The sequence below is a fragment of the Thamnophis elegans genome, chromosome 8 (assembly GCF_009769535.1).
Source record: "Thamnophis elegans isolate rThaEle1 chromosome 8, rThaEle1.pri, whole genome shotgun sequence".
In the NCBI taxonomy this organism is placed as follows: domain Eukaryota; kingdom Metazoa; phylum Chordata; class Lepidosauria; order Squamata; family Colubridae; genus Thamnophis; species Thamnophis elegans.
The window spans coordinates 79,424,499-79,547,093 of NC_045548.1; the positions used below are offsets into that span (position 1 = coordinate 79,424,499).

Below are 122,595 nucleotides of genomic sequence, written 5' to 3' on the forward strand. Positions count from 1 at the left end.
CTTTAGCTGTATTGTTTTTTATCTGTCTCCCTCATCTCTCTCTCTTTTCTGTCTATCCGCTATCATCTTTCTCTCTCTTCTATCTATCTATCTCTATCCCTATCTATCTATCATCTATCTATCTATCTATCTACCTACCTACCTACCTACCTACCTACCTACCTACTTACTTATCCATCCAAACATCCGTCCATTCATCAATTTATCCAATCACTCATCCATTCACCCTTTCATCTATCCATCCATCCATCCGTCCGTCCATCCAAATATCTATACATCAATTTCTCCAAATATCCATTCATGCATCCATCCATTCACCCATCCATCAACAATCCACCCACCCATCCCTCCACCTGTCCCTCTTCCTTCCTTCAAGCCATGCATTCATTTATCTATCCTTCCTTCCTTCCATCCATCACCCAACGGCTCATCCGCCCACCCATCCTCCCGTGCACCTGTCCCTCCTTCCTCTGTGTACCCCCTGGCCAGCTCTCCGCGGGACCGGCGCGGCGCGGCTGTCCAGTCGGGGGCGGCGAGGAGCGCCCGCGGGGGGGGGGGGGAGATGCTCGGCGGGGAGGGGGGCGGCGCTGACGTCATCGGGCGGGCGGGGGGCGGCGGCGGCTGGCACGGGAGGCAGAGCCGGGCATTCGGCGGCTTCCCAGCCCAGCCAGCCGGAGCCGGAGCGAGGCCGCCGATGCCATGGAGAGCCGTGCGGGGCAGGTGAGCGGAGGCGGTGGCGCTGCCTTTGCCGGAGCCTCGGGCGGGGCGATGCCCGCAGGGGCTGGCAGCGGGGGTGGGGGGAGCGGGCAGGGCCGGGGGCGTCTCGGGGAAGGGCCCGGGGGGGGTGGCAGGTAGGGGATGCCGGCCACCCGAAGGCAGCGGGCGCGGGGTGGGTCAAGTGCCCAAGGAGCCCCCTAGACGCCTAGGGGGGGGTCGCCTCTGCCCCCAGCTCCCCACCCAGCGCTGGAGCCAAAGACCGGCCTCCCTGGCCCCTGGAAGCCCAGCCCTGGCCCATCATCCCCAGCCGAGAACATAACAACAGGAGTAACAGAATAGCAGAGTTAAAAGGGACCTTAGAGATCATCTAGTCTAGGGCTTCCCAACAAGGGGGGGGGGTGCGAGGCCATATTCCCCGGGGCTGCGAGAACTTGGGTCTGGGAGTTTCAAAATCACAGCCTAATTATGCTATCCTTGATGCTGTAATTATAACGATAGCATTATGTGCCTAATGCAGTGTTTCGCGACTTGAAGTCCTATGGACTTCAACTCCCAGAATCCCCCAGCCAGCTCTGCTGGCTGGGGGGTTCTAGGAGTTGAAGTCCACAGGACTTCAAGTGGCCAAGGTTGAGAAACACTGGCCTAATGAGAGGCATAGAATGATTTACTTTGGTGGAGGGGTGGGAGAAGATATCAGAAGCCTTCCGGGGTATAGAAAAGGTTGGGAACCCCTGATCTAGTGCCTAACCCCTTGCTCAGCCAGGAACCATTGGGGGGGATCCACGCACCAAGCACTCCTGTCTTCATCTTGTGGCAGGGAGTTCCACTGCTTCACGGTGCCCTAAGCGATCCTAAGAGAGCTGCTGGGGCCTCTTTTGGGGCCAGCTCCCCTCCTAAGAATGAGGGAGCTGGGTTCAAGGCACCCAGAAAGGGAAGGTCCCGGCCAGATGCCCATCCCGAAGACACCGCCAAGGCTGCCCCCCCCCCCAATAGTCGATGCGCTCAAAGGTGGCATTTCTGCCATCCAAGCTCTGGGCATGGATGAGATTCAGGACAGGTAAGCCCTATTCATTGAGTGACTGTTAGTCCTTGCAATGGCACTGAAAGAAATGACTTATGATCGTGTTTCACACTTACGACCGTGGCAGCCTCCCCAAATTCAGACGCTTGGCAACTGACTCGCATTTATGACGCTCGTAGTGTCCCTGGATCATGGGATCCCCTTTTCCAACCTCCTCAGCCACTTTCCAATACGCGAAGACTATAAGGGAAGCTTCACGACTGCACGATTCACTTAATAATTCTAGTGACTCGCTTAATGACTGCCTAGCAGCAAGGTCTTAAAATGAGGCACGACTCTCTTAAGATTGCTTTGCTTAGCCATGGAAACCTTTGGCTCAACGGCTGTCATAAATCAAGGACTACCTTATAGAGGCTTTTAGAATTAGAATTAGAATTGGAATAGAGCTCGAAAGGGACCTTGGAGGTCTTCTAGTCCAGCCCCCTGCTCAGGGAGGAGAACGTATGCCATCTCAGACAAGTGACTGCCCAGTCTCTTCTCAAAAATCTCCAGTGATGGAGGTTTCATTTAAATCAAGTTGCAAGTTTTTATAATTAATTAACTCAATGAAAAACCCGGAGAAATAAGTAGGGAAGTTTTAAGAGGAACCGGCTTCTGCAAAGCCAAAGTTTGGGTTGTATGAACTGGGCATTGCGGTTGATAAACCGAGGTTTGGGGTTTAGCCGATCTTACACACTCCAGCAACTGTGAATTGTGTAGAATAAACTGTGTTTGTTGTGTTCTGGTGCGGTTTTTTTTTCCTTCCACAATATGGGCCTCCAACTGTGAGATGCTCTGGGTGACCCAGCCGTGAATAATCGTGTGTGGCTTTTATTGATGTTCATGGAAATCAAAACGGTGGAGAATTAATTGTAGAGATTTCTGCCGATTGTTTTCAAAAGGTTTGCTTAGGGTGGTTCGGCCATAGGACTCCGGTGGAGGGTCTGCTACAGCTTTAAAATAAATACAGAAATTTAGGCAAAAAAAAGGAAAATTAATTGAAGGGGGAGGGGCGTTCATACATCGGAATAAAATTAAATTCCATCAGATTAAATGGAATTAAATCAAATTAAATTCAGCCACGTGATTTAGCAAACTGTGGTGAGTCGGGTCCTAAATCTGTATGGAGAAGTTCCAGAAGAATTTAGTTTTGCAGGTAGTCCTCGACCTACGACCACAATTGAGCCCCAAAATTTCCGTCGCTAAGTGAGAGAGTGGTGAGTTTTGCCCATTTTACAATCCTCCTTGCTACGATTGTTAAGTGATTCACTGCAGTTAAGTTGGTTGTTAAGTGAATCCGGCTTCCCCTTGTCGGAAGGTCTCAAAAGGCGATCACGTGACCCCGGGATGCTGTGACCGTCATAAATATGAGTCAGTTGTCAAAGCGTCTGAATTTTGACCACGTGGCCACAGTCGTAAGTGCGAAAACTGGTCATGTCACTTTTTTCAGTGCTGTTGTAACTTTGAGTGGTCACTAAGCGAATCGTTGTAGGTCGAGGACTACCTGCAATGGTTCCCAAGGGGGTGTGTGCATTTGCATGCACAACTCGAGGTGCTGCAGGTGCCTAGATGGTTGCGTTTAGTGGAGGTAGAGCCTCCATCTGCGCTGACAAAGTTTGTCTGTTCCAGGTGAATTTCACAGACCCCTCCCCACCTCTTCCTCCCCTCCCTCACCCCAATGGACCACAGCTCTGCTGGCTGGGGAATTCTGGGAGTAGAAGTCCAGACATCTTAAAGTGGCTTAGTTGTAGAGCGGAGGTGTCAAACTGGCACCCACCCCCCACTCTCCTAGAGAATGGGATATTTTGGGAACTATTTAAAAAAAGGCAGGATAGAATATTTTCCCTAAAGGAGAAATGGAGGGGGGGGGGAATCTTAAGGGAGGTGGGAACCAGCTCCAGTCTCCCTGCCCCAAGCACAAACTGAGGAGACCAGCTTTTAGAAAGGCAGATTGGGTAATCCGTTCAGAAAGACTGGGTCAGGCCGAAACTCCCGATAAGCAACACAGTTAGACAAGCCAAAGGCTGACAAGATTAGCTGAGACAAACACCTGGGATTTGCATTTTTCCCCTTTTGCCTGTGGAGCCAGCCATGACCCCTACATGACCCCCAAGGAATCCAGAAGGTATTAAAAAGAAAACCCACCAACTCTTAACTCCATTTTGTCAGCGGTCCCAGAACTGCACACTCTGTGTGTGTGTGCGTGTATGCGTGCGTGTGTGTGTTCTGTTTGCCAATAAGAATCTTTCTTTCCCATCGGCCTCCATTATATTCCATTCTTGGGCCTGGATTTTTCTTCCAACAAAGGTTGAAGAACCCTGCCGTAAAACAGAAGTCTCCAAAACTTGGACACTTGAAGACTTGTGAACTTCAACTCCCAGAATTCCTCATCCCCCCCCCCATGAGGCCCCCCTCCTGTATGCTGTCTGAGGGATTCTGGGAGTTGACGTCCACAAATCTTAAAGTGGCCAAGTGCGGAGACCCCCCTGCCCGTAAATATTCAGCGTCTTGCCTTGAGATGTCAATAGACGCACACAAGATTATCCTTCTAGCTCTCCCTTTCAAGGTTCCGCAGCCCATCATTTTTGGGCTTTAAAATCCTCTCCCGCCATTCACCTGGGCTGTATCTTGGTGTTGGAAGAAACGTTCCATCTGGTTCAGTTCCAAGCTGGGAAATTTATTTATTGATGAAGCAAAAGCACCAAGCACATGCGATTCTGGGCAGCTGACCCCATGGAGTTGAGAATGAGGGTTATTTATACCTTCTCTTGGGCCTTGTCCTTCAGCTTCCTGTTCCTGCGCAAGAACATGTATTCTTTCTGTTGTCGTCAGACTCCCATGGGGCCACGTAGGAGTCATGTTTGTCTGAGCTAAGTTTGGTTGAAGTTTGGACTGATGCAAGGGTCTTGTTGGACAATTCCTATTGTGGCTGAGGGCTAACCCTACTTTTCTTCATACCTTGCTCCTGCGAGTAATGGATGGCCAAATCTGCATTTCTAAAAGCTGGCCTCAGCTTAGTATCTGTTGGAGAACTGGGGCTCCCCGATTCTGCCTTTAGAAACATGTTTCTCCTTTAGGGAAATATAATCTTCCGCCTTTTTAATATTTTCTAAAATATTGCATTGTAAGAGAGAGGTGGGGGGCTAACTTTCTACAACTTGAACAATGGCTAAATATATGGTTGTAAGTTGGGGACCCCCTGGCTAATATTCCTGGGGGAGTGGACTCCATAATGATATATAAGAAGGAAGAGAAATTTGCTCTTTCTGGACTCAGAGAGGGGAAGAAAGAAGAACGGAGGAGGAGGAGGAGAAGGAGGAGGAGGAGGTGGTGGTGGTGGTGATATAGTGGCAGAAGAAGAGATGAAACTCTGATCCTAACCCTAACCCACCAATGAGATTGGCCAAAATGTATCCAAACATGAATCTGACCTGCAAAACTGCAAAAAAAAACCACGATGGACTTTCTATCATATGTGGTGAACCTGTCCGGAAATTTAAAAGTATTGGATTAAAATTTGGAAATGGATACAACAAATTACAGGGGAACAAATAGAATACAAACCAGAACTCTTTCTGCTGGGAATAACCAAGGGGAAAGATAGAAAGAAAATTAAATACATACTAACACACTGTTGACTACAGCCAGAATAATGATGGCCCAATGTTGGAAACAGAGTAATATTCTCCCAGATGAATTAGTGATTCAGGAAAGTCTAGATTGCGCAGAAGTGGACAAGCTAACATTAAGATTAAAGGACAAAGAAGAATCTGGATACTATGAAATTTGGGATAATTGGTATAAAGGGTTGCATAACAGGAATAAAGTTAATTCAGCCAAGAAACAATAGAGAAATGTATAGAACTGTAGATGAATATAGATAGATAGATAGATAGATAGATAGATAGATAGATAGATAGATAGATAGATAGATAGATAGATAGATAGATAGATAGATAGATAGATATAAATAGATGATAGATAGATAGATAGATAGATAGATAGATAGATAGATAGATAGAGATAGAGATATAGAGATATAGAGATATAGAGATATAAGATTGATATATACAGGTATGATGACACAAAAATGTTTAATGTGATGATTGTAAGATGTTATAGAGGGGAAAAATAATAAAAATGTGATCAACCAGAGATGAAGCTCAGGAAGAAAGAGGAGGAGGGGGGGGAATTGTAGAAGCAGAAGAAGAAAAAGGGGGAAGAGGAGGGATGGTTTACTTGGTGATAGAAGAAGAACAGATGAAGCTCAAGAAGGAGGAGGAGGAAAGGGGGGAGGAGAAGGAGAAGAAAAAGGGGAGAAAGAGAAAAAAGGATGAAGAGGAGGGAGATGCAGAAGGAAAAAGGGGAAAGGGGAAGGAAAGGAGGAAAGGAAAAGGAAGTACTGAAAGGAGAAGAGGAAGAACGTGCATGTTCAAGAAAGAGACAGAGGAGGAGGAGGAGAGAGAAACAGAAGGAGAACAGGAGGAGGAGAGGAAGATGGAGAAGGAAAGAAGAAAGCGTGAATCGTACAATGGCAGAGTGGGAAGGGATCTTGGAGGTCTTCTAGTCCAACCTATACCATTTCAGGGAGGCTCCAGGTAGATCAGGCCACGGGGGGGGGGGGGGTCACAAAAATGCCCGTCACAGTTTCCTTCACAAAACACACCTTGATTTTCTTGCTCCAGCTTTGGTGAAAAGGTTTTTGTGTGTGTTTTAAATGCATTTGCATGCAGAGAAGGGCATCGCGTGTCAGAGGCTGCTGCCTTCAGAGGCAACTTATGTTGCCTGTTCTGGGTTCACAAACCACAGCCAGTCCTCAGGTTATGACTGCAATTTAGCCCCAAATGGATGGCTCGTTTGTACAGTGAGTTTGCCTGGTTCTATGACCATTGTTAAGTGTATCATGGCAGTCGTTGAGTTGGTCACACAGCTGCGACGTGAATCTGGATTCCCCGTTGAGTCTGCTTGCCAGAAGGCCGTAAAATGGGGTGAAGCTCATTTAACAACGGCTTCGCTTAGCAACGGAAATTCCGGCCTCAATTGTAGATGCAACACGAGGACTACCCGTGTAGGGTTTTTTCCCCCGCCTAAGGTGAGGGTTGGACTGGAGGACCTCCAAGGTCCCTTCCAACTCTCTTATCCCGCACAGACAGTCCTCGACCTACAACAGTTCAGTTAGTGGCCGTTCAAAGTCACAGGAAGGGACGAAGGAAGGGAAAGAAGTGGAGGGTGGGAGAGAGAGAGAGAGAAGGAGAGACAGTAGGAGAGGAAGAAGAAATGTGGAGGAGAGGTAGGGGAAGAAGAAAGAAGTAAGGAGAGGTGGGTGGAAGGGAGAGAAAGAGAAGGAGAGGAGGGAGGAAGAGAGAGAAAGAGAAGGAGAGAGGGTAGGAAGGAGAAGAAAGAGGGGAGAAGTAGGGGAGAAGTAAGGGAAGGAAGAAGGGGAAGAAGCTGCGCTGGCTGGGGGATTCTGGGAGTTGAAGTCCACAGGACTTAAAGTCGCCAAGGTTGAGAAACTCTCCTTTAGAGCCTCTGAACCCCATGGGAAGAGGGTCCTTCAAAAAGCTGGATATTGTTCCGGCTTTCAAGTGGGGGAACTGAGGCAGAGGGAGGTTCATTTACGGCAGTAAATCAACATATTGTTTTCTTATGGAGTGCTCCCTGAGCTTGGTTTTTTGCTCGCAGGCGTTTCATGACCCAAATAGGTAATATCATCAGTGTTGGAAGGGAGTGGGGTGTGCAGAAAGGAGGAGGAAGACTAGGTGCTTCTTCAGCTCTGACCGGATGGTGGGGAATGGAAGGATTTGTACTTCTTGCAGACAGCTGGTCATTTGCATCCTTTGAGACGGTCCTTGAGGCTGCTTGGAGATTTGTCTGTGTCCTCAGGGTCACCTGAGGGAATCTGGAAATCCGTTCCTATTCCCACACCATTCCAACGGCTCCTTTGCATTTCCATAGCACGGAGAGAGCTTCCGGTCCAGACCATCCAAGTGGCCTCAATGACTGCCTAAATTCTAAGAGGATGCAAATGACCAGCCGTCTGCAAGGAGTATGGGATGGACACTCTTGTGTTGCGGTGGCAATATGAACGGATCTCCAGAGAAAAAATGCAGACTACAGGAATCATTTGCACCACTCAGGTGACCCTGAGGACACAGATAAACCTCCAAGTGGCCTCAACGACCCTCTCAAAGGATTCAAATGACCAGCTGTCTGCAAGGAGTACAAATCCTTCCCTTCCCCCTCCATCCAGTCAGAGCTGAAGAAGCTCCTTGGATGAGAAGCGAAACGTCTTTTTAAAAAAAACCAGAAAGTCCAGCGGCCTCTTGAAAAAAAAGCCCTTTTGGGACAACCGTGACCTGGATGACAGAGAATCTCCATCGATGATTGGACAGCCAATTGTCGGGAATGGGGTCTCCTGCTTGAGCAGGGGGTTGGACTAGAAGACCTCCAAAGTCCCTTCCAGCTCTATTGTTCTGAAAGCGACGTCCTTTTGTCCTTCTGCTTTATCTTGCTCCGGTGCTATATTTGGCTCTCTAGTGCGCCCAGCGTGCCAACCCAGCGCGTGACGGAGCTTGGACCGGGCGCCATGCCAACCCCAACCGTTTCAGCCTCTTGGCTCAGCTTGAGATGCAACCGCAGGCCGATGAGGTAGCATTTCAGAGGACTTTGGGTTGGGGGGGCTTAAAGCAAAGAGTTCCCTTTAACAAAGAGCAAGATTCAGGGGGCGGGACAGAAGACCCATTGCCCCTTCCCAAGCTTGCGGACCCCTTGGTGAGGCTCAGGGGCTTAAACCCAGGAAATTTAGAAGCTCTGTGTGAGCCTGCGGTCTCCATGATAGAGGTTCTTCTTCCTTTTTTTTTTAACTTTGGTCAGATTAAAAGAGTTGGAAGGACCTTGTCTTACGTCTGGACGGGTGTTCCATTGTACATGTGAGTACAAAATAGGTCTTCTAGTCCAAGCAGGAGACCCTGAACCATTTCTGACCGATGGCGTGGCCCAGTTTCTCCTTGAAAGCCTCCAGGGATGAAGCTCCCACAACTTCCGAAGGCAATTTCTGTTCCTTTGGTTGATGGTTCTCACGGTCAGGAAATTCCTCCTTATTTCCGAGGTGGCGCAGTGGTTAAATGCAGCACTGCAGGCTACTTCAGCTGACTGCAGTTCTGCAGTTCGGCGGTTCAAATCTCACCAGCTCAGGGTTGACTCAGCCTTCCATCCTTCCGAGGTGGGTGAAATGAGGACCCGGATTGTTGTTGGGGGAGATATGCTGACTCTGTAAACCGCTTAGAGAGGGCTGAAAGCCCTATGAAGCGGTATATAAGTCTAACTGCTATTGCTACTATTGCTATAGTAGAAGAATAGAAAGCGTGGGCGGCCAAAGACCCAAAAGAAAAGAGGGCTGCAGTCCTCACAATTCCGAGGCAAGACGTTTCCTCAAAGAACATGTTTATTGCAGTGGTGAAATTCATTTTTTTTTACTACCAGTTCTGTGGGCCCTTTTGCGACCTTCGGGCAAGCAAAGTCAATGGGGGAAACCAGATTCACTTAACAACCGTGCCCTATGGGAGTGGGCGGCATACAAATTCTAATAAACTTGAAACTTAACAACCGCAGTGATTCGCTTAACAAATATGGCAAGGGAAGTCGTAAAACAGGGCAAAGCTCAGCTAACAAATGTCTCAATTAGCAATGTAAATTTTGGGCTCAATTGTGGTCGTACATCGAGGACTACCTGTACACGACAGGGTGGAGTTGTAGAAAGGGCACAATTGGGCACTCTTGAGATCATCTGAACGATCCTCATCATCGCCCGATTGGCCAAGGGTGCCATCCGGCCCTCTTGGGGTGACCTGCCTCGGTTTCCCCTGTGTTGGGAGCCCTGCTGCAATGTTCTCTCTCTCTCTCTCTCTCTCTCTCCCTTCCCTGCAGCTGGTCTAGGATGGCCCCAGTGAAGGCCCCGCTTCTCTGCCTGCTGCTGCTCGGGCTCCTGGTCTTCCAGGCGCACGTCTGTCCCACGCCTTGCCGCTGCTACAGCCTGACGGTGGAGTGTGGCTCTTTGGGGCTGAAGGACATTCCAGGGAGCATCTCCCCCACCACCCAGGTGAGGCCACCAGAGCCCCACGTCCTCTTCCTCCGGGGCATCCGCACAGGCCAGGCCAGGCTCCTTCCTTAGTAGAAGATAGGATTATGGAATATTATGAAATATGGAATATCAGACTATAGCATACAGAATATAGAACACAGAACACTGAATACAGAATATAGAACACAGAATATAGAATGCAGAATGCAGAATAATATAGAACGCAGAATATAGAACGCAGAATATAGAACACAGAATATAGAACACAGAACACTGAATACAGAATATAGAACACAGAATATAGAATGCAGAATGCAGAATAATATAGAACGCAGAATATAGAACACAGAATATAGAATATAGAACATGGAACACAGAATATAGAACACAGAATTCAGGATAATATAGAATACAGAATATGTTGTTGTTAGTGCTCTGAAGGTCAGTTGTTAGCTTTCATTGTCGTAGAGGCCACTTGGGGGTTTATCTTTGGATGGTTCCACACACCCAAGAGTGCAAATGGGTGTAGAACCTTCTCGGGACTTCAGTGACTCTCAAGAGAGCTCACCAGCGACCCGAGGTGAGAAGAACCTTAATACGGGGAGAAGGAGCCCACAGTTCTCCTCCTCTTCCTCCTCTCTGCAAACCTAACTCCCTTCTAGCACAGATGATGTTCCCTAGATGGGTAATGAAATGCCTGCAAGAAAACCACCAAGCTCAAAGAGCACCAAGGGTCCCACAGTCGTCGTCGTCCTCCTCCTCCTCCTCCTCCTCCTCCTCCTCCTCCTCCTCCTCCTCCTCCTCCTCCTCCTCCTCCTCCTCCTCCTCCTCCAATTCTCCCAAAAACCCAATCCTTCTAACATTATATTCCCTACTTGGGTAATGAAATGTGTGCAAGAAAACAAGCAATGTCAGAGAGCACCAGGGACCCCTACAGTCTTCCTCCTCCTCCAAAACCCCCAATCTTTCCAGCACTGATGATGTTCCCTAGTTGGGTCATGAAACGTCTGCGAGGAGAAACCGCCAAGCTCAGAGAGCACAAGAGACCTCGGGGTGTGTGGTTTATGTAAACAAAGGGCCTGCGTCCCACCTTTGGCTGACTCTGGCCTTTGTCCCTCCCTCCCTCCCTCCCCGGCTGGGCAGACCGTTTTCCTGCAGGACAACAGCATCACCCAGATCCGCCAGCAAGACTTGGCCTCCCTTCTGGACCTCCGGTACCTCTACATGCAGAACAACACCATCTCCGCCCTGGAGCCCGGCGCCTTCCACCACCAGAACCGGCTGCTGGAGCTGGCCCTGAATGGAAACCGGATCCACCTGATCAACAGCAGCATCTTCAAAGGCCTGGAACACCTGCGGGTCCTTTATCTCTCCGGCAACCAGATCACCCGGCTCCCGGATTTCACCTTTTGTGAACTGGAGGTGAGGCTCTTTGGCGGTCCGGGGGGGCTGGGGGGAAGAGGCCGGAGATCCTTCAGCTTCCACGGACAACAATACCTGGCCATTTGTAAGCCTTGTGTCAGGTTTCCAAGTCACCCATAGCAAACAGAACTCCTGTCAGCATCCAAAAATTAAATCAGAGTCCAAGGCAAAGGATTGCTCAGAGTTCCAATTTATCAAGAGAGCCATGTTGGCACATCTGGGGAAACCCCGAATCTGAAAGCTTCCTGGTTTTCCCCACCCAGCTGAAAGTCCAAGATCTTGTCCCCAACACCCACCAGTCCATCCCATGGTACAATCTCCCACTGCCACACTAGCAGCTTCCACCCGTCCAGATGCAGAGGTGCAGAGACAAAGGATGACCTTGTCTTTCTAGAAAGAATGTTGTTATGGCTACATTGCATCTAACTCCACACAATCCCCCCTTCCCATTTTCCCACCATAGAAAATGCATAGTACTGCAGGCCACTTCAGCTGACTGTTATCTGCAGTTCAGCGGTTCAAATCTCACCGGCTCAAGGTTGACTCAGCCTTCCATCCTTCCGAGGTGGGTGAAATGAGGACCCGGATTGTTGTTGGGGACAATATGCTGACTCTGTAAACCGCTTAGAGAGGGCTGAAAGCCCTATGAAGCGGTATATAACTCCAACTGCTATTGCTACTATTGCTATAGTAGAAGAATAGAAAGCGTGGCAGGCCAAAGATCCAAAAGAAAAGAGGGCTACAGTCCTCACAATTCCCAGGCAAGACGTTTCCTCAAAGAACATGTTTATTGCAGTGGTGAAATTCAATTTTTTTTACTACCAGTTCTGTGGGCGTAGCTTGATGGGCATGGCAGGGAAAGGATACTGCGAGATCCCATTCCCTCCCAACTCCTAGGGGAAGGATATTGCAAAACCTCCATTCCCTCCCCACTCTGGGGCCAGCCAGGGATGGTATTTGCAAGTTCTCCGAACTACTCAAAATTTCCGCTACTGGTTCTCCAGAACCTGCTGAGTTTCAGCCATGGTTTATTGAATCTATCATATTGGCACAGGCTGGTGAAAAACGACTCTGGAGGTTTCTACGGTTTTCACCTAATTAAAAGTAAAAGTTTCCCCCCTTTCCCAAACAATCAGTCAAGGTGCTGTCCAGTTGCTTGGAAACTTCGCTCCTCTTTCTCTGGCCAGGTGTTAGAATGTCCATGGCGCCCAGGAGAAAGTACTTAGTTTTGGCTACAAAACCCCAGCTATCTCTAAAGGTTTATTGCATTTATATGCCGCCCTATTCCCGGAGGGACTAACAAACCCAGGGGTGGGGTAGTACAGACAAGGTAACACAACAAACAAAATACAGAGAAAAGTTTAAAAACCATCAACAGTCACAAATTCGAGCAGGGAAGGGAACTCGTCAACCCCAGGCCTGCCGGAACAGCCAGGTTTTAACGGCTTTACCGAAAGCCTGAAGGGAGGTGATATTCTATTTAGAACATAACATTGTAGGGATGGGGAAGACCTTTGAGGTCTTCTAGTCCAACCCCCTGCTCAAGCTGATTAATTGTTCTAACTGTTGGGAAATTTCTAAGTTGCTTCTCTCCTTGATTAGTTTCCACCCATTGTTTCTTGTCCTGCCTTGAGGTGCTTTGGAGCATAGCTTGACTCCCTCTTCTTTGTGGCAATGCCTGAGATATTGGAAGACTGCTATCATGTCTCCCCTAGTCCTTCTTTCTATTCAACTAGACATCCCCAGTTCCTGCAACCGTTCTTCATGTGTTTTAGTCTCCAGTCCCCTAATCCTCTTTCTTGCTCTTCTCTGCACTCTTTCCAGAGTCTCCACATCTTTTCTACATCGTGGCCACCAAAGCTGGATGCTGTTGTGATTGTCACAATATAAAAAAGATTGAAGTCCACAAGTCCTTTCAGTGGCCAGCTTTGGAGAGCCCTGTTTTAAGATCCAAGGAGTAAGGACCGGGAGAGCTGAAGGCCCTTCCGCTGATCCTTCTTTTCCCTTTGCAGAGGCTCCAGGAACTTCACCTGCAGGAGAACAGCATTGAGTGTCTGGAGGACCAAGCGCTCACCGGACTGACCTCGCTAGCTCTGCTGGACCTCAGCAAGAACAACCTGCGCACCATCAGCCGGGTGGCCCTGAGACCCCTCATCAGCCTGCAAGTGCTGAGGCTGACAGGTACGTCCAAAGTGACCCTTGCGAGGCCTCCGTTTCTTCTGGGGGAAAAGAGAGGTCCTTTAGTCGGGTGGGGAAATATCTCAGCAGGAAGGACCGAGAGAAATCTGGAACATCTGACACCTCCAATCAATCAATCAGAATGGAGCTGAAGGGGACCCTGGAGGTCTTCTAGTCCAACCCTGTGCTCAATCAGGAGACCCTATGCCATTTCAATCAGAATAGAGCTGGAAGGGACCTCGGAGGTCTTCTAGTCCAACCCACTGCTCAATCAGGAGACCCTATGCCATTTCAATCAGAATAGAGCTGGAAGGGACCTCGGAGGTCTTCTAGTCCAACCCCTGCTCAATCAGAAGACCCTATGCCATTTCAATCAGAATGGAGCTGGAAGGGACCTCGGAGGTCTTCTAGTCCAACCCCCTGCTCAGGCAGGAGACCCTATGCCATTTCAATCAGAATAGAGCTGGAAGGGACCTCGGAGGTCTTCTAGTCCAACCCCTGCTCAATCAGAAGACCCTATGCCATTTCAATCAGAATAGAGCTGGAAGGGACCCTGGAGGTCTTCTAGTCCAGCCCCCTCCTCAATCAGAAGACCCTATGCCATTTCAATCAGAATAGAGCTGGAAGGGACCTCGGAGGTCTTCTAGTCCAACCCCTGCTCAATCAGAAGACCCTATGCCATTTCAATCAGAATAGAGCTGGAAGGGACCTCGGAGGTCTTCTAGTCCAACCCCCTGCTCAGGCAGGAGACCCTATGCCATTTCAATCAGAATAGAGCTGGAAGGGACCTCAGAGGTCTTCTAGTCCAACCCTGTGCTCAAGCAGGAGACCCTATGCCATTTCAATCAGAATAGAGCTGGAAGGGACCTTTGAGGTCTTCTAGTCCATCCCCCTGCTCAATCAGGAGACCCTGTGCCATTTCAATCAGAATGGAGCTGGAAGGGACCTTGGAGGTCTTCTAGTCCAACCCCCTGCTCAATCAGGAGACCCTGTGCCATTTCAATCAGAATGGAGCTGGAAGGGACCTTGGAGGTCTTCTAGTCCATCCCCCTGCTCAATCAGGAGACCCTGTGCCATTTCAATCAGAATAGAGCTGGAAGGGACCTTGGAGGTCTTCTAGTCCAACCCCCTGCTCAATCAGGAGACCCTGTGCCATTTCAATCAGAATAGAGCTGGAAGGGACCTTGGAGGTCTTCTAGTCCAACCCCCTGCTCAATCAGGAGACCCTGTGCCATTTCAATCAGAATGGAGCTGGAAGGGACCTTGGAGGTCTTCTAGTCCATCCCCCTGCTCAATCAGGAGACCCTATGCCATTTCAATCAGAATAGAGCTGGAAGGGACCTTGGAGGTCTTCTAGTCCAGCCCCCTGCTCAATCAGGAGACCCTATGCCATTTCAATCAGAATAGAGCTGGAAGGGACCTTTGAGGTCTTCTAGTCCAGCCCCCTCCTCAGTCAGGAGACCCAATGCCATTTCAATCAGAATAGAGCTGGAAGGGACCTTGGAGGTCTTCTAGTCCAGCCCCCTGCTCAATCAGGAGACCCTATGCCATTTCAATCGGAATAGAGATGGAAGGGACCCTGGAGGTCTTCTAGTCCAACCCCCTGCTCAATTAGGAGACCCTGTGCCATTTCAATCAGAATGGAGCTGGAAGGGACCTTGGAGGTCTTCTAGTCCAACCCCTGCTCAATCAGGAGACCCTATGCCATTTCAATCGGAATAGAGATGGAAGGGACCCTGGAGGTCTTCTAGTCCAACCCCCTGCTCAATTAGGAGACCCTATGCCATTTCAATCAGAATGGAGCTGGAAGGGACCTTGGAGGTCTTCTAGTCCAACCCCTGCTCAATCAGGAGACCCTATGCCATTTCAATCGGAATAGAGATGGAAGGGACCCTGGAGGTCTTCTAGTCCAACCCCCTGCTCAATTAGGAGACCCTGTGCCATTTCAATCAGAATAGAGCTGGAAGGGACCTTGGAGGTCTTCTAGTCCAACCCTGTGCTCAAGCAGGAGACCCTGTGCCATTTCAATCAGAATAGAGCTGGGAGGGACCTTGGAGGTCTTCTAGTCCACCCCCCTGCTCAGTCAGGAGACCCTATGCCATTTCAATCAGAATAGAGCTGGAAGGGACCTTGGGGATCGACCCTATACCATTCCAGACAAGGGCCTGTCCAATCTTTCCTTAAAAACCTCCAGTGACCTATTGTTGATGGATATACTCGGTTCCCCCCCCCCCCCCAGACAATCCATGGCGATGCGACTGCGCTCTGCACTGGCTCAGCAGCTGGATCCGAGAGGAAGGCCAGAGGCTCCTGAGCCCCCAGGACAAGAAGATCGAGTGTTCGGAGCCGCCCCGCCTGGCCTACCAAAGCCTCGCCGACGTCTCTGGCAACAGCTTGATCTGCATCCCGCCGGTCGTGCAAGTGCAGCCCCTCGAAGTCACGGCACGGCTGGGCGACGACCTGCGCGTCTCCTGCCAGGCCTCGGGCTACCCACAGCCGCTGGTGACCTGGCGCAAACTGGCCCACTGGCGGGCCGGGGGCTCCAGGGGAAGCCGGACCCACCTGCCCAGCGGAAGCTTTGAGCTGAGGGAGCGCAGCATCGGGGAACGCTTTGAGCAGTCGGACACCGGCAGCGGAATGCTGTTCCTCAACAACGTGACGGTGTCCCATGGCGGGAAATACGAGTGCGAGGCCTCCAATCCCGGCGGGATGGCCCGGGTGGTCTTCCACCTCATGGTGAACCTCTCGCACCAGCAACAACAGTCACAGGGCTACCCGGCTTCGGTGGACATCAGCCAGGAACCTCTTTACGACATGGAGAGCATGGACTTCCACGCCCTGGGCATGGCCACGCAGACGGCCATCGCCGTGGCCATCTCCCTGCTGGCCCTGGTGGCCCTCCTGTTGGTCATCATGATCTACCGCAAGCACCGGAAGCGGAAAAAGGCCAAGAAGGAGGAGAACATCCTGTACGTCAACGACTACTCGGACGGGCCCACCACCTTCGCCCAGCTGGAGGAGTACCGAGACGAGAGGGGCCACGAAATGTTCGTCATCGACCGCAACAAGCCCCTCTTCGCCACCTACAAGGACCCCGAAGGCCTGGCAGGCGGGGTCTTCCCGGAGCAGCTGCAAGACCAGGCGACTCAGACTCTGGAAGGAGAAGAGGAGGCCCCCCAAGAAGGCAGCGAGCTCTTTGCAAACCAGGGGCTGATGCTCCAGCCTCAGGTAGCGTACGAAATTCACTGCTGAGTGGAGCTACGGAAGTTGGGGTGAGCGGACTGCCTTCCCCCACAATGGAGCGGTTTTGTTGACTTCCTCCTACCGCTGTCTGCTTAAGTTCAGGGCCTTGAGTGGAGGAACCTGTGACCTGTGGTGCACCATCCCACAGGTTGCAGACAGGACTCGTGTGTCAACTCCTAACGTCACCCTTAGGAGAGAAGGGCGGGGAGCACATTCTACGCATACTTTCGGCTAAAGTCGGACCTCAGATTACTCCAGCAGGCTTGGGAGGGGTGCACCTCATTGGGGAATGTGATTTATGACACATACTGAGGGGAGGGAAGGAACAGGGGTGAAGTTCAGCCATAACTCAAACAAAGCTCATATCTGACTGCGGAAAGGCCTTGCCTATTGGTGCTCCTAATAAATGACTGGTTTTGTATTTGAAACTTGGCTCGATACTCATGAATCAATTCGGGCATTTTTAGGAATAGCAATAGCAATAGCAGTTAGACTTATATACCGCTTCATAGGGCTTTCAGCCCTCTCTAAGCGGTTTACAGAGTCAGCATATCGCCCCCAACAACAATCCGGGTCCTCATTTTACCCACCTCGGAAGGATGGAAGGCTGAGTCAACCTTGAGCCTGGTGGGATTTGAACAGCCGAACTGCAGTCAGCTGAAGTAGCCTGCAGTGCTGCATTTAACCATTGCACCACCTCGGCTCTGACAGACAGTCAGATCTAAGCTTCGTTCGAGTTATAGCTGAACTTAATGTTCAGCGAGAGTTATGACCTCATGGTTACCCCGGGACGTGTTCGGCCCTCACCGCGTTGATATCATCCCCATACGGTTCTCCATTCTTCTCGGAAAAGGCTGTGGAGTAATTCGCGAGGATTCCTTGAAATCCGGAAGCATGGCACACCCGAAAGAGCTTTCCTAGATGGGTCAACTTAGGCCGGCAGCATATTTGTTCTCACTGTGATCAAGTCAGATTCCTCCAGGACACTCCCGAGCGAGGAAGGGACCCATGCCACTTCCTCTTCCTCCTCCTCCTCCTCCTCCTCAACCCACAGGACGCGGAGGCATTTCGCCCACCAAGCTGGACATCTTCAAATGATTAAGACCTGTCAAAAGAGCAATAGGACGGCTGATGGACAGCAACGGGTTTTTGACCCCTGAACTTTTCCCAGCCGTCAGCGGTGACCCTCCCCAGGCATTTTGCAATTGGACATAAGGACCTACGTGCTGTGGGTGGGGGGGTTCGTTTGGAGCTTGGAAAAAAGTCGCCGGAGGCTGGATGAAACATCCACTGTGCAAATTTGACCAAAACTGTGCAAATTTGACCCAGATTCCAGGGATGGTGGGACAATCTTTACGGTCTCTCGTGCAGGCTGAGTGCGACATTCAGTGAGTTTTTGGGGGGCTTGCTTGTATGTATTTTTTAAAATGGATAAAAATAATGTCCTGAGCTGCACAGCTGCATTTCTAGACCCCATGAAAAAATCCCTCCACCAACCCCCTCCTTACAGGTGAGTCCTTGACTTGAGCCCAAATTTTCCGTGGCTAAGCAAGACGGTTATTAAGTGAGTCTTGCCCCCATGTTGCAACCTTCCTTGCCACGGTTGTTAAATGACTCAACTGCGGTTGTTAAATGAGTAGCACGGTTATTAAACGCTTCTGGCTTTCCCCGTTGAGTGAGCTTGGTGCAGTGTTTCTCAACCTTGGTGACCTTTAAGTCCCGTGGACTTCAACTCCCAGAATCCATAGCTGGCTGGGGGATTCTGGGAGTTGAAGTCCACGGGACTTAAAGCCGCCAAGGTTGAGAAACACTGGCTTGGTGTCAGAAGGTCACAAAACGTGATCGCTTGTGGGACACCGCAACCGTTGTAAACGCGAGTCAGTTGCCAAGCGTCCGAATTCTGATCCTGTGGCCATGGGGGACCCTGCAACCGTCGTAAGTGTAAAAAGCAGTCATAAGTCACCTTATTCTAGTGTTGTAACTTTCAACAGTCACTAAAAACGCATGGCTGTAAGTTCGAGGACTACCTCCACACTCCCCTGCCAGCGTTAATGTGACATCTCCTGCTCCCCCATCAGTCCCCAAACCACAGAATCAGCTGTGTCGCAAAAGCACAGGCAACAACATAGCTGTGTAGTTGCTCCAGGAAGAAAATGGCTGTGCGGGAAACTTTCTTTTTTCCCCAAGCAAACAAGCCAATAAAATATAGCCAACATCTCGTTGTTGTTGTTGAGGCTCTCTTGTCTTCTTTCAGTGATTTGGAGGCAGGGGGTAATGGGGGAGGGAGTCTTGGTTATGCTGCAGGGTTCCTGCTGGCTGAAAGGTTTTCTCGCAGTCGGGCTGCACAGGCAGCAATGCCTCCTGTGGCTGGGAAGCTGCCCCCTTAAGTCGTGGCATCTAGGGAGTATTATGAAGATCCCGTGAAGGGTTAATACCACTTGATAAATGCCTTGGGAAGGCCACACTTGGAATACGGCATCCAGTTTTGGTCGCCACGATGCAGAAAAGATGTGGAGACTCTAGAAAGAGTGCAGAGAAGAGCAACAAAGAGGACTAGGGGACTGGAGGCTAAAACATATGAGGAACGGTTGCAGGAACTGGGTATGTCTAGTTTAATGAAAAGAAGGACTAGGGGAGACAGGATAGCAGTCTTCCAATATCTCAGGGGTTGCACCAAAGAAGAGGGAGTCAAACTACTCTCCAAAGCACCAGAAGGCAGCATAGGTGGTACCTTGCTCAGTAGTAGTAACTGTGAGAGGGATCTTGGAGTCCTAGTGGAGAACCGTTTAAATAGGAGCCAGCTGTGGGCAGCAGCTGCCAAAAAAGCCAACACAGTTCTAGGCTGCATCAACAGAGGGAGAGAATCAAAATAACATGAGGTGTTAATACCACTTTATAATGCCTTGGGAAGGCCACACTTGGAATACGGCATCCAGTTTTGGTCACCACGATATAAAAAAGATGTGGAGACTCTGGAAAGAGTGCAGAGAAGAGCAACAAAGATGATTAGGAGACTGGAGGCTAAAACATATGAAGAACAGTTGCAGGAACTGGGTACGTCTAGTTTAATGGAAAGAAGGACTAGGGGAGACATGATAGCAATCTTCCAATATCTCAGGGGCTGCCACAAAGAAGAGGGAGTCAAGCTATTCTCCAAGGGACCTGAGGGCAGAACAAGAAGCAATGGGTGGAAACTAATCAAGGAGAGAAGCAACTTAGAACTGAGGAGAAATTTCCTGACAGTGAGAACAATTAATCAGTGGAATTCCTTGCCTCCAAAAGTTGTGAATGCCCCAACACTGGAAGCCTTTAAGAAGATGTTGGATAGCCATTTGTCTGGAACGGTATAGGGTTTCCTGCCTAGGCAGGGGGTTGGACTAGAAGACCTCCAAGGTCCCTTCCAACTCTGCTATTGTATTGTATTGTATTCTATTCTCTCTAACCAACATAGTTTATTTATTTTCTTAATTTTTTTATGCCACCCATCTCACGGTCAAATAGGCGACTTACAAATACCCTAAAGACGGGTACAAACATTAGAGCAAGAAATATTAAATAAACAGAAATGAAACAAATTGCCGCTGGAAAGATTTGCCTGTTCAACAGATTCCTTTTTTGGTAACCATGTAGTCGGTGTTCCTCGGTTGTTCTCTTTCATTATTTATTTTATTGTTCTATTATCTTCCATTCTGCTAAGCAAGACAGTTGTTAAGTTGTGAGCCTTGCCCCATTTTACGACCTTTCCTGCCACGTTTTTTTTAAGTGAATTGCTGCAGTGGTTAAGTTGGCAACAGGGCCGTTAAGCGAACCTACTTTCCCCGTGGATTTTGCTTGTCAGGAGGTCGTAAAAAGGGACGACTCAGGGACACTGCAACCGTCACAAGTACATGCCAGTTGCCCAGCATGCCAATTTTCATCACACGACCCCGTGGACGCTGCAATCCTCGTAAGTGTCAACCGCGACGTCGACAGCGCGCACACAAAGGCGCGCCGACAAAAGAGGGCCGACAGAAGCGCGATTACGGTTAAGGTAAGGGTTAGGTTTAGATTTAGGGTTAGGTTTAGAGCGCGCTTCTATCTACGCGTTGTTGTCGGCGCGCTTCAGCGCTAATTCGTCGGCACGATTTCGAACTTGCGGTTTTCTCCTCCGCGGTTTCATCGGCGCGCTTCTGTCGAGCGCGCATTTGTCGGTGAACCAGTGTCAACAACATTCCTGAGTCGTCCCTTTAGTGCTGTTTGAACTTCAAATACTCAGTAAACAAATAGTTTAAGTTGGACAGAGGTGGGTTCCGACCGGTTCGGACCGGTTCAGCCGAACTCAGCCCGACACCTGACCGCACCGGTTCTATCCTGGGTGGCGCCATCTTTATTTTCTGTTCTGGACATGCGCAGAACAATCTCCATCGAAAAAATGTAATTCCCCCCCCTTTTTAATGGGGTGCGCATGCCAGTCCCAGAGAAGGGCTGTTTTGGGCAAAAATGGAGGCGTTTTTGCCTTCCCCAGCCCCCAGGAACACTCTGCAGGCTTCAGCAGGGCTGGGGGAAGGCAAAAATGCCCCCGTTTTTGCAAAAAACGGCAAGTTTTCCACCCATTTTTCGCAAAACTGGATTTTTCCCTTTCCCCAGCCTTGCTGAAGCCTGCAGAGTGTTCCTGGGGGGGCGGGGAGGCTAAAAACCTTCTTTTTCTTACTAGTAGTTTGCAGGTGCTCCCTTAGCTCCGGCGAGGCTGAAGCCCCCACCACCACTCGCCCCCCGTCAAAACCTTTCACCACCCTTTCGGTGAGGGGGTCGTGTGACTGAGTGTGCATGAGTGACGTCAAGTTGGCCATGCCCACTCAGTCACACGCCCCCCCCCTCTAGCCACGCCTACCGAGCCGGTAGTAAAAAAAATTGAAACCCACCCCTGAGGTCGGGGACTCCCTGAAAACAAAACTGAGAAGTATTCATAATTAGGCTCCATTTATTAGAATTGCAAGCTTGCTTGTTAGAGGAGGCCGGGAGACAAAGGTGGAAAGAGGGGTTCTCCTTTGAGCCTCCCTCTTCCTCTCCCACCCCCCCACCCCCGTTCCAAGAGGACCAGTCCTCCCCCCCCCCAAAAAAAAAACGTTTTAATCCGTATCTCCTTCGCTGATTATTCCCACCTCCATCAGGTAAGCTCTGGTTCGGTAACCCCGATAAGCGGACTGGATCTTGATTGCCGCTTCTTCTTGGAGACGCAACGTTTGTCGGACCCTCCAGCCCCGCCAGAAGGCCTGGATCAGGGTGGCTGCGCGGACCACTTGCCACATCTGCTTCCTGGTTTTGAACACGCGCCTCTGCCCTTCGCCCATCCGGCGAGCCCCGTAGTTTTCGTACAACCAGTTGGAGGTGCCCTGGGGAGGCATGCCTTGCTGTTGCAGCTGCTGGGCTTGGACGCTGGTGGAGGAGAGACTCCGGGTGTTGGTGCGCTCCCGTGTCAGCCGTACGGAGGTTTGTGTGCTGGAGGCCAGGCGCTGACTGACGACTACGCCGGGTTCTCGGCTCTGCCTCCGCATCTGCTCTTCCCCGGGCACGTGGTAGCTTTTGGAAGGCGCCTGATAGGAGAAGCGGGGCCCGTAACGGCGTGACTGGCTGTACGTCGGTCCCTCCTGCCTGGAGGTGTAGGACATCCTTTGGGCACTTCTGGACGGAGAGACACTTGCGTGCCTTTCACATTCACTGTCCTCTGTTTCCGATTCCGATGGCGGCCCTTTGCCCACGCCGACAAGCACACGGATGCTAGTGCACCTCCCGCAGCGCGGACACGTCTTGGGCTGGGAGGGCTCAGTGTTCTCTCGCTGGACCATGGAGGACGGGGATCGTGGTACCTTGCTTTCCCACTCCTCGGGGTCTCCCACAAGGCATTTGCGCCAATGTTTCCTGGGGTACGGGCCCACCCAGGAGGAGCTCCCGGGCATGTAGCTGGGATGGCCGTAGTAAGTCCCCTTTGGAAACCTTGGGGGACTGTAGTAGGTCCTCTGCGGGTGTCCAGGATGGTAAGCGTGCCTTCCTGCTTGGGTCAAGTCCCGTCGGGTACGGTATCCCCGCCAGTGAGCTTGGATGGTGGTGGCTGCCTGCTGGCATTCGTGGAGGGCCTGGCGAGTCATGTAGCCCCGATAGTGTGCCTGAATGATCACGGCCGCTCTCTCCCTGTCCATCCTGGAGTACCCCCTGGATTCTCTCCGCCCCTCAAAGGAGACGGAGGACGATCTTCGGCGCCGGTAGACTTGTGGCGAAGGCACCTCCTGCCGCTGCAGAGCACGGTACTCGCGAGCGATGTATCGCCTCCAAGCAGCCTGGATGGTGGCGGCCGCGGCCTGCTCTGTCATGATCTGCTTACGGGTGAGATGGCCTCGCCACGTGGCCTGGATGGTGGTGGCCGCCTTGTCCATGAGCATGTCGAGCTCGTCCACTAGGAAGGAGGATCGGTGTCGGGAACGGCTGTTACTCCGGGCTCTGATCTTGGCCAGCTGCCGGTCGTGGTGGTGCTTCTCTTCATCTGTCATCTCCTCTTCTCCGCTTGGGTAGGAGCACCAAGGGTGATCCTCGTAGGTCTCCATCTGGGGGGGGGGGGTGAGGGGAAACGGCAGGTGTTAGCAAGGAGGTACTGATGTCTGTTGGCCAGATGTGGCTTTTACAGAAGCGCTAGACCAATCCCAATTATGACACCAAGACAAGGAAGATCATTTGATTTACAGTTTAATTTGGAACTTTTCAGTGACAGAGCAGTCTCAGTTTCATCGATTTAAGTTTAAGTTTAAGTTTTATTTTATTTATATGCCGCCCTATTCCCAAAAAGGGACTCAGGGCGGTGAACAACTTAAACGGGCAAGGGAAACATACAAGTACAAAATAGACATTTAAAATGACCAACAACCACACCTGTCGAGAGGGGAAGGGAACTCATCAACCCCAGGCCTGCCGGCACAGCCAGGTTTTAACGGCTTTTCGTAAAGCAGGGAGAGACGTGAGGGTCCGAATCTCCGCGGGGAGTTCGTTCCAAAGGGCCGGAGCTTCAACAGAGAAGCCCCCCCCCCGGGTCATAGCCAGATGGCATTGGCTAGTGGATCGAACCCGGAGGAGGCCGACCCTGTGCGATCTAATGGGTATGGATGGATTTCACTGGCGAGAAAATGAAAGGGAGAAATGACACCATCCCTTTTATAGGCTGCATAATCAAAAGAAAGGACATTCTGAATTGTTCTCCTTATTAAAGGGAAAGATAACAAAAGCAAATACAAAGACACAGAGAATTTGTTAAAGGGGCCCCAGAGGGGGGGTCTCGGTTAACTCAGAGATCCCATGGACCCCCACGGTTCTCATCTTTCTCCTTCTCATCCCTGCCCTCTTCCTCCTTCAGTTCACAAACCCCTCTCTCTTCTAGAACTGATGATGAGTTACCCTACTTGGGTGATGAAACATCTGCAAGAAAACCATCAAGCTCAGAGAGCACCAGGGACCACACACTCCTCCTCTCCCCCCCCACTGCTTCTCCTCCTCTCCCAAACCCTCCTCCCTTCCAGAATTGATGATGTTATCTCCAAGATCCTCTCACGGTTCCTGTTCTGGAGCCAGGTTTCACCTAACCTGTACTTCTGTCTCTGGGTTTTTCTGCCCAGGTATAAAACTTTGCTTTTCGCCACATTAAATTTCCTTTTGTTGTGTGGGGCCCATTATTCAAGTCCGCCAAGAACTTTTTGGATCCTGCGCTTGCCTTCTAGGGTGTTGGCTATTCCTGCCAGTTTAGTACCATCTGCAAATTTGATGAGTTCTCCTCCTATTCCCACATCTGAGTCATTTTTGGAAATATCGAAGAGTCCTGGGCCTAGAATGGAACCTTGTGGTACCCCCACTGTTTTCTTCCCTCCACGTGGATGTGGGACCATTAAGGAGTACTCGTTGATTACGATTTGTCTGCCACTTACGAATCCATGGGGTAGTGATGCTGTCTATCCCACATTATTATTATTATTATTTACTATATCTGAGCAGGAAGTAGATTGTGGTCTACTTTGTCAAATGCCTTGCCAAAGTCTAAATACACTATTTATTTATTATTTATTTATTAGACTTATATACCGCTTCATAGGGCTTTCAGCCCTCTCTAAGCGGTTTACAGAGTCAGCATATTGCCCCCACAGTCTGGGTCCTCATTTCACCCACCTCGGAAGGATGGAAGGCTGAGTCAACCTTTGAGCCGGTGAGATTTGAACCGCTGAACTGCAGATAACAGTCAGCTGAAGTGGCCTGCAGTACTGCACCCTAATCACTGCGCCACCTTGGCTCCTAGGTCCACATCATTTCGCTGATCTACTAATTTAAGTCCCTTTGCCAAAAAAACAAAAACCAAATGTCTGCAAGAAAACCATCAGGTTCACCCCAAAGGATTCCACCGTTCTCCTCCTTCCTCCACTCCACAAAGCCTTCTAGAACTGAAGATGTTACCTAGCTGGGTAATGAAACGTCTGCAAGAAAACAACCCAGCTCAGAGGGCACCGGGGACCCCACAGTTCAACCCTGAGCTAAGATACTCTAGTCCAGGGGTCTCCAACCTTGGCAACTTTTAAGACTTGCGGACTTCAACTCCCAGAGTTCTGGGAGTTGAAGTCCGCAAGTCTTAAAGTTGCCAAGGTTGGAGACCGCTAATCTATTGAAAACACTAATTCCTGTGAATTTGCTGTGCATCAACTCTGCCTTATTGCTTTTCTTGCAAATGGTTCTTGTTTTGATCCCTTTTCGATAAGAACTTGCAGCCAGTTCGTCTCTTGACCCACCAGGGGAAAAGTTTTAAACCTTCTCTTCAATTCTTGTATCCCCACAGCTTTTATTTCCCAAAATGCATCTTTGTAGAGAACTGAAAGAGATTAAACCTGAGCTATAATTCTACGGACCTACTTTAGTCAGGAAATAGGGCTGCTGTCAGGCTTGAAGCCCTCTTTTAGGTGAAAACCGTAGAAACCTCCAGAGTCGGTTTTCACCAGCCTGTGCCAATATGATAGATTCAATAAACCATGGCTGAAACTCAGCAGGTTCTGGGGAACCGGTAGCGGAAATTTTGAGTAGTTCGGAGAACCTGCAAATACCATCCCTGGCTGGCCCCAGAGTGGGGAGGGAATGGAGATTTTGCAATATCCTTCCCCTAGGAGTTGGGAGGGAATGGGATCTTGCAGTATCCTTCCCCTGCCATGCCCCCTAAGCCACGCCCACAGAACTGGTAGTAAAATAAAATGAATTTCACCACTGCAATAAACATGTTCTTTGAGGAAACGTCTCACCTCAGAAGTGTGAGGCCTGCAGCCCTCTTTTCTTGTGGGTCTTTGTCCTGCCACACTTTCTATTGTTCTACTATAGCAATAGTAGCAATAGCAGTTAGACTTATATACCGCTTCATAGGGCTTTCAGCCCTCTCTAAGCAGTTTACAGAGTCAGCACATCGCCCCCACAGTCTGGGTCCTCATTTCACCCACCTCGGAAGGATGGAAGGCTGAGTCAACCTTGAGCCGGTGAGATTAGAACCGCTGAACTGCAGATAACAGTCAGCTGAAGTGGCCTGCAGTACTATGCATTTTCTATGGTGGGAAAATGGGAGGGGGAATTGTACGGAGTTAGATGATATGTAGCCATAACAACATTCTTTCTAGAAATACAAGGTCATCCTTTGTCTCTGCACCTCTGCATCCTGACCGGAACTGGATGGGTGGAAGCTGCCAGCATGGCAGGGGGAGATTGGACCATGGGATGGACTTGTGGGTGTGGGGGCAAGTTCGTGGACTTCCAATTGGGTGGGGGAAACCGGGAAGCTTTCGGATTTAGGTTTTTCCCAGAAGTGCCAACATGGCTCTCTTCATCAATAGGAACTTTGAGCAATACTTTCCCTTGGACTCTTGATTTACTTTTGGATGCTATTTGGAATGCTGACAGTTGCTTATCCAGTGGTGAAATTCATTTTTTTTTTACTACCGGTTCTGTGGGCGTGGCTTGGTCGGCGTGGCAGAAGAAGGATACTGCAAAAATCTCCATTCCCTCCCCACTCTGCGGCCAGCCACAATTGGTCTTTGCTGGTCCTTCGTATTTCTCAAAATTTCCGCTACTGGTTCTCCAGAACCTGCTGGATTTCACCGCTGCCCTTGTCCTCTTCTGAGGACTGGACCCAAACCTTCACACCGGGACTAAGTTTTGGAAAGGAGCCATGTTTCAAGAAGCTTTGTTTCAATGGGGGGTTTAACCCTGGTTAGTCTAGGATCAGCAGTGCCCCTTTTGTCTTCGGTCAAACCTACTGGAGATGTCAAAAGCCGATTGAAACGATGCGCAGGCCTGGAGGATGAGCTGCTACTACCTTGATGTTTTTTCCTCTGGCTGATCTCTGAAAGGTTGAGCTGCGTTGCTACGTGTTGATCTCTGACCTGGCGGAAAGAAAAGAAGAGGGTGAGTGGGCAGAGAACGGTGCCCCCTGTGCCCTCTGGAAGGCTCCTGCATCCTTGGCAAAGCCAACCGAACACCCTATCTGTCCCCGGTGGGTAAACTTGCACAGACCCTGTTCTGTTTGTGCCTGTTAGGCCTTCCAGCCAATTCTTTCTTAGGCCGAGAATTCTGGCCAGCCATGACCTCAAGGCGTGATGTCACCGCAATTGTGGCATCATGGCCTATGCGCAGCCAAGCATGAGCTGCTGGGGGAAACATTGGGACAGCTGATATTTGGAACGGAGAACCCATCTTTGTTTCACAGGTATGATGTAAAGCCAATGAATAGAAGGGATGCTGGATCTACTTTTGGGTATCTCCTCAACCGCACAGCTCAGAGAAGGACACTCCTCACAGTACCTAGAATCACAGGGCTGGAAGGGGACTAAGAGGTCTTCTAGTCCAGCCCCCTGCTCAAGCAGGAGACCCTCAACTGCCCGCCCAGTCTCTTCTTGAAAACCTCCAGGGATGGAGCACCCACAACTTCTGGAGGCAACTTCTGTTCCACTGATTAATTGTACTCACTGTTAGGAAGTTTCTCCTTAGTTCCAAGTTGCTTCTCTCCTTGGTTAGTTTCCACCCATTGCTTCTTATTCTACCCTCAAGTGCTTTGGACAATAGATTGACCCCTCTTTTCTCAAGTATTGGAAGAGTGATATTCTGTCCCACTCTCATCCCTCGGGCATCTTTCTCTTCATTATCCTGAACGTACTACTTCCCGTAACCTTTCCTTGTACAATTTATCCTGAAGCTCCCTTATCTTCTCTGAACTCCTTCTAAGGTCTCAACATCTTTTTTGTATCATGGTGACCCAAACTGGACGCAGGATTCACAAGCACAGTATATAGTGCAGTGTTTCTCAACCTTGTCAACTTGAAGATGTCCGGACTTCAACTCCCAGAATTCCCCAGCCAGCATTCGCTGGCTGGGGAATTCTGGGAGTTGAAGTCCAGACATCTTCAAGTTGACAAGGTTGAGAAACACTGTCCTAACCACTGCTGGGGAATTCTGGGAGTTGAAGTCCGGACATCTTCAAGTTGCCAAGGTTGAGAAACACTGGTATAAGTGTCTCTATATCAGTATATCACTTTACATGGTAATCTCCATTTATGGGATGTTGGAGGGATCTACTCTATATGTAACGTGATAAGCCAAAATGATTTATAAAGGAGAAATCATTTGGGGATGGATGGCTTTGGGCCAATCAGCAGGAGACCTGTGAGTTCTAATCCCACTTTAGACACGAAAACCAACTTGATGACTTGGTGCCAATCACCAGGAGACTGTTGAGTTCTAGTCCCTCATTAGGCATGAAAGCCATCTGGGTAAGTTTGGACCAATCACCAGGAGACTGTTGAGTTCTAGTCCCTCATTAGGCATGAAAGCCATCTGGGTAAGTTTGGACCAATCACCAGGAGACTGTTGAGTTCTAGTCCCTCATTAGGCATGAAAGCCATCTGGGTAAGTTTGGACCAATCACCAGGAGACTGTTGAGTTCTAGTCCCTCATTAGGCATGAAAGCCATCTGGGTAAGTTTGGACCAATCACCAGGAGACTGTTGAGTTCTAGTCCCTCATTAGGCATGAAAGCCATCTGGGTAAGTTTGGACCAATCACCAGGAGACTGTTGAGTTCTAGTCCCTCATTAGGCATGAAAGCCATCTGGGTAAGTTTGGACCAATCACCAGGAGACTGTTGAGTTCTAGTCCCTCATTAGGCATGAAAGCCATCTGGGTAAGTTTGGACCAATCACCAGGAGACTGTTGAGTTCTAGTCCCACCTTAGGCATGAAAGCCATCTGGGTAAGTTTGGACCAATCACCAGGAGACTGTTGAGTTCTAGTCCCACCTTAGGCATGAAAGCCATCTGGGTAAGTTTGGACCAATCACCAGGAGACTGTTGAGTTCTAGTCCCACCTTAGGCATGAAAGCCAACGGGGTATTCTGGGAGTTGAAGTCCACCAGTCTTTAAGCTGGCAAGTCTGGAGACTTCCATTCTATACAGGAACTTCTGCTGCAGGACAGGGGGGGCAAAATATCCTCCTACAGGTAGTCCTTGACTTACGACCATAATTGAGCGCAACATTTCTGTGGTTAAGTGTGGTTTTGCCCCCACTTTGCCACCTTTCTTGCCACAGTTGTTAAGGGGATTGCCGCCGTTGTTCAGTTGGTTAACATGGTTAAGTGATTGTGGCTTCCTCAGGGAGTTTACTCAACAGACGTTCAACTCAGCTGACGCCGGGGACGTTGCAAACGTCATAAATACGAGTCAATGGAGACGGTCTGAATTTTGATCACGTGACCATGGGGATGCCACAAAGGTCGCAAGTATGAAAAAGAGTCATAAGTCACTTTTTTTTCATTGCTGTTAGGAATATAATCTAACGGTTGGGTTGGCAATATATAAATCATGTAACAATGTTGTACCTGTTTCTTTAAATCATACTGTGTAAAATGTGATTGGTTGCTGTTTTCCTCAATCGGCCACAAGAGGGAGCCAGAACGACTGTTAGCTCTCTCTCTGTTCATTAGATGCTAGGCTGATCTGATCTGAGTGTTTTGGAAGCTGGCTGTTAGAAAGTGCCGTGAGCTATTGTTAAGTTTTGCAACTGCTAGCAAACTTTGTTTACCGGACTGATTATATGATACTGGATTATGTTATTTGGATTATCCCTTAACTGAAAGACACTGAGGACTGTCTTATCTGTGTATGACTTGGACTGTTTGATGGACTCTGATACCTCTATTTCCACGAAAGTAAAAGCCTATTTAAACTGCGGTGTCTCTGTATGCTGGTTTGTGTGTTCTTCAACACAACTCTCACAATGCTTCGCTGAATGTACTTGCTCTCCCAACAGGGAGCTTACCTAACACTGGTTATGGGCCCAGGGTGTACCAGGAGTAGCTAAAGGAGAGTTGGTGTTGATACGCAATACCGCATACAGACAGCTGTTTATTGTAGTGATTGTTACTATCCTGGAGAAGATGGCGAGCGACCCATCAACAAGCCTGTCGATGATAAACTGGTTGGATGGAACAAACGTAGCTAACAAGTGCCGTTGTAACTTTGAACATTCCCCGAGAGAACGGTTGTTAAGTAGGGAGCTGCCTGCATACTGTTTGTCCCCGAGAACTGCAGAGTGTTCAGAAGAGCACATGAGGCATGTCAAACCACCCACGGGGGCTTCCCACTCAGTGGTCTTCTCCCCATTCCATGAAGGGTTAGATCAGTGGCCCCCATCCTTTGGGGCACCAGGGACCGGTTCTGTGGAGGGGTTTCCCCATTGACTGGTGGGGGAAGGGGGGGTTCGTGTGCGGCCTACATTCCACATTCCTGGCCCGGCTGCTGGCATGCTGTGGCCACAGATCAAGGGTTGGGGACCCTTGGGTTACATCAGTGATGGCTAACCCTTTTGGTGCCGAGTGACCAAAGAGTGCGTGCGCATGTGCGCACACCCCCAAAATATGTGAGCATACCCCCCCTTGCACATATGCCCCACCCACCCCTTGCCCATTTTTGGCTTCCAGGTTGGTGCAGGAAGCTTTCCAGGCCCCAAATCCAATGCAAATGCCCCCTGCACATGCATTCCCCCACACACGCATGTGTGCATATCCCGCATGCAACCCGCTCCCAGTGCATGCGTGGCAGAAGCCCCAGAACCAGCTGGCCGGCGGGAGGCAGGCGTGGATCCGCAGTGGAGCTGGTCTGGGCCGACGGCTTGTGTGCCCGGAAGGAGGGTTCTGCGTGCCACAGGTTCCCCATCACGGGGTTAGATGGGCAGCTGACAGGAACCAATGCTGAGAAGCTCCTTGGAAGCACATCGGAAGAAGGAAGGAAGGAAGGAAGGAAGGAAGGAAGGAAGGGAGGGCGGGCAGTAGCAATAGGACTTAGACTTATATATCACTTCACAGTGCTTTTACAGCCCTCTCTGAGTGGTTTACAGAATCAGCCTCTTGTCCCCAACCATCTGGGTCCTCATCTGACCCACCTCGGAAGGATGAGTCAAGCTTGAGCTGGTCAGAATCGAACACCCTGGCGTGCATAGTGAGTTAACTTGCAGTACTGCACCATGCTAAATTTTAAATTTTGTCTACTCATCTATAATTCAACGTCGACCTGGACTGAATTCGAGATGCTCCTCGGAAACAGCTTGCGTCGCAGGCAGAATCCAGCCCTTCCCAGAAGTAAACGACAGGGACTAGTACTTTGCTCCGAGAGGCATCGTCTTTTATTTCAAGATAAAGGCTGTTGTGCCATCTTCCCCCTCCCGCCGCCCATCGTAAAACAAGGTTTCCCTCTGAACTCGAGATCCACAACCTGCCTGCTCCCACCTTATTCAACGTGAGAGGGCTAACGACAACAGGTGGAAAGCGCCCACCTGCACCCCCCCATCTCAGACCCCCCCCCACAACAACACAATGCTACATTCTGATGTATAGAAGTAAAAAATAATAATAATAATAACCCAACAGCCAGGAAAATGACCCCCTCCCTCCCATTGCTACATGCACCGGAAATGGTCTGCAATTGGGGGGGAAAAAACCCCATGGTTGGGACAGACTTTCTGGGCTGGCATCCCCACTTCAGCAGGGATGGAAAGAGGGCGCAGTGCCCTTCTCTGCCCCAGATGTGCCCCCTTTTCCATCCCTGCCAGGCGGCTCCTGTTTACCGGCTCCATGAGGGCCCAGCACAATTGGCAGAGCGTGTTTCCAAGTTTCAGGAAAAAACCCCTGCAGGCTCTTAATCGGCTGCTTGCAGGGTTACCCCGCGCAGGGCTTCTGGCTTACGCCCGCCGGGACTGCTAAGCGGGCTCAGATCACGGACTAGAAAGGAAGAGGAGGGGCTTTATTCCAGATTTAGGAGAGTAGAAGAGTACTGGTGCCCAACGGGGCTATAAACTGAAATAGTCGAGGCTGTTGTGGCGGCAGAGGTTCGTGGTCCAGACGGCGTCTCCCCGGTTGGCGCTCAGCAGCATCTGCTGGAGTTCGTTGCTGACCCGGGAGAACTTCTCCTCATCCACGGAGCCGTTGAGCAGGTTGGAAGAGGTGGGGGGCCAGGGCAGGTCGTCCCCGTAGCAGTCCACGGGGTAGGGGTAGATGACCAGCCGCAAGTCCAAGAGGCCCACCGTCTTGTGGAGCAGGTTCTTCACCCCCTTGGCCGAGATGGGGTTGCCGAAGACGCCCAGGTAGCGGAGCCGGGTGCAGCGGCAGAGGGCGGGCAGGAGCAGGTTCAGGTGGGGGTCCATTAGCCGGCATTCCATGATGTCCAGGTGGAGCAAAGTGGAGGCGGCCTCGGTCAGCAGGCCCTGCAGAGGCTGGAGGAGGCTGTCAGGCAGGTTGTTACCGCTCAGGTCGAGCTTCTTCAGGGACGAGGTGTGGAGGCTTTGGGAGAGGTAGGCAAAGTCGTTGGGCAGCAGGTAGCAAAAGGCCAGCTCCAGGCTCTCCAAAGGGCTTCGCAGGTTTCTGCAGAGACGGCAAAAGAGAAGGCCGCTTAAGGACTGGCAGGGGGCCCTCCCTCTCCCCGCTCCTTGTGCCACAAGGACACAAGAGTTGTGTGGCGGTTTCTGGAGGAGGAGCACCCTTGGCCTGTCCTTCAGGCGCCAGGGATGCACTGCAAAAAGTCACAGGTGTTAATTATTTGTTATTTAAGGTAAAGATTCCCCTTGCACGTATGCGTAGTCATTCCTGACTCTAGGGGGCGGTGCTCATTTCTGTTTCAAAGCGGAAGAGCCAGTGCTGGTCATGTGGCCGGCATGACTCAATGCCAAAGGCGCACGGAACGCTGTTATCTTCCCACCAAAGGTGGTTCCTATTTTTCTACTTGCACTTTTTACGTGCTTTCGAACTGCTAGGTTGGCAGAAGCTGGGACAAGTAACGGGAGCTCACTCTGTTACGCGGCGTTGGGGATTTGAACCGCCGAACTGCTGACCTCCTGATTGACAAGCTCAGCGTCTTAGCCACTGCGTCCCAATATTTATTATTTACCCATTATTAAATTTATTGACGGCCCATCTTACCAGAGTTTACCACAATATCAAAAAGATAGAATTTTACAAAACTTACATGCAATGCAAAAGATAATTTACTCAATCCTAACTAATAAAAATAAATAGAAATGGATCCAAAATAAAATTTGGTTGAACCAGGGACATGTGCTTAAGAGGTTATAAGTAATGGATGAAACCATGAATCGCTTTCCCTCCCCTTTTGGCGGTCCTGAAAATTCCAATTCAAAATTCTGGGGCTTTGTCGAACCTTCCCAAGGGCTGCCAAGGGCCGAGATTGCCCAGGGCCAATTTAAGGGGTCTTTTAAGAAGTGAAAGGTGGTACAGGAGAGAATGAAACAAACAAAAAGGCAAAATTACATTTTAAACCCATAAACACCTGGCATCACACAAGCTTTAACCCTTTTCCTTTTCCCTTTCAGCCATGCTTTTTTCCTCCTCCCTCATTTCCCCATGATTCTCATTTTTCTTTTTGTACTTGTTTTGACAAATTAATTTAAAAAAATTATCAGGGAAAAAAAAAAAGAGATAGGCAGCAATTTGGACTTCTGAACAGGAGCGTGGCCTCTTTGCTAGAACAAGGAAATCTGCACTCTCGTTCTTTGTCCCATGCGCAACCCCGCATTTCCCGGATCCATGCAGGATAAGAGAATAACAGCATCGGAAGGGACCGTGGAGGTCTTCTAGTCCAACCCTCTGCTCAGGCAGGGAAGCCTGCAGCATTTCAGACAAACAGCAGTCTAGCCTCTTCTTAAAAGCCTCCAGTGATGATGGAACACCCACAACTTCTTCTGGAGGCACTGGTTAATTCTCCAGTCAGGAAATTCCTCCCTAGATCTAGGTCAGGGGTCCCCAGCCCCTGGGCTGCAGTCCATTATCAGGCCCTGGCCTATTGGGAACTGGGCTGCGTGAGAGCTGGGACTTGTGCAGCTCCCCTCGTGTGAGTGGTGTTGCATGTGTGCTGGGAGGCAGTTGTGCAGTCTGGTTTCTCTTCCCCCCTCCCCCAACCCGCCAAACCAGGCTGCCAAGCCGTAGAGGTTGGGGACAGCTGACCTAAGCTGCTCTCTTACCCCAGGAGTTGTGGCAGCTTGCCCGAAAGCCTGGAGGAGCCCAGGTTCAGCTCCTTGAGGCAGGTGAGGCGGCTGAGCTGAGTGGCGAAGTACTGCAGGCTCCCTTCCATGCCCACCGTCAGCCGCCGGACGTCAATGTTGCTGTAGGGCAGCTTCAGGCTGGCCAGGTTGGTGAACTTGGTCAGGTGCGGCAGGACCACCCTGAGGCCGGAGAGCCCGAGGTTGTTGAACCGCAGGTCCACCTGCCGGACCCCGGCGGGGTCCAGGAACTCCAGCAGCCCCACGGTGCTGGCGATGGAGAGCTCCTCCGCCCGGAAGTCCCGGCAGCGCAGGCGCAGGGCGTTGCCGCTGTTGATCTGCAGGGCGTCTTTCAGCACCACGTAGGAGGTGCTGTTGACAAAAAGGTCCACCCAGACGTCCACGGACACGGGCTGCGGTGCCGGCAGGGCCACGGACCTGCTGTAGGGGCCCTTCCTCCGCTTGGAGGAGCGCTTCAGGCACTTGCTCTGCTGCTTGGAGACGTCCAGGCACGCCTTGGCCAGAGTGACCGTCCTGGACCACAGGCTCATGCTCTCCGGGCCCTGCCCTTCGTCCTGGAGGCCCGTCATGTCGAGGATCTGCAAGCGCTGGCCCTTGCTGGCCGGAGGGGCAAAAAAAGGAAAGCCGTTAGCTTGAGCAGAAATGGAAAGGGTGTCCTATTGGAAGGCTTGACGGGGGAACATGGGTGCCTCTGCAGGCCTTCGAGGTCACGGAAGGTTCCTCCACAAACACCCCAAGTCCCTGAGATGACACCCAGTGTCCTTAGAGGACCTCCAAGGGTGGGTGGGGGTGGCTGTTCCTGTCACTTTTGCATCTTATCTGGATCAGGAATCTCCAACCTTGGCAAATGTAAGACTCGAGGACTCCAACTCCCAGAATTCCTCAGCCAGCATAGCTGGCTGAGGAATTCTAGGAGTTGGAATCCACGAGTCTTAAAAGTTGTCAAAGTTGGAGATTCCTGATCTAGAGTGTGCCAGCTTGCCTGGGTGGGGAATTCTTCTGACTCCCGGTGCTTCTGGGCGGAGAAGTGGGCAAGGTAGCAAACCTATAAATAGAAGTGTCAAAGTGTGTTCAGGGTCCTCCTTTGCTAAGGGAGGCCCGTCTTTAGTCAGCTGAATAAAGCATATCGAGGTATAAACCTGGACTCCCGTCTTTCTTTATACCAAGCCACCCCTGAAACCAGCAAAACAGTGAAAGAGGTAGTAACAGCAGCAACAGGAATAATCTCTATCAGCATTCCTCCACCTGACCACGGAGTTGGCTGGCCTGCCTTCCTAGAGGTCACCTTTTTCACAACCCTCAATAATAGTGTGCTGATGGGATTAGAAACAACATAGGATTTCCCTTTGTGTTCACTGGGATCTTTGCTAAACTTATTAGCAATAGCAATAGCAATAGCATTTAGACTTATATACCGCTTCATAGGGCTTTCAGCCCTCTCTAAGCAGTTTACAGAGTCAGCATATCGCCCCCAACAACAATCCGGGTCCTCATTTCACCCACCTCGGAAGGATGGAAGGCTGAGTCAACCCTGAGCCGGTGAGATTTGAACAGCCGAACTGCAGATAACAGTCAGCTGAAGTGGCCTGCAGTACTGCACCCTAACCACTGCGCCACCTCGGCTCTATTCCAGCATCCCTGGAAGAAAATAGCTTTACCGCTGGACTGCCTTATTATGTACAGCTTGGTATTCTCCGCATCTTTAGGGCAAATGAATCCAGGGTAGCGATTGGGCAAATAGAATGAACAAAAGGCACGTGAATCCGACCTTTATCTTCACATGCAAAGGTTTTAACGCCATCTGTAGGAATCTCCTGTCATAAAAAATGACCTTCCAGAGAGAGATAGAGACTCACGGTCTTAAAAAGGCTGGAGAGAAGTTTAAGTGTGGGATAGAATTACAACTGAAAATGAAAAAGCCAGGTGAGATGCCCCGCAAATCAGAAATTGTAGGGAATCCTGGCTTTAATGCGGATAGTCCTTGACTTACGACCACAATCGAGCCCAACATTTTCTGCTGCTAAGCGAGACAGTGGTTCAGTGGGATTTGGCCCATTTCATGACCTTCCTTGCCACAGTTGTTAAGTGAATCACGGCACTTGTTAAGTTAGTCACCCATCTGGCTTCCCCATTGACTTCGCTTGTCAGACGCTGCAACTGTCATGAGCCAGTTGCCAAAGGTCTGAATTGCGCATGGGGATGTTGCAACAGTCATAAGTGTGGAAAAAAGCTCCTAAGCCAGATTTTCCAGTGCCGCTGTAACTTCAAATTAGCAATAGCAATAGCAGTAGACTTATATACCGCTTCATAGGGCTTTCAGCCCTCTCTAAGCGGTTTACAGAGAGTCAGCATATTGCCCCCAACAATCTGGGTCCTCATTTTACCCACCTCGGAAGGATGGAAGGCTGAGTCAACCCTGAGCCGGTGAGATTTGAACCGCTGAACTGCTGATCTAGCAGTAGCCTGCAGTGCTGCATTTAACCACTGCGCCACCTTGGCTCTACTGTTGTAAGTTGAAGCACTGCCTGTATTTTTCTAGCCTCGGTGGAGACGCTCATTCTGTATCTACCGGCTCTTCACTTAGGAAGACAATGGAGTAGAAGGAAGGGTATACATACCTCTTACTGCAAGTTCGATTCTCCAGCATCTTCATGAGATACGTCACCACCCCCAAAATAATGGCCTGAATACACAACTTGTTCGGCTTCTCCCGGATCAGGGCCCGCTCACAATGCTGACACTTGCACAAGAGTTTCTGGAAACTGAGGACGGGGAATGGCCAGGTCTGCACCAATTGCTGGAGCACCGGAGTTCTCTTATCCATGAAGGCGGCCTTGAAGAGGACGGGATACAGCTCCTTCGGGAGGAAGCCCAGGGCTTCTTGCAAGGTTGAGTAGTGAGAGACAACCTTCTGCGCACAGAGGAAGACCAGGGAATACATGGCAGCAACTGGGCAGGGGGAGCAAGCCAGAAGGTTGCTATGGAAAGGAATAATATTACTAGATGGGAAAGAATAATATGACTAGATACTTTCTCTCTAGCCTGCCTCCAAAAGCTTCCATCTAAGGGTTCAAACCTTCCTAGTGACTTCAGTTTCAAGAAACATTTAATGAGAAATTGACATACGTAATGCACTTCATAAACAGAAACCACAACGTACCTGCAAAGAATTCATAGGGAAGAGGGGGGGGGGGGGGTCAACCTATTCTTGAAAGCACTGGAGGGCAGGACAAGAAATAATGGAGGGAAACTAATCAAGGAGAGAACCAAACTAGAACAAAGGAGAAACTTTCTAACAGTTTCCCTTCAGAAGCTGTGGGTGTCCCATCACTGGAGGCTTTTAAAAAGAGATTGGACAGCCATTTGACTGGAATGGTATGGGGTCTCCTGCTCCTAGTCCAAGACCTCCAAAGTCCTTTCCAGGCCTGTTATTCTAGGTTAACAACTATTACTTGTCTATCCAGCCAAAAAAAAAAACCCCCCACCCTAAAGTACCTTAAAAATTAATAAATGGATTATTGCATCGGTTTTTAGGACTACCATTTACTTCATCAAATGCATGGATCCAATTCAATGCTCTGCACTCTGTGAAAGTCTATACTGGTGCAGATTAGCATCGGGCACAAAAGGCCAAGAAATCTACAGTGAAGGTCCAATTAAACTGATTGCTAAACAGCACGGGGATATTGTCAGCTAATGGCGAGTACCTACTGAAGTGAGATAATGGTCAATGGCAGTCAAAAGAAGTTGGGTTGAGTAGGAATTCTAGGCTGATTCCTCTTTACACTCCGCCTGCAGGTTCTGCCACTCCTTCTCCTACAGTTAGGGACAGATTGTCATGGAGAATAACTATGCGCACACTAAAGGTTGACCACGACTTGATAGCACATTAACAATCCATCCTGAAAGGGCCCCAAGTCTCACTCTAGTTAAAAGTTAAGAAAGGGCTTCAATCCCGCATTTCAATCGCATTTCACTGACCACAACAGAAGAAAAGCACATGAAATCCCTGCCCAGTTAAATTTGCATTACATGCCTTTTGGGTCCTCTCCAAGAGATGAAACTCTACGATCCCTTTTTTACAGACTTACAGGTCCTGGAAGTTTCCTGATGCCTTGGGATAAGAGAAGGATTTTTTTTTTCCTGCCCTGATGACACTCTAACCTCCCTTTGGGGAGAAGTGACCTCAAGGACTCCCACTGTATCCAAAAAGCAGATTCAGCACTTCCAACTCTTAAGGATTTCTGCTGCTTCTTCTTCTTCTGACTTGGTCAGCAGTTATCCAAAATGAGTTGACTTTCTCAAGAGAGGTAGCTTTTCTACACTGTATCCTCTTCAAAACGCTTCTCTTCCGATTCCTCCATGGCTAAATCTGAGGCAGAAAAACAAGAGCACAATTAAGTAATTAATGAAGTTTTTGATGGAGGAGGCATACAGGTAAGACAGCAGGGATATCTACGGGAATCTCCACAGACATACAGGTAACCCTCTACTCATAATTAGAGCTGACCCCAAAATTTCTGTGGCTAAGTAAGACAGTTGTTAAATGGGTTTGTCCCATTTTATGGACTTTCTTGCCATAGCTGTTAAGTGAATCACTGCAGTTGTTCTGCTAGTAACAAAATCCGGCTTCCCCATTGACTTTGCTTGTCAGGTGGTCGCAAAAGGTGATCATGTGACCACGGGACACTGCGACTGTCATAAATATGAGTCAGTTGCCAAGAGTCCATATTTTGATCACGTGATCATGTGGATAATGCAACGGTGTGAAAAATGGTCACAAGTCACTTTTGTTCAGTGCTACTGTAACTTGGAACGGTCACTGAATGAAATGGTCGTAAATCAAGGACTACTTGCATTTTGTAGATACTTGCCTGTCCAGAAGTAAGGCTATGGGGGGGGGGGGGAGCATCAGGAACTATTTTAAATGGTCCAGGAGGGAAGCATTTCTTCCGCTTGCAATACAGTGAGTGGTTTCAAGAGAAGACTCTGTATGCCACTGTTAACAACAACGTTCCAATTATGCTTGATTCCTCTGAATGGCTAAATGATGATTAACCTTCTTAAAAGCTCCTATAAAGCCATTTTCATCTTCATAAAGTGTTGCTGCAGCATTAAGCCGCCTCTGAATTGCTACTATTCAAATGACTAATGTTAACATTTAAGGTCTTTGCAGTTGTGTAAGGGAAGCATCTTCATCGCCAAGAGGTTTTTTATCCTCTTTATTTGAATGGCGTGTAGTTTGTGCATAAAACTCCCAAAGAATTTTAGCCTTAAAGAGGTGCAACTTTATCTGGAACAAATTTGACCAGGGTCCATAAATTGTCCAGCCCATCGCTGGGTACCTCATGAAGCAATAAATAAATATTTTTGGCTCAGGGGTCTAAAAAGACCCTGGTCTTGTCAAAAGGGGAGGGGGGTGACAACCTCAGGTTGACAGTGTCAAAGGGACCTGTAATCTCAGATAGCATTTTGGAGTTGGCTAACCCATAAAGAGTCTTGAAAATAGGCAGAATATAAATCTACCAATCTATCCCTGATAATGATAAAGAACAGCCTGGGTGCGGGATGGGAAATTGGATTGGGTTATTAAGTGATTCCCATTATTTCCACCTGAATTGAGAGGATGGTCCTTCTGGGAGAGGCAGGGAGGGCAAACAGGACGTCACCCCTTATTCTTACCTAAGAGAAGGGAGCTTACTTTGGAATGCACAGGTTTAACGTAGAAAACTTATTAAATTTGACCAAAGGTTCTTCAACAAGCCGAAATGCAACCTTACTCCCACAAAATGAGGACAATTATTTTATAAAGCATTATCACTGCTTACACTGCTAGTCTGAATTATGAAGGACAAGAAAGGCCTCTACTCAATTATTCTGCTGTTCCCTCCTTTTATTTCTCCTGCTTTGGCCTTGATGAAATGAGCACCGACTAGCAGTCAGAAGACGCGATGGAATAATTTCACAACTTATGGACAGACTTAATCATAGTTTCAACTGGGAAACTGTGACCATAAGCCAAGTGCAAAAATGCTATGGAATTTCTAGAAGCCTAATACTCTTGAGAAATAAACCATCAACGGATACATAGATATAAACAATATCTACATGCGACATAAAAGAGGCTATCAACAAGCCAAAAAATGGAACCAAAAGACCAAAACTACTTCCCCACCAGCAATCGGCATCTATACGAGCAAGTTTAGCACCAAGATGCAATAGATATTAGATCAACAATCAAGAAGGAAACAATACTCCAATCAAGGTACTACCAAGTCAATAATAAACACCCAGTCAAGGAAATACCAACACTGACAGGGCAAGCCAGTAGCATATAAAGGGAGAGCAAACCTCACTCCTTACCAGCACTGATAATGTTACCTAGTTGGGTTTTGAAACGTCTGGAGGAACACAACCACGTTCAGAGGGCACTAAGCACCTCTCACAGAAGAGCCGTTATATATTTCCCTACCCTGATTGTTGAGCTGAAATCTCTTTTTAGTTTAAGTTGTAGCTGGAGAGCAGTGTTAAACTATGGGCGAAAGAAAACAAGCAATCCAAGATTCTACATGCATTCTACTCACTACAGTTGGGAGGGCTCCACAGACCTACCCCAACTATAGTGAACCCATTCAATTGCAGACCCCACCAAGCTGAAGGGTCTGTTCGTGAATGATGCTTCTCTCTCCTCCTCCTCCCAACCCACCCAAAATATGCAACTCTCCGAGGACCAGGAAATGTGAGACAAAAAGAATTCTTTTAACAAAACAAAACACCAAGGTTCAGAGATATAGCCATCATAATCTGTGACAACACACAATTGCAGAGCACATCAAATCTTTAAAAAGCATGGACCCCCCCACCCCTTGATGGATGTAACAGTGAACTGGATTTCGATACTGAATGCTTTTGCCAGCAACCCCAAGGCACAATCATCAATGAAAAAAATAATAATTCTTACACAACAATTTCAGTAGAGGAGAGGCAGATGCCATCCAAAGTTTCAAGAGACTCACAATGACATCATAATCAAACAAGCTGAGGCCAAACTGTGCCCAGATCTTATGTCACCAGCACTCCTATAAGAGACACCACAGACTCCCGAAAACTAGAAACTCCTGTGAAAACATCATTGAACTGCCATGGACGGTGAAGTGTCATACAACAACGGTCTCACAAATAAGCTGTCAGGATCATCACCATTCATGTCAACACAAGTATGACATGTGTGAGTCTGTACTCACTGATGTTAGTACGGTGACTGAGTTTCTAGTTGCTGAGGAGAACTACTTTGCTGTTAAGAATTTGATTATAACAGTAAAATCTAATTCAAACTAAACTTAAAGGGAAAAATAGTAAAGAAAAGAAAAATAGAAAAGTAAAAAGTGCAAGTAAAGAAAAAGTGAAAGGAATATAATAAGGAAGAAGATCTTCATCCTAAGTATAAACAAAGTTAGTAACTTTTTATACTCTCTAAAGTTACATTTATCTTTTCATGTGTCTATAAGCAAATCCACATCATCTTTTCAGTCCTGGTGCCAGCAGAAAGTCCAGATAGAAAGTGTAGCCAGAAGTAGTAATATGTCTTTACCTTGATCAAAGAAACTTACGGGTAACTTTATATTCCTTCCTTTTACATCTTAAATTCTTGATATTTGTTCAAATAGTGTCGCTGTATTTTATAACTCTTCATTTCTTCTTTGTCCCATCACACAGAGCATTCCAAGGCTTTAACAAGTCTCTTTTGTAAACCCATTAGGTTCAAATTACCTAAGTTAATCATGCTTGATCTGTCAGTTGTCAATCCACTTTTGATATCACCTCTATCTTGCCAGATAAAATTTGTTCTATATCTGACATTTCTTTAATGACATAGTTTAACCAGAGAAGCAGATGTGGTTACAGAAATTGTTGATGACTATTATTCTCTGATTTAGTTCTTCAAAAGTCTTCTTCGGTATCTTTATTGTTGTTGTAGCATGTTGCAGGCTTGTGCATTTTCCTCTACTTAAAAAAGTCTTTACTTCCCTCTAGGATCCCATTTTTAAAATATTGAAATTATACCCCATGTTGTGCTTTGCGAAAACCAAAACAGAACAAGAAGTGCTTTGTACTTTATATTTAATTCCCAAAACATTTTTTCAAGTTAAGTTTCAATTTTACCTGTACCCCTAGTCCACTTTTTAAGATCAAAAATCTTATTTTGCTGTTTATAACAGTTTTTAAAAAAAACACTTAAGTTTATATTTTTCCAATAAGGATTAAAGATAGAATCTCCTATCATTTTCACACCTGTCATGCCAAAGATCCTTAAAAATTTCAAAGTAATTAATGAGCTGTTTCTATTGATCAGTGATTAGAAAACGAGGTTTGCAAATGTGTCCTTTACAAGGCCCTTGTGTGGTTGTGAGCAAGATGGCTAATTCCATTTCTCCCAGTGCTCAGGCCTGGAAAACACCGTTGTCCTGTGGTCTCCACTCCTCTTCTTACCTGGAAAGGTGCCCAAGAACTAGCGGCACTGAAAAAAAGTGACTTATAACCATTTTTCACACTTACAACCGTTGCAACATCCTCATGGTCATGTGATCAAAATTCAGACACTTGGCAACTGGTTCATACTTATGACCGTTGCTGTGTCCCAAGGTCACGTGATCCGCTTTTGCGACTTTCTGACAAGCAAAGCCAATGGGGAAGCCAGATTCACTTAACAACCGGGTTACTAACTTATCAACTGCGATGATTCACTTAACAACTGTGGCAAGAAAGGGCGTAAAATGGAGGCAAGACTCCCTTAACAAGTGTCTCACTTAACAACAGAAATGCTGGGCTCAATTGTGGTTATAAGTTGATATATATTCTCATCAGAAAGTAGGTATATTCTGACCAACCGGACGGAGATACTGAACTGATGGGATTCAGGCCTCCCGGAAGCATTCAGAAGACTGACCTGCCCAACCAGTGCGATCAAGAAACAAATCAACAGAGTCAGAACTATTCCTAGAGTGACCTATTAAAAGACAGACCACAGAAACAAAATAATCTAACACCGCTACTGACACCTACAATTCACAGCCTGAGACATTCAAATGCATTATTAATAGATTGCAACCACACCAGACACTGTTCTGAGCCAGCCTTAGCAGAAACAAGAAACAGACTCCTTGTCACAAAAAAACTCCCTCTTTACCTCTTGTGGAATTAATTGCATTCACCCATTGAATGCAATTAATAGTCCAGGCAAGAGTCCTTCAAAGAGTTAACTGCAGCAACAGACCTTATCAGTTCCATTTGCAAGGCAGTGAGCTCCCAGCTGAAAAGCTGCAAATTAAGTTCTGGAAAGCACTCTTTGATGCAGCAAACATCATGAGCAAAATCTTCAGAAATACGAACTGTTGTCTCCTACGACAACCACTCCCCTTTTCTTCTATTTATTGCCCAGACAGGGAGGGCCCATTCAGCAGCCACCTGTGCTTTGCTTCCTAAGTCAACTCCTTGTCTTCCATTGCTCAACTCTGAGTTCTAACCTTCTAAGTTCTAACTACTCTGTGCATACAGAGTATGGAACAGGCCCCAGCTGTTCTTCCTCCTCACTCATCTCAGCCTCCAAAGGCAGCTGCCTCTCCGTTGGCTGGGAAATGTCGCAAGGCCCAGGCTCTATCTCTGCGTCCGATGCAGAGCCCAGACTCCAGCACTGGCCCAAGTTCCTCTCCAACCTCCTCCTCATCTTCGCTGCTGCCTGCTCTGCTGACAGCTGGCGGGCCACAACAGACACACAGACAACCAACCAGCCAGCCAAACTTAAACAGGAAATAAGAAAGAAAATAACTATGCTGACAGAAGAAACAAATCCATTTCCTTATATGTGAGTTTGAGCTACCTGCCTCAAATCAGAGCCAAACTTAAATGCCTAATTGCCAACTAATTATCCTAAGAATGGCTCCATCAAAAGCTTGCAAAAGAACAAGGAGCAAAATGCAGACATTAATTCCTGGGTCTGGCCCCCTCCAGTCCCCTCAATATTTACTACAAAGATGTACTATATTCCTCACTCAGCAGAAAGCAGCAAATGCTCACTGAGTATGTTGGATTTGCTTAACAACCGTGTGATCCACTTAACAACCGCAGTGACATAAAAATAAAAACTATGGGTAGTCCTAGACTTAGGACCACAATTGAGCCCAAAATTTCTGTTGCTAAGCGAGACAGTTGTTAAGTGACCATGTCTCTGGATCAAGTGATAACGGGATCCTAGAATGGCTCAAAGTGTGAAAAATGATCATTACTTTTTTATCCCCATGGTTGAGTGATCAAATTTCAGATGGTCGCAATGTGCAATGGTGTGTGTGTGTGTGTGTGTGTGTGTGTGTGAGAGAGAGAGAGAGAGAGAGAGAGAGAGAGAGAGAGAGAGGTGATCCCCTTTTAGCAATAGCAATAGCAGTTAGACTTATATACCGCTTCATAGGGCTTTCAGGCCTCTCTAAGCGGTTTACAGAGTCAGCACATCGCCCCCAACAACAATCCGGGTCCTCATTTCACCCACCTCAGAAGGATGGAAGGCTGAGTCAACCCTGAGCCGGTGAGATTAGAACCGCTGAACTGCAGATAACAGTCAGATGAAGTGGCCTGCAGTACTGCACCCTAACTACTGCGCCACCTTGGCTCTTTTGCGACCTTCTGATAAGCAAAGTCTATGGAAAAGACAGATTCACTTAACAACTGTGTCACATAACAACTGCAGTGAGTCACTCAAACTCTGGCAAAAAAGGTCATAAAATGTGACAAAACTCACTTAACTGTCTCGCTTAGCAGCAGAAATTTGGGGCCCAATTGTAGTTGTAAATCAAGGACTATCTGCATATGCTTCAGTTTTCTGCCAAACTTAGTACGGAGGTGCATTTAAACCTGGCACGTGGCGGTAAAATAATGCACAACCCACCAGCTATGGACCAGATATGATGCTTTTCCCTCTATGAAGGAGGTGGGTAGCAGATTAAAAAGTGTGAGAAATTAAAAGAAATAAATTAAAATAGAAAAAACAATAAATAAACTTGCAACGAACCAATCCTGCAGGCCAGAAGGACTGTCCCTTCGAAACTTGCAAAGAAATACAGGTAGTCCTTAACTTGTAGCCACACAGAACAGAATGTACAGTGGTGAGCCGAGGTGGCGCAGTGGTTAAATGCAGCACTGCAGGCTACTGCTAGATCAGCAGTTCAGCGGTTCAAATCTCACCGGCTCAGGGTTGACTCAGCCTTCCATCCTTCCGAGGTGGGTAAAATGAGGACCCAGATCTCTGTAAACCGCTTAGAGAGGGCTGAAAGCCCTATGAAGCGGTATATAAGTCTACTGCTATTGCTACACAATATTAAGAGTTGGAAGGGACCTTGGAGGTCTTCTAGTCCAACCCCCTGCTCAAGCAGGAGACCCCTGACCATTTCAGACCAATCTGCCCAATCTCTTCTTAAAAACCCATTCATTTGAACTTACGCCACTTTAAAAAAAAGCAAGTTATGACCATTTTTCACACTTACGACCGTTGCAGATCCCCACCGTCCCCTGATCAAATTTCAGACGCTCGGTAACCGACTCACATTTATGACGGTTGCAGCCTCCCAGGGGGTCACGTGATCCCCTTTGGCGAACCTCTGACAAGCAAATTCCATAGGGGGAAGCCGGATTCGATTAACGACCGTGCGATTTGCTTAACGACCGCAGGGATTCACTGAACCACCGTGGCAAGGAAGGTCATAAAATGGGGAGAAAAATCCTCAGCTATGGAAAATGTGGGCTCAGCTGCGGTCGTAAGTCGAGGACCACCTGTATTTAGGGCGGGGGGGGGGGATTATTTTTAAATGGCCTGTTGCCCCTTCCCCCTTCAGATCTTGCCAAACTCGTCGTCCCCCCTCATGAGGATCCCCTCAGAGACCCTGATTTTCCCTCATCGTCCCTCCAAAATTGTCGGGCGCCCCCCACCCTGAAACCTAGGAAAGCCCCCCCTCTTAAGATAAAAGACAAAGGGGAGGCCTCCCACAGACGGAGCCGCGGCCCTTGCCGGCGTAACGGCTGCCAAGCCCCCTCCTTCGCAAGCAGCGCCCGAGAATAGCCCCCTCAGCGGCTACCGGGGCGCGGGGTTTTGGGCCTTGCTCCGCTCCGGGCCTCTCTTCACGACGCTCCTCAAGATTCTGAGGGGGGCTGTTCCCATGGCAACGAGGCCCGCTCCCGCCAGCGACACGCCCCTCCGCCCTTACCCGCGACTTGCTCCGTCGGGCCCGCGCTTTTTTTTTTTTCCTTTTTCCTCCCCGAAGAAAACCATTCCCGAGCCTCTCTCCCCGCCCCGACCGGATAACAAAGTCCCGCGGCGGCCTCCGTACACCCGCCGCGCACGCGCAGGCGCCGCCCCTTCCCCTGCCTCCGCGGCCCCGTTTCCAGGGTGGGAAAAGCCAAGACGGGAGACGGGAGGTGATTGGCTGAGCGGGGCGCGTGCGCTTCCCTTATTGGCCGGCGCTTCGGGGAGCGGGAAATCCTGTCAGGCACGGCAGCGGCCTCGGACGGCGAGCTTTCCTGTAGGTTGATCCGGCGGAGGGAAGGCGGGAGCCCCGCTTCTTCTTCTTCCTCCTCCTGCTTGCGTGTCACCTTCCTCGGGGGGCTCCGGCTCAGCCAAGCCAGTGGCAGTCACAATTGAGCGGGGGGGGGGGGGGGCGCAGCGTCCTAACTCTGGAGTTGGAGGGTCTTTGGAGCCCCTCCTGCACCGTTCTCCCGTGAGGCAGCGCCCGGACGCCCCCCTCAGAGCCCCCTTCCCTGAGCTGCCTCTCCCCTCTCTCCTCCCGGTCCCACCTTTAGGAGCCGAAGCCCACTGCTGAAAAGCGAGAGGGTCTTTATTCGCTTCTTTATATTTATGTACTTATTAGTCCATTGCTGAAAAAAGGTGTTTGTGTGTGTGTGTATTTCCTACTATCTATCCATCCATTATATCTATTTCTATTATCTCCCTCTCTCAATTATCTTTCTATTTTTCTTTCTATTTATCATTATATCTATCTATTTCTATTTATATCTATCTATTATCTATATATCTTTCTATTATCTCCCTCTATGTATTATCTCTTTCTATTTTTCTTCCTATTTATTATCTATATATCTATCTTTATTTCTATTTATCTATATTTATCTATCTTATTATCTATATAGCTTTCTATTATCTCTCCCTCTCTCTTTCTATTTATTATCTTTCTATTTTTCTTCCTATTTATTATCTATATCTATCTCTTTATTTCTATTTATCTATCTATTATCTGTATCTATTATCTCTCCCTCTCTCTTTCTATTTATTATCTATCTATTTATCTATCTGTCTCCATCTATTATTTCTATATCTCTATCTTTCTATTTATTAACTATCTATTATCTATATCTATTTATATCTTTATTTCTATTTATCACTGAAAAGCAAAGTGGTTTCACAGTTATTTACTTATTTATTGGAAAGCAAGGTTTTTTAAATTTATCCACTGTTGAAAAGCAAGGGGCTCTCCCATTTATTTATTGGAAAGCAAGGGTTTTTTTTCTATCATCTATCTATCTATCTATCTATCTATCTATCTATCTATCTATCTATCTATCTATCTATCTATCTATCTATCTATCCCCATCCACTGCTGAAAAGCAAGGGGTCTTATTCATTCATTCGATTTTTAGAAAACAAGGGTGGGTGTTATTGATTTGATTTTTATATCTTACCTTGATTACTTTATAAATGGTTAGTTTGGCGTTCTCAAGATTTGCAGGCCAGGTCTCTGACCCAAATGGAAGAAAGCTTCCTTTCTTATCTTCTTTGTCTTTTCCTCCTACTTCTGTGCTTCCCTTTCTCAAATCAAAGGGCAAAAATTCTGCAGAAGGTCTGTGGGTTCATGTAAACCCCCTATTCATGTGTCTTGTGCCTTTCTGAGAAAGCCATGATGATGGTGATGGTGATGGTGATAATGATGATGATTTATTAAAAAAAACAATGGTAGTACCAACAGTGACAGGATTGGATTGCCTTGAGTGCAATCCCAAAACATTGGGAGCACCACTTGAATACCTTTGGCATTGATAAATTCGCCGTCAGTAAATTGCAGAAGGCAGCTTTACTCACAACAGCTAGCATTCTGCAATGATACAGTACCTCTAAAACCATCAAACATCCAGACCTGCCTATCCCAGGTCCCTGGGAAGGACTCAAGAGGTGAAGAAAAAGGCCAAATCCAGTCTGAACATCTGGCTGACTGCAAGGAACACAATTTATTAAACATTAGCATGTTGAGGAAAAAAAGGAAATGGTGACTCTGTTGTCATAGCTTTGACAGGACAGACTCTCAAATAACAAAGCCATCCCAGCCATGATAGCTGTCCTCTGTAAAAGATCTCCAGTTAAAGTATTAAAAGCTTTTTTAAAAAAATAATTCTATATGCTTAAATTGCAGGACAATGAATACAGTATTTCAAAGTGGAATTTTAAAGTTGTGGAGTTGTCTATCAAAACCTGAATGAGAATATTGTGTGATGATTGATGCTTGTGTCAAGGACTTGGGTAGTTGTCCTGTTCGTATTGTGTTCTCTCACGGTGTTCCTTGCTAAATTTTCTGATGGAGTTTTCGTGGGACTAATTTACCTGGCATTCTGTCTTTTCATACAGTTTTCAGGAAATTGGCCGAATGGAACTATGGACCCTTTGGACAAAATTAAAGTCCAACTGAAAAAATGGGAGACATCTTTTTTTCAGGAGCAGCAGAGGAAGCCCAGCAAGGTATTTGGAATGTAATTTAATATCAGATTATCATAGTTTTCAATGTTATATTGTTAGGCTAATGAAACCATTTTCAACACAACTGTAATCAAGCAGATTTCCAAAATTATTTCTTTGTGTTTGTTTTCCAGGCAGATGTCCTGGATGCTCCTGAAAAAATAAAAAGTAAGCATGATTCTTCTCTACAACACATTATAGTCCTGCGTATGGAGGTACAGTAGTAGATGTGATAAAATTATCAGTTTCGATCAGTGGAAAGTGATAGTTCTTTGCAAACATTTAAAATGCTATGTTTTGATCATTTTCTCATCAGAAAGTAGGTAAGGAAGGCAAGAAATCTGTATCTAAAACTTTTTCATTAGATGCTAATTGCAATTATTTTACAATACATTGATACTCATTTTAATTGCATTGCTATATATTTTGTCAAAATGACTTCTAAGCCTTTAACTTTTTACTATCAGAAAACAAAACATGAATGGCATTGAGGGAGTAATAATATAATAGGACACTGTGATGACTAGCATCAAACAAACTGTTTTTCAGACAGTCCCTCTCAGCCGCAACATTGTCACAGATTTGGAAATGTGTTTTTTTTTCTTTATGGATTGAAGCTAAAGTTTCATTCATTTAGAAGAGGAATGTAGCTAAATCTTTCCTTCTCTACTTCTAGCAACTGTGACTTCAGTGAGTTGTAACTGAACAACACTTCAGTGGTTTAATAAGATTCTTCACTGTTTGGGGGTGTGCAAAACATTTTATTCCGAGGGTAACATTTCACAAACTTCCTGTCCCTTGCCCTCATGTTTTGAATGTGAAACTGTTTTTGAGTGCAAAGTGAACAATTGGATAACCTACCTAAATAGCAATAGCAATAGCAGTAGACTTATATACCGCTTCATAGGGCTTTCAGCCCTCTCTAAGCGGTTTACAGAGTCAGCATATATCGCCCCCAACAACAATCTGGGTCCTCATTTTACCCACCTCGGAAGGATGGAAGGCTGAGTCAACCCTGAGCCGGTGAGATTTGAACCGCTGAACTGCTGATCTAGCAGTAGCCTGCAGTGCTGCATTTAACCACTGCGCCACCTTGGCTCTTAAGATGATTGTCCATTTGAGGGATTACAGCATTAATTTGGCTACATGATTCTCAGCTCAAAACTCTCATTTGTGCACAGAACTGTACAGAGAGTACAAGGCTCTAAAGGAATCCAAGGGACATCATGATCATCCTGAATCTGTCATGACCTGCCAGCAAGAAAACCAGGAACTGGTAGCACCAGAAAAGGTATTGAAAAAGCCACCGTTTTCCTGGATGCCCAAAAGGCCTTTGATAACTTAAAACTGGCAATTTATGATCCAACAAATTAGAAATGTGAATGTTGGAGACAATTTTGGAAATATGATAGAAGCTATATACACTTCCCAAAAGGCAAACGTAATACTAAATGGGGATTCCAGAAGGAGCCACCGTATTTTGCAAATATGTTGTTCTAAGCCAGTGGTGGGTTCCGGATCCCATTGCAACAGGTACGCTGCAACGGAGCCGGGCGTCCACCACATGCACCCATGCAGTGCATGCATGCATACCTAGCATCCGTGACGCTCCACGACGCTCCAGCTGCTCGGCGGAGCGTTGCGCAGGCACTGTACGCTCCATGCGGGTGTGTGAAAGCCCCGATCGGCTCAAATACAGGTAAGGAGGGTGGGCAGGTGGGCCCTCTGGAGCACTGTACCAGAACGGTACCTGGTGCTCCCAGCCGGCACCAGTACGCCCATACCGGGGCATACCGGTCGTATCACACTACTGGTCTGAGCCAAACTTGCTTAAACATCACCAACATCTCAGTTGTTGGGTTTTTACAACATGCTAAACCTAGTTACTAAAATAGTTGAGTTTATGGGTTCACATTAATACAATACACTTATGTGCCTTGTGAATGTGGCCCCCAGATCTTTAATTGTTTTCCTGAAATTTCTTATGCCGAGTTAACATTTCCTTCACTCCTTTTATACACCGCATCCAAAACTCACTGGTTGTGTTTGCACAATATTCAAACCCTAGTTTTCCTAATCATTTAATTTTCCCATTTCACCCAACTGTCATGATTTGCATAGTGTATACAATTAATCACACTTGCTGCATTCACACAGGAGGGCACAAGAGGGTTGAATTTGTGACTTCGCCTGGGTCTTTTTGAAAAAGTCTTTTTGGTACAGTTATTAACAACTGAGTTGTCTTTCTGTCTTCTCACTACTTGGGTTTAAGGCACCTGATTCCGGTTCCTGGGGATCGCACTTGAATCGAGGACTGAAGGTTTCTAAACCGACCAGGCAGAATCCAGAAGCCTTGCAGGCCTCTGCACAGCATTTTGGGATGAAGCTGAAATGCAACTTAGGTGCAAAAATTAAGGTCTGAAAACTTTGTGACTGTTGAGAAATGTATAGTTGCTATATAATGGCACTTTCTGAGTTCAAAGAATGCAATTATATATTGTGCAAAAGATTGTAGTTTTAGAACGTAAAAGTACTGTCGCTTGATTTCTGAAGGATGAAAGTTATTGCAGAATCAAAGGGACCAATTCTCTTTAAAAAATTCTTTCTTATCGATGCTCTGTTGTTAACAAACGTATCTCATTTTGAGTTAATTAGATACCTCCCATAGCATTTATCTTGGCTCATAGCTACCAATAACTCAGAACCATTCAAAATTTGATCTGGAAGGGAAGTCTACATTTATGAGTCACTTTCTTATTATATTAAACTGTGATTGTGACTAAAGAAATAAGAAAATCAAGTCAAATAAATAACATGAATGAAGATTAGAAAAGTAGTCTTCTACAAATGTATCACTCTAGTCCAGGAATACAGAAATCTCACGAAAAACCAGAGAAATAGAATGCTGAGAGAAAATTGAAAGGAACTTTTTCCCACCGTTTCTTTCGTTTTTTTAATAAAAAGATCGGATTGCCTACTTGCCTAGTAACCCAATTAATCCCTTATTTTAAATATAACTTTCTCATATGAGTAAACAAGAATAATTCTAGAGGCTGTCATAATTTATACTTTGATTAACCCAACGTATAGTCTTGATTATTTGAATTCTGACATTGTAAGTAGGGTAGGGGAGAAAGGATGATAACATTAGGCCCAAATTTCTTCCCAAACCTGCTAAATGAGCCCCAATTTTAAACTGACTCAGTTTTTCTCCTGCCTTGTGGCATGAAGAATATATTCATCCTCAAGAGTTTCTTGGATAGATGGATGGTCGTATAAATCGGATAAACAAAACATGCAGGGAGATTGCAGGCAGCTGTAAAACAGCAAAAATAAAATAAATGTTAGATTTCAGAAGCTAAAAATATTGTATTAGTTTTCAGCATTGATATCCATCTGATTCTACTAATTGTGGTGCTTTTTTTTTTTACTTTTGATCCCAGGAAAGTCCTATTACTTTAAGGAGATCCCTCACTCCCAAAAGGAAACCAGTTCAGGTAGCACAGAAGGATGGAGCTCAGATTGAAAAAGTTGTGCCTTTTCCATCGCCAGAAGTTCCTTCATTAAAAACTAATCCCAATGATTTGCCTACTTCTAATGCCGAGGAACTCACAGCTCTCCTTCCTTCTTCGTTTCCAGACCTGGCTGGCACCCAGCTCCGTTTTCCTGGTCGGAAACCGAGGCTGTCGTCATCGGATTGGTTTCAGTGGCAAAAGCAGACAGTCACGAAACGACTCAGCAGTTTGGATGCTGGATGGCTAGACAGGTGCCAAGGGACAAAATGGGAGAGTAGAGAGGAACAAATCAAAGATTGCAGTTTGGACCCGGCTAACGGGGCAGGGCCATGCCGAGGATTGCCCGAAAGCATTTCTTTCCAAACACAGCCTCCGTTTCTCCAACCGGGGAAAAGAAAACGGGAGAAAGATTGCCAATCTCCCCAGGAAAATTGTCAGCAGGGGGTGTTAGAGAGGCAGCCCGTGGGCCAGAGTCCAGAAGACCTGAGTACACCGAGCACACGGGATAATCCAGATTCAGACAAAGAAAGGATCAGTGTAGCATTCAGTGCAACCAGTGCTGAAATTCCCACCACTGAGCAGATGCAGAACCTGGAGGCTGTCAGAAAAGACGACAGCCGGAAAACAGAGGAGCATCTTCTGCAAGGAGCTTCCTCCAGGCTGAGGGGTGCTTTGTGTGATGGGCAGAGCGGGCAGCGTCCCCTCACCAAGAAAGGGAAAATGCCAAGCAAGAAAAGGCGTCTGGACCCTTCAGCCGACGATCACGTTGCTCCAGGCATTTCTAAACGCGCCGTTTGCACCAAGCGCCAAAGGACTAAGGTTGAGGACGGCAGCCACGTCAAAAAACAGCACCCTGCAGCCAACCAACAGCCAGGAAAGGATGAATATGACTTTGACCAAGACATGGCCAAAGGGCAAGAGGAGAAGGAGGAGATGGTTCCACTTCTTTCTGAAAATATACTTGGGGACCTGGTTGAGGAAAAATCTCCTAAGAGGAGTGGGAAGCCCGGCATGCCAAGGTATCTACCCTCACCTTTTCCTGGAGGGAGGAACTGGCTGGGGAATTCTGGGAGTTAAAAGTCCTCAAAGTCTTAAAAGTTGCCAAGGTTGCGATACTCCTGCTTTGCACTGATCTGAGTTTTTCCCTCCCAGGCTGCCGCCAAAGAAATGTGGCAATTTTGTCCGTCTCAATATGAAAACAAAATCCCATGTAAAGAGTTACGCCTTGAAGGGGAAACACCTCCGCAAGCAGGTAAGTTGCCTTATGGTCAACCTCCATAGTGGGTCAACACATTGAGAGTTTTTAACTGGTTCTTAGATTTTATGCTTGATCACCTCCACCCTCCCCCCCGCCCCATGCTAGAGAATTGACTACAGGTAGTTCTCGACTTACGACCACAATTGAGCCCAAAATTTCAGTTGCTAAGCAAGGCTACGCGGGTTGTCATGGGGGCTCCCAGGTACTCCCATGTTACACCCCCTTTAGGCGGCCTGCACTGGTTGCCGGTTGTCTTCTGGGTGAGATTCAAGGTACTAATTATGACCTTTAAAGCGCTCCATGGCTTAGGCCCAGGGTACCTGCGAGACCACCTACTGCCACCGGTAGCCTCCCACCGTCCAGTGCGATCCAACAGAATTGGCCTCCTCAGGGTGCCGTCGGCCAGACAGTGTCGGCTAGCGACCCCCAGGGGGAGAGCCTTCTCTGTGGGAGCCCCTTCCCTCCGGAATGAGCTGCCCCCGGAGCTTCATATAATCCCTGACCTCCGGTCCTTCCGACGCGCCCTAAAAAGTTGGCTTTTCCAGCAAGCCGGCCTGGCCTGAACAAAACAAATCAAAGTATTGGTTATTGTTAATTTTAATTTGAATTCTTTTTAAAAAATGTGTCATTGTTAATTTTAATTGGGTTTGGGGATATCCTATTTAATTTCTTTTTAACTTTTGTAGTATGTGTTTCTTTTAATGTTGTATGTCGCCCTGAGTCCTTGGGAGAAGGGCGGCATATAAATCGAATAAACCTCAAACCTCAAATGAGTTTTGTCCCAACCTTGCTTGCCACAGTTATTAAGTGAGTCGCTGCAACTGTGAAGTTAGCAAGATAGTTGTTAAGTGAATCTGGCTTCCCCATTGACTTTGTTTGTCAGAAGGTGGCAAAAGGTGGGAGGGGATAACATGATCCCAGGACTCTGAAACTTGTCACAACTGCATGCCAGTTGCCAAGCATCCTAATTTTGATCAGGTGACCTTGGAGGGACTGCAGTGGTCACGTGAAAAAACGCTCATCAGTCACTTCTTTTCAGTGCCATTGTAACTTCAGGCAGTCACTAAACGAATAGTTGTAAGATGAGGACTACCTGTATTAGAAGTTAAAACCACAGGTCTTAGTGAAAGATCAAGCAAGATTAGCCCAATGTCTCTTCTGCTTAATTTGCTTATTAAGGTTATATGCTGCTTCTATCACTGATAAGGGCGGCTTACAAGCCTTGAAAAAGATCAATATAAAAACAATTACAATGCTACCTTATATAAAAATTAAAACCAAGGGAATAGATGGCAAGGGGATGAGGTCTTTTTACCCCATCAACTATCTGCTCTTGGGGCCCCAAACCATGTGGCAAAACTAGGCTTTAATACCCTTCTGGATGGCCACCAGAGTGGGAGCCATTCTCATTTCCAGTGGCAGAATGTTCCACAGGGCTGGGTCTCTTCTCTTTGAGTCTACCAGCCAGAATTCCTTGGCCGATGGGTTCTGCAGCAGCCTTTCCTGCTGGAACAAGTGGGGTGGGCTAGTCCCATGGTGGCAAGACGGCTCCTCGGATAATTCTCTGAAGTCACCCGCTACGTAGGGAAGAATGATCCAGGCCTTCTTCGCCTCAACTGTATTTTGGTCCTTCCTAGGTGTGGAAGCAGAAGTGGCAGAAAAAGGGGCAGCAGTTTGGTGGAGGTGGCAGGCTCGTGGACCGAAGTTCTGACACTTGCTTCAAATGTGGGGGACGTGGTCACTGGGCTTCCCAGTGCAAAGGTGCAGGTGGGTCTGGCTGGCTGACGTTATCAAACTGGAAAGTCTGGTGGCAGAATCCTGGTCAGTTAGCAAAGGTTGCCTTTTTAAAATATATATATATATATACTTTTTTTATTTTCCACTTTCATAACATATAATCGCATGTATACTATTACATAGCCAATATCCTATTGTATTAAGTAGTAATTACATCAGTTCCTCTTGTCATCAACGCCCAGAAAGATAAAAACCCATTATTAGCTCTTCTGCTCTCCATACACCTCTTTCTTCTGCCTCTCTCCTACCTCCTTTCTTCCCTCCATCATCCTTTTCTACTCTACTTCCCCTTCCTTTCTCCTTCTCCTCTCTCTTCATTCCACTCCTCCTTATCCTCCTCATCTTCCCCCCTTACCCTCTCTCCTATCCCTCTCTTCCTATCTTTCTTCTCCCTTCTGTTTCCCACTCTTCCTCTTATTGGTGTATTTCAGCTTCTGAGCAAACTCCATTCTATGTTGATGGTATTTATGCTTCCATATCAATATACTTAACATATCTTAGTTTTAAAGAAAAAATAAGAGAAGACAGTATACATGTGCAATCATATTACATTAAAATCTAACACCCCTCGTCAAGCCTAATATTCATCCCTCCCTCCCCCACAACCCCCCCCCCAGCCTTCCCTCCCCCGACTTCCCAGAACCCATACACGGTATAAATCTTTAACAAAAACAGTCTAAAATATATTGGAAAAAAGAATAGAAAATTGATAACATCTTTACATTGAACTTAGCTCCTTAGCTGATTTGAAGTCCCAGAGGGACACACTGTCTTGATCTGAAAAGACCATTCTGAATTTGAGACCGTGGCCTCTCCTGCCAAAGGAATAGTAAAAAAAACCAACCAAAAGAAACTTCCTTACCTTGTTTATCTAGTTGTTGTTTTTTTAAACTACAATAGTGGAATATAAACAACAACAACAACAACAGAAGGAGCACAACGGTGGTCACCTAATGAGAAAAAACAAATCTACCGGTATGTACATTGGTGGTAATTAAAATAAACATGAGAGGAAAAACCTTTTTGTTAGAAAAAGGAAAACCTTATTCTTAGAAAAAAGGATAAGAAAAAAACCTATTGGTATGAATTTACTGCAACCAGTGCTTTCACAAGTTCCATAGATTTTATTGTTTTAGTGTTAAATTTCTACCATTATTTCTGGCAGTATAATTGGTTCTGTCATGCGTTTTTAAATCATCCTGAGAGATTTCTTCCAGTTCAGCATTTCCCAGTAAATTAATTGTTTACCATACAGTTACACATGTCTTATCTTAATGTAACTGAGCATTAAAATAATTAAACTGGTAATTAATAACCTCTGTTTCATTGCGTAACTGACTATTGTTGGCTTGAATTCCAGATGTAAAATTGTATTGCTTTTCTTGCTTTAGTGTGAGCCAATAATTTCCCATTTTTCTTTCCCGATTCCGCTGATTAATGCATTTCAGAGAATAATCAAATTGTTCTGAACATATTAGCTGAACAGAGAGCCATTCCTGTACATGGATTAAATATTTCTCAAGGTCAATTTCCCAATTTTAATTAGGCTTAATCAGTAGCATTGACAGAATTATCAAAACCAAAATAAACATAACAGAAACATGCTGTTGGGCTTGTTATCACCTGGACATTTAGAAAAGAAGAGCCTTCCACTGCATTTATAGTGAAAGGTCTATTTTTACTAAAGCCAAGTGGTTACAAAATAGAAAAAGCCAGATCTGAGGTTTCCTCTGCTAAAGCTGCCTACTTACTTTCCCTTTTCCCAAGTCCTTCCCCTTATCTCCCTGGTGTCCAATAGAATTCAAACATATTGTTTTGGTAACAGTCCTGGTGCTTGGTGAGCTCGGCATCTGCATTCCGTTCCCAGGGTTGTGGCCTTGGGGTTGCTCAGCCGATGTCTCTGGTGGGTGCGTGGAGTGGTTTCTTTTTTTTAATCTTCCCTCCCCCTGCCCCCACAACAGCTGCCCCCTAATCATGGTTCATGGCAGCCTGGCATCAGCGAAGCAGTAATGGGACGAAGCAGAATGGCAGCATTGACACTTCCATGTGGAGCAGTCCTGCAGGCTACTTCTGCTGACTGCTGGCTGCCTGCAATTTGGCAGTTCGAATTTCACCAGGTTCAAGGTTGATTCAGCCTTCCGTCTTTCCGAGGTTGGTAAAACGAGGAGCCAGATTATTGGGGGCAAGAAGCTGACTGTGTATACCACTTAGGGCGGTAAAGCATTGTAAAGTGGTATATAAATATAACTGCTATTGCTATTGCTACAGTCACCGAGCTACAGTAACAGAAAACGTTATTTGCATTCCTTTGGTGTTGTCCATACAGCTCGACTCCCTGCTACCGATGCCCAGCCGGAGGACAAGAGCTGTGCTGCTGAAGAGGAAGTACCCTTGTTAACTCTGGAGGAAGTGGCTGAGATGACCAATACAACTTACACAAAAATTTCAAGTAAGGGACAAGACCTACCATGCTCCGCCATGCTGGAGCATCTGCTTTTGGAATCGTTTCTGGGTTGTGTCACACCAGGAGATATGAGGCATAGCATCTCCATGAGGTTGAGGTGGGTTGCTGTTAAGGCTATTAATCACAACGCTCCCTGGACAAGAATTCCTACGTCAATTCTCCTTTCTCAGCCAAGAGGGAGACCAGCCAAGAAACCCCGGAGCAGTCTGCTCGGGAAGAAAGCTACCTGCAAATAGGAAGGCCTGCACCCGAAACGTTCACCCCACCTGCACCGGTAGAGCCTTTCTACAAATTGGGGCCAGATAAGAAGGTGAGAGGTAAGATTCGGGATGTGAGGAACACAAATTCTGGAGGAAGGCTAAAACCTTTGGAAAACGGTTGCAGGGATTAGGCATGTCTGGTGAAAAGGAGGAGTAGGGGTGATATGACAGCAGTGTTCCAATATTTGAGGGGCTGCCACAAGGAAGAGGGGATCTACCTATTCTCCGAAGGCCCTCAAGGCAGGACAAGAAGCAACAGATGGAAACTAATCAAGGAGAGGAGCAACCTGGAATTAAGGAGAAATTTCCTGACAATGAGAACAATTAATCAGTGGAACAACCTGCCTCCAGAAGTTGTGAATGCTCCAGCAATGGAGGCTTTTATGAAGAGATTGGACAACTATTTGTCTGAAATGGTATAAGGTTTCCTGTCTGATCAGAGGGTTGGACTAGAACAGTGTTTCTCAACCTTGGCGACTTTAAGTCTTGTGGACTTCAACTCCCAGAATCCAAGTTGAAGTCCACAGGACTTAAAGTCGCCAAGGTTGAGAAACACTGGACTAGAAGACCTCTAAAGCCCCTTCCAACTCTGTTATTCTGTTATTCTTCTGTTGTTGTTGTTATTCCGAGAAACGTAGAAGGCATGTATGCTAATAGAGGCAGCTTTGACGTTCTCAATTGCCCTCCTAAACTTCCAGTTCTTCAGAATCTGGAATCTTTTGTACAGAGTTCGTATCTTTATAGACGACATGGCAACAGAGTTCAGTTGAAGGTGTATGGAGGGTCTCTTTGTTCAGCTCTTCCTGCTGAGTCTTCCCTGGGGACGGGCATTCCCAACTGAGGTTGTGCCCTGTGTCTTGTCCAGATACGCCTCCTGAAGTGTTCCGAGCACTGGCTGACCTGGGCTATACTTCCTTCCGGCCAGGACAGGAAACCGCAGTGATGAGGATACTTTCAGGTAAGGCGTAAAGAAACGAACCCTTCCACTTACTTGGATCATCACTTGTTCGGGGTGGCCAGGTATTTCTGGCAAGCCTTCTGACAAGAAGAACCAGCAGGTGCCCAGGTGACGCAGTGGTTAAATGCAGCACTGCAGGCCACTTCAGCTGACTGCAGTTCTGCAGTTCGGCTGTTCAAATCTCACCGGCTCAGGGTTGACTCAGCCTTCCTGCTTAGAGAGGGCTGAAAGCCCTATGAAGCGGTATATAAGTCTAACGGCTATTGCTATTGCTAGGTGGCTGTTGGTTGACTTTGGTTTGTCCTAGTCTCCTGACAGAGTCTGGTGGGGTAACACTGGCATTGATGGGCACAAAAAGCATCTCCCTTTTTTCCTGGAATGCTGGTGTCACTACACAGGAGAGAAGTTAGGCCTGCCCCGTGGTGAGTTTCCATCTTATCAGAAGCTCCCTCCTGTCTATTGAGAACACTCCTCAATGGGGCCTAGAGAAAATGCACATGTTGTGTTATGAAGTACGACTCTGTGTTGCAAAAATGAATAAAAGGAGAAGTATATTGTGGTGTGGTACCTCCCCTGCTATTCTGAGCAAGACCTGGCCCTATTCCCCAATCCCTTCCACCCAGACATCGGATGAAATCTGTTTTCTGCCATGTCTGCTCTAGTATATGAATAGGCACTGTGCATCTCAACTCGTTCATTCATACTTTCATGTATTTTCAATTTCTATAGCTGCCCATCTCAAATCAATAGGTGGCTCACAATCCCAAAATTATTTTAAAAAAACCTAAAACAATAAAGAAGCATTTTAAGAACAATAAAAACATCCAAAATAAATACATACACTAGCCGAGATAGTTAGGCAGTAAATGGTAAACTCGGGAAACGGGGATCTAAATCCATTCAGGGCCCCAGGCGTGGGAATACAGCCAGGTTTTAAGAGCCTCACAAAAGGCCATCAGAGTTGGGGGTCATTCTGATCTCCGAGGGGAGGATATTCCACAGAGCAGGGGCAGAAAAGGCCCATCTTCTAGTCACTGTCAGGTGACGCTCTGTGGCTGATGGGATCTGCAGATTCCCAGTCTGCTGGATCAAATTGGATGGGCGCAGATTCTTGGGAAACTCTCTTTTAGACTGACTTGCCCTCCAGGATCACTCTGGGAAGTTCCCTACCAGCAACACTTGAACTGACAGGCGCTCTGGAACTGTCAGAAAGGGACCTATTGTTTTGTTTTCTGGCAATCTGGAGAAATATTTCCCTCTTCTTGCATTCACAAGATCGCTTGGAACCCTTTTTAATCTTCAGCAATGTAGATCTAGGCTGCATATTTTAAAGGCACGGCCGGTCAGTCAGTGAAACAGGCTACCACGTGTAGTTGGGGAGATTTTTTCCCTGAAGGTCTTCATGTATAGAAATTCAGCGATCCTCTGCTCTTAGCGGTTGTAATGAATCTTGCACTGAACCGGGGGGTGGGCTAGATGTCCTTTGAGGTGCCTTCTAGCACTGCAATTTCTGTGCGAGTGCCAGCACCGGGGAATGTTCTGGGGCTGACTCTCTGCCGGCTTCATTCTCTCGCAGGGCTCTCCACCTTGGTGGTCTTGTCAACAGGGATGGGGAAATCTCTCTGCTACCAGCTCCCTGCCTATCTCTACAGCAGACGGTCCCCCTGTGTGGCTTTGGTGATCTCCCCTTTGGTGTCGCTGATGGACGACCAAGTAAGCTGGGATGTGCCCTTGGGTTGGCAGCTGGGGGGTGGGGGGTGGGGGAGGCTGTAGGGTGACACCTTGAATCGGTGCTGGTCGTCACCTTTAAAGCCCTACATGGCCTAGGACCCGGGTATCTGCGAGACCGTCTTCTGCCACATACCTCCCTCAGACCAATAAGATCGCACAGGTTGGGGCCTTCTCCAGGTGCCGTCAGCGGGACAATGCCGGCTGGCGACGCCTAGGAGTAGGGCCTTCTCTGTTGCCGCTCCGGCCCTGTAGAATGAGCTGCCCCCTGAGATCTGGGCCCTACCCACTCTCATGGCCTTCCGAAAAGCTATCAAAACCTGGCTTTTCCGGCAGGCTTGGGGCTGTTGACCCCTTGATTGAGGTCCAGCTCCCTCCTGATTGAATGTTTGTTCTGTTCCCTTTTTAGCTTGTTGTGTCCCATTGTTTTTAATAATTCTTTTTAATTCTTTTTTCATTTCTCTAAGCCGCCCGGAGTCCTCCGAGATTGGGCGGCATAGAAATTTAATAAATGAAATGAAATGAATGAACCGTGTGCTCGGAAGCAAACCAGCAACCCGTGCAGTTCAGAGGTCTTCCCTCACTGCATGCGGTGCTGCGTTGTGAACCAGTTGGAGCTTCTAGGTCAGTGCCCAAACCAGAACTCATGTGCATGTGCTGGAGAGCCAGAAACCCAGGCCAGCTGGCCAACATGCACATGCCTGCTTTTTTTGGCCGTTCTCGGGACGTTTTCGGGCTGTTTTTCAGGCCGTTTTCAGCCATTTTCTGGCGCTCCCGTGCCCGTGAAGACCAGCTGCTGGAAACCAGAGGAGCAGCTGGCAACGGAACACGTGCCCATAGAGAGGGCTCTGCGTGCCACCTCTGGCATGCGTGCCATAGGTTCGCCATCACAGTTCTAGGTGGTCTTCAAGGGCTTAAGAGCCGAGGTGGCGCAGTGGTTAGGGTAACAGTACTGCAGGCCACTTCAGCTGACTTATCTGCAGTTCGGCGGTTCTAATCTCACCGGCTCAAGGTTGACTCAGCCTTCCATCCTTCCGAGGTGGGTGAAATGAGGACCCAGATTGTTGTTGGGGGCGATATATGCTGACTCTGTAAACCGCTTAGAGAGGGCTGAAAGCCCTATGAAGTGGTATATAAGTCTAACTGCTATTGCTAAGGGTGGCCCCATGTAGAGAGCTGTGAGGTGGCCAGGGCATAACTGACCATCTGAGAAGCCCCCGATCTGGGAAAGGGCGCAACTGGCATACCAGATGTAGGCCTTCCTGGTCACAGCTGCCACCTGCTCTTTGAGCAAGAGCTTTGAGGCCAGGAAACGCCCCAAATTGTCCACCCTCTTTCAAGCCTTGCCTGGCATGCGGTCCGGGTGACTCAAGGAGCCGCCCCACCCCACTGGGAGTGGCCCACCCCATCCGCACTGACAGAGGAGGCATGCTGCGCACCCCATTGGTCCAGGGATTCCAGCTGGCAGGGTCTGGGAGAAGAGCCTTCTCTGCAGGGCCACCGTTGGAACATCTTTTCCCCCTGGAGGGGAGTAGGGATCCTATTCCACCATTCCTTCCATACTAGTGTAACTCTTGTCCGGTGCCGAGTTGGCCATGCCACGTTATCCTAGACTCTCTGCACCATGGCTCGCTCCCTTGTGCTGGCACAGGTGAGCCAGGGCCAAAATGCACCATTCAGCATTTCTTCTGGAGCCAAAATCGCGGCAATGGGAAAAGCAGCAGGGACTTGGCTCCTGTTCGTTTTCTGGAGAGGTTGCTGGAAGCTCCAACTCTGAATGAGGCACATTCTGTATTCCTTGCAGGTCTCTGGCCTCCCTCAGTGCTTGAAAGCGGTCTGCGTCCACTCCGGCATGTCGAAGGCCCAGCGGGAGGCTGCCATGGAGCGGGTGAGCCATCTGCATGCCTTGGGGTCACCGAGAACTGTCTTTAGTAGGATCCTCCAGATTATACTGCCCCACAAAGCCCCTAATTGTGGGATTTGTAGCCTCAGTTGGGGGGTGGCGTTAGGTATATTGGGGTCCTGCCAGCCTCCAGTTTTGAACTTAAGCAGTAAGTTGGCATCAGCCCAACATTGCTGATGCTAAGTGAGACAGTTTTGCCCTACTGCATGACTTTTCTTGCAGCAATTGTTAATTGTTAATATAATTGTTGTTATATTAGTTAACGTGGTTGTTAAGTGAATCTGGCTTCCCCATTGACTTTGCTTGTCAGAAGATCCGCCAAAGGGGATCACGTGACTGCAACCGTCATAAATATGAGTCCATGGCCAAGTGTATGAATTTGGGTCACATAACCATGGGGATGTTGCAACGATGTAAAAAAAACACAGTTATAAGTCATTTTTTTCTCAGTTGCAGTGAAATACTCTTTTGTAACTACAATTACAACAATTGTTGTAACCATAATTGTAATTGTTTCGGGGTGTCCACTTGTTTACGAGAACGTGGGCTAACATAGATATTCTCAGTCCTCCTGCTCAACAAGGCTGTGGTTGAATGTCCAACACTGAGCAGGGTTGCAATGAAAGTGTCAGACCTTCCCCAGCTAGGTCCCTAGGAAAGAAAGACCCTCGACTCCACTTAGTCATAGGCTCTTTTACGAAGGATTGCTGGTTGCAGTGAAAGCAAGGCCAGATCTAAAGTTCCCAAGCAAAGCACTACATTTTTTCTCCTCCTCCCTGGCCCTCCTCCCTTGACTCTCCATCTCTGTGTGCTGGGGAGCAGCTCAATGTTTGGGGTCACCTGTTGCCATTTGCATTCTTTTCTCAGACTAGGTGTCCTCGAAGACCCCTGGTTTCTATCAAGCCTATCTCTCTCTCTCACACACACACACACACACGCACGCACACACACACTTCTCTACTCTCCACATGCCAATTGCCTCCTTCCTGTCCCCTGCTGCCCCCCTAACAATCTATGACAGGATGCCAAGCAAAGCCAAAGAGGGCAGATCTGACAGAAAGCCCGTGTTCCTGACCAACCGAAGTTGTCTTCTTACAGGTAAAGACCGGGAAAGTCCAGGTGCTCCTGCTCTCCCCCGAGGCGTTGGTTGGAGGAGGCCTCTCCAGCAGCAGCTGCCTCCCTCCCGCCGACCAGCTGCCCCCTGTGGCTTTTGCCTGTATCGATGAAGTCCACTGTCTGTCCGAGTGGTCGCATAACTTCCGCCCTTGCTACCTCCGGCTCTGTAAGGTACTGAGGGTCTCTCTCTCTCTCTCTCTCCTTCCTTCCTTCCTTCCTTCCTTCTGTCTCTGTCTCTCTCTCTTTCTTTCTTTCCTTTCTTTCTCTCTCTCACTCATGCTTTCTGTCCCACTCTCCCTTCCTTCCTCCCTCCCTCCCTCCCTCTCTCATCAAAACTTTCCTCTCGCAGTTGGGAAGAACAAAACACAAAGTGTAAATGTGTATGCAAGTTTGAGGTGAGGGCAGCATTTTTATTTCTCCAGCTGGGCACACATAAGCCCACGGCTGGAAGAGACTCGGCTTCTTGTGCTTTCCAAATTAGATGACCTTCACCATTTCTTTCCCGACAGGTTCTTCGAGAACGCTTGGGTGTGCGGTGTTTCTTAGGCCTGACAGCAACCGCCACTGTTTCAACGGCACAGGATGTGGCCCATCACTTGGGCATCCCAGAGGGCGAAGGGCTGGCTGTGCGTTCCGTTTCAGTTCCTCCAAACTTGTGTCTCTCTATCTCTACAGACAGAGACAAGGATCAGGTAAGCCTGGAGCCCAGCCAGATGTTTCCATATAAGAGAGCCGTTGGGAGGTGGGTGGGAGTCTTCTTTTAAGAACTTTGCCAGATGTGTACGTTGAGCCTGTCTTCCAGAAACTCACCAGAAGATGGAATTTTAAGCTTTTACTAAGAAAACTGGTTTTCTCCACCAACAGGCTCTCCTGTGGTTTGTATCCAGAAGGTGCTACGCTTTAGACCAGTGGTAGTCAACCTGGTCCCTACCGCCCACTAGTGGGTGTTCCAGCTTTCATGGTGGGCGGTAGGGGTTTTGTCCGATACTGAAGCACTTTCCTTTTTTAAAAATTTAATTGACTTTTTAAAAAAAATTCATAGCATTATTTAAAAACATTTTCATTAGGTTTTCATAAAATCACCATTACTGTGGAATTGGTGGGCGGTTAGAAAATTTTACTACTAACAGAGATACAAAAGTGGGAGGTAGGTATAAAAAGGTTGACTACCCCTGCTTTAGAGTGCTTTCCCAGTATTCATACCCAGAATTCTGGGATGGATCTCTCTGCGTTCAGAAATCCACTGCTGTGGGAGAATTTGTTTGGGATGCCTCTGGAGATTCCCAGTCATCCAGGTCAGGGTTGTCCCAAAGGTGCTTTTCCCAAGAGGCAACTGGACCTTCTGGCTTTGCTTCTCATCCAAGGAGCTTCTCCGCCTCTGACTGGATGGTGGGGAAGGGAAGGGTTTATATTCTTTGCAGGGAGCTGGTCCTTTGCATTCTTTTAGATGGCCGTTGAGGCTACCTGGAGGCTTCTCTGTCTCCTCAGGGTCACCTGAGTTGAGCAAATGAGCGTGGGGCCTTCTTGGAACTGCTGAAAAGACTGGATAGATGAGGCCTTGTCTCTCCTCCTCTGTTGAAAGAGGAGCCATGAGGTAGATCAGTGTTGGCAAACCTTTGCCGAAATGGGAGCGTGGGGGAGTGCCGGAAACCAGGAGAGCAGTTTCCCGGCATGCATCTGCATTCCTGTGCACTGGTCATATGGCCTTCTGATTTCTGCCATGAATGGGCGCACGAAGACCAGCTGGCTGGGGCGCATGCACATGCCAAAAACCAGAAGCTCAGCTTCCTGGCATGTGTGCCAGGGAGTTGCTCTTCTGGTGTCTGACACTCCCTTGCATGTGAAGAGCACCACGCATGTGCGTGTTGGAACCCAGAAGAGCAACGGGGCGATGGCTCTGCGTGCCACTTCTGGCACACGTGCCAATAGGTTTGCCATCACAGACACAGATGGCCTTTTTGACCCCCTCATTCAAACCAGAGTTCCTCTCTCTGTCCAAAATGTGGATTTTGCTGTCTTCCAAAAAGCTGAAAAAGCACTTTTGGGATTTGTTTGGGATCAACTCCTAGAACTGAGAAGAAAATCAGGCTGAGAAGGCCACAAACAATTCCCTAGGTAGGAAATGTGTTGCAGCTGGGTGTTATTTCCTTGCAAACGACAGCAGCCTCTTTTCCTAAGGTAGCCAGGAAAACAGTTCTGAATCCCTGTTGGGAAAAAAAATGCTCATTGTTGCAGGCTCTCGTACGTTTGCTGCAAGGGGAAAGGTTTGGAAGCCTGGACTCCATCATTGTGTACTGCACCCGCCGGGAAGAGACGGCGCGGATTGCAGCCTTCATCCGCACGTGTTTACAGGGGGTGAAGCTGAGAGACCCCCTCTGTGAAGAAGAGCCGGAGGGGGAGGAGCCTCTCCCCGGAAGGAGGAAGAAAGCCAAAGGTAAGTTGTTGACTGGGGGTTTATGGGCAGAACTGGCCTGGGCAACAGCCGCGGAGGGAATAAGGGATGTGGCAGAAACTCCCTTCTTCTTTTTGTCCCTGATTTATGACCACTGTTGAGTTCAATGTTTTCCCATTGCTAAGCAAGACAGTTGTTACAGTAAGCTTTGCCCCATCTTACAGCATTTCTTGCCACAGTTGTTAAGTGAGTCACAGTTATTACCATATTTTTCAGAGTATAAGATGCACCCTCACCCCCAAAAGAGCGTGGAAATGTTGGTGCGTCTTATACATCGAATACAGCCATTTTGGGCCTCCTGAAGCTCCACCCCCACATCCCATTTTTGCGAAAAACGGGCCATTTTTTGCAAAAATTGCATTTTTGTCTTCTCCCAGCTGCACTCTGCGGACTTCAGCAGGGCTGGGGGAGGCAAAAATGCCCTTGTATTTACAAAAACGGCATATTTTCTGCTCATTTTTCACAAAAATGGGAGTTTTTGTCTTCCCCCAGCCCTGCTAAAGCCCTGCTCCTGGGGGCCAGGGAGGACAAAAAATTTTTTTCTTACTTACCTCTTTGAAATCTTGGTATAGTCTGAAAATACGTTAAGTTAGCCGCATGGTTGTTAAGTGAGCTGCATGGTTGTTAAGTGAATCTGGCTTTCCCACTGACTTTGCTTGCCGAAGGTCTCCAAAGGGAAATCAGGTGACCTCCCGTCATAAATGTGAGTTATTTACCGAGCCTCCAAATTTTGATCATGTGACTGTAGGAATGCTGCATTGGGCCCTGTGAAAAAATCGGTCCTAAGTCACTCTGTTCAGTGCCATTGTAACTTTGAACGGTCACTAAACGAAAGATTATAAGTCGAGGCCTATCTGCATACCTTTGCCTGCTGCCAAAATGATGCCAGAGCATGAGCCCACTCAGCGCCTCTTTTTCTCAAAAAAGAATTAAATTCTTTTAAATTTAATTCCAGAATTAAAGCCCAGCTAAACAGACATGAAATCTCTGCTTCTGGAACAGGCTTTTTTCCTGGCCAGTCCTTTTGGACCCTTGAAACAAGTGGCTGTTTGTGTGGCTGCCAGTCTTGCAGTGCGGCTCCCCTTCATTCTCCCCCTCGTTCCCCCACAGCTAAAAAGAGCCTCCGTCGCCCTCTGAAATGGGTGGCCGACGCCTACCACGCCGGCTTGACGGCCCACGAACGCCGACGCGTGCAGAAAAACTTCATGTCTGGCGAGTTGCGAGTGGTGGTGGCCACGGTGGCCTTTGGGATGGGCTTGGACAAGTCGGATGTGCGCGGGGTTGTGCATTACAACATGCCCAAGAACTTTGAGAGCTACGTGCAGGAGATCGGGCGAGCTGGGAGGGATGGCCAACCTGCCCAGTGTCATCTCTTCCTCAACCCGGAGGTAAAGTACAGTTCATTCCGAGGAGTTTATTCAGAGAACAACTTCAGCTTGAAAATCAGCCACAGGTGTGTGGCTGGTTTATTTGAGGGTGGGTGGGTGGGACTCCCAATATTTGAAGGGCTGCCCCAAAGAAGAGAGAGTCAAGCTATTCTCCAAAGCACCTGAGGGCAGGACAAGAAGCAATGGGTGGAAACTAATCAAGGAGAGAAGCAACTTAGAGCTGAGGAGAAATTACCTGACAGTTAGAACAATTAATCAGTGGAACAGAAGTTGATTCCAGAAGTTGTGGATGCTCCATCACTGAAGAGACTGGACCGCCACTTGTATGACATGTTATAGGGCTTCCTGCCTGAGCAGGGGGTTGGACTAGAAGACCTCCAAGGTCCCATCCAACTCTGCTATTCTATTATGTCTTAACATGCTTGTGGAGGAACTTGCATCTTGTGAAATGAAACGCAGAACCCCAAAACCGATAATCGAATCTCACTGCAATATTTTATTTATTGAACAGTACACACTGGAGGAAATCCCTCCCAAAAAATAATGCGAGGGATTCCTGCAAATAAATAGAGGCACTCATATTTATATATTTCAGGGAAGGAGGAGGAAGTGATACAGTCATGCATGGGCCTAGGTAATATATAAAAGTAATGCCTATTTTTCTGTCATTCACAAAATTGGCCTTCTCCTTGCCAGGGTGAGGATTTGCATGAACTGAGGCGCCATATTTACGCAGACATGGTTGACGCCTTCACCATCAAAAGGCTTGTGCAGACGGTTTTCCCACGTTGCAGATGCCAAGAGCTTCACCAGAAGCAGAAGGAACTCAACAAGGTGAGGCTTGGAGCTTAAAACATAACAAAGAACAGTTGCCGGAATTGGGTAGCCTAAATAAAGAAAAGCAGGACCAGGGGTGACATGTTAGCAGTCTTCCAAAATTTGAGGGGCTACCCCAGAGAAGAAGGGCTCAGCTTTTTATGCAAAGCACCTCAAGGGAAGAGATGGAAACTAATCAGGGAGAGAAGCAACTTAGAACTGAGGAGAAATTTCCTAACAGTGAGAACAATTAACCGGTGGAACAGAAGGTGCCTCCAGAAGTGGTGAGTGCTCCATCACAGTGGTTAACACCATTGGTGTTAGCCAATTTCGTTGCCATTTTTTATACAATGCCAATAAAGGCTATACCTCTATTGTAGCAGAAAATGAGACAAGACCAGCTCTTTGTCAAAGGGAAAGGTTTATTTGTGCAAAGGTTCAGGAGCAAAACCTGAACCCCGAATGGCAGTTGTTTACAGTCTTTTATACTCTTAGACAACTTATTGATCATCCCAAAGTACCTGGCCTTCCTCTGTCACGTAGACCCCTTTCCTGTGTCATGTAGGCCTCGTACACAATCTCCCAAAACAGAGACATGACATTCATTACTCATTTACCTCCCCACAGGGGGTATTGGTACCAATATCCTGTTTCATTTCTTTTAGTTAGGTGAAGCAAGCAGAACAACTAATCTTAAGGGTAATCATTTCCTTTTTCCCATTCCACATGGTAAAGAAACTTTTAATACCCAAAGAATCTGTCTAGTTGTCAAATTCTCTTTTACTATCACTGGAGGTTTTTAAAAGATTGGACAGACATTTGTCTGAAGTGGTATAGGCTCTCCTGCCTGAGCAGTGGGTTGGACTAGAAGACCTCCAAGGTCCCTTCCAACTCTGTTATTCTATCCTAGTATCAAGATCACATGAAATATTAGGAAAGAGAAATCAGCAGGTGTAGGAGAGGACAATTAGTTGGAGACCACATTGAAAGCTGCTCCTCAGGAGAACCAGCATGGTTGAATATGCAGGCAGCTCTCGGCTTGTACGATTGTAATTGCACCTAGAATTATGGTGGTGAGTCATGGCAATTATGAAGCAGGTCAGCACATGTCCATGCCCAATGTTCCTCCTCCTCCTCCTCCTCCTCCTCCTCCTCCCCCCCCCCCCTGGTTAGCCCCATCACTTGGTGATAAAGAGTTGAGATGAGAACTTTAGCCTTTTCCCCAGTGGTGAAATTCAAATTTTATTACCACCGGTTCGGTGAGCATGGCTTGGTGGGCCTGGCAGGGGAAGGATACTTCAAAATCCCCATTTCCACCCCCACTCTGGGGCCAGCCAGAGGTGGTATTTGCCGGTTCTCCAAACTACTCAAAATTTCTGCTACTGATTCTCCAGAACCTGCTGAATTTCACCCCTGCTCTGGCCCACCCCGTAACTCTTGGATATGACCAAGCATTTTTAATCCCCAGGGCTGTGAAGTGGAGGATGCAGAGATGCTCACTGCCCTAGAAGGAAGTCCAGAAAAGGCCCCTGACCCAGAACAGTCACCGTCGCGAATCTGCTATAGACACGAGAGAGCCATCCCTATTCAACAGACGGTGGAAGCGCTGGACCTCCGAGAAGAAGGTGGGGGCCTCTGGTGTTAAGAACCAAGAGTTGACAACTGTCTTCCTGAACCTTCAAATATAAAATAAAACTAGAAGGAAGGAAGCAAGGGGGTTGTCTGGTGGTTGGGTCTAGTGGTTAAGGCAGTGTTTCAGTGCATTCGCTGGCTGGGGAATTCTGGGAGTTGAAGTCCAGACATCTTCAAGTTGCCAAGGTTGAGAAACTGGGTTAATGCATCAGGCTAGAAGCCAGGAGTTCTAGTCCTCTTGAGGCACAAAAGTCAGCTGGGTACTTTGGGACAGTCCTCTCTTAGCCCTCCCCCTCCCAGGGTTGTTGTGGGAAAAATAGGGGGCGGAAGAAATATTATGCTGCCTTGAGCTATTTATATAAATAATAAAGGCGGGGTAGGAAATCTAAAATAAAAATAAAATTTCAAAAAACCTCTGGCTATTCAGAATGGCTTGGTAAGAAGAAAGAGTTGAAGAGGTTTTCTGAATCTTCCTTGCTTATTGCTACTGCCTCAATTTCTTCCTTATCTAAAGAATCCAAATTTGATTCGGGAGAAATACTGGACGGTATTTAATAATAGCAATAGCAAGTTAAACTTATATTCCGCTTCATAGGGCTTTCAGCCCTCTCTAAGCGGTTTGCAGAGTCAGCATATCGCCCCCAACAACAATCTGGGTCCTCATTTTACCCACCTCGGAAGGATGGAAGGCTGAGTCAACCTTGAGCCGGTGAGATTAGAACAGCCGAACTGCTGAACTGCAGTCAGCTGAAGTAGCCTGCAGTGCTGCACTCTAACCACTGCGCCACCTTGGCTCTTAAGATGCCGGGGAAACATTGTGGCTTCTCAAAGTCAAGCTGTTTTCCAAAACACCGGAAGGGGGGGGGAGGACAAGAAGCAATGGATGGAAACAAATCAAGGAGAGAAGCAACCTAGAACAATTTCCTGACAATGAGAACAAATAATCAGTGGAACAGCATTGCCCCCAGAAGTTGTGAACGCTCCAACACTGGAGGTTTTGAAGAAGATGTCAGATAGCCATTTGTCTGAAGTGGTGTAGGGTTTCCTGCCTGAGCAGGGGGTTGGGCTAGAAGACCTCCAAGGTCCCTTCCAACTCTGCTATTCTATTTTAAATCTAGCTGGTTTTCCGTTGTCCTAAGCTTTCGGCATAAGTCCAAATTGGTTTCCAGCTTGGTTTTGGAATAGAAGCAACCTGGGAAAAGATTTTTTTTTAACTATAGGATTCTTTACGACCCGAAGCTCAAGGGATGCAGACCTTGATCCATCTTCAGCAGAGGGGGCAGGTTTCCCAATGCTTGATTTTTAAAAGCGTATTTTCTGGGCAAAACAAAAGTGTGTCTAAGCCCCTTTGTCCACAGATGGCACAGGTCTGATTGTGGAAGTTGGATTTGGAGGTGGGGGTGGGTGGGGAATGTTTCCAAAACATGAACGGGAAGCACCAGCAAGAATCTTCTCGAATTGACCTGGTAAGCCTTGTGTCCTTATCCACTTAACTGAAAGTGGTTTCCCCCCCCAGGCATAGAGACGCTTCTGTGCTACCTGGAGCTGCACCCCTCTCACTGGGTGGAGCTGCTGCACCCCACGTACTCCTCATGCCGGGTTTCGTGCTACAAAGGCCCTCAGCAGCTGCAGACGGTTTCTCGAAGGTGAGGGAGGGAGGGAGGGAAGGAAAGGGAGGGAGGGAGGGAGGGAAAGGACCAGGCCAGTAAGAGGAAATTGAGAAACAAGGCTCCTTCACAGCTGTTGGCTCAAATCCAGTACAGATTGTCTTCAGCTCACAACCACAATGCAGCCCCAAATCTCTGTTGCTAAGCAAGACAGTCATTAAGTGAGCTTTGATCCCATTTTACGACCTTTCTTGCCAAAGTTGTTAAGTGATTTACTGCTGTTGTTAAGTTAGAAACTGGTTTCCCCATTGACTTCGCTTGTCAGGTCACAAAAGGGAGCTCACATATCAGTCCGTTGCCAAGCGTCCAAATTTTCATCAAGTGACCAGGGGATGCTGCAACGGTCGTAAGTGTGAAAAACGGTCACAGGTCACTTTTTGCAGTGCTGTTGTAACTTTGAACAGTCACTGAACAAACGGTTGTAAATTGAGGACCACCTGTATATAAGTTATATAAACCAATATTGGGGTTTGCAGGTTGCCGTGTTTATTATTTTATTGGTCTGATTTAGAAACCGCCCATCTCCTTCACAGAGGCAGGTGCCGAATTTCCCCCAAAATAAGACCAGGTCTTATATTAATTCTTGCCCCAAAAAGATGCATTAGAGCAGGGCTGCCAAAAAAGCCAACACAGTTCTAGGCTGCATCAACAGAGGGAGAGAATCAAGATCCCATGAAGTGTTAATACCACTTTATAAGACCTTGGGAAGGTCACACTTGGAATACGGCATTCAGTTTTGGTCACCATGATGTAGAAAAGATGTGGAGACTCTGGAAAGAGTGCAGAGAAGAGCAACAAAGAGGATTAGGGGACTGGAGGCTAAAACATATGAAGAACGGTTGCAGGATTTGGGTATGTCTAGTTTAATGGAAAGAAGGACTAGGGGAGACATGATAGCAGTCTTCCAATATCTCAGGCATTGCCACAAAGAAGAGGGAGTCAAAGTATTCTCCAAGGCACCTGAGGGCAGAACAAGAAGCAATGGGTGGAAACTAATCAAGGAGAGAAGCAACTTAGAACTGAGAAGAAATTTCCTGACAGTTAGAACAAACAATAAGTGGAACAGCTTACCTCCAGAAATTGTGAATGCCCCAACACTGGAAGTCTTTAAGATGTTGGATAGCCATTTGTCTGTGTGGTATCCCTATACCACACTGCCTTGCCTAGGCAGGGGGTTGGACTAGAAGACCTCCAAGGTCCCTTTTCCAACTGTGTTATTCTATTCTATTCTAAATGTGTTTGTCTGGCTGAGGATCTTAACTAGGGCTTATTTTTTAAGTAGGGCTTATATTACGAGCATCCTGAAAAATCGTGTTTTTTTCCCGGTAAGCTCTTATTTTCGGGGAAACACAGCATAGAAAAGGTATCGGCTTGTTTCATTTCCTGTAGCCAAGTATGGTTGATAAGCAAAGAGCTTTAACTCCTTCCTTGCTGTCTCTCCCTGCCTCCAGGTGCCCCCCACTCGCGGTCTGCTTGGCCCAGCAGCGCCTGAAAGGGGTCAAAGCTACCCAGGCCAGCTCTGTGGAGTTCGATGTCATTGCACTGGCTGATTCCATGGGCTGGGAGGTGCTGCCAGTCAAACGCGCCCTACGACAGCTGCAATGGAACACCCCTTGGCAGAGCGGTAAGGCAGTGGGGAGCTTGGTCAACGGGTGTGCCGGGAGGGCAGGGGGGCTGTGTTTGGGGAGGTTTTTAATCTGAGCTACTTCTCTGTCACGTCCCAGAAAAGCAGAGCCTCAGCATAGCAGTTGGAATCGCCCCTTCCCTCTTCAGCCCTAGAGGTCTCCTTTGTGAAATGTCTGCGGAGATTCTCAATCCAGTTCATGGTGGTCCCAAAGGGACTTTTTCCAAAAGGCAACTGGACTTTCTGGGGTTTTTTTTCACCTGGAAATGTTTCATCCAAGAAGCTTCAGTTCTAACTGACTGGTGGGGAATGGAATGTCTGCGTTAAAATTATGTATCAATAAAGGGGATTATTTGTAGCTCAGGTTGAAACGAGGAGTCCTTGTTGCTCTGTGAGCTTTCTTGCAGATGTTTCATGACCCAAATTAGGTGATATCATTTCAGTTTGGGTCATGAAACATCTGCAAGAAAAAGAGCCAGTTCAGAGAGCACCAAACACTCCCCAAAATTATCTGTGTTGAAATTGAACAGCCCCTCTCTCAACAGAGGGGAGGGATATAGCAATAGCAGTTAGACTTATATACCACTTCATAGGGCTTTCAGCCCTCTCTAAGCAGTTTACAGAGTCAGCATATCGCCCCCACAGTCTGGGTCCTCATTTCACCCACCTCGGAAGGATGGAAGGCTGAGTCAACTTTGAGCCGGTGAGATTTGAACCGCCGAGCTGCAGATAACAGTCAGCTGAAGTGCCCTGCAGTACTGCACCCTAACCACTGCGCCACCTTGGTTCTAATGGCACCACTTACCTCCTGTTTACCAAACATGGTCCTTTCAGCAGTCCCAAGAAGGTCCCAGGCGTGAAATCTATTTTTTTACTACCAGTTCTTTGGGCGTGGCTTGGTGGTGGTGGGGCCATTTCTCCCTTGTTCCAGACTCGTTTGCACTCTTGATTCAGGTGACCCTGAAGATACAGATAAACCCCCAAGTGGCCCCAACGACATCCAGGGTGCTATGATCAAACACCTGCAAAGAATATAAATCCTTCCATCCCCCACTAGTCAAGTTAGAACCGAAGAAGCTTCTTGGGTGAGAAGGAGAAATGTTTTCAAAGAGAAACCCAAGAAAGCCCAGTTGCCTTTGGGCCTGGCAGTTGGCTGTGTTTCAGGGAACATCTTCCCCCACAGAGAGAGAGAGGTCGTGATCCAGAACCTGCTGGGGGATCTGGGGATGCCGAGACTTTGTCCACTGTTTTTTCCCTCCCCGCTCAGGTTCCCAAGGCTCCAGGAAGAGCGAGATCCTGGTGGAGTTCAGGGAGCTCTCCTTCCACCTGCGCTCCTACGGCGATCTCAGTGACGATGAGCTGGACGGGGTGGGTGACTTCCTGCACCAGCGAGTCACCAGTCGAGAAAAGGCAGCCCTCCGGCAGCTCCAAGCCTGCTTCCAGGCTTTTCAGAGGTGGGCAGTTAGCAACCAAAATGTTGGCTCAGGAACTCTGGCATTGAAGTGTGCAAGTCTTAAAGCTGTCATGTTACAAGACCCTTGCACCCTTAACCCTTTAGGGGAAAAAAACCTCAGGGGTGTTCAAAGTTGACAACTTTAAGACTTGTGGACTTCAACTCCCAGAATTCCTCCTCTGGCTCTTCATCTTGATGATGTGCGGACGGGTGTGGGGGAGGGAGCTGAAACCGGTTCTAAACGGCATGGTAGATTTGTGGAAGCTCTTCTATAGAAGATGCTAGAACTGGCAGGAAGGAAGCCACCCCTGGAGTGGCCTCAAATTTACCTCTGTCTCCGGGCAAATGGGCCGTGATTATATCCACCTGTGACTCCTCCCACGCCGGCTTCGAGACATGCAGTTCAGGTGAGAACAACCGACATACTGGTGGCCGTAGCAGCATCCCCATGGACAGGTGATTAAAATTCACACGCTTTGCCACTGACTCATACTTATGACGGTCACACGATCCCTCTTGGTTACACCTTCTGACAAGCCAAGTCGATGGGGAAGTCAGATTCACTTAGCATCCGTGTTACTAACAACTGCAGCGATTCGCTTAACAACTGTGGCAGGAAAGGCCGTAAAAATGGGGCAAACCTCACTTAAGAAAGCCTCATTTAGCAGCGGAGATTTGGGGCTGTTAAGTGAATCTGGCTTCCCCATCGACTTCGCTGGCAGAAGGTCACAAAAGGAAATCACATCACAATCCGGGGACACGGCGCCCGTCATAAATAACAAGTCAGTTGCCAACACATCCAAATGTTGATCACGTGACCCTGGGGGTGCTCATAAATATTAAACCTGGCCGTCAATCACGTTTTCCAGTGCCATTGTAACTTTGAACGGTCACTGACGGTTGTAAGTCGAGGACTTCCTATCCTGCTGGACCTCCACTCTTCTTACTTTCCCTTGTGTGTTTGCCTTTCCACAGTGTGGCGTTCCCTACTTACGCCTCGTGCTGTGAACACGCAGACCAGGAGAGGAGCAGCCAGCTGAAGTCCCTGCTGGTGGCTTATTTTGAGAAGCAGCCGGTGCTGGAGGAAACCTCCCTGGGTGCAGAGCGTGGGGCTGATCACCCAGAGCACGTTCAGGTAAGGAAATCCAGCTTTTCATGTACAGCTGGCTCCAAATCACGAAGGTGGTTCTGCCCAAATTTGCCTTCTGCAGGTGGGTCACTCTGCTAGGGGGCGTGTGTGTGTGTGTGTGTTTCCTGATGCATATGGAGGTCCCCAGAGGGTGGAGTTTTGTTAGGTAAGCTCCCCGTTGGGAGAGCGAGTGCTTTCAGAGAAGCGTTGTGAGAGTTGTGTTGGAGAACACACAAACCAGCATACAGAGACACTGCAGTTTAAACAGGCTTTTACTTTCGTGGAAATAGAGGTATCGGAGCCCATCAAACAGTCCAAGTCATACACGGATAAGACAGTCAGTCATCAACGTCTTTCAGTTAAGGGATAATCCAAATAACATAGTCCAGTATCATATAATCAGTTCGGTACTCAAAGTTTGCTAGCAGTTGCAAAACTTACAATAGCTCACGGCACTTTCTAACAGCCAGCTTCCAAAACACTCAGATCAGATCAGCCCAGCATCTAACAAACAGAGAGCTAACAGTCGTTCTGGCTCCCTCTTATGGCCGATTGAGGAAACAGCAGCCAATCACATTTTACAGTATGATTTAAAGAAACAGGTACAGCATTGTTACATGATTTATATATTGCCAACCCAACCGTTAGATTATATTCCTAACAAATTTGATCCAAGGGAACTGTTTTATTATTTATTTTTAGAGCAGGGGTGTCCAATCTTGGCAGCTGTACCACTTGTGGATTTCAACTTCCAGAATTCTTTAGCCAGCATGGCTGACTGAGGAATTCTGGGAGTTGAAGTCCACAGTCTCGGCTAGAGTTGAAGTCTTTAAAGTGTTGGACACCCCAAAGGCAGCTTTCTATGCCCCAAGTGGGCATCACTTTGTGGAAATTCGCTGCCTTTGTCTTGTACGTATCCTGAAAAGCTTCCAAAACTTCTGGTTAATTACCCTTCTTTGTGTCTCATCAGTCATTGCCATTATTGCCATTCCCTTTTCTCTATTTGGACTCAATAAAATGATATATTTTATTACATTTTATATCTCAAGGGTTGTTTTTTACACATTTGGGCTCTCTTATTAGGCAGGACATTTTGACAGAGGAAACAATGGTTTCTTTCCCTGCTGTCTTCTTAAAATTGATGCTCAACTGACGTAGTCCTTGAAATTTCTAGTTAAAACGATTAGGGAGCAAGTGACCAAATGTGTGGCTTTTTTTCTGTCTAATATCCTGCAGAGCTGTTAGAAGAGTGGTGCGGTGGCCTAGAGGTAGAGCTCTCGCCTCGCATTCAGGAGGCTGTGAGTTCAATCCTAGGCAGAGGTGGATATTTCTCTCTCTGGGCACAATGAGAATAGATCTGCTGAACAAAACTCCACCCTGGTGACAGGAAGGGCATCTGGCCAGTAAACACTCAGCTCCATTCAGTTGCCCAGACTCCACCCCACAAGGGATTATGGCAGGGGTGAAATCCAGCAGGTTCTGGAGAACCGGTAGTGTAAATTTTGAGTAGTTTGGAGAACCAGCAAAACCCCTGCCACGCCCACCAAGCCACGCCCGCAGAACTGGTAGTAAAAAAATTAAATTCCACCACTGGATTATGGGGTCGTTAAATAATGATGACAATCCTGCAGAGCTGTTATTAGCAGAAACCAGTGTCTCTGCCCCTTGCTAAATAACACCCGAGGAATTTTCATGGATGGGGGCTATAGTATAAGCCACTATCAGCATCACACAGAAAAAGACACTCCTTTTCTGGAGAACAGGCTTGCTTCCTCTTCTCTACCTCTGACTGAAACTAGGGATTATTCCCCACAGTTTAAGGGGAGCCACTGCGAATCACCGTGAGCAACGTTGGGCTAACATGCTACAAAAACTGCAGGCTATAGATGGATGTAAAGCAGCGTCAAAGTTCAAACTAATATTAAAATTGTACAGAGATGCCTACAGAGAGGCAGGTGGTAAAAAGCCACCCTAGTTTAATTGGAGCAGCTTAAAGACGAACTTGGTAGGGAATGTTCATTCCCGGCTGCCTATTTTAAAATTTAACAGCATTTGCACTTAAGCTGCAAACACGACCCTTGTCCGACATTGTGCCTCGCTACGGAGCCCCCTTAATGCTAATTTCACTTTCCCTGGAATTTTCTTCCCGATTATAGTTTCAGCAATGGGAACAGCAAATCCAGGCTGACGTTCGCCACTTCCTCTCCATCCGTCAAGACGAAAAGTTCTCTGGCAGGGCTGTGGCGAGGATTTTCCATGGCATTGGTAAGGTTCCTCTTAGTAGTGAATCTGCACTGCTGAATTACACAGAAATATATAGATCTCTTAGTGAGTTTTTGCTCAGTCGTATTAACAGAAGGGTTAAGGCCTCCTTTCATGTCCCAGCAGGTCACATACATGTGGTTTTCTGGGCAACAATGTGAAAGTGGTTTGAGTTTTTTTAATCCAGGACTAACAAGGCCCAATCTTTCTTGATTTATGAACTCATGTAAGGGATTTTTTTTTTGGGGGGGGGGGGGGGGAAATGCAAGTATGCTGCCTGGAAGCGTGAGACAGACACAAACCCTGGGAATGTCTGAGGCAGGCCATTTCCAAAATAAAGCAGGTGTAACTGATTGGTGGACAGTGGGAGGTCAGGGGGCGAAAGGAAAAGTTTTCATACGCTGTTTGCACACAAAAGCGTCAGAACTGATTTTTCTACTTCTGTACCCCCATGGCTTTTCAGTTATACGCTTTGGAGAAAAAAAATATGCCAGGAGTTTCTTTTGCTGTTTAATGCAGTGGGATGATTGCCAATTACCTCCCAAAGACCCATTAGATCACACAGGGTAGGCCTCCTCCGGGTTCCGTCTACTAGCCAATGCCACCTGGCTACTACCCGGGGGAGGGCCTTCTCTGTGGCAGCTCCGGCCCTTTGGAACGAGCTCCCCGCGGAGATTCGGACCCTCACCTCTCTCCAGGCCTTCCGGAAAGCCGTTAAAACCTGGCTGTGTCGGCAGGCCTGGGGTCGATGAGTTCCCTTCCCCTCTCGATCTGTGTGGCTGTTGGTTGTTTTTTAAATGCCCTGTATTTTGTAGTTTTTGTGTTTTTCCCTTCCCCTCCTTCGGGTTTGTGCGCCGCCCTGAGTCCCATAGGGAATAGGGCGGCATATAAATAAAATGAAACTCAAACTCAAAACTCAAGACATAACTCTACACTGACGTGCAGAAAATGCTGGTGTAAAAGCTCACCTTATCTTTAATGAAGTTAATTTTGATCGTAGTGCTTGTTTCATTGAGGTTGCTTTGTCTGCACAGGGAGTCCATGCTACCCAGCTCAGATTTACGGCCGAGATCGTCGTTTCTGGAGAAAGCACCTTCACTTTGACTTCCATAAGATTATGCGCTTGGCTACAGAGGAGATCATCCGTTGGAGGTGAATTGAACCGGGCAGAATCTGGAGAGGCCAAGCCCCATTGCACAGCTGCTTGTTCCCTCCCTTGTCTGTTGGCCACACGGCAAGCATTGCATTTCCAGAAGATCTGTGGCAGCCAAATGTCCAAGCTTTCTACAAAATAGGTGGAGCAACCGATGAAAGTTCTCCTGTCCTAAACAGAAATTGGTCGGGAGTCCTTTAAAAAAAAAAATTGAATTAACTCCAAAAATATGAAATCCTACATATGTGGCAAAATCTTAAAAGAGTGTTCCTTCACCTTGTGGCTTTCCCTTCCAGAATTCTGGCAATGATGGAGTTGGACTGAGGGTTTAGGGAGTGGATAAGGCGCTGATTTATAATTTTCAATAGTTTTTGAAGAAGAGATAGTCCAGAGGACTTCAAACTTGGCAACTTTAAGACTAGAGAAATCTGCGAGTTGAAGTCCACAAGTCTTAAGTTGCCAAGTTTGGGGACCCCTGAGATAGTTCCTCTTTTTGAGGAGAGTTAGAAGTCTTGATTTGCCTTCTGACATTTGAACTGGATAACAAACAGACGTTGCTTATCTATAGCGTGCAATATTAAGTAAATACCTCTAAGGAGAAAGCCGAATGTTTTTGTATTACCCTGTAGATTTTTCCCTGGCAGAACTTGACCTGAATAAAACGGATTTTTTTTTTTACTTAATCTAACAAATCATTTTTTGCTTCTTCTGTTCTTTACTATATAAACAGCATGAAATTTGAATCTTCCTCATTTGAGTGGGGCATTAAAGTTTTGTATAAAAACGGTGCCAGGAGGAGGAGGAGACTCATTCCTTGATATGTCCTCTGAATCAAAGATTCTGAGAGCTGGAAGGGACCCTTAAGATCACGGAGCCCAATTATATACCTTTCCCCTTCCTTCCCTCCCCCTCAATCCCACATCCCCTCCCCCCCCCCAACCTTCCAGAGCAAATACAGGGTATAAACATTTAGCAATCGTACACTAAAATAAACTAGCTAACTTTAGCATCGTCCCTATATAATTGTAAAACTTATTAAAACTTTTAATAATAATGAAAAAAAGATCATAGAGCCCAGCCCCATCCCCACCCCTTAGCCCAGTGTTTCTCGACCTTAGCGACTTTAAGTCCTATGGACTTCAACTCCCAGAACTCCCCAGCCAGCTCTGCTGGCTGGGGGGTTCTGGGAGTTGAAGTCCACAGGACTTAAAGTCGCCAAGGTTGAGAAACACTGCCTTAGCCATAGGTTTCACTGTCAAAATGGCTCCAGTCAAGTCCTTTTCTTCCTAAAGTTGACTTTTCCATAATAACCCCAGTGAGGATGTTAAGAGCTACCTGTTCTTCACCCACTCCAGACTGGGGTTCCTGCAAGACAATGGCATGGCTCATCCAGCCTCACAAAAAAACACTCAAGAGACCCTGTAGGAAGTTAGCACCTAGCCCTTTCCTAGAAAAATGAAATATCCTGGGAAATATTGAAAAGGCAGAATATTACATTTCCCTGCATCAGAAATGGAGAAACATGTTTTTTTTAGGCAGGAAGCAGACTCACTCTTAATAGCCCCCACTTTTCTTAATGGCCCATTAAAATGCCCAAGCCAGTCTATTCTACATAACAAAGAGTTCTCCCCTTCAGCTCCAGGTGGGATGGGATTAAGGCATGACAGTATTAGCCTTCCACAGAAAGTCACCACATGGCACCTGGAAACTCAAACTTGGCCCCGTGGGAGTCTGACAACCAATCAGAATGCATTCCTTACACAGGAACAGGAAACAGGTGGGGCCGAACAGAGAGTGTAAATTCAGGAATTTTCCGCCCTTCCCTCTCTCCTCTTCTTCTCCTCCACCCAACATCTGGAAGCATCTGATCCCCCCTTTTCCGTTCAGGAGCTCCTGTTCACCATTAAACCATCTTTCCAAGCAGCCTCCGTGTTTCCAGTGTCTTTTTCCCCACTTGGGAGCTGAACCCAGAAGGACGTTTCTCCCAACAACCCTTTCAACAAACAAGCAATGCAGATTTGAAAGTCCAGTGGGAAACCAAACTTAAATTATAGGGAAAGAGGCCTATGTTGGTCTGTTGGAAGAAATGTCCTTCTGGGTTTGTCTCCAAGTGGGGAAAAAGACACTGGAGACATGGAGGCTGCTTGGAAAGATGGTTTAATGGTGGACAAGACCACATGACTTGAGCTCCTGAACAGGAAAGGGGGATCACATGCTTCAATGTTGGGTGGAGAAGAAGAGAAGGAAGGGCTGAGATGCTGAAAGTCCCTGGTTTTATGCCCTCTCTGGCCTTTGATCTTGAGCTTGTATTCTGATTGGTTGTCAGACTCCCATGGGGCTATGCAGGGGCAACTCTCTAGGCTGCATTTTGAATCCAGGTTTGGTTGAGTTCTCAGATGCCCTGTGGTGAGATGGCTAAAGGGCCAATATTATCATGCCTTAATCCCATCCTCCCCCTGGAGTGAAGGGGAGAAGTCTTTATTATGTAAAGGGACTAGCTTGGCTTTAATGGCTCATTGACAAAGTGGGATGGTCAGGAAGCTTCAGGGAGCTGTTCTCTCTTTAAAACATGTTTCCTCCCTTTCACATCCAGGGAAATATAATATTCTGCCATTTCAATATTTCCCAGGATATTTCATTTTTCTGGGAGAGGGCTGGGCGATAACTTCCTACGGGTCTTTCATGAGTTGACAAGTCATTTCTTTTTCTCCTTCCCTCCAAATTCCTGACTGGGGGTCTCCATGAAAAAGAAAAAGACGTATCTCAGCAAACCTAGACAGACATCCGAGATAAATAAGGCTGGATAATGTTTTCCCTTGATTCAGAAGGGTGCTTGATTAAAAAAAACCTGGGCCAAAGGCAATTATGGGTAACAGAAATTCCTAATTTCCAACTGGCTATAACAAAACACAGGTAGTTCTCGCCTTACGGAAATTCATTTGATGACCATTCTAAGTTGCAACATTGCTGACAAAAGTGACTTATGACCATTTTTCACGCCCTAACATGACATGCTCACATGATCAAGATTTGGGCGCTCAGCAAGTGACTCGTATTTATGACCAGACGCAAGTGTCCTCTGGTCATGTGATCCCCTTTTGCGACCTTCCAAAAAGCAGTCAGTGGGGAAGCCAGTTTCATTTAACAACCGTGTTACTAAACTGCGGCAGTGATTCACTTAACAACAGTGGGAAGAAAGGTAAAACCGGCAAAACCCGCTTAACCTTTGAGGCTCCCTTGTGTTGGCCATATGTTGAGGACTACCTGTAGAGATTTCTTCACTGAAGGCGCTCGACCAACCTCATTGTAGATAACGTTGTGCGCTGAAAAATAAATTATGATTAAATCTGGGGGAGGATGATTGGGGCAGAGGGTGATAGGCCACTATTGCAGCAAGAGGTGTTGTTATGGGAGGTTACAAGCCAATAAAGGCGCACGTGTAGCTCAGGGTTGAAATGAGGGGTCCTTGGCACTCTGAACTTGCAGACGTTTCATGACCCAACTAGGTAACACCATCAGTTCTACTGGGGTTTGTTCTCGGTTTATATTCAAGTAGAATAATTCCGGCCCTGCTCCCATAAGGAATGGGGATGGTGCTGCGTCCCTGGAGCATCCAGGTGCGGCGCGGAGCTTGGCAAGAGCCGCTCCCCATTCCTGCCTTCCCCGTTTGCGCTCGGGGCTTCAAGACCTCCGGCCAAGGAGGGAAGCCCTGCTCCGGAACCATCGTTCCCGGCATTATTCCCCCACCGGAGCAGTAAACTAAGAGTCCTTCAAGTATCCTTTACACTGCCTGTGCGACCGGAAACTCGCAGGCCCACCTCTTCCGGTGCTCCTCGCAGCCCGAGGGGCACTTAATATAGAGAGGTGACGTCCAGAGCGCCCAGAGGACCGGAAGGAGCCAATGGGACACTTCCACTCCGCAGAACTCCGCCCCTATGTCTCTTAAGTGCCAAGGCGGCCTAGAGGGCCTACCCGTTTCCGTTCCAGGCCTGACTTGCGTCACTGCCGCTCTCTTTATGATTAAGAAAGCCGCGTTCCTCCCGCCCAGCGCCCCCTGCCGGTTGCAGCGCGGAAGAGGGGGTCCTTGAGCGCAGTTGCCGTGGCAACGCCGGGGGGCCGGCGGGCATGGGGGCGCCCGGTTGGGGAAGCTGGCTGGGCCGGCCCTGAGCAACAGCCCCCGAGGGCCTTTCTGTCCAAGTGGGACCGGCTCCTCCCTTGGAGACGTCAGCTGGGCGGCCGGCTCCTCCAGTGGTAAGGAGTCCCGCAGGCTCAAGGCGACCCCGGCCCCGGCTTTGTTGGAGGGGGCGGGGAGGCATCAGCAGGGACTCCCTGGAAGCTCATTAGAAACCAGGCAGAATTACAACTGACATGCCCAACATGTATGTTGCTAAGCGAGACACATGTCAATTGATTGTTGGCCCATTTTACGACCTTCCTTGCCACCGTCGCTAAGCGAATCACAACAGCCAATAACATATTCCAGAAGGTTCCCAATGACCCCAGGACCCTGAAACGGTCGTACGTATGAGTCACTTGCCAAACAGCCCAATCTTGATCATGTGACCATGGGGGGGGCAGGTCTGTATGTGTGCTGCAACGGTCGTAAGTGTGGGAAATGGTCACTATGTCGGTGCTGTTGTCACTTCCGACAGGCGCTGAAAGAACTGCTGGAAGTTGAAGTCTACCCGTAATTTTTTTAAAATTTAAAATTTTTATTTATTATATAAAATTTTAATTTTATTTTTGAAATTATTTTTTTACATTTTATTTATTAAATAAATACATCCTCATCCTTGGCATCCTTCAGTCTCAAAAGATTATGGTGTGCTCTGGAAAGAGGTCAAAGGTCGAGTGTTTAATTTAATTTAAATAAATTTAAACAAATAAAACTAAATAAAAATGAATTTAGTTTAATAAATACAGTCAAGGGAAAAGAAAGCATCTGGCTAGTCTCCTTTCTCCCCCTCTTCTTTTACAGGGAATCCTGCGATGGCAAGAAGCTGGCTTCCAAGAATGTAATTACTTCTCTCGATACTTCCGTGGTTTTTTTCCCCCCTCCATTCGCTGGGATGTTATAAAAGCTATTTAGGATGGCATTAGATTGCATTAACAATAATGGGCGAAGGCCGGTAAAAGTAAAAGGCAGAGGCTTTCTTTCCACACCTCCTTCTTCTTTCAAATGGAGCGCTGGGAGGGTCTCCATCCAGCCCATAATCGTCCCATCTTTCCTTCCTGGAGTGGCGGGATTTTCATGTGTTAATTTAAAGATAACTTTTATTATCGTTTTTTTACTCTGGGCACACTAGCGCACATTAAAAATGAAATTCTGTTGCCTGCTTTCAAAAGTGTACACATAACATACTCAGAAACAAAGGATATACATCTACACATCTACATTTATATGTATATTATACACCCATGATGGTGAAACTATGGCACGCTTGCCAGAGGTGGCACCCAGAGGCTTCTCTGTGGCTGTGCGTGCCATCACCAGCTGTCCCTCAGGCATGCTGGCCAGCTGGTCTTCACGACCTGGAAACGGCCCCAATAATGGCCATTTCCCAGGCTGTTTGGGAGGTTTTTTCAGGCTGTTTCTTTCAGGCTGTTTTGGGGGCTGTTTTCAGGATGTTTTTTTGGCCCGTTTTCCAGCTGTTTTCTGGGCCGTTTTCCAGGCCCGAAAAATGGTCTGAAAATGGCCCAAAAAACAAGCATGCACACACCAGCCAGCTAGTCTTCGGGTTTCCTGCACTCCAGCACGCACACATGCCCACATATTCCGGTTAGGGCATTCGGTGCAGAAAAGCTTCGCCCTCCCTGTTATATACTCTATGAGTCCAAAAAAGGGCTGTGGAAATATGTACAGACCCCCTCAAATCCTGGACATAAATTGGTTCAATTTCTACCCTCGAAACGACGCTCTAGGGCAGGGGGTGTCAAAGTGGGTTTCTTCAAGGAGCGGATCAGTGTTGTAGTGGTCCTCCGTGGGCCAGACGGGTGGGGGAGACGGGACAGAGGGTAGATGGGACGGACACCTCCTGCTGCAGCCTGCCGGCCAAAACGGAGCATGGGGGAGCTGTGCGCAGCCTCGCTGTACCCCATTTTCACTAGCAGAAGCACCGTGGGGTGGTCCTTTGCTATTTTCAGGGTCAGATCCAGCCCATGGGACTTGAGTGGACACCCTTGCCAGAGGGCAGAGGTCTTCAAACCGATTCCCCAACTGGCTGGGGAATTCTGGGAGTTGAAGTCCACAAGTCTTAAAAAGTTGCCAAGTTTGGGGACCCTTGCCATAAGGGCCCAAGGACAGGTTTCTTTTCCCCCATGCCATCCCTCTTGCTCTTCTCAGGCTCCCTTCCCAAGGCTGTCCTCGGCTTACGACAGTCCCCGGCTCTTACTCTCTCAGCCGTCCTTGACTTACGACAGTTCATTTAGTGACCTTTCCATGTTACAACAGCCCTGAAAAAAAGTGAATTATGTTTTTTTCACAAGACCGCTGCACCAGCCTCCGGTGAAGTGGTTGAAATTCAGACGCTTGGCAATGAATGTGAAGGCTCATAGTTACGACGGTCGCAGCATCCCGGGGTCACATGACATCTCCATCCCCCTCTTTTGCGATGCCCTGACAAGCAAGTACAATGGGGAAGCCAGATTCGCTTAAAAGTTTGTCAGATGGGGCATGGAAATTCACTTAACAAACTCTCTTGGCGAAGGAAATTTTAGGCCCCATTATGGTCGTAAGTCGAGGACTACCTGTCCAGAGGCTCCCGTGGTCCATTTCTTTCTTTCTTTCTTTCCTTCCTTCCTTCCTTTCTTTCTTTCTCCTGTCTGCTTCCTTCCATTTTGAAAAGGCGGCAGCCAATGACCTCACCACCTGTGTAAGTGCCATTCAGCCCAGCAGCGGCTATCTGGACCGGGAGGGTGATTGATTGACTGACTGATCGATTGAGAGGATTGATGAGCCCTTTCATTCTCCTGAGGCTGATACCAGATGGTCAGTTAGATTGATTCCTTCCTTCCTTCCTTCCTTCCTTCCTTCCTTCCTTCCTTCCCTCCTTCCTTCCCTCCCTCCCTCCCTCCCTCCCTCCCTCCCTCTTTCTTTCTTTCTTTCTTTCTTTCTTGTTGTAATATAGTTGCAAAGCCACGCTGAACCACACAGGAGAAAACAAACTCCTAAAACCCCATAACATCCTGATAGTGCATAACGTAACATCCTGAGATGTGCCCTACCAATGACGCCCAGGATTTGACCATATATAGACTGAGCAGTAGATTAGAAATTGTAGTTTTACAGGCTGTCTTTACTCACATGCTTTTGCTCCTCCTGCCTTTGTCCTATCTCAATAAAAGGGGCTCTCCGACCCCCAATCTGGGTCGTCGCTCCATCCCGAGAAAGGTTGTGTCTTGTCTTTTCTCAACATTGGCCTCATGGACGAACCACGGGAACATCACATTTGGTAGCAGAGGATGGTTACTTTGCACTTTCTTTCTTTCCCTGCAGGGTGGACCAGGACCGAGCGATGAGCTTGAAATTCTGGTTCCTCTTCCTGCTGTATTTCGTGCAAGGAATCCCCTACGGGCTGCAGTCGGGACTCCTGCCCATCTACTTCCGGACGGTGGGCCTCTCCTTCACCAAGATCAGCCTGACCAAGCTGCTTTACCTGCCGTGGTTCCTCAAGGTCTTCTGGGCGCCCTTCGTGGACTGGTATTTCTCCAAGAAGGCCTGGCTCATCTTCACCATGTCCGGCCTGGCCCTCACCTGCCTGGCTTGCTCCTTCCTGACCCCGGAGGTGGATTTCCTCGGAGTGGCCGTCGCCCTGCTGTTCATGAACCTCTTCGCTTCCCTCCAGGACGTGGCGACCGACGGGATCGCCATCCAGATGCTGGGGCGCGAGGAGCTGGGCTTTGGGAATAGCATCCAGGTGGTGGCCTATAAACTGGGCTCTGTCCTGGCCGGAGGAGGCCTGCTGACTTTCCTCCATCACCTGGGCTGGGGACCCCTCTTCGTCTACCTGGCTCTCGTATACGTTGCGGCCAGCTGGTTCACCTCCACCTTTCCCCTGAGGCCCTCTCCTCGAGGCAGCCAGGCCGAGGATAGCAACCTAAACCTTCTGGGGTTCTTCCATGAGCTTCTCCTTGTGCCCGACACGCTGTGGACCGCCGGCTTAGTCCTCATCTACAAGTTGGGTGAGTCTTTCTTATCCCCCAAAGGGAAATGGGAATCTCTCCATGCTTTGAGCCTTTACAAAAACTCACGTTTGTGATCTATGTATTTAAAATTGATGCTCAACAGTTATTCTAAGGTCCTTTTTGTTTTGTTTTCAAATTCTTATACTTATTTGTTTATTCAATTTAAATTTATGCCCCCCATCTATTAAGCGACTCTGATTGGCTTATTGCATCATAAATCACCCTATTTGTGGTTCTTTTTATATTATATTTATATTATTTATAAATACTAGAAATAAGAGGAGGCCTTCAGGTGCCTCGCCAGGAACTGACCTCCTTTCTCCCCGCAGGTGAGCAGGGGTCGCTCTCCATGTTCCCCCTCTTCCTCCTGGACCACAGCTTCTCCCCCCAGAAGCTGGGCTTCTGGAATGGGATTGTGGCCACCGCCTTCTCCATTGTAGGATCTTCCCTGGGGGGCCAGCTGATGTCAAACGGCAGGTAAATGAGGGGGGAGCCTTTTCTCTCTTCCTTGGAAATCTCTCCCTGGGATCCTGGGATTTAAAATCCGGCATGCCCACAAGGATGGTGGAATCTGTCAGTACCTCTCCATTAGATAATTAGGAAAGAAGACCACAAGACTCCGTGGGTAGAAATCAAGTGTACTTTTACTAATTATAAATGATTAAAGGCATAGCGAAGTGAAGACTGATTATTTAGGCGCGAAAGCGATTGATATATAGAATAGCCCATTCCCCACCCCTTGGCATCACTGTTACAGTCCAATCATAATTCTCCCAAGTGTCAGGTGCGAGATAACTTCAAAAGGCATCACGAAGATGGAATGTCGGTGCCGTTAGTCCTGGCGGGAACTTCCTATGCATGCGTAGTCCGACAAGCAGCTGAGCTCCAGAACCTTCCTCCAGCACAATGAGTAACCCCTCCCAAATACCATGCCCCCCCTCCCCTTTTCATGGCAGCCGAAGCAACAGCAAAGCAGAGGCTGACAGAATCTTTTCCTTTCTTAAACTCTCTCTCTCTCTCTCTCTCCCTCTCTCTCTCTCTCTCGCTCTCTCTCTCTCTCTCTCCCATCCTCCCTTCCTCCCTCCCCCCCCCCTCTCTCTTATTTTCAACAATAGCCCATGAGGTGGGGGGAATATTCAGCAGGCCTCTTTCCCAATAAAGGATAATATTTGTAGCTCAGGGGTCCCTGCTGCTCTCTGAGCTTGGTGGTTTTCTTGCAGATGTTTCATTACCCAACTAGGTAACACCATCAGTTCCAGAAAGAAGTGGGCTTGGCTCTCTGTTTATATACAGTCCCTTCTAGCACTGATGATGTTACCCAGTTGAGTAATCAAACGTCTGCAGGAAAATCAGCAAACTCAGAAGAGAGCCAAGGACCTCCTCTTCCTCCTCCTCCTCTCCCTCCTCCTCCTCTTCCTCCTCCTCCTCTTCTTCCTCCTCCCCCCCTCCTCTTCACACCCTACTCCCTTTTAGCACTGATGATGTTACCTAGTTTGATCATGAAATGTCTGCAAGAAAACCACCAAGCTCAGAGAGATCCTCTTTTGAGAATCATGGGGAATTTGCTTCCACTCCCACAAAACCAGAACGAAGGGGGGAAAAGTGCTCTGAAAGTCCAGTGGAATAACTAAAAACTCCAGGGTCCTTCTGTCCGAAAAGCTCTTCCTTTGGGGAACATCTGCTCTTGAACCCAGGGCCGTGACTAACACTCCCAATTACTCTGTGGCCCTGCTGCTTTGGAGCCCCTCAAAGCCACCTCTCGGCTTCCCTCCCGGCTTCAGGGCTTGGTGGCACCATCTTCCTTTCTCTTTTTGCCCCCTGGATGCAAACTCGGAGAATCATCACCTTCTTTTAACACACAAGACACCCATAATCCCCTGATGGTGAACCTATGGCACTCTGTGGGCACATGCGCCCTCGCCAGCTGCTCTTCTGGTTTATGGTGCACACATGCATGCCAGCCAGCTGGTCTCGCCTGAAACACAGCCAAAAACCAGACTCTTTTGGGGGTCTTTTTCAGGCTGTTTTTTTTTAACCCATTTTCAGTCCATTTTTTGGCTTTAAAAAAAGGCTCAAAAATGGCCAAAAAACATCCTGAAAACGGCCCATAAAACAGCCAAAAATCAGACCTCAACATTCTTGTTAGAGCACTCAGTGCCCTAAAGCAGTGGTCTCCAACCTTGGCAACTTTAAGACCTGTGGACTTCAACTCCCAGAGTTCCTCAGCCAGCTTTGCTGGCTGAGGAACTCTGAGAGTTGAAGTCCACAGGTCTTAAAGTTGCCAAGGTTGGAGACCACTGCCCTAAAGGATCGCCATCAGCGCCACAATCCCTCGCGGGGTGGAGCCTGGGCACCTGAATGGAGCTAGCAGAGGTTTTACTGGCCAGATGCCTTCCCTGTCGCCAATGCGGAGTTTTGTTCAGCAGACATGTTCTCATTGTGCCCAGAGAGAGAGAAATATCTGCCTCTGCCCAGGATCGAACTCCCAAACCTCCTGATGGTGAGGCCAGAGCTCCCCTCCCTGCAAGAATTCTAAGAATGGTTCAGGGTTTTTTCCTCCCCCACCCACCCACCCCCGCCAAATCGCCCCAGGCAAACTCGGGGGGGTGTCCTCGGATGCCCCTCCGGTTCCATTCCGACCTCTCCGGCTTCTTTCCCCCCCACCAGGAATTGGGACTCTCTGCAGAGATTGCTGGTCCTTCGCTTCTGCAACCTCCTCTTCCAGACCTGGGTGATGGTCACCTACACTGACCACGCGGCGGCCTTTGAAGGTGAGTCAGGTGTCCCCTCCAGGGCAAGTGGCCATTGGCCCTCTGGCTCCGGAAGGCAGGGGTCTCCGGGACCCCCCCCTGGGGAAGGAGGAGGAGGAGGAGGAGGAGGCGACAACGCAGAACCTGGGAAGCTGGATCCGAAAGTGGGAGGGGAGGGAAAAGGAAGCCATCCTGGTTTGTCCTGGAAGGACCAAGCGCCAGGGAAAATGACCCTGGGGCATGCTGGCAGGTTCTGACTTTGGCCGTGGCAGTAGAGACACAAATTGGGAATAACCGAATGACAGAGTTGGAAGGGACCTCGGAGGTCTTCTAGTCCAACCCCCTGCTCAAGCAGGAGATCCTCTGCCATTCTATCCAATCTCTTTTTGAAAACCTTGTTTTGTAAACAAGGTTGGGGCATTCACAACCTCTGGAGGTAAATTCTGTTCCACTGGTTAATTGTTCTGTTAGGAAATTTCCCCTCAGTTCAAAGTTGCTTCTCTCCTTGATTAGTTTCCACCCATTGCTTCTTGTTCCACCCTCAGGTGCTTTGGAGAATAGCTTGACTCCCTCTTCCTTGTGGCAACCCCTGAGATATTGGAAGACTGCTATCATGTCTCCCCTGGTCCTTCTTTTCAGTAAACTAGACATACCCAGTTCCTGCAACCGTTCTTCATGTGTTTTATCCTCCAGTCCCCTAATCCTCTTGGTTGCTCTTCTCTGCACTCTTTCTAGAGTCTCAACATTGCTTCTCTCCTTGATTAGTTCCCACCCATTGTTTCTTGTTCTACCCTCAGGTGCCTTGGATAATAGCTTGACTCCCACTTCTTTGGGGCAACCCCTGAGATACTGGAAGGAAGGAAGGTGGGAAGGAAGGAAAGAAGGAAGGAAGGAAGGAAGGAGAGAAGGAAGAAAGGAAGGAAGGTGGGAAGGAAGGAAGCAGAGAAGAAAGGGAGGGAGGAAGCAAGGAGAGAAGGAAGGAAGGAGAGGAGGAGGGAAGGAAGGAGAGAAGGAAGGGAGGAGAGAAGGAAGGATCTCTCCTGGATTAGTTTCCACCCATTGTTTCTTGTTCTACCCTCAGGCGCCTTGGAGAATAGCTTGACTCCCTCTTCTTTGGGGCAGCCCCTGAGATATTGGAAGGAAGGAAGCTGGGAAGGAAGGAAAGAAGGAAGGAAGGAGAGAAGGAAGGAAGGTGGGAAGGAAGGAAGCAGAGAAGAAAGGGAGGGAGGGAGGAAGGAAGGAGAGAAGGAAGGGAGGAGAGAAGGAAGGATCTCTCCTTGATTAGTTTCCACCCATTGCTTCTTGTTCTGCCCTCAGGTGCCTTGGAGAATAGCTTGAGCCCCTCTTCTTTGTGGCAACCCCTGAGACATTGGAAGGCTGCTATCATGTCTCCCCTGGTCCTTCTTTCTATTAAACTAGACCTACCCAGTTCCTGCAACCGTTCTTCGTGTGTTTTATTTGAAGCACCTGGGTTGCCTCTTGATGCCAAGGCTCCATCAAGGAGCTCCAGGAAACAGCTTTCTAGATTCCCAAGAAGGTCCTAAGCCCCCTCAGGGGTCCCTCAGCATCTCCTGGCCACCAGGGACAGGCAGCTTAGCAGCCCAGCCCAGAGCACCTCCCTTGGGCAGAGGGTTGGACCAGAAGACCTCCAAGGTCCCTCCCAGCGCTGGGATTCTGTGTGTTGAGGAGGTAGCCCTTAACCGGCCTTGCATCCCTGCCCCGCCTTATCACCGGTCCAAAGCCTCCTCCGCTCTTCCTGGTGGCTGGAGGTTGGAGCAGCTGCTCGTCGTCCCCCCCCCCCCCCCCGTTCCCCCCCCCCCCGGGCTGACTGGGTGGCCTCTCGTTGCAGTGGCGGCGGTGCTGAGCATGTGCATCCAGCACTTCATTGGGGGCCTGATCACCACGCTGGTCTTCAGCAAGATGATGCTGTGCACCCAGAAGGCCCCCGAGAGCATCCAGGTGGGTTCGGCTTCCGGGGTCTCAGGCCTCCCGCAAGGGAATGTCAGGAATGGAGGAACAGTGGGGGGGGGGGAGCTAGGCTTTCTCACTACCGGCTCTGTGGGCGTGGCTTGGTGGTGGTGTCATGTGAACTGGGTGGGCGTGGCTATGTAGTCATGTGACTGGGGGGTCAAAAGACAGAAACACTTTAACGATATCCTGCTGGAGCAGGGTTGGACTAGATGACCTCCAGGTCCCTCCCAGCCCTGGATTATCCTCTGAAGCTGTGTCTAGTGCCAGGTTTGTAGTCCTTCCTTCCTCTCCTTTTTCCTTCCCTCCCTCCCTTTCTCTCTCTCCTTTTTCCTTTCCTCCCTCCCTTCTTTCTTTCTCTTTCTTTCTCTCTTGCTTCTCTCTTTTCTCTCTGTCTCTCTCCTTTTTCCCCTCCCCCACTTTCCTTCTCTTTCTTTCTTTCTCTCTCCTTTTTCCCTCTCCCTCCCTCCCTCCCTTTCTTTTTCTTTCTTTCTCTTTCTCCCTTTTTTCCCTCCCTCCCTCTCTTCTTTTTTTTCTTTCTCTTTCTCTTTTTTCCCTCCCTCCCTTCTTTTTCTTTCTCTTTCTTTCTCTTTTTTCCTCCCACCCTTTCTTTTTCTTTCTTTCTCTTTCTCTCTCTCTTTTCCCTCCCTCCCTTTCCTTCTCTTCCTTTCTTTCTCTCCTTTTTCCCTCCCTCCCTCTCTCTTTCTTTCTCTTTTCTTTCTCTTTTTTCTCTTTCTTTCTTTCTCTTTTTCCTTTTTCCCTCCCTCCCTCTCTTCCTTTCTTTTTGCTGGGAGCAAAAACGGACCCCCACCCCACCCCTACATTTCCAGAGAACCTGTAGTAAAAAAAAAAACTTAAAAAGTTAAAAAAAAAAGTTCCAAACATCAGCTGTGTGATGTGCGACTCTTGGAACAATTTTTTAAAAACTTTTTTTTAGTATTTTTTACTACCGGTTCTGCAAACGAGTAGCATTTTTTACTACCGGTTCGGGCCAAGTGGCCCAAACCGGTAGCATTTCACCCCTGCATTGCAAGCAAGGAAGAGCTTTATGAGATACACCCTATTGGCACAGTTTTAGTGAAAACCGACTCTGAAAGTTCCCATGGTTTTCATGGCCCAATCAAAGCACTGCCTGGTTGCCTGGTGACCTCACTCCTTCTCCCTCCGGCCAGGCGTGAGAAAGTCCTTGGATCCCAAGAGAAAGTATTTTGTTTTGGCTACAAAACCCCCAGCTATCTCTAATCCACCTCCACCCCCCCCCCCGATTCCTCAGCTCCAGCGTGGCAGCACTGAAGCTGTCAAAATTGGCTTCAGAGTTGACACCTGGATTTATTTTTTTTGGGGGTGGGGGCATGTCGCCACAACAGCCCATGAATTCAGTTCTCAGCAGAGTTGCGGTCGTAAGCCGAGGACTACCTGTTGTCCTAGCAGGAGATAATGCTGGACGGAGGGGAGGGCTGTCCAGACTCCTTGCTCTGCTGGGCTCACCTTGCTTCCCCCTTTCCTCATTCCAGATTGTCAAGAGTCAGAAGGGACCTTGTAGGTCATCTAGTCCAACCCCAAGCAGAAGACCCCCTACCCCCCCCCATTTCTGACCGATGGCAAATTTCTCCCCACAGGCCACTCACTACAGCCTCCTGGCCGCTATCGAGGTCCTCGGGAAAGTGGCCTTCAGCACCGTGTCAGGTAGCCTGGTGGATTGGCTGGGCTTCCCCCACACCTTCGGCGTCTTCCTGGCCCTCTCCTTCGGCTCCGTGCTCTACACGGTGTAAGCCAGGATGGGCAGAGGCTGTTCCGGTGCCACTGGCCAGAGAGAGAGAAGCACCTGAAAGAGAAGCCCACGGAAGCCACGGAGGTCTCATTAAAACAACCGCCTCCCACAACTGCTTCCTGGCCAGTCCTCTCTGGTGATGGGTGGGGAGTGGGCCTGTCGGGTGGGGAAAGAGAGGTTGCTGTGCAGAGTTCGAGTAGTTCTCCTTTAGGCTTCCAACTCCCAGAATTCCTGAGCCAGCAATAATAATAATAATAATAATAATAAAACCAGTCATCAAAACGGCACGCACTCCCTTTCCTCCGCTGTTCCTGCTATTTCCAGAAATTTTTTCCAGAAATTGGCCATGCAGTGCTTTGTTCTGCCAACTCTCCATTCTAGAAAAGATGTGATAAAATCAAGAATGGAGAGTTGGCAGAACAAAGCACTGCATGGCCAATTTCTGGAAAAAATAAAAGATAAAGTGGACAGCGAACAAACTTGGTTATGGTTAACAACAGGTACATTAAAGAAAGAAACAGAGTCACTAATCCTGGCTGCGCAAGAACAAGCTATCCGCACAAATGCCATTAAGGCCAAAATCGAAAAATCCTCTGATGATGCCAAATGCAGACTTTGCAAAGAAGCTGACGAAACTGTTGATCACATACTCAGCTGCTGTAAAAAAATCACGCAGACTGATTATAAATTGCGGCACAATTCAGTAGCGCAAATGATCCATTGGAATTTGTGCAAAAATTTTAATATTAAAACAGCAACAAACTGGTGGGAACATCAGCCTGAAAAAGTGACCGAAAATGAGATGGTCAAGATCTTGTGGGATTTCCGTATACAAACCGACAAAATACTGGTGCGTAAGACACCAGACATCACACTGGTTGAGAAAAATAAGGTCACAATCATAGACATCGCAATACCAGGTGATAGCAGGGTCGCCGAGAAGGAACATGAAAAAATCGCAAGATACCTGGACTTAAAAATCGAAATTCAACGACTATGGCACAAACCAGCAGTGGTAATTCCAGCGGTAATTGGCACACTGGGTGCTATTCCAAAAGCACTGGAATTACATTTAAAACAGTTAAAAATTGACAAAATCACCATCAGTCAAATGCAAAAAGCCGCACTGCTTGGATATGCACGCATATTACGAAAATACGTTACGAGGTCCCAGGCCCCTGGGTGGGGCCCGACTAGTAACCAATGCCAAATCAGGCGAAACAACTGGCCGCTGTGATACAATTGTATAATAATAAAACCAGTCATCAAAACGGCACGCACTCCCTTTCCTCCGCTGTTCCTGCTATTTCCACATGCTCGGCATGGTCAGGGAGAACCCATCTGGCACATTCCTGCACCACTGAGCTTGTCAGCCAGAGAGAAATCGGGAGTTGACTTAATTGGGAGAGTTTCTTTCCCAGCCAACATCTGGATGAATCCCTGGTTTTTCGTGCCTCTTTGAAAACAGCATTTTGGACTTTGGATACAGCTGGAATGTAAAATTTCCAGGGGACGGACAGCCAAGAATCCAGCTCTTTGGCATGCCCTAGCATGGTGCTTGTGTGTGTGCACACGTGGAGGGGAGGGGTGTGACATGCAGAAACACGCAAGGAAGGGAAAACAGGGTTTTAGAGGCCAATTCATGGGAGAAATTGGCTTCAGGAGAAAAAGAGAATCAGAATAGCGCTGGAAGGGACCTTGGAGATCATCCAGTCCATCTCAAACAGGAGAACCTATACCATCTCTAGTCTCTTCTTAAAATCCTCCAGTGATGGAGCACCCATGACTTCTGGTGGCAAGTTGTTCCACTGGTTAATTGTTCTCTCTGTTAGGAAGTTTCTCCTTAATTCCAGGTTGCATCACTGAAGGCTTTTAAGGTTCTCTTCCCCCCCACCCTCACCCGGTGGAAGCACAGACAGCCTGTGGAACTCCTTACCACTGGATGAGATGCCCCTCCCCTCCCCGCTCCAGAACATCTTCAAGATGGAATTGGCTCCATTGCAGACGTAAGTCAAGGACTACTTGTCTTTAAGGCCTGTTCAAACTGGGCCACTCCAAGCGGGGCAGACTTCAACTCCCAGAATTTCCCCGGAAGCAAAGCTGAGCTGGGGGATTCTGGGAGTTGAAGTCTGCACCCTCTTCCAGCGTCCAAGCTTCACAAACACTGCATCGGAGTTGGAGACGGGCCCAGCTAAGGATTGGGCAGAGGGTCACTGCAAGGCAGGGGTCTCCAACCTTGGCTACTTTATGACGTGTGGACTTCGACTCCCAGAATCCCTCAGCCAGGACTTCAACTCCCAGAATCCCTCAGCCAGGACTTTGGCTCCCAGAATCCCTCAGCCAGCAAAGCTTGTGGACTTCGACTCCCAGAATCCCTCAGCCAGCAAAGCATGTAGACTTCAACTCCCAGAATCCCTCAGCCAGCAAAGCTTATGGACTTCGACTCCCAGAATCCCTCAGCCAGGACTTCAACTCCCAGAATCTCTCAGCCAGGACTTTGACTCCCAGAATCCCTCAGCTAGCAAAGCTTGTGGACTTCGACTCCCAGAATCCCTCAGCCAGGACTTCGACTCCCAGAATCTCTCAGCCAGCAAAGCATGTGGACTTTGACTCCCAGAATCCCTCAGCTAGCAAAGCATGTGGACTTTGACTCCCAGAATCCCTCAGCCAGGACTTCGACTCCCAGAATCTCTCAGCCAGCAAAGCATGTGGACTTCAACTCCCAGAATCCCTCAGCCAGGACTTCGACTCCCAGAATCCCTCAGCCAGCAAAGCTTGTGGACTTCAACTCCCAGAATCCCTCAGCCAGGACTTCGACTCCCAGAATCCCTCAGCCAGCAAAGCTTGTGGACTTCGACTCCCAGAATCCCTCAGCCAGGACTTCGACTCCCAGAATCCCTCAGCCAGCAAAGCTTGTGGACTTCGACTCCCAGAATTGAGTTGAAGTCCACAAGTGATAAAGTGGCCAAGGTTGGGGACCCTTGTTCCAAGGGGTTTCCCCCCCTCCCCTTCCCCCTCCCCTTCCCCGAGGCCGGCAGGGGGAGGAGCCACCCAGCCCTCCGCCCCTCCCACAGCGGCCCAAGGGGCGGCGCTTCCCCTCCAGGCTCCTTCCCCCCGTGACGGGCGGCGAGGGCGGCCAATGGGCGGCGGGGGCAAGCGGGGCCTCCGATCGGGGTGGCCAATCGGGGCGCACCACCCCTCACGCTAGGCGGTGGGCGGGGCCTCCAGCCTGGGCGGCGGGGCGGCAGGAGAGAGAAGCGCAGCTGCCGCGATGGAGCTGCGGAGGACGGTGAGCCCCCTCGCCCGCCCCCTTCCCCCGGGACCCCCCGCCCTCTCCCCAGGCGACCCCCGGGAGCCCCGCAGCATCCCCTCGGCGCTTGAGGGGGGGTCCTTCGGGGAGGGGGGCAGAGGAGGGGGGCCGGGTAAGACCCCCCCCCCTTCCCGGGGTGATGACCTCCACGCCCACCGCAGGGTTCCTGGGTCCCCAGAGAAGCCCCCGCTCTTCATTGCTGGGAACGGGCTCAGGGGTGGGTGGGGGTCTCTGGGGAGGGGCCTTTGGGAACCTTTGCCCCTCCCTCGCCCTCCTTCCCTCCCCCTGCCTGGGGCGGGGGTCTTGCCAGCCCAAATGAGGGTCCCTCAGCAGCCCCTCCCTCCATGGCCTGGAATGAGCTCAGGGGTGGCCGGAGGGGGGGGGGTCTCTGGGGAGGGGGTCTTTGGCCTTTCCTGCCCCCCCTCGCCCTCCCTGCCTGGGGGCTTCTTGCCACCCCAAAGGAATGGTCCCGAGCAGCCCCTCCCGCCAATGCTGGGAATGAGATGGGGTGGGGGGGTCTCTGAGGTGGGGGCCTCCTTGCCCCTCCCTCCCTCCTTCCCTGCATGGGGGGGATACTTTGGCCCTGAGCCCTTTCCTGCCTCCCCTCACCCTCCCTGCCTGGTGGGGGGGGGCTCTTGCTTCCCCAAATAAATGGCCCTCAACAGCCCCTCCATTGCTGGGAATGAGATGGGGGTCTCCAGGGAGGGGCTTCCTTTCTCTTATCCTCCCTGCTTGGCAGGGGGGTCCTTTACCCCCCCCCCCGTTCTGGGAGGAGGGGGATCCTCTCCACCTGGGGCTGCCCTCCCCCCCTTTGCGCAAATAGGGTGTCTCCACCCCCCCTTCCCCTCCCCATCCATCCCTGGGGCATCTTCCTCCTGTACCGACACGCCCATCCCAGCTGTGCTTTGGAGGTGACGCCCTGATGATGGGGGTGCCCCCTTCTCCCTCCCCCTCCCCGCAGGTGCCCACGTTTGGCAACCCATCATCCACGCCCTCTGCTTTCCAGCCTTGCAGGTGGCCGGCTGGCTGAACTTCCAAAAGCAATTTCTGGGTGCCAGGTTGGCATCAGGGCCCCCAGAACAGCCCCCACCCCTCCGCTCTTTCCACCTGGGGGGAGCATGGAGAAGTTTTGGCTGGCTTGGGTTCAGGTTATGCCGGCCAGGCTTTCCCTGTGGAGCACAGAGCACTCCCCCCCCCAGACCCCTCCTCTCTGCCAGGAGCAAGCCCCCACCCTTCAGGGGGAGACCCCTCCCTCCCTCCCTCCCTTCCTTCCTTCCTTCCTTCCTTCCTTCCTTCCTGCCATCTGCTTGACCTCCTCCCCTCCGAGAGAAGGAAGACTGGCTGGTTGGCTGACTGTGGGGTCCCTGGTACTCTCTGAGCTGGGCGGTTTCCTTATAGACGTTTCATGAGCCAACTATGTCTGTGTTAGTAAGAGTGGTTTGTGCTGACCCCAGAAGAGTGGAAGGAAGGAAGGAAGGAAGGAAGGAAGGAAGGAAGGAAGGAAGGAAGGAAAAGATTGTGTGAGTGAGGAAAGGAAGGAAGAGAAGAAGGAAGGAAAGGAAGGAAGGAAAATAGGAAGGAAGGAAAGAAAAGATTGAGTGAGTGAGGAAAGGAAGAGAAGGGAAGGAAGGAAAATAGGAAGGGAAGGAAGGAAGGAAAAGATTGAGTGAGTGAGGGAAGGAAAGGAAGGAAGAGAAGAGAAGAAGGAAGAAAGGAAGGAAGGAAAATAGGAAGGGAAGGAAGGAAAAGATTGAGTGAGTGAGGGAAGGAAAGGAAGGAAGAGAAGAAGGAAGAAAGGAAGGAAGGAAAATAGGAAGGGAAGGAAGGAAGGAAAAGATTGAGTGAGTGAGGGAAGGAAGGAAAGGAAGAGAAGAGAAGAAGGAAGAAAGAAAGGAAGGAAGGAAAATAGGAAGGGAAGGAAGGAAGGAAAAGATTGAGTGAGTGAGGGAAGGAAAGGAAGGAAGAGAAGAAGGAAGGAAGGAAGGAAGGAAAATAGGAAGGGAAGGAAGGAAGGAAGAAGTAGATGGGAATGAGAAGGAGGGAAGCCGGTAGAGAGGAAGGAGGGAGGAGAGTAGATGGTCTTTGGTGCTCTCTGATTTCCTAGCAGATGTTTCATGACCCAATAGATAACATAAGTGGTCTTCCTTCCTTCCCTCCCTCCCTCCCTCCTCCTTGGTGCCCTCTGGGCTTGGTAGTTTCCTTGCAGACGTTTCATAACCCTACCAGGGGACATCATCAGTGCTTGTGAGAGGTGGTGACCCCACAGGAGGGAGGGGCGGGAGGGAGGGTGGAGATGGTCCTGGGTCCTCCCTGGTCTTGCTGGTTTCCTGGCAGAGCGAAGGGCTGGGGTCTTACCTGCTTTGGGGAAGGGATCCTCTGTAGGGAATCTCCCCCCCCCCCCAGCGCAGAGAGCAGCCCGGAAGCCTCCCCCCCCTCCTCCCCCAGTTAGGCCACGTCGTTCCCCCGTCTCCTCCCCCCTCCTTCCTTGACCCGTCTGTGGAGTGTCCTGCAGATGTCCTCCGCGATAAGGCCCCCACCCACGCCAAGACCTTGGCAGCCCCCCTCTGGGCTGGAACAGCGGGTCAAGGGCCTGCCCTGCTCTTCGGGCGGGCTGGTGGGGGGGGGGAGACCAGTATCTGGGTGGGGGGGGGGGAGGCAGAGCTGGGCAAGGAGATGTCCTCCCTTCTTCCCTCCGCTTGGCCTCTCTCCAGGCCCCCCCTCCCCGCTCGGGGCTTCCAGTATGTGTGGGGGTCTCTTCCACCCCAACCCCCCCTCCATGGCAGGGGAGGTGTTAAAGCCCCTCTCCCCTTTTTTTGCTTTGCCCTCCTCAATCGGGGGAGGCTGGGACACCTGCAGGGAATCCTCAGAGGACCCAGGAGAGAGAGTGGGGGGGGGGTCCACGTTGTCCTTGAGCCTTTTCTTCTCTCTCTTCTTTCCCTCCTCCACAGCTTCCATCCTTTGAGATGATGATGATGATGATGATAATTAATTTCTCTCTTGCTTTGCAAGTAGACGGATCTCTTCAGTCCCGGAGACAAATTCCATCTGTTTAACCCCACTTGGCCAAGTAAAATGTCCTCTTCTCTGTCCCATTCCAGACTCTTCTCTTCTGTTCTTCTTCTTCTCTTCTTTCCTCTTCTCTTCTTTCATATTGTACTCTACTATACTTCTCTTTTCTATTCTCTATTCTCTTTTCTATTCTTTCATATTCTATTCTCTTTCCTAATATCTCTTCTCTTCTCTGCTCTTCTCTTCTTATCTCTATTCTCTTCTCCTCTTTTCTATACTTTCCCATTCTATTCTCTTTCCTAATATCTCTTCTCTTCTTTTCTCTATTCTCTCCTCCTCTTTTCTATTCTTTCCCATTCTATTCTCTTTCCTAATATCTCTGCTCTTCTCTTCTTTTCGCTATTCTCTTCTCCTCTTTTCTATACTTTCCCATTCTATTCTCTTTCCTAATATCTCTTCTCTGCTCTTCTCTTCTTTTCGCTATTCTCTTCTCCTCTTTTCTATACTTTCCCATTCTATTCTCTTTCCTAATATCTCTTCTCTGCTCTTCTTTTCTCTATTCTCTTCTCCTCTTTTCTATACTTTCCCATTCTATTCTCTTTCCTAATATCTCTTCTCTGCTCTTCTTTTCTCTATTCTCTTCTCCTCTTTTCTATACTTTCCCATTCTATTCTCTTTCCTAATATCTCTTCTCTGCTCTTCTCTTCTTTTCTCTATTCTCTCCTCCTCTTTTCTATTCTTTCCCATTCTATTCTCTTTCCTAATATCTCTGCTCTTCTCTTCTTTTCGCTATTCTCTTCTCCTCTTTTCTATACTTTCCCATTCTATTCTCTTTCCTAATATCTCTTCTCTGCTCTTCTCTTCTTTTCGCTATTCTCTTCTCCTCTTTTTATTCTTTCCCATTCTATTCTCTTTCCTAATATCTCTTCTCCTCTCTTCTTTTCTCTATTCTCTTCTCCTCTTTTCTATACTTTCCCATTCTATTCTCTTTCCTAATATCTCTTCTCTGCTCTTCTCTTCTTTTCTCTATTCTCTCCTCCTCTTTTCTATTCTTTCCCATTCTATTCTCTTTCCTAATATCTCTGCTCTTCTCTTCTTTTCTCTATTCTCTTCTCCTCTTTTCTATACTTTCCCATTCTATTCTCTTTCCTAATATCTCTTCTCTGCTCTTCTTTTCTCTATTCTCTTCTCCTCTTTTCTATACTTTCCCATTCTATTCTCTTTCCTAATATCTCTTCTCTGCTCTTCTTTTCTCTATTCTCTTCTCCTCTTTTCTATACTTTCCCATTCTATTCTCTTTCCTAATATCTCTTCTCTGCTCTTCTCTTCTTTTCTCTATTCTCTCCTCCTCTTTTCTATTCTTTCCCATTCTATTCTCTTTCCTAATATCTCTGCTCTTCTCTTCTTTTCGCTATTCTCTTCTCCTCTTTTCTATACTTTCCCATTCTATTCTCTTTCCTAATATCTCTTCTCTGCTCTTCTCTTCTTTTCGCTATTCTCTTCTCCTCTTTTTATTCTTTCCCATTCTATTCTCTTTCCTAATATCTCTTCTCTGCTCTTCTTTTCTCTATTCTCTTCTCCTCTTTTCTATACTTTCCCATTCTATTCTCTTTCCTAATATCTCTTCTCTGCTCTTCTCTTCTTTTCTCTATTCTCTCCTCCTCTTTTCTATTCTTTCCCATTCTATTCTCTTTCCTAATATCTCTGCTCTTCTCTTCTTTTCGCTATTCTCTTCTCCTCTTTTCTATACTTTCCCATTCTATTCTCTTTCCTAATATCTCTTCTCTGCTCTTCTCTTCTTTTCGCTATTCTCTTCTCCTCTTTTCTATACTTTCCCATTCTATTCTCTTTCCTAATATCTCTTCTCTGCTCTTCTTTTCTCTATTCTCTTCTCCTCTTTTCTATACTTTCCCATTCTATTCTCTTTCCTAATATCTCTTCTCTGCTCTTCTCTTCTTTTCTCTATTCTCTCCTCCTCTTTTCTATTCTTTCCCATTCTATTCTCTTTCCTAATATCTCTGCTCTTCTCTTCTTTTCGCTATTCTCTTCTCCTCTTTTCTATACTTTCCCATTCTATTCTCTTTCCTAATATCTCTTCTCTGCTCTTCTCTCCTTTTCTCTATTCTCTTCTCCTCTATTCTATTCTTTCCCATTCTATTCTCTTTCCTAATATCTCTGCTCTTCTCTTCTTTTCGCTATTCTCTTCTCCTCTTTTCTATACTTTCCCATTCTATTCTCTTTCCTAATATCTCTTCTCTGCTCTCCTCTTCTTTTCTCTATTCTCTTCTCCTCTTTTTATTCTTTCCCATTCTATTCTCTTTCCTAATATCTCTTCTCCTCTCTGCTTTCCTCTTCTTTTCTCTTCTTTCATATTCTACTCTACTCTTTCCTATTCTGTTCTCCTCCATATTTTCTGTTCTATATCCCATTCCACTCGGAGCTGAAACCTCTGCTTGCCCCCCTCCCCCTGGGCTTCCCCCTGCCCTGCACTGCCCCCTTCCTCCGCTTCCGTAAGGGGAAGGCAGGGCTGACCCACAGCGCCCCACATTGTGACCGTGGCTACTTCCAGTCTCCTCCGCAATGGCGGACACTTGAGCCTCCTGGAAGTTTAACCTTCCTTCCTTCAGGCTGACTCTCCCCCCCCCCCCGCCCTTTCTGCTTCCCCGCAGCTCCAGGTGTGCTGCTTCCACCGGCATCTTCTCCAGCGCAAGAGGAGCCCCTGGCAGCTGGTCTCCCCGCCCTGCCGGTGGCGCACCGAGGCCCAGTCGGCCAGGTAGCTGGGCTGGGTCAAGGCTTCCTCCGCGTGGCCTAGGGAGCCTTTTGGGGGGGGTAGGCTGGTGGGTTTGGGTCCTTGGGGCTACTGCAGGCAGTCCTCGACTTACGGCGGTCCATTTAGTGACCATCCAAAGCCGCCGCGGCTCTGAAAAGGGACCCTTTTTCACCGTTGCCACCTCTGCGTCCTTCGCCATCGTCCCAAATTCAGGCGCTTGGCAGCTGGTTCATGTTTACGACCGTTGCCGTGTCCCTTCCGATGGGCAAGGCCAACGGGGAAGGACACATCCGCTTAAGGACCGGGTTACTAACTTAAGAACCGTGGTGATTCACTTAACAACCGTGTCAAGAAAGGTCACAGAACGGGGCAAAGCCCATTTGACAAAAGACCCTGCTGAGCAACAGACACGTTGGGCTTGAGGGTGGTCGTAAGCCGAGGACTAGCTGCGTTACTACTTCCGTGTTGGAAGCCCCGAAACGCTTCCGGGTTGAAAGGATTCGCCGGTGACATCACTGTTACCCAATGGACACCCTGTTTTTTTGGGGGGTGGGGCGAGTCTCCTATGTCCCCCATTAATGAGCCCACCGAAGTGCCCCCTTTTCAGATTGCTAGGTGGGCAGGAGCAAAGGAAGGGGGTTCACTCCGACACACAACCTTTGGGTCTCGGGGCCCCCAGGAAGAGATGCAGGGGGAGAGGCTTTCCCCCCCCCTCTCCACTCGTTTCACAGTTGTCTCCCCCCCCCTCCTCCCCGTAGCTCAACCGGACAGAGGGGGCTGTTGAAGAGGACCCTTCTGGGGGCAGCAGTGGCCCTCCCCCTGGCAACGGGCATCTACTACAGCTTGGCAGAGAAGCAGGACCAGAGGAAGATGCGGCTGTTGGCCGGTGGCGTGGTGCGCTTCGTCAGGTGGGGTGGGCTCCTGCAAGGCCCCTCCCCTCCCAGCCCTTTCCTGGGGAGGGAGGTGTGGGGGGGGAGAAAGTAGAGTCCCAGCTCCCTCCGTACAAAGGACAGCCCAACCGTCGCTGCAAGGGGGTGCTGGATTTCTGCGGGTCAACCAGCAGTGGATAGGGCTGGAGAAGGGGTCTCCAACCTGGGCCCCTTTAAGTCTTGGGGACTACAACTTCCAGAATTCCTCAGCCAGCTTTGCTGGCTGAGGAATTCTAGGAGTTGAAGTCCCCAAGACTTAAAAGAGGCCAAGGTTCCTGGCTGAGGAATTCTGGGAGTTGAAGTCCCCAAGACTTAAAAGAGGCCAAGGTTCCTGGCTGAGGAATTCTGGGAGTTGAAGTCCCCAAGACTTAAAAGAGGCCAAGGTTCCTGGCTGAGGAATTCTGGGAGTTGAAGTCCCCAAGACTTAAAAGAGGCCAAGGTTCCTGGCTGAGGAATTCTGGGAGTTGAAGTCCCCAAGACCTAAAGGGGCCCAGGTTGGAGACCCCCCTGTCTAGATGACCTCATGAAACCTTCAGCTGTACTAAGGAAGCCAGACCCCCCCCCCCAGCTTTGCCCCTCCCCAAGGCCCCCCAGGGTGGCCACTGACCAGTTGGGCTGAAGGGACCATCCTGAGCTCCCTTTCTCTCTCTTCCTAAAGGTCCCTGCGGCTGGGACTCCAGATCTCCTTGGATTACTGGTGGACCAATCACATCGTCTTGAGAGGCCTGGATGAGGTACAGTTGCTTGTCAAGCTTTGGAAAACGGGTCCCTCAAAGCCTAGAGACAATCCAGGTGGCAGCATAGTTCCAATAGCAATAGCAGTTAGACTTATATACCGCTTCATAGGGCTTTCAGCCCTCTCTAAGCGGTTTACAGAGTCAGCACATCGCCCCCACAGTCTGGGTCCTCATTTCACCCACCTCGGAAGGATGGAAGGCTGAGTCAACCCTGAGCCGGTGAGATTAGAACCGCTGAACTGCAGATAGCTGAAGTAGCCTGCAGTGCTGCATTTAACCACTGCGCCACCTCGGCTCAAGCCAGCCACATAGAGCTGCGTACAGAAGTCCTGTTTGCTCAGTGTAGAAAAAAGAAGAGAGGATTGCACAGCAACAGAAGAGGAGGAGGATATACGTTAAAATTAAAAACGTTTATTGAAATGGAATTATAAACACCGTCAACCTAAAACGGAGCCCGCTCAGAGGCTGAAATGCACCATGTAAATGAGATGAAGAGTGTGGAAGAGAAGAGAGAGGTCAGGGAAGAAGAGAGGGTTAGGAGAGAGGGCAGAGAGCGGGGGGGGGGGAAGAGGAGGAGAGAAAGGAGGAGTGGAGAGAGGAGGAGAGAGGAAGGGGAAGTAGAGAAGGATGACAGAGGGAAGAAAGGAGGAGGAGAGAGGGAGAAGAAAGCGATGGATAGGGTACAAATATGGTGTTATGGAGAGCAGAAAAGCCAATAACAGTTCTTGGGGGTGGATGGTAAGACGAATTGATATAATTATTTAATAATACAAAATAGTGTTGTTTATGTAACAGTATACATGTGGTTATTTATTATGAAAATGAAAAAATAAAAAAACTTCATTATATAAAAAAAGAGGAGAAGATTGCACAGCAGCAAAAGAGGAGGAGGAGGAGGAGGAGGAGGGGGAGAAACTGCTCCCAAGTTGCACGTTCAGAGGCAAACCTCCAGCCTGGCTCGCTCCCTGGCTTATGACCGTCGTAATCCAGACAATGGAGGGTGGCAGCTCGGAAATCATTCTCCTCTGGAAGATCACAGGTCTCCCAGGATAGCCTGCCTCTCCCCGCCCCTCTACCTCTTCTTGGGAGTGGAGGTGGAGAGGGGGGCAGCCAGTCCAGCTCTCCATGCCGGCACCGTGAGATCTCCTGGGAAGGATCTAACCACCTGCTCTTCCTCGCCCCTCTTCCCTGTGGTCAGAACAGCCCGGAGTACGCGGCTGCCGTCTCCAGGTGCCACCAGCGCTCGGCCGACAGCATCGTCTTCGGGGCCATCCAGAACGGGGGTCTCTACATCAAGCTGGGCCAGGGCCTGTGTGCCTTCAACTACATCCTGCCCCCGGAGTACGTCAACACTTTGCGCACCTTGGAGGACCAGGCGCTCCGGCAGGGATACTCGGAGGTGAGCGGGGCAGGGAGGGGCAGCTACCAGCTTCTTCTGCTGCAGGCTGGGATCTTGGGGGGTCACCAGGTCTCCCCCTCCTTTACGGCCCTATCCCTTGGGTCGTCTGCCCCAAAGAAAGAGGGGGGAGGGATGAGCTTTAGTAGGAAAGAGACACCAGCAGCCCCAGAAGTGGCTTCTCATCTCCTATCGGGAAAACTTCCCAGAGTTCCTTGCGCCTCATTCATTTCCTTTTTGCCGTTTTATTAGATCTTGAGTCTTGTTGCTGGATTTAAATGTTCTAAAAGTCAGCGGCGAGCCGCTTAACAACCACAGCACTAACCTAATAATTCACTTGACAACTGTGGCAAGAAAAGTGGCAGGAATGGGGCAAACCCTTAGCCACAGGCATTTTTGCGGTCGTTAGGTGAGGACTACCTGTAGCCTCTTGGTAGGGGGTCTGTCATAACTTTGTTTGCGAAGCGAGTGGCCACTACTTAAACCTCTGGGTGGAAACGATCCTTAGCTCCATTTGTTGAGAAAGCGATTGTTTTATTTAGAAGTCAAGCGTATCGCAATGTTGCACAGCCGAACCTGAGGAATCGGGCATTAAAACCCTTCACATCTACTGTCCCCCCCCAACTCTTTCTCACTGCCCCCCCCCCCTCTGTAATTAGTCAAGTCTAAGACCAGATGTTTACAGAGAGGTTAGTCCAGTGTTTCTCAACCTTGGCAACTTGAAGATGTCTGGACTTCAACTCCCAGAATTCGCTGGCTGGGAAATTCTGGGAGTTGAAGTCCAGACATCTTCAAGTTGCCAAGGTTGAGAAACACTGTCCTAACCATTGCTGGGGAATTCTGGGAGTTGAAGTCCGGACATCTTCAAGTTGACAAGGTTGAGAAACACTGTCCTAACCACTGCTGGGGAATTCTGGGAGTTGAAGTCCGGACATCTTCAAGTTGACAAGGTTGAGAAACACTGGGTTAGTCCAATCGCAACTCCCTCTTCCTCCCAGCTGGGTGACCTTGAAGCTGCTTCTGAAGATGGGACAATGTTTACTTTCGATTTCCCAAACATCCCCCGTCCCCGCAGCTCAGGGCAGGATCTGATTTGATTTCATTTGATTTAATAAATTTATAGGCCGCCCAATCCCGAAGGACTCCGGGCGGCTTACAGAAAATAAATTTTAAAAAGAAGAGTTAAAAACAAACAGAGGAAAACAGATTAAAAGAAAACACATCATGCACCCAGTCTAATTGGGGCTGGACCTCGGTCAAGAGGTCAAGAGCCCCAGGCCTGCCGGAATAGCCAGGTTTTGATAGCCTTTTGGAAGGCCATGAGAGTGGGGAGGGTCCGGATCTCTGGGGGCAGTTCATTCCAGAGGGTCGGGGCGGCTACAGGCCCTCTCCCGGGGAGCCGCCAGCCGACATTGTCTGGCTGACGGCACCTGAAGGAGGCCCCCTCTGTGCGATCTTATCGGTCGTTGGGAGGTGTGCGGCAGAAGACGGTCTCGCAGATATCTGGGATCTCACTGCATCACAGCGAAGCATAAAGCGACAGCTGACACTGGCCAAAAGTTGGGGGCCGCCTGTAGCTCCGCCCTCTTTCCCCTCCCTTCCTGCGGGAGGGCTGGCTGAGAAACTCCCCCCCTCCGTCCACGGCCCTGGCTGACTCCCCGTCTCTTCTGGCCCTTCCTGATTGCAGGTGGACGATCTCTTCCTGGAGGACTTCAAGGCCAAGGCAGATCAGCTCTTCCTGGAGTTTGACTACCAGCCCATTGCGGCGGCCAGTTTGGCCCAGGTGCACCGGGCACGGCTTCATGATGGCACCCCGGTGGCTGTCAAGGTTGGTCCGGGAGGAGCGGGGGCAGGCGAAGCGAGGGTGTGCCAGCTTTAGGTGCGAAAGGTGCTTTTTTTCAGGAGGCCACTGGACTTCCTTTTATTTGAGGACGTTTCCCTTCTCATCCAAGGAGCTTCTTCAGCTCTGACTGGATGGTGGGGAAGGGAAGGATTTATACTCCTTGCAGACAAAGCTGGTCGTTTGCATCCTTTGAGAGGGTCGTTGAGGCCACTTGGAGGTCTATCTCTGTCCTCAGGGTCACCTGAGTGGTGCAAATGGTTCCTGTAGTCTGCAATTTTTCCCTCTGGAAATCCATTCCCACTCCCACATCATTCAAAAGGGTCTTAATCCCAAATTGTGTAGCTAAACGTCTGTAGAGATCCTCAGTCATCCAGGTCGTGGTTGTCCCAAAGGTGATTTTTTCAGGAGGCAGCTGGACTTTCTGGTTTTTCTTTGAAGACGTTTTGCTTTTTGTCCCAGAAGCTTCTTCAGCTCTGACTGGATGGAGGGGAAGGGAAGGATTGATGCTCCTTGCAGACAAAACCGGTCGTTTGCATCCTTTGAGAGGGTCGTTGAGGCTGCTTGGAGGCTCCTCTGTGTCCTCAGGGTCATCTGGCTTGAACGAGGGGTCAAAGAGGCCGCCTATGTCAAAATTGAACAGAGGGGAAGGATATGACATCACCTATCTCCAATTTACAACACAAAGTCCTTTTAGTAGTTCCAAGAAGGCTCCACCCCCATTTGCACCACTCAGGTGACTCTGAGGACACAGATAATCCTCCAGGTGGCCTCAAGGACCCTCTAAAAAGGGTGCAAATGACCAGCTGTCTGCAAGGAGCATCAACCCTTCCCTTCCCCCTCCATCCACGCAGAGCTGAAGAAGCTTCTGGGATGAGAAACGCCTTCAAAGAAAAACCAAGAAAGTCCAGTTGCCTCTTGAAAAAAGCACCTTTGGGAGGACCAGGACCTGGATGATGGAGAATCTCTACAGACTTTAACTTTAACTTTTAATAGATTTATATGCCGCCCAATCCCGTAGGATTCTGGGCGGCTTACAGAAAAAGTTAATATAAGGAATTAAAATAAAGAGACAATTTAAAAAGAAGCAATTTAAAAACAACACACCATACATTCCATCTAAGTGGGGCTGGACCTCATTCCTGGAGTCAACAGCCCCCAGGACTGCCGGAATAGCCAGGTTTTAGTGGCTTTTCGGAAGGCCGAGGGGCGTGGGAATGGCTGAACTACACTTCCCAGCACGCCTTGCTGCTGGCAACGATGGGAGCTGGAGGGCCGAAGGTTTCCCTCCTCTTTTCGGACTTGTAGGGGCTCCGGCCTCCCTCCCTCGGGGGTGGGGGAGGCAGTGCCGGTATTCCGAGCCTACGAGTCTCCTCTGGGGCCGCCCAGATCCCCAGGGATCACCCTCTCCTGCTCACCTGTGCAGGTACAGTACATCGACCTGAGAGACCGCTTTGACGGGGACATCCGCACCCTGGAACTCCTGCTGTGGATCGTGGAGCTGATGCACCCCAGTTTTGGCTTCGCCTGGGTCTTGCAGGTATCTTGTGGGAGGGGGGCTTCAGGCCCAGAGAGGAGCCCCTCTCACCGCTTCCTTGATCCCCCTGCGGCACCCCAAATTCATTTGCCGGCTTGCCCTTCTGGCGGCTAGGGGGCTGCCCCATATCGGAGCCCAGGGGGCTTTAGTCTAAATGCAATGCATAATGCATCGTTTGCTTAAGATATCTTACTATCCTCTTAGCAGCTTGCCAGTGCCTTTCAGTGGGTTCAGCATTAAACCTGGCTAATTGATTAACACTATATGCTATGTCGGGCCTTGACCAATTACTGAGATAAGATAAGCTACCAATTAGTGATTGATAAATACCCTTATCAAACACAGGACTTTTTATATCATCATGGCTAAATTCCAGACCCATTGGAGTTTTAGCTGGTTTACATAGTTTCATCCTGAACGTTCAGAGTAGCTGGTTAATCTTCTCAGTTTGTGAGATTTTATATCCTCCCCTAGTTTTATCTATCTTTAACCCAAGATAATGCCTAATCTCACCGAGATGTTTTAAACTGAACTTCGTTTTCAACAGTGTAATAATCTCAGTAGCTTCTTGCTCAGTTTTAGTGATTAATGCTATGCCATCAGTGAACAATATCAACAATGAAATCACACCACCACTTTCTTTCTTAAACAAACATGGATCAGCCATGCCAGCTTTAAAACCCATCTTTGCTAATTCCTTCACTATGCACTGATTCCATTCATGGCCTGATTGCTTTAAGCCATAAAGACTCTTTTTTAACTTCCAGCAATCAGTGTTATTACCAATGTTTACCCCTAAAGGCTTCTTTAAATATACAGTATGTTGCAACGGTGCGTGGAGATATGCCGTCTCAACATCTAAATGATTCACTACATGTTCATGCCTAGCTGCCCAAACTAATGATGCATGTAATGTTGTAGCCCTTAAACTAGGCGGGAAGACCTCATCATAGTCATTGGCTGACTGAGCAAACCCTTGTGCTACCAATCTGGCTTTATGGGTAACAGTCCCGTCTACACTTGTTCTAATCTTGTAGATCCATTTACAGCCTACGGCATGTTTACCTGGGGGTAACCTGACGTTTTCATGCACCTCTACCTTTTGTAAGGATTTCAGTTCTTTTTCCATTGCTGTTTTCCAAAGTATCTGCTCCTCCTTAGGATACAGGGCTAATTCATGATAAGTAAGAGGAACTTTATTTGCCTGACATGCTATAGACGCCTGATACCTGTCAGGTGGTCTAGTTACACAAGCTGAACCTCTAGGCAACTCAGGGCTCACCGGTGGATTTTCCTGTTTCACCTGTTCCCGTTCTTCTAGTTCCTCCTGTACCTGCACTTCCTCTTTAAATGCTGGTTTTACTATTTCATCACTAGGGACTACCGATAATTACATCGTCAGTTGGTTCTAATTTATTCCACCCCACGTGTTCTATAAACTTGGCACTAGCGCTACAGTGAACCTTAGCCGTGCCCTTCTCCCAAAATCTAAACGATCTGTGGTTGGCCTCGTAACCTACGAAAAATAACTCTCGAGCTCTATGTTGCTCTTTCAGTCTCACTTGTGAGGGAATATGCACCCATGCTGGGGCTCCGAATGTATGCAGGTAACTCAGATCTGGTTTTCTGCCATGCCACCTAGTGAGTGGCAATTCACCGGTTGTTGCATTCACCGCGTTATTTAAAACATGGTTACTACACATCATAGCTTCACCCCACAGTGTTTCCGGCGAATCTGAATCAGCTATCATAGTTCGAGCCCTGGCCTGTAATGTTTGCCCCCTTCGTTCTACAAACGAGTTACGTTGTGGCTTATAAGGAGCAGAACGATTGTGCTCGATTCCAGCTGATCTTAACATCGTTTGGAATTTATAGTTGGTAAACTCCGGTCCCATTATCAGTAACTACAGTCGTAACCTTGGCTTTCATCTTTCTCTCCACAAACCTCAGCCAATTAAAGAAATTTCTGTTTCTGTTTTGTTTTTCATTAAGTAACAGAAACCGTATCGGGAATAATGATCCATGGTACTCAAAAACATAACAGACACCCCCCAAACTGGGTTTTAAATGTCCTATTAAATCAGCAAAAGCATCTTCCAGAGGTTCCTTTGTTTTAAAACCATCCAGTCTGTTTGCAGGAGTAACTTTGCTCTTCTCCTGATTGCAAAGATTGCAGTTTAAATATTTACTACATGGTTTTACTTTTTCTCCCTCTGCCAACTTAACAGTTTGTTGCAGCATCTTGAAATTAATGTGCCCCAGGCGTCTATGTAGTAAATGTATACATTTGATTGAGGTGGCGCAGTGGTTAAATGCAGCACTGCAGGCTACTTCAGCTGACTGCAGTTCTGCAGTTCGGCTGTTCAAATCTCACCGGCTCAGGGTTGACTCAGCCTTCCATCCTTCCGAGGTGGGTGAAATGAGGACCCAGATTGTTGTTGGGGGTGATATGCTGACTCTGTAAACCGCTTAGAGAGGGCTGAAAGCCCTATGAAGCAGTATATAACTCTAACTGCTGTTGCTATTGCTATCTATCTATCTATCTATCTATCTATCTATCTATCTATCTATCTATCTATCTATCATCTATCTATCTTCTATATCTATCTTATCTATTATCTATCTATCCAAGGCTCAAGGTTGACTCAGCCTTCCATCCTTCCGAGGTGGGTAAAATGAGGACCCGGATTGTTGTTGGGGGCGATATGCTGACTCTGTAAACCGCTTAGAGAGGGCTGAAAGCCCTATGAAGCGGTATATAACTCTAACTGCTGTTGCTATTGCTATTGTCATGTGGTTTCACATTATCATAAACTGAGTTAGCTATCTGGGCATCAGATATAACCATATTAAACCATTTGTTAATTTGGCAGTAACCCTATTTCTTTCTTTTTCAATTATACAGTTACCTCCCCTAAAGGTTAATACATAGCCAATATTAACTAGAGCCCTTACTGATAATAAATTAAATTTCAGTTTAGGTACATATAACGTTGGTAACGTCTCCTTTAGGAATGAACAACATGCGTTACCTTCACCAGCCGCCTTCACCTTCCATCCATTTGCCAAAAATACATGTTCCTTGCTCGTGGTCATGTCTACAAACCTTTTTCTATCTCTAGCAATGGACTGTGATGCTCCACTATCAACAACCCACAAATCATGGTCTATTGGTGCAGTGCTAGACATAGCCAAAGTAGACATAGCTAAGTTGACATTAGCATTTTTTCTAGCCCTTCCGGCATTAAGCTGTTTTGTTATATGTCCCCTTAGTCCCACAAGAATATCATTTTCGAACAGTATAGGCCAGTGTTTCTCAACCTTGGCTACTTGAAGATGTCTGGACTTCAACTCCCAGAATTCCCCAGCCAGCGACTGCAGTCGCTGGCTGGGGAATTCTGGGAGTTGAAGTCCGGACATCTTCAAGTTGCCAAGGTTGAGAAACACTGTCCTAACCACTGCTGGGGAATTCTGGGAATTGAAGTCCAGACATCTTCAAGTTGCCAAGGTTGAGAAACACTGGTATAGGCGGTAGAAGGTGACTCTTCATGTTGTGGTGGTTTCTCTCTCAGTTGTTCCCTCTCCATCCTTCTTCTTGACTCTTCCAACAGTTGTGCAGTAATGTCAGTCAATGTTAGTTCATTTCGGGTTAGGATTTCAAGAGACGACACAAAAACATCATAACTCTCATCCAGGGAGGAGAGTATGATATAAACTTGGTGTAGCTCAGAGAAAATTAGTTCTTTTTCATGTAGCTCCTGGTTTGCAAAATGTGCCAGGAAGGGAGATGGTGCCTCCGTGCCCTGCTGATGGGTCTCTGGGCGGTCCCCAGCGTGATTGGCACCCTAAGTCCTACTCGCCTGGTGTCTCTGGGCAGGCCAGGCGGCCACCCACCCACCCACCCCCACCTTCTCTCCTGCCCATCTCCCCTTCCAGGACCTGAAGGGGACCCTGGCCCAGGAACTGGACTTTGAGATCGAAGGCCACAACGGGGAGCGTTGTGCCCAGGAGATGAAGCACTTCCGGTTTGTGGTCGTTCCTCGCGTCCACTGGGAGAAAAGCAGCAAGGTGGGTCTTCCTTCCTTTCCTTTCCTTCCTTCCTTCCTTTCCTTCCTTCCTTCCTTCCTTGCTTCCTTCCATTCCTTTGCTTCCTTCCTTCCTTGCTTCCATTCCTTCCTTCCTTCCTTCCTTCCTTCCTTCCTTCCTTCCTTCCTTCCTTCCTTCCTTCCTTCCTTCCTTCTGGAAGGGAGGAGGGGTTGCAGAGGGGAGGGGGTGGAGGAGGAGGAGGAAGAGGGACTGTAGGGCTGTTCTCAGTGCTCTCAAAGCTTGGTGCTTTTCCTGCAGGCGTTTCATGACCCAACTGGGTAATATCATCAGTGCGGGGATGGGGTGGGGTGGGGTTGCACTCTCTAGCACTGATGATGTTACTAATTTGGGCCATGAAAGGTCTGCAGGAAAACAACTAAGCTCAGAGACCACCCAAGGCCCCCCCAGTCCTTCTCCCTCCTGCAACCCCCCACCCATCCCTTCTAGCATTGATGAGGTTACTTAGTTGGGTCATGAAACGTCTTGAAGAAAGCACTCAAGCCCAGAGAACACCAAGGACCCCACAGTCCTCCTCCTCCTCCTCTTCTCCACACTTCCCACTCCTTCCAGCACTGATGATGTTACCTAGTTGGGTCATGAAACATCTGCAAGGAAACAAGCAATCTCAGAGAGCACCGAGGACCCCACAGTCCTCCTCCTCTTCCTCCTCCTCCTCCTCCTCCTCCTTTAATCTGGACCTGTATTTCCTGCTTTTCTATACCGCCAACTCCTCCAAGGGATGCCTAAGATTTTACCACTAACAGGCCAGGCCTGGAATGAAATTACCTTGGGGAATCTTTTGAAGTTGTCCCTAACAATCTTCACCCGGTTCTCGCTTGCAAAATTTGGCCTCGGGTGGAAACGCTCCAGTTTCAGATCTCTTGCCCAAACCTCCCACCTGTGGCCCTTACGCAACTTTTGACGGTTGGAAATAGTTTTGGGGGGTTGGGGCAATGTTGCTCCCGGCATAATTCAAGGGACCTCGTGATTCATTGTGGCTCAGAGTTTTGCTGATAAGCCAGAAGGAAAACCTCTTGTAAATTGCAAATGGTCATGCATGCAAGTCACTTGCTAATGAAAAAAAGAAGGGAGGGAGGGAGGGCAGGAGGGAGGGAGGGAGGAAGAAAGAAGAAAGAGATGGATGGATGGATGGATGGATGGATGGATGGAAGGAAGGAAGGAAGGAAGGAGATAGGGAGGGAGATGGGAAAGAAAGAAGGAAGGAAGGAAGAACAGATGGAAGGAAGGAAGGAGATAGAAGGGAGGAAGGAAGATGGGAATGAAAGGAGGAAAGAAGGAAAGGAAGGAAAATACATTTACCAACTATCATTGATATTCCAGACAGCAGAATTAATATTAGCTATATTTTAGATATATGGTAAATATGGAACTCTTTCCATATTTATTTGTATGTGTGTATGTATATGTGTGTGTGTGTGTTTATGTGTATACACACACACATACACATACATACACATATATACATAAAAAAAACCACAAATATAACAAAGGCAACAGTAAAAATATTGGGTTTCTGTCGTGATGGACTCTTGTGACAAGCCGATTGACAGATGATGGAAGCAGTTAGCTTCCTCCCATAATTGGGGCTTACCAGGGGTTGTAAAAAAGAAAAAAATAAAAAAAAATCTAATAGATACCTTTCACCCTGGCTTCACTGATATCGGATAAGAGCCTGTGGCCTAATGGCTAAGAACTCTGCCTAGTATGCAATTTAGCCCAGGTTCAAATCCCAGTAAGGGTATGGCTGATGAGAGCTAAATAGCTTGAAATAGATCTATACTAGTCTCCCTTTATTTATTTATCAGCACAAATACAACACGAATATAACAAAGGCAACAGTAAAAATATTGGGTTTCTGTCTGGATGGTCTCTTGTGATGAGCCGAAGGACAGATGATGGAAGCAGTTAGCTTCCTCCCATGATTGGGCATACCAGGGGTTGTGACTTTAAATATATATATATATATATATATATATATATATATATATATATATATATATATATATATATATATATATATATATATATATATATATATATATAGGAACGCTAAGCGAGTGGCCATTAAGTCAAGGACTCCTTGCATTTCATGGGGCTGCATTGCCATGGGGGGGTCTGGGGTCTCGCAGTGACAGGAGCTCCTGGGGGGGGGGGGGCTTTGCACAGGGCCTTTTCTGACTGCCTCTCCTTCCCTCCCGGGGTTTAGCGGGTCCTGACGGCTGACTTCTACGAGGCCTGCAAAATCAACGACTTGGAGGGGCTGCTGCGGCAGGGCCTGAGCCCCAAGGATGTGAGTCTCCGGGGGAAGCCGGGGGGGGGGGCGAGGGAGGGCGGAGGAGGTTGGGGGATCATCAGGGGGTCCCGGCTGCCATTGGGAGGCTGGTTGGGTTGGTTGGGGGTCATCGGCTCGGCTGAGTCCTGCTTCTGCTGCTTCTCCCCTGGCTGGCACTGATCAGGTTCCCTAGTTGGGCCATGAAACGCCTGCAAGAAGACCCCCAAGCTCAGAGAGCACCAAGGACCCCCCAGGCTTCCTTCCTCCTCCTCCTCCTCCTCCTTGCAGACTCCACCCCCTTTTAGCACTGATGATGTTGCCTAGTTGGGCCATGAAACGTCTGCAAGAAAGCCACCAAGCAGGGAGCAATCCAAGAACCTCACATTCCTCCTCTTTTTTTTCCTCCTCCTCCTCCTCCTCCTCCTCCTCTTCCACACAATCCCCACTCCCTTCTAGCACTGATGATGGTACCTAGTTGGGCCATGAAACGTCTGCAAGAAAACCACGAAGCTCAGACAGCACCAAGGACCTCACAATGCTCCTCCCTCCTTCCTTCTCTGTTCTGCACACTCCACTCCTCTCTAGCACTGAGGATGTTCCCTAGTTTGGTCATGAAACGTCTGCAAAGAAACCACTAGGCTCAGAAAGCACCAAGGACCCCACAGGGCTCCTCCCTCCTCCTCCTTGCAAACTCCACCTCCTTCTAGCACTGATGATGTTCCCTAGTTGGGTCATGAAACGTCTGGAAGGAAACCACCAGGCTCAGAAAGCACCAAGGACCCCACAGTCCCCCTCCTCCTCCTTCATCTTCCTCCTCCTCTCTGCACACCCCCTTCCCTTCTAGCACTGAGGATGTTCCCTAGTTGGGTCATGAAATGTCTGCAAAACCCCCCAGGAATCTCAGAGAGTCCCGAGGGCGGCTGTTGCTGGAGGCTCTTATCCCCTTTTGAGACCCCTCCCCTTCCTCTCCCCCTCCAGCCGGCAGAGAAACTGATCAAGATGTTTGCCGAGCAGATCTTCTTCACCGGATTTATCCACGCGGATCCCCACCCAGGAAACGGTAGGAGGCTCAGCCGAGGACGAAGGGTTTATTCGTTTTATTTCGTCTCTTACGGCATGTGGTCCATGGACTGGCAATGCGTCAGTGGTGGGTTCCCCTCCCCGTCGCTACCCGTACGGTGCTCACGGGGCCACGCGTCCTTTCGTGCCCATGCGCACCGCCCCTGCGACCCTCAGCTGCCGGTCGGAGCTCGCGCAGGCACCACACGCTGTGCTCATGTGCGCAATTCCCCGGTTGCTTTAAAAATCGATACAGGTGGGTGGGACAAGTGAGCCTCCATACTGGTCCGCTGTCAGCCGCTCCCGGCTACGACCGGTACACCTGTCCCGGGCTGTATCGGCCGGAACCCACCACTGCAATACACATTAATATTTCACCTAGATTTCTCAAAAAATGACAATCAAATACGAGTCTTCTAAAGCTCTGCGGTCGGGTACCAATCTCCATTAGCAATAGCAGTAGCAGTTCGACTTATATACCGCTTCATAGGGCTTTCAGCCCTCTCTAAGCGGTCTACAGAGTCAGCATATCGCCCCCAACAACAATCCGGGTCCTCATTTTACCCACCTCGGAAGGATGGAAGGCTGAGTCAACCCTGAGCTAGTGAGATTTGAACCGCTGAACTGCAGATAACAGTCAGCTGAAGTGGCCTGCAGTACTGCACCCTAACCCAGTGTTTCTCAACCTTGTCAACTTGAAGATGTCTGGACTTCAACTACCAGAATTCCCCAGCTGGCTGGGGAATTCTGGTAGTTGAAGTCCAGACATCTTCAAGTTGACAAGGTTGAGAAACACTGTCCTAACCACTGTGCCACCTCGGCTCTTGAAGCGCAGCATTCTTTATATGAAAAAAAAACCCAGATCCTGGACCAGTAGATCCCCTCAGCTTACAGCTGATCACGATGGGATCTACCATTTGACATGGGACCCCCCTGGGGTCAAGTTTGGGTTCCCTGTGCTCTTCCTAGAGCTGGTCCGAGGAGCCCCGATGGATGGAGAGCCCGGCGGAAAAGGGGAGGGGGCTTTAAAGGGCATTTCCTGGAGGGGGGTGGGGAGGGGGGGCTTCCCCTCTGGACTCTCATGCCCGTCCCCGTTCCTCTCCCGCAGTGCTGGTGCAGAAGGGCCCAGATGGGAAAGCACAGCTGGTTATCCTGGATCACGGCCTCTACGAGGTCCTTCGCGAGAAGTAAGCATGGCGGGGGGGGGGATCCCCTGCAACTCCCCCAGTAGCAACCTCTTGCTCCGGCAGCGGCACGCCATCCTCGACTTACAACGGTTCACTTAGTGACCATTCGAAGCGAGAACGGCACCGGAAAAAACGAATTAGGACCGTTTTTCACCCCATAGTCAATGGGATCAAAATTCAGGGGCTTGGCAACTCATACTTATGACGGTCGCAATGTCCCAGGTCGCGTGATCCCCTTTTACGACCCTCTGACGAGCAAAGCCGATGTGGGAGCCACTAACTTACTTAACGTCCTAACGTAACAACTGACGCAATTCGCTTAGTAACAGTGGAAGACAAATGGGGTGAAACTCGCTTAAAAACGGTCTTGCTCAGCGCCAGAAAAGTTGGGCTCACTTGTGGTGGTAATTTGAGGACAATCCGTAGGCCCGGCGACTTCCTGCCAGCTTCCCCAACGACTTGGGCCGTTGCAGGAAGCTGAGAGGAGGCGGCCCTTCCCCACGCGGGGCTGCCGTCTCTCAGGAATGCGATCGCTTGGCGTCCTGCTGCAAGGTGGTATCGCCTAGCGGGCATTCCACTCCCAGTGGCCGTCATAACTCGGAGACTACCTCTGGCGGCTGCCGCCTGGGCCCCGCAAGGCTCTGCAGCTGCATCCCCCCCTTCTCCCACCCCCCTTGCTGACAGCTGTCCTCTCTGCCCTCCCCCAGGGAGCGGGAAGCTCTGTGTAAGCTCTGGCGCGCCATCATCCTGCGGGACGACGCCTCCATGCAGCTGCATTCCAAGCAGCTGGGTGTAAAAGGTGAGGAGGGACACGGATTGAGTGCGGTTGGTTGAGTAACTGGAGTTGGCTGGATCCACACGGCCCCCTCACGACTTAAGATCAGGCTGCCTTGGCTGGGTTGGACCTCCCTGGAAATCTCACGTCCCCAGGAGGAGAAACACCCCCCCTCCCCTTTCCTGGCTGAGTCGGGAGGGGTGCAAGCCGCCAAACCCCCCCCCCCTCCTTCTGAATTGGCTGCCCTGCTTGCAACTCAGAGGAGGAGATTTGTAGCTCAGGGTTGACCTGAAGGGACCCTTGGCTCTCTCTGAGCTGGCTTGTTTTCTTTCAGGCGTTTTATTACCCAACTAGGTAACAGCATCAGTGCTAGAAGGGAGAGGGGTGTATGGAGGAGAGGAGGAGGAAGAGGAAGAAAAAGGCAGGAGGAGGAGAGGAAGGACTATGGAGTCCCTGATGCTCTCTGAGCTGGCTTGGTTTTCTTGCAGGCGTTTCATGACCCAACTAGGGAACATCATCAGTGCTAGAGGGGAGGAGGGGTTGCAGGGAGGAGGAGGAGGAGGATTATGGGGTGCTTGGTGGTCTCTGAGCTTGGTGGTTTTTTTTGCAGACGTTTCATGACCCAACTAGGGAACATCATCAATACTAGTAAGGAATGGAGCTGCTTCTCAGAGCCCACAGATGGTGTTGCCTCGTTTGGCAATAAAGGCACTGCAAGAAAACAGCCAAGTTCAGAGACAAGAAAGGAGGGAGGGAGGGAGGGAGGGAGGGAGGAAAAGAAAGGGAGGAAGGACACTGATGATGTGCCCCAGTTGGGTCATGAAATGTCTGCAAGAAAACCACCAAGCTCAGAGTGCACCAACGAGAGGAAGGAAGGAAGGAAGGAAGGAAGGAGAGGGAAGGAAGGAAAGGAGGGAGGGAAGGAGAGGGAGGGACGGGAAGGATGGAGGGAAGGAATGGAGGGAGGGAGGGAAAGAAAGGAAAGGGGAGGGAAAGGGGCAGGGAAGGAAGGAAAGGAAAGGGAGGGAAGGAGAGGGAAGGAAGGAAAAGAGGGAAGCAGGGAAGGAAGGGAGAAAAGGAGGGAAGGAAGGGAGAAAAGGAAGGAGGGAAGAAAGGATCACCGTTCACTTGTAACTCGATGTCCGATTGCCCCTCATTTCATTTCTGGCCTGGTGTGTTGGGGGGAGGTAGGGGGGGGGGGGTCTCCATTCCTGACTGCCCCTGTCCCCCCCCCCCTACCCACCTCAGCCCAGGATTACTTGGTCTTCTGCGAGATGCTGCTGCAGCGGCCCATCAACATGGCGGAGCTGGTGCTGTCCAACGTGTTGACGGCGGAGGAGACGGCCTACATGCGCGACATGGCTAAGCACCGCTTCGACTGCGTCATGCGGGTGTTGAGGGACCTGCCCCGCTCCATGCTGCTCGTCTTCCGGAACATCAACACCGTCCGGAGCATCAACGTGGCCCTGGGGGTCCCCGTGGACCGCTACTACCTCATGGCCAGAAGGTGTGTGAGCCGGCAGGCGAAGCGGGGCGGACTTCAACTCCCAGAATTCCCCTTTTCCACTTGGGAAGCCCTTTTGCTGAAGCCAAGATATACGACATCTGCCACATTCCCACCATCTATTAAGGAAGCTGCTTATCTATTAGGAAGGTTGCCAAAAAAGGAGATGAAGGTTCCTCCGAGTGTTGGTAAACCCTCGCTGGCTGGGGAATTCTGGGAGTTGAAGTCCTTAAAAGCCGCCAAGGGTGAGAGAGAGATTCCTCCAGGGTTAGTTTAGCAAAACTTTTATTTGAAAGGATCCTTACCATTAGCGCGGGGGGGGGGGGGAGGGAAGGAAAGGAGGGAGGGTGGAGAAGGAGGGGAGGGAAGGAAGGAGGGAAGGAAAAAGGAGGGAGGAAAGGAAGGAGAGGAGGGTTGCTCCTCTCCTTCCTTCCTCCGCTGCTCCTATCTCGATGCAAGAAAGGGGCTACTACCCCTTGCAGGAATTACGGGCAAAGGGGCCAGAGAAAAGAGGGGGCAGGCACGTCACTCCCCACCCCAGACACTCTATCTGGCCACAGAACAGAATAACAGAATTGGAAGGGACCACGGAGGTCTTCTAGTCCAGCCCCTTGCTCCAGCAGGAGATCCTCTACCATTTCAGAGGGTAGTTCGATCAATCAGAATTGGAAGGGATCACGGAGGTCTTCTAGACCCTACAACCCTACTACGGGCACAGGGCTCCCTGTCTGCGGAGAGGTAGGGAGCCAGCCGCGTGACGGACGAGGGTTTCCGTACTGCTGGGGTCTCCTGGCCGCGTCCCCTCAGTGCCAGCCACACCAAGAGCATCCCCCCCTGGGGCTTCGAGGGGAGGAGCTGCCGCCGTCGGGAGCTCAAAAAAGCTCCTGCCAGGACTCTGGTTCGTATATCTTATAAGATCTATAGATATCTCCCCTTTCTGGCAGAAAGGGGCAGAGAGGAGGTCAGTCGTTAGGATCTCTTTGTAATTCATAGCTTTTTTTTTGCTGTGAATGGAGAAGAGATTCAACATTAGCTGAGCCTTTACTCCGGCCAGTTTTCCGCGCTGCCTTTTTTGCAGCCTAGGCAGATTGCCTCCCCCCCCCAGGACAAAGCTAAGCTATTTAAAAGCCAATCCGGGCGGGGACCATTCCCCGAGGAATTTCTTCTATTACTATTTAAAATACCAGCTTCAATTTCGCAAAAGGCTCCCTTTCTTTTTTAGCTGCGTCACAAGATGGCGATCTCGTAGCTTTTGTGTTTGATGTGACGTACCTAGTAAGCCCTACTCTCCTGAAGGCTTCTCCGTACTAATTGCTAAAAGATTAACTGAGGGGAGCACAGACTTTGATTTTTGGCTCGCTTGATTGCTTGTCTTTTATTCTTATTCTGGAATGGCTCCCAAACCTAAACAGAAGCGCTTCCTTAATAACATATCTCCAAAAACTGCTATGAAGTCGCTACCCTTGTCTCCTACACCCTCCACGGGAGATTTGCTAACACAAGAATTCCTTCTCAAAACGCTTAATGATTTCAGACAGGAGATTAATCAACTGATATCGGATTTATGTGATCAATTTGATGCTAAAATTGCTCAGGCAAAGCAGGATATGATCGGAGTAATGACAGTCATGACAGATTATATTGCTGAAACGGAGGACAAATTGGAACTTTTGGAAGAAACTAATCTTAATCTGATATCAAAAATCCAACGTTAGAACAGGAAATTGAATCTGCCCAAAAAGAACTTGTCATGATAAATTATAACAAGGCTGCCTTTGCTATACGAGTTAGAGGACTGCGTGAAAACCAACAGGAGAATTTGAAACAGACATCTTTGAGGC

The 122,595-nt window shown here is 48.6% G+C and overlaps 6 protein-coding genes across 11 annotated transcripts in view; 4 read left to right on the forward strand and 2 right to left on the reverse strand.

Annotated features, from left to right (window-relative positions):
* LRRC24 (leucine rich repeat containing 24) overlaps positions 1-17,151 on the forward strand; it is a 42,617-nt gene extending 25,466 nt beyond the window's left edge. The window contains exons 3-6 of the mRNA XM_032223287.1: positions 9,704-9,875; positions 11,001-11,279; positions 13,292-13,460; positions 15,697-17,151. Coding sequence (XP_032079178.1) covers positions 9,714-9,875; positions 11,001-11,279; positions 13,292-13,460; positions 15,697-16,709 — 1,623 coding nt within the window. The 5' untranslated portion in view covers positions 9,704-9,713 and the 3' untranslated portion in view covers positions 16,710-17,151. The remainder of the gene's footprint in view (positions 1-9,703; positions 9,876-11,000; positions 11,280-13,291; positions 13,461-15,696) is intronic.
* A 4,657-nt stretch (positions 17,152-21,808) lies between these two features.
* Positions 21,809-23,278, reverse strand: LOC116512075 (abnormal spindle-like microcephaly-associated protein homolog). The gene has a single exon (XM_032222351.1). It carries the CDS (start codon positions 23,276-23,278, stop codon positions 21,809-21,811), a length of 1,470 nt encoding a protein of 489 aa, XP_032078242.1.
* Positions 23,279-31,393: 8,115 nt separating this feature from the next.
* Positions 31,394-46,646, reverse strand: LRRC14 (leucine rich repeat containing 14). Of its 3 annotated transcripts, none has more exons than XM_032223015.1 (5): positions 46,541-46,646; positions 38,384-38,664; positions 36,911-37,270; positions 34,254-34,889; positions 31,394-32,640 (listed from the first exon to the last, which is right to left on the reverse strand). In XM_032223015.1, the coding sequence occupies exons 3-5, from the start codon at positions 37,231-37,233 to the stop codon at positions 32,070-32,072; spliced, it is 1,530 nt and encodes a 509-aa protein (XP_032078906.1). In that variant the 5' UTR covers positions 37,234-37,270; positions 38,384-38,664; positions 46,541-46,646; the 3' UTR covers positions 31,394-32,069. The 3 variants fall into 3 exon arrangements, with proteins under 3 accessions (XP_032078906.1, XP_032078905.1, XP_032078907.1); XM_032223014.1 differs by having other exon boundaries at positions 38,329-38,664; XM_032223016.1 differs by lacking the exon at positions 46,541-46,646 and adding an exon at positions 46,412-46,504 and having other exon boundaries at positions 38,329-38,664.
* A 140-nt stretch (positions 46,647-46,786) lies between these two features.
* On the forward strand, positions 46,787-80,326 carry RECQL4 (RecQ like helicase 4). Its single transcript, XM_032223489.1, has 25 exons — positions 46,787-46,855; positions 48,967-49,077; positions 49,209-49,242; positions 50,256-50,365; positions 51,347-51,490; positions 52,518-53,608; positions 53,742-53,841; positions 55,485-55,614; positions 57,971-58,093; positions 58,279-58,425; positions 59,234-59,326; positions 60,903-61,039; positions 62,859-62,942; positions 64,056-64,244; positions 64,583-64,765; positions 66,309-66,507; positions 67,636-67,913; positions 68,610-68,747; positions 70,198-70,354; positions 71,878-72,007; positions 73,480-73,652; positions 74,920-75,106; positions 76,081-76,240; positions 78,391-78,499; positions 79,531-80,326. The coding sequence occupies exons 2-25, from the start codon at positions 48,994-48,996 to the stop codon at positions 79,650-79,652; spliced, it is 4,302 nt and encodes a 1,433-aa protein (XP_032079380.1). The 5' UTR covers positions 46,787-46,855; positions 48,967-48,993; the 3' UTR covers positions 79,653-80,326.
* A 3,295-nt stretch (positions 80,327-83,621) lies between these two features.
* On the forward strand, positions 83,622-94,579 carry MFSD3 (major facilitator superfamily domain containing 3). 3 transcript variants are annotated; one of them, XM_032223499.1, is made up of 7 exons: positions 83,622-83,900; positions 84,628-84,664; positions 87,145-87,830; positions 88,163-88,310; positions 90,501-90,604; positions 92,433-92,542; positions 94,171-94,578. In XM_032223499.1, the coding sequence occupies exons 2-7, from the start codon at positions 84,639-84,641 to the stop codon at positions 94,321-94,323; spliced, it is 1,227 nt and encodes a 408-aa protein (XP_032079390.1). In that variant the 5' UTR covers positions 83,622-83,900; positions 84,628-84,638; the 3' UTR covers positions 94,324-94,578. The 3 variants fall into 3 exon arrangements, with proteins under 3 accessions (XP_032079390.1, XP_032079392.1, XP_032079391.1); XM_032223501.1 differs by lacking the exon at positions 92,433-92,542 and having other exon boundaries at positions 94,171-94,579; XM_032223500.1 differs by lacking the exon at positions 84,628-84,664 and having other exon boundaries at positions 94,171-94,579.
* Positions 94,580-97,520: 2,941 nt separating this feature from the next.
* On the forward strand, positions 97,521-121,049 carry ADCK5 (aarF domain containing kinase 5). 2 transcript variants are annotated; one of them, XM_032223391.1, is made up of 13 exons: positions 97,521-97,611; positions 103,311-103,414; positions 104,170-104,319; positions 104,999-105,074; positions 106,276-106,476; positions 108,161-108,301; positions 109,740-109,853; positions 113,787-113,918; positions 116,164-116,247; positions 117,208-117,289; positions 118,397-118,475; positions 119,183-119,274; positions 120,499-121,049. In XM_032223391.1, the coding sequence occupies exons 1-13, from the start codon at positions 97,594-97,596 to the stop codon at positions 121,029-121,031; spliced, it is 1,806 nt and encodes a 601-aa protein (XP_032079282.1). In that variant the 5' UTR covers positions 97,521-97,593; the 3' UTR covers positions 121,032-121,049. The 2 variants fall into 2 exon arrangements, with proteins under 2 accessions (XP_032079282.1, XP_032079283.1); XM_032223392.1 differs by lacking the exons at positions 97,521-97,611; positions 103,311-103,414; positions 104,170-104,319 and having other exon boundaries at positions 106,281-106,476.
* Positions 121,050-122,595: the final 1,546 nt, after the last annotated feature.

Bases quoted from the DNA above. Each gene is read 5' to 3' on its own strand.
- LOC116512075 (XM_032222351.1), bottom strand. From the start codon at position 23,278: ATGGAGACCTACGAGGATCACCCTTGGTGCTCCTACCCAAGCGGAGAA.
- RECQL4 (XM_032223489.1), top strand. From the start codon at position 48,994: ATGGACCCTTTGGACAAAATTAAAGTCCAACTGAAAAAATGGGAGACA. The intron at 55,615-57,970 runs GTGGGTCTGGCT...TTGTCCATACAG, and splicing joins TTCCCAGTGCAAAGGTGCAG to CTCGACTCCCTGCTACCGAT. The intron at 76,241-78,390 runs GTAAGGAAATCC...TCCCGATTATAG, and splicing joins ATCACCCAGAGCACGTTCAG to TTTCAGCAATGGGAACAGCA.
- LRRC14 (XM_032223015.1), bottom strand. From the start codon at position 37,233: ATGTATTCCCTGGTCTTCCTCTGTGCGCAGAAGGTTGTCTCTCACTAC. The intron at 34,890-36,910 runs GTATGTATACCC...CCCTCCGGCCAG, and splicing joins AATCGAACTTGCAGTAAGAG to CAAGGGCCAGCGCTTGCAGA. The intron at 32,641-34,253 runs GTAAGAGAGCAG...CCGTCTCTGCAG, and splicing joins AAGCTGCCACAACTCCTGGG to AAACCTGCGAAGCCCTTTGG.
- ADCK5 (XM_032223391.1), top strand. The intron at 105,075-106,275 runs GTACAGTTGCTT...CCCTGTGGTCAG, and splicing joins TCTTGAGAGGCCTGGATGAG to AACAGCCCGGAGTACGCGGC. The intron at 106,477-108,160 runs GTGAGCGGGGCA...TCCTGATTGCAG, and splicing joins TCCGGCAGGGATACTCGGAG to GTGGACGATCTCTTCCTGGA.
- MFSD3 (XM_032223499.1), top strand. From the start codon at position 84,639: ATGGCAAGAAGCTGGCTTCCAAGAAT. The intron at 88,311-90,500 runs GTAAATGAGGGG...CCCCCCCACCAG, and splicing joins CAGCTGATGTCAAACGGCAG to GAATTGGGACTCTCTGCAGA. The intron at 90,605-92,432 runs GTGAGTCAGGTG...CTCTCGTTGCAG, and splicing joins CCACGCGGCGGCCTTTGAAG to TGGCGGCGGTGCTGAGCATG.